At 46.3% G+C, this 140,534-nt stretch overlaps 10 protein-coding genes across 31 annotated transcripts in view; 5 read left to right on the forward strand and 5 right to left on the reverse strand.

The window, feature by feature from the left end:
• Positions 1-805: 805 nt before the first annotated feature.
• LOC308547618 (uncharacterized protein) lies at positions 806-10,960 on the reverse strand. Of its 2 annotated transcripts, XM_081118281.1 has the most exons (6): positions 10,847-10,960; positions 6,834-7,028; positions 6,591-6,667; positions 6,209-6,335; positions 5,840-5,935; positions 806-5,181 (listed from the first exon to the last, which is right to left on the reverse strand). In XM_081118281.1, exons 3-6 carry the CDS (start codon positions 6,651-6,653, stop codon positions 3,161-3,163), a joined length of 2,307 nt encoding a protein of 768 aa, XP_080974407.1. In that variant the 5' UTR covers positions 6,654-6,667; positions 6,834-7,028; positions 10,847-10,960; the 3' UTR covers positions 806-3,160. The 2 variants fall into 2 exon arrangements, with proteins under 2 accessions (XP_080974407.1, XP_080974408.1); XM_081118282.1 differs by lacking the exon at positions 6,591-6,667.
• A 2,853-nt stretch (positions 10,961-13,813) lies between these two features.
• ZNF614 (zinc finger protein 614) lies at positions 13,814-22,887 on the reverse strand (the record flags this gene model as incomplete). The annotated part of the gene is made up of 5 exons (XM_081119015.1): positions 13,814-17,047; positions 17,353-17,448; positions 17,724-17,850; positions 22,426-22,640; positions 22,737-22,887. 5 exons carry the CDS (start codon positions 22,885-22,887, stop codon positions 15,528-15,530), a joined length of 2,109 nt encoding a protein of 702 aa, XP_080975141.1. The 3' UTR covers positions 13,814-15,527.
• Positions 22,888-25,782: 2,895 nt separating this feature from the next.
• On the reverse strand, positions 25,783-48,081 carry LOC308547624 (uncharacterized protein). 8 transcript variants are annotated; one of them, XR_013997525.1, is made up of 8 exons: positions 47,750-48,081; positions 45,609-45,816; positions 42,885-43,011; positions 42,528-42,620; positions 35,989-39,738; positions 34,482-34,669; positions 33,259-33,415; positions 31,692-31,765 (listed from the first exon to the last, which is right to left on the reverse strand). XR_013997525.1 is itself a non-coding variant. In XM_081118302.1 (6 exons), the coding sequence occupies exons 2-6, from the start codon at positions 45,621-45,623 to the stop codon at positions 34,644-34,646; spliced, it is 1,848 nt and encodes a 615-aa protein (XP_080974428.1). In that variant the 5' UTR covers positions 45,624-45,816; positions 47,750-48,081; the 3' UTR covers positions 34,314-34,643. The 8 variants fall into 8 exon arrangements, 4 of the variants coding, with proteins under 4 accessions (XP_080974426.1, XP_080974427.1, XP_080974429.1 ...); XR_013997526.1 differs by lacking the exon at positions 31,692-31,765 and adding an exon at positions 33,058-33,166; XR_013997527.1 differs by lacking the exons at positions 31,692-31,765; positions 33,259-33,415 and having other exon boundaries at positions 34,314-34,669.
• Positions 48,082-48,124: 43 nt separating this feature from the next.
• Positions 48,125-63,842, forward strand: LOC308547632 (KRAB domain-containing protein 4-like). Of its 8 annotated transcripts, XM_081118324.1 has the most exons (8): positions 48,161-48,270; positions 49,821-50,018; positions 51,644-51,770; positions 52,025-52,120; positions 59,188-59,226; positions 61,272-61,393; positions 62,288-62,457; positions 62,993-63,842. In XM_081118324.1, the coding sequence occupies exons 2-6, from the start codon at positions 50,004-50,006 to the stop codon at positions 61,307-61,309; spliced, it is 315 nt and encodes a 104-aa protein (XP_080974450.1). In that variant the 5' UTR covers positions 48,161-48,270; positions 49,821-50,003; the 3' UTR covers positions 61,310-61,393; positions 62,288-62,457; positions 62,993-63,842. The 8 variants fall into 8 exon arrangements, with proteins under 8 accessions (XP_080974446.1, XP_080974450.1, XP_080974449.1 ...); XM_081118323.1 differs by having other exon boundaries at positions 62,288-63,642; XM_081118326.1 differs by lacking the exons at positions 59,188-59,226; positions 61,272-61,393; positions 62,288-62,457; positions 62,993-63,842 and adding exons at positions 55,979-56,020; positions 57,050-58,605.
• Positions 62,727-63,623, forward strand: LOC308547641 (vomeronasal type-1 receptor 4-like; the record flags this gene model as incomplete). The annotated part of the gene is made up of 1 exon (XM_081118346.1): positions 62,727-63,623. One exon carries the CDS (start codon positions 62,727-62,729, stop codon positions 63,621-63,623), a length of 897 nt encoding a protein of 298 aa, XP_080974472.1.
• A 3,166-nt stretch (positions 63,843-67,008) lies between the features above and the next one.
• On the forward strand, positions 67,009-76,414 carry LOC308547623 (uncharacterized protein). 6 transcript variants are annotated; one of them, XM_081118296.1, is made up of 8 exons: positions 67,218-67,294; positions 67,554-67,754; positions 67,864-67,947; positions 69,320-69,437; positions 71,017-71,189; positions 72,384-72,510; positions 72,797-72,889; positions 73,451-76,408. In XM_081118296.1, the coding sequence occupies exons 5-8, from the start codon at positions 71,175-71,177 to the stop codon at positions 75,202-75,204; spliced, it is 1,989 nt and encodes a 662-aa protein (XP_080974422.1). In that variant the 5' UTR covers positions 67,218-67,294; positions 67,554-67,754; positions 67,864-67,947; positions 69,320-69,437; positions 71,017-71,174; the 3' UTR covers positions 75,205-76,408. The 6 variants fall into 6 exon arrangements, with proteins under 6 accessions (XP_080974421.1, XP_080974424.1, XP_080974422.1 ...); XM_081118295.1 differs by lacking the exon at positions 67,218-67,294 and adding an exon at positions 67,009-67,056 and having other exon boundaries at positions 67,554-67,947; XM_081118299.1 differs by having other exon boundaries at positions 67,554-67,947; positions 73,454-76,414.
• A 5,855-nt stretch (positions 76,415-82,269) lies between these two features.
• FPR2 (formyl peptide receptor 2) lies at positions 82,270-87,643 on the reverse strand. The gene is made up of 2 exons (XM_081118340.1): positions 87,614-87,643; positions 82,270-83,837 (listed from the first exon to the last, which is right to left on the reverse strand). Exon 2 carries the CDS (start codon positions 83,824-83,826, stop codon positions 82,792-82,794), a length of 1,035 nt encoding a protein of 344 aa, XP_080974466.1. The 5' UTR covers positions 83,827-83,837; positions 87,614-87,643; the 3' UTR covers positions 82,270-82,791.
• Positions 87,644-97,230: 9,587 nt separating this feature from the next.
• On the forward strand, positions 97,231-105,128 carry HAS1 (hyaluronan synthase 1; the record flags this gene model as incomplete). Its single annotated transcript, XM_081117684.1, has 5 exons — positions 97,231-97,264; positions 99,809-100,513; positions 101,894-102,119; positions 102,703-102,835; positions 104,453-105,128. Exons 1-5 carry the CDS (start codon positions 97,256-97,258, stop codon positions 105,126-105,128), a joined length of 1,749 nt encoding a protein of 582 aa, XP_080973810.1. The 5' UTR covers positions 97,231-97,255.
• A 3,563-nt stretch (positions 105,129-108,691) lies between these two features.
• On the reverse strand, positions 108,692-118,290 carry SPACA6 (sperm acrosome associated 6). 2 transcript variants are annotated; one of them, XM_081119434.1, is made up of 10 exons: positions 117,885-118,290; positions 117,362-117,439; positions 111,959-112,027; positions 111,363-111,386; positions 110,931-111,008; positions 110,721-110,830; positions 110,215-110,371; positions 109,927-110,137; positions 109,606-109,644; positions 108,692-108,993 (listed from the first exon to the last, which is right to left on the reverse strand). In XM_081119434.1, the coding sequence occupies exons 1-9, from the start codon at positions 118,144-118,146 to the stop codon at positions 109,611-109,613; spliced, it is 1,023 nt and encodes a 340-aa protein (XP_080975560.1). In that variant the 5' UTR covers positions 118,147-118,290; the 3' UTR covers positions 108,692-108,993; positions 109,606-109,610. The 2 variants fall into 2 exon arrangements, with proteins under 2 accessions (XP_080975560.1, XP_080975559.1); XM_081119433.1 differs by having other exon boundaries at positions 108,692-109,644.
• A 15,528-nt stretch (positions 118,291-133,818) lies between these two features.
• Positions 133,819-140,534, forward strand: part of LOC308547995 (sialic acid-binding Ig-like lectin 5) — a 13,585-nt gene continuing 6,869 nt past the window's right edge. Inside the window, exons 1-5 of the mRNA XM_081119016.1 lie at positions 133,819-133,917; positions 133,994-134,371; positions 134,587-134,865; positions 135,044-135,088; positions 137,203-137,338. Coding sequence (XP_080975142.1) covers positions 133,881-133,917; positions 133,994-134,371; positions 134,587-134,865; positions 135,044-135,088; positions 137,203-137,338 — 875 coding nt within the window. The 5' untranslated portion in view covers positions 133,819-133,880. The remainder of the gene's footprint in view (positions 133,918-133,993; positions 134,372-134,586; positions 134,866-135,043; positions 135,089-137,202; positions 137,339-140,534) is intronic.

A 140,534-nucleotide genomic window follows, 5' to 3' on the forward strand; every position in this document is an offset into this window, starting at 1 on the left:
AGAATTGTATGGCCAGGGCTCTGGGTCATTTATGGAAGCCCAAGTTCTGACCTTGCTCTGGTTCTATGACCACATAAAGCAAAATCCAAAGTTTCTAATGGGAGTGGCCATAATGGTTGCTATGACACTGCCGGGTGACAGGAAATAGAGATGTCTTATGACCACTCCAGTGCCTTCCTCTCTTTGCAAGAGATGATCACAAGTGCAGAGCTACCACTTACCTTTTTACAGACTGGAACCTATCTAAGGCCAACTAGGCATGGGATGCATGATATTAATTAGTTTGAACATAACACAAAGTTGATTGTATCCTTGAGTTGTTAGACAGGAACACCTCGGGTGCAGCCAGTTTCCATGAGGTCTGATGACCACATGGCAGGGGAAACCCCAGAGAGTCTGGGGCTGGCTCTTAGGTTGAATTTACTTGCGGTCTGTTCTGGAAAAACCTACAGTTCAATCTTCTTCCTGTGTTTCTCACTACTGCCCCACTCACAACACTCCTGGTCACCAAGAGTGTGTATTGAAGAGGGGGAGTTCCCCATGCCAGGAATTTTCCACACCAACTGCGTGTCCACCATATTAGCTCAATTCTGACACAATAGTGTCAGACCCCACAGGTTAAGGGCTCAGTATCACGAGCTACTCCCTCCCCACTTCACATGCCAATCATATGTAATAGAGCTCCAGGTTACCTACAACTTCTGTCTTGGCTTCAATGGAAGGTTCCCACAAACCCTCTTCCTGTTCAATTAATTTCCTGGAGTGGCTGGCGACACAGAACTCCGGGAACCATGTACTTATGTTTACAACTTTATTAAAGAGTATCTTAAAGGTTACAGATAAACAACCAGGTGAAGAGATACATAGTGCGAGGTCTGGGAGGGTCTTATGCACAGGAGTTTCTGTCCCTATGAAGTTAGGGTGCATAGCCCTCCTCATACTTGGATGTCTTCAAACACCTGGAAGCTCTCCAAACCTCCTCCTATTGGGATTTTCATGGAGGGTTCCTAAAATAGGCATGATTGATTAATTCCATTTCCAGACTCTCACCCTTCTCTGGATGTGTGTGGGGGGGATAGTTTCCAATCAGAGTAGCCACAGTGAAACAAAAGAAGCTCCTAGTGCTGTTATCACTTACAAATTTACAAGGATTTCAGGAGTTCTGTTCCAGGTACTGTGGACAGAGACCAGTATGCACATACGTATTTTTTATATCTCACAAGGTCAAATAGCCAACTTCAAAATGGCTCACGCTAAATGTCTCCATTTTTCTGATATTGTATAAATGACAAAATTATAGATACAAAGAGAATTGTGATGCCAAAAGTTAGGGTTGGGAAAAGGATGGGACTATGAAGGGAGTTTGTGATAACAAAAAATTCTGAATATCTACTGTGGTGTTGGTTACAATAACCTATGTAGGTGATAAAGTTTCTTCAAACTATATAAAAACCAAACAAAACTGAGATCATGTTAAAACTGAAGATACAAATAAATCCTGTAGATAACAGCACTGTAACAATTTCACGTTCCTCTACTTGATAATGAACTGTGACTATGTAAGGTTTTACCTTTGGGAATAGCCACCTGAAAGGCATTTGGGAAATCTGTACAAAATTTCAGTTTTTATGATTCTAAACTTATTTCAAAAGTAAAAGTTATTTTAAAAAAACCATTATATTTATATTAATTTTATATACCACTGATGCTACTTATAAACATGGTTAAACACATTAAGATATGTTGTTATCCTTATGAAATGAATATATTCACTTTCATTTTCAAGTACTTCAAGTATTCTGAAATAACACAAACTTGGAACTAAAATGCAAAAATTGGTTACATAATGAAACAGGCATAAGACCACTCCTGTGTTGTATATATTAAACTTTAATCCATGATGACAGTAACTGCAACTGTTTAAAACTTATAAAGTCAATGGCAAGGCAACTAAAATTATAGCTGAAGGTATCCTGTCCACAATTTCTTGTGAGGTAAACTACTTTTTTAGACTTGTGACAGAATGTGTTTTCATTCAAGGCTTTTCTCCTTCACTAAGTTATCTGAAGTTTTGCTAAAGACCACCAAATTGGATGTTTTCATAAGTTATTTGAAATCTACATGGATTTCCTGGCAAACGATGAGGCAACATAAATTACTGCAAACCATGCTATATTCACTGCCAGAGAAAAGTATCTCTTTCGTGTGAACTGACCTCTACTGAGGTATTACTTTGGGGCAGACGCTTTCCCAAAATTAGAAATATTCATTCATTCATTCATTCACTCATGATATCTAATATTAATCACATATGATAGGGTCTACTTCTCATTAAAGAATTTCCTAGTCTGTATAAATTTTTAAGACATATAATGTCCTAAAATATTTTCATCAAGGCTGATTGTCTCTGAGTTTTACAATTTTTTCCAATATAAATATGAGATAATTGACCAACAAAGACAGTACCACGTTCCTTGCATTAACTTATTTTTTCTTTCTCTTTTTGCATTAAGTTATTCTTCATTGCATACTATTATCTTGAGGGCCTAGAACTGGCAAGAAGCTCTCCCCAAAGTAACTACCTGTGAGCTCTCTTATATTTAATAAAAATTGACAAGTGGGCAAAAGCTTTCCCACAATCGCTGCACCCATATGGCCTCCCTCCTATATGTTTTGTTTGATGAACATTGAGTCCTGAGGTTGTAGCGAAAGGTTTCCCACATTCATTAGATTCACAGGATTTCTCTCCCTTGTGAATGCTCTGATGGATAATGGATCATTTTTGCTCAATGAGAATTTTCCACATTCAGTAAATGCAAAGGAAGTCTTTCCTGAGTGAAATCTCTGATGTTGCACAAGGCATGTCTTCTTCCTGAAGCCTTCACACCTATTGCATTTGTATGGCTTCTCTGCAGTATGAGTTTGCTGATGGATACCTACAGTACTCTTCATAATGAAGCTCTTTCCACATTCACTGCATATAGAGTTTCTCTCCATATGAATTCACAGATGTGCAATAAGTATACTTTTCCCAATTAAGCCTTTGCCATATTCCTTGCATATATAAACTTTCTATTTCTTATGAGTGCGTCAATGTACACTGACATGACTCTTTGTGGTTAAAGCCTTTCCCACATTCATAGCACAGAGACAGTTCCTCTTAAGTATGACTTTGCTGATGTAAAGTGAGACCAGTCTTCATGGTGAAGCCTTTTTGACATACACTACACTCACAGGGCTTCTCACCTGTATGTTTTAGGTGATGTCTGATGAGATTACGCTTCGCTGTGAAATCTTTCCCACATTCACTACATATATAAGGTTTCTGTCCTGTATGAGTCCACTGATGTACAATCAGTTGCCTTTTCTGTGGGAAGCCTTTTCCACATTCGCTGCATACATAGGGTTTCTCTCCTGTGTGTATTCGCTGATGTACAATCAGACGACTCTTCACAATGAAGCCTTTTCCACATTCACTGCACATATATGGTTTTTCTGAAGTATGACTTTGCTGATGTACAGTGAGAGCACGCTTCACGGTGAAGCCTTTTCCACACACATTACATACATAGGGCTTCTCTCCAGTATGAGTTCGCAGATGTCCAATAAGGCAATGCTTCGTTGAGAAGCCTTTCCCACATTCACTGCATAAAAAAGGTTTCTCTCCTGTATGAGTCCGTTGATGCACAATCAGCTGCATTTTCACTGGGAAGCCTTTTCCACATTCACTGCATACATAGGGTTTCTCTCCTGTGTGTATTCGCTGATGTATAATCAGACCACGCTTCACAATGAAGCCTTTTCCACATTCACTGCACATATATGGTTTATTTGAAGTATGACTTCGCTGATGTACAGTGAGATCACGCTTCATGGTGAAGCCTTTTCCACACACATTACATACATAGGGCTTGTGTCCAGTATGAGTTCGCTGATGTCCTATAAGGCAATCCTTCGTTGAGAAGCCTTTCCCACATTCACTGCATGTATAAGGTTTCTCTCCTGTATGAGTTCGGTAATGTGCAATCAGATGACTCTTCTTGATAAAGCCTTTTCCACACTCACTGCATATATAAGGTTTCTCTCCTGTATGAGTTGTCTGATGTATAGTGAGACTGAACTTTGTAGAGAAGGTCTGCCCACACAGACCGCATCCATGGGGTTTCTCTCCTGTGTGAGTTCGATGATGTGCAATGAGACGCCTCTTCTCGATAAAGCCTTTTCCACATTCACTGCATATATAAGGTTTCTCTCCTGTATGAATTTTTTTATGTTTATTGAGATTAGATTTTGTATGGAAGGTCTTTCCACACAGACCACATCCGTGGGGTTTCTCTCCTGTATGAGTTCGATGATGTGCAATAAGATGATTCTTCTCAATGAAGGCTTTTCCACACTCACTGCATATATAAGGTTTCTCTCCTGTATGAGTTTTTTGATGTTTATTGAGATTAGACTTTGTACAGAAGTTCTTCCCACATAGACTGCACTCATATGGTTTCTCACCTGTATGAGTCCGCTGATGACAAATGAGCCAAAACTTTTTGATGAATGCTTTCCCACATTCACTACATGTATAAGGTTTCTCTCCCATGTGAGTTCTCTGATGTATATTGAACTGTGATTTCTTGAGGAAGGTTTTGTCACATTCAGTGCATTCATACTGTTTCAGGCCTGTATGAATTCTGTGATGTTCAGCGAGCCTGGATTTTCTGTTGAAGGCTTTCCCACACAGACTGCACCCATAAATTTTCTCTCTGGTGTGAACTCTCTGATGATCAGTGAGCTGAGATATCTTCATGAAGGCTTTCCCACATGTAATGCATAAGTGGGCTTTCTCTATGATGATCTGGGACTTATTATTAATGGGTTTGGCACTGACAGGCAATGTGATTTCACTGTAAAATTGTCCATTGCTAGCATACAGAATGGATGTCCCATCTCCATTCAACTCAACAGAGTTCAAGTTATAGCTTCTGTTTTGGTTTTCAAAACTTAAATTTGATTCTAAACGTTTGTCACATATCTGAAACATATTGTGATTTTGCTTTAGTAGGTATTTCCCTTTGCTCTGAATAACAATATCTGCAAACATATTATGTTCACAGCATTGGTCTACATTCTTCTGAGTGCTTTGACTTTGCAGGTGATGCTGCAGAGGATGATCAACTTTCCTGAGTTCTAGGACAGAAAGAACAGCGATTAATTCTGTAATCTCTCATAATCCTAGTTTGAAATAAAACGGTTTTTAAAAAAGCCTTCATGTGAAGTAACTAGTTAAGTTACAATCCTATGTGTTATAAAATAAGAAATAAATTTTGTCTTTGTGCACAGTTCTTAACAATAGCTTGTCAAACTCTTGTAATTGCCTAAGGGATAGAAGTATCTTTTGTTCTACACTAAAAACAGCCGAGTTTATGCTAATGAGGTGACAGCACAGGGGTCCTACATAGTCTCAGGATGGAGCTAGTCAACAGAGAGACAAACTGAAAAAGGTGACGAATTCAAAGTTCTGTCTTTCCAGAGAAGCCTGGAAAGTGAAATTTCATAGCAAAAGAGGTGGTAACAAGCGGAGACATAGTGGATGTGGACAAAGAGGAAGATCTGAGAATTCTAGGATGAAGAAAACACGGAGAAACACAAGATATACATAAAGTAGGGCAGGGACAGAGCTCAGAAGAGAAAAAGGGGGATGTTTTTCTCCAAACTTCTACAAAGAGAAAGGGTTCTCATACGTGGAGAGATGGAGAATTTCCTCATTCACAGTCATACCTCTGACGTCTTCCTTGACTAGAATATGACTCCCAGCCACCCACCTTGCTGGCTGTCATCCACTCACCTGGAGAGACTAGACTGTGAAGTTCATCCTGTATTGTCCATGGTTCTTCCCCTCGTTCCAATCTGGAGAGTGCCTCTGGTTTGCTGGCTTGATACCCTGTTCGTAAAAAATCAAGAAAACTTAGATATATTGAATTGGGCTGGGGTCTGTCAAGAAGGGAGAATGGTACCTTTCAGGGAAATGTTTCACATCTGTAACAAGGATTTTTCTATTAGGTGAGGGGATATTATACTCTCTTTTCTGGGGCAAGACAAGGATCTGAGATTCTACCATTTCAGAGAACTATAGTTATTTTGAAGAGTTAAGCAGTGAAGAAAGGAAAAGTCACTAACAGGGCACCCACTGAGTGACATATGGAATTGTCCTCACCCACTGACACCAGGTTGCTGTAGTTCTCCAACATCACGTCCCTGTACAGGTTCTTCTGATCGGAGTCCAGGAGCTGCCACTCCCCCCAGGTGAAGTCCACAGCCACATCGTGAAATGTCAGGGGATCCTGTAACAACACCACACTGTTTAATGCTGTGATGTCCTTTAGATGACATGGAAGAAATGTTAGTCTTTCTGCTCGTTTTCACTCTATAAGCTGCATCTATATAGCAAGTGAGGTTTTAATTTAATATACAGTTAAATAATCACATGCCTAGTAAAATGCATGATGGGGAAAACGTAGGTTTACAGATGTTCATATGAAAAATAATACAAAATTAATAAATAATACAGGAATAAATTCTGCATTTTGCATACTCACAACTGTAAACCTAATTTTGCCCCATCCTGTATTTTGTAATTGTGCAGTCATCCATACATTCATCCAATTAGAAGTTTCTATAACATGAAGAAAATGTTCTTGTTAACCTAGAAACACCACATTTGTATATTTGAGAGACAAAAAATATACGTATATATGTTTACCTTTCAGATTAACAGAGGTGTTTTTTTATAGGCCTCTAGAAATCCATTAATAAAGAAAGGATAAAACAAACCCAATCACCTGGGCCTGTAGCATTTTCTTCTGTTCCCTGAAAAGAGCTGGCAATGGCAGAGCTCTGTCTTGGTGTATCTGGGTCTGTTCTAAATTTCTCTTCAGATAAATCTCTCTTCAGTCAGGTGTCATGAAAATGCTAATACTCAACCCTGCAGCTTCTTCCTGTTTCACATGATTCGATTGCTCCTGGGGAGTCAGGACCTGTGGATTGAGGAGCAAATTCAACAGATGGTACATTTCCTCTGGGCCCAGACACTACACTGCTCCTGAGCACAATGCCCAGAACATTGCTAGTATCCCTTTACATGGGGTCCTGAAGTATTTATTCTTCTGGCCAATAAAGCCTTAGGTTCTAATGTGGTGGAGGTACTCCTTTATCCTGTGGAATTTAAGTGGGGTGACTTTCATAGGAGACCTGGGAAATGACATCCATCCCTGCACCATGCCTCAGGAGTGAGTCTCAGGAAAATCACTATACAAAGCAGACCATATGGAAGGATGGGATCTGGGCACTGTTTCTCTTTGAACCATGTGTGCTCAGGTGCCTCTTCAAATGTTCTGTACACCCTGTCACTGCACAAATTTCAGGTGAAAAATTAATGCACCGGGCAAATCATCAGCACTGTCCCATAAGCAAAATAATTATATCTTAGGGGTTATTTATTTTTTAAGTACATTTTTATTGATTTCAGAGAGAGGATGAGAGAGAGAGCAACATCAATGATGAGAGAGAATCAATCAATAACTGCCTCCTGCACACCCCCTACTGGGGTTGAACCTGCAGCCCTGACCAGGAATCGAACTATGACCTCCTGTTTGAACAACTGACGCTCAACCACTTAGTCAAGCCAGTTTGGCTTAGGGGTTTTTTAATACATACAAAAGTACACAAGATTATAAATAAGTGGGAAGGTGGTAAATGAAGCTGAAGTGCTTTAAGATCCCCATATTCTTAGAGAAGAGTGTAAAAGTACTTACATAGGAATTTAACAGAGTTCCAGGCTGTACGTAGTATCTAGTGTCAGGATGAACAATAACAGTTGTCTTAAAGTACATAATTTTCATGCTAATAGATGGGGGGAAAATAATTTTAAAATATCACCTGACACCTGCCTGGTGAGGCGCAAATGGTTAAGCATAGTCCCATGTACCCAAAGGTCACTGTTTCGATTCCCAGTCAGGGCATATACCCAGATTATAGGTTCGATCCCCAGTAAGGTGCATACAGTAAGCAACTGACTGATATTTCTCTCTCACATCAACGTTTTTTCTCTCCATCTCCCTTCCTTTCTCTCTGAAGTCAATAAAAGCACTCCAAACAAGGCAAAAATAGATAAATAGAAATAAAACACAGAAAAGAGAATAACTGGAACAAGTACCACACACTTAGATGACTATGTCAAAAAAAACCATATTGCCTTGGCCGTTTAACTCAGTTGGTTAGAGCAACATCCTGATATGCCAAGGTTTAGGGTTTGACCCCAGGTCTGAGCACATATAAGAATCAATCAAGCACATACAATGAATGTATAAGTAGAATAAAGAATCAATGTCTTTCTCTCTCTCTCAAATCAATTAAAGAAATATATATTTAAATAAATAAGACAAAACACACCAAAAATTATATTACATATAAACATAACAAAAATTCCAGTTAATTACAATAAATACAAACACCTGAAAACTGTCATACTCAATTAAATTTTTGAACCAAATAACATGTTGTTATAGGTGACATGTCTGAAACATAATGATATGGAAAGCTTGAGATAAAAGGTTAGGAAAAGATATATTAAGAAAACAAGTCACCACAAATAATCTGGTATAACTATATTGTCAGACAAAATATACCAGAAAACCCCAAAATTACTATAGAGAAAGAGAAAACACTCACTGGTAAGAGGTTCAATTCAATGTCTTATAAAAGTTTGCAATTTCAATGCACCTAATAATATAGCCTTGACATGTGTACAGTAAAAATGGACCAAAACCCAAGAAGAAATAAACAAATCTAGGCTAATGGTACAAGTTCTCAACATACCTCCCCCAGTAACTGACAGACAGACAGGCCATCAACAAACAAAATAAAATTTATTAACTGTCATTTGGAAGAACTTCAAAGGTATTTCAAAAGTAGCATGAAATGTTGAGAGAAAGTTGAACAGACTTCATTAAATAAATGGAAAGGTGGCCTGTGAAGATGGCTCAGAAAAACAAGCATTTTAAAGATGTCATGTCTCCCAAATGTACATATAGACCCAATGGAATCCCAATCAAAATCCTTAACTGACAGCTCTATCCACCTTTAAAAAAAAAGTTGAAAGACTTGCTCTATCAGTTATGAGGGCTTAAAGTTACTTTAATTATGACAGTACAATAGACAAATTGGCCTTTAATTATGACAGTACAATAGACAAATTGGCCAAAGGAACAAAATAAAATGTCTATGAACAGACTCATGAATAGATAGAGACATCAAACAGGAAGCTCTACGGAGAAAGGGTAAGGATGTTTTTTTGAAAAATGATTCTGGGACACTCAGATATCCATCCTGGAAGGGGAAGACAGGGGAGAAGACTGAACCCCACCTCAAAACACACACACAAAATTACTTCGGAGGATAACTCTCATTCTCATTGGGAGAGGCACATCAATAAAACTTTAAGATAAAGGAAAATTTCTCAAACTATTAACTCCAGACACTAGCAGGTGACAACAGGACACAGATGTCCTGTTGTATTGGAGAGTTGAGCCAATGCATTGAGATAACAATAAATTATAAACATGAGAAAGCAGAATAGAAACTTAAAGTTATATTCAGACAATATTTCATCAACAGGGTAAAAGAGATTCAAAAATTTACTATTTAAAGGAGAAAATGTTCCCCAGAAGCCACTAGGCCGACTTGCACTTATGCAGCTGGTAGAAGTCCATGCGCCACTACCTAAGCTCCTCCGTGCAATTCAGTCCCCAGCCATGGGAACTGGAACCGGCGCGGCGACCAGGACCGACCAGGGCTGATTAATACACTGGACGGGCCCCTCCCAGACGGGTGGGTGTTAAACAAGACGGAGCCTCTGTTGGCCAAGAGGAAAGTGTGAGTGCGCGGCAGGCAAAGGAGCCGCAGAGTTACCCGCTGCACGCTGCTGCGTATTCGGTGGCGAGAGGAGACGCCGGGCACACACTCTGCAAGGGACGGACGTGTGTTTCCGCCCCGAGGGCCACGGGTCTCCCTCCCAGGACGCAGTGCTGCCTCTGCAGCCGGACAGGAGTGACTGAGGGGCGCGGGTGGACCTGTGTCCCCTGCAGCGAGCCGGGCCCCGGACAAAGGCTGGAGCAGGGGCTCCTGGCCGCTGGCCCCGGGCCCGCCTCCCCTGAGGTTCCCATCTGCGCCCCACACGCCCCCAGGCCGGCGCGTCCGAACCGGAGGACACGACGGGGACCTCACAGCAGCGTCGTCCGCCACCGGCCGGACCGCAGCCCGCACGAGCTCACCGACGGCAGGAAACCCGCCGGGCGCCGGCGCCGCGGAAAGCCACGGACCCCGCTCCTCCCGCAGCCACAGGCCCGGGCCCGGGCGGCCGGAGCTTCAGCCTCGGGAGTCTCGGGGCCCCCGGGCTGACCACACGCCTTCCTTATCCCGGACCTGGGCCCGACGCCCTCGCCTGGACGCCATTCTCGGGGCCCGACACCCCCGAGCCCACGTCAGGGCCCGACCCTGAACCTGACCCGCGAGCACCCGAGACGCCACCTCCGTCCTTTAGAGGGACCCGCAAAGGCCACGACAGGGGCGACTCTACAGGCCCTTAATCGCCCGAGGACCCCGAGGTACCCCAACCCCAGGCAGGGGCGTCTCGCCTGCTTCCTCCCGAGCACCTTGGGGACCCTGCCCCCCGAGTCCGCCGACAGTTCACGGGTCAGAACACGCCCCTTCCACCCGTGACGTCCCGGACCCTGCGAGACAAACCTCCCGCGAGCCCAAATTTATCCAAAATCTTCCAGGACACGAGCGCACTCACCTGTTTCCCCAGCCCACCGGGGGTCCAAACGCTACACTTCCGCGAACCGGACCAGCTTCTGGAAACGGCGCCCAGAGATTTCGTTGCCTACGGTGGCCGGAGAGTTTCTCAGGCCCTGAAGAAACGCGCACGACTTTCGCGTTCCCCTCCGAGGCAATATGTCTGCGTCCGCTGGCGGCGGGGCCCTGGGGGCCGCCATGTTGGGCAACCTGACTTCCGTACAGAGGGAAACCCCGCCTTGGAACCAGTAGCGGCGATGGAGGGAAGGTGGAAAGCTCCCGAATTTATCTGGTTGCCTCGCTGTTTGACTCTTGTGGAAAGTGAAATACCAAGCTTGGCGAGACAAGAAGTACTGTAAACCGTAAATATGGACCCAGCTGAACCTGTCACATATATTACAGCACTGGAGGGAAAGAAGTGCCTGTGTTTTGGGTACACATAAATAATGAGAAATTGTCAAACTACCTTCCAGATTCAAGCACCATTTTCCATTCCCGCCATCAATATGAGATTCACTTCCTCTGCAGCCTCACTAGAACTTAGAGCTCTTAAAAGCACTAAGACAGGACCAACCTACATTTTTTAATAGCTAAAAAATTAACAGTCCAACTTACCTTATTTTTTTACTTTGTTCTTTAAAATTCTCACTTGAGGATATGCTTTTATTGATTTGAAAGAGAAGAACCAAGAGGGACAGAGAAAAACATTGATGTGAGAGAAACATCAATTGGCTGCCTCTCATATGCACGCTGACCAGGGATGGAACAAGCAAGGTGAGTGGGAGCCATAACCAGGACTCAAACTCCGCAACCTTTTAGTGTCTGGTCCTAAGCTCCAACCGAGTCACCCTGGCCAGGGCAACAGCCCACTTATTTTTAAAAATCCCAAGTATTCATTAAAAATTTTAAATGCCAGTCTTACTGATAGTCAAATAAATGCAAAGTAAACATGAAACAAAAATTTAATGCTTAAAGTTCATAAAGATTGAATGATGAATAATAGAGTGGCAGGTAATGGGATAATGGCTTTCTGCTATGCTAAGTCTCATGTTTTTAACCTGTATATTGTTGTCTACCACATACTACTTTGAATGGAGATATTATCATCATGCTTGGTTTTTGAATTTCAAAAAAATGCACACTACACTTAATATTAGGCATTAAATTTGGTGTGTTTTTATAAGGGCAGGATTGAGTCTAGAATATATAAATTAGTAAAATGTTTTGGGGGTATGATCAGAAATGACCCAATTTGAATTTCATTGCCTTAGAGCCACCAATCAATTTAAAGGATTGATTCAGTATAAATTATTTTTTTGAGAATAAAAGGTACTAGGATATTTATGGCAAGAATTTTAATCACTTTAAGAAAATAATCTTTTGATTGCTACATAAACTATTCTTGCATCTCTGTATTCACAACTTTGGATAACATTCCCTTCCAGTACTCTGACCAATGTGTCCAGTGGGACAAAAGTAAGAGCGACACCGAGGACAGAATAGACTTGTTCACTAACACATGTTCTGTTTGCCTTCTTGGAGCTCTTCTAACACATTATAATAGAAACCAGGCTAACTTCATGAAGAATAAGAGCCATCCATTCTAGTGGAGGCTCAAATCTGTGAAAACAAAAAACCATCTAGACCATGCAGCCCTTTAAAACAGCCCACACCAGGCAAGCCAACCCTCAGCCCACAAAAAGAGAATAAATGTTTGTTGCCTTTAGACATTCAGTTTAAGGGAGGTAACTAATGTCTGTCATGCAGTCAAAGGTAACTAATACAGATATGAATGTACATCAGATAATTTGTTAAATAAACCATGAGGTGTCTCTTCATGAACAATATGCAGACATAAAAAAATGAGTGCAAATTCGTGCAGCAACTATGGAAAATAATAGAAAGCTTCCTCAAAAAATTTAAAAAGAGATCTACCGTAAACCCAGCCAGCAATTCCACTTAAGGTATTTACTTAAAGGAAATAAAATAACTACCTCAAAAAGATACCTGCACCCCCATGTTCATTACAGCACTATTTACAATAGACAAGACACGGAAGCAACCTGTGTTCATTGATGGAAGAATGGACAAAGATGATGTGTTATATTAAGTATATATGTACTATATGTATTATATATATAAATGGCAGGATATCCTGCCATTTGCAACTCATGAATGAACACTGAGGGCATTATACTAATAAGTCAGAGAAAGACAAATACTGTATGATCTCATTTATACGTAGAATGTAAATCAAACCAAACTCATAGATACAAAGAACAGATTGCTGGTTGCCAGAAGCTGAGGGGTGGGGGTAGTGGGATACAAATGGGTGAATGTTCTGAAAAGGTACAAACTTCCACTGATAAGATAAATAACTCCCAAAATAGTAACAACAAGAGCAATAATAATGAAGTGCTGCTTTCAGTAGCCATTAGGAAAATGCAGTTAAGTTCAAGAGCAGATACCACCGCAATACCTATTAGAATGGTTAATGTAAAACGCTGGGGAGGAAAGGGCCATTACATCTCATACACGTTGTTAGTAAAATGACTTAATACACTGAAAATACCAAGTGCTGGAGAGGATGTGGAACTACACTTCACACAATGCTTGTGAGAATGTAAAATAGTGCAGCCAAGCCCAGTCGGCGCGGCTCACCAGTTGAGCATCAACCTATGATGCAGATCTGTTTGATTCCCAGTCAGGGCACATGCCAGGGTTTCCAACTCGATCCCCAGCAGGGGGCGTGCAGGAGGCAGCCCATCAATGACTCTCTCATTATTGATGTTTCTCTCTCTCTCCCTATCCCTCTCTCTGAAATCAGTAAAAATATATTTTAAAAAATTAAAATAAAATAGTAGAGCCATTCTAGAAGAGTTTGGTAATTTCTCATAAAGCTAAACATAACTTACCATATCCCAACAATCATCACCTGCACATTTATTGTAGAGGAATGAAAATTTACATTCACACAAAACCCTGTATGCAGATTTCATAGCATCATTATTATTTATAACAGTTGACTAATAAAAGGAAAACTATTATCAACTCAAATAACCCTTAGGAGCAATTTGCCAAGTGACAAAAACATGAAAAGCTTACATGGTCCCTATTAATAAAATATTATAAACTTGTATAAATAAATATAATTTATTTATATAAAACATATAAAATCCAGTTACAAAAATGACTCATAACATTCAGGAAATGACAAAATTGTATTGATGGAAAAACAGGTAAGTGGTTGCCAGAGGTAGGTTTGGAAAGAGGATATGAGCCTAAAGAAAGGTAGCATTGCTTGGTTAAGCAATTTTCCGTAGTGGTTGTGGTTATATGAATCTATATAGGGTAATAAAGCTTAGAATTACAAACTTAAAAACACACACACATAAGACCTAATGAAATCCAAATAAGGTTAGAGGTTTCATTAAGTGTATACTACTACTGTCATTTTCCTATATTCAATAAAATGTGGTTTTATAACGTTTTTACTGGGAGTATGTGGGTAAAGAATATTAGGAAAGTCTCTGGACTATTTTCCAATTCCTTGTAAGTTAAAATAATTTCAAATTAAACATTTAGTAAAAATAACTTTGAAGGTGATTTCATAAAATATTTGGCCATATTTATAAAGTTGGTTAGGCAAGTACAAATACGTGTTAGATTTATAAATTTAAAATATTCAGTTTCCTTTTAAATGATTTCTGTATGATAAGCTTACAGTTAAGTTCCGAGTCAAAGAAAGGTGAGAACTAATTATATAATATGGGGTGGTTGAAGAACACTCCTGTATTGCATATAACAATAAAAATTAATCAGGAATGAGGAAAGCAGCCTGCTTTTTAAAACTATGTAATTACTAACAAGGCAACTAGAAAGGAGGTTCCAATTATCACCTAAAAATGCACATCAGGTGAATTATTTGACATAAAATGAAGTTAGACTTACAGCAAAAAACACTCAAACATTATCATTTTTCACAGAACTTTTCTTCATGAGTTTTCTAATATTTGACTAAAAGTGTTCTAAATTTAGCACTTTCATAAAGTTTTAACTTCTATATGATTTTCAGACAAACAATGGGACAGAATGTATCAGTGAAATTCTGTCAAATATATACTGTCCTCTTAAAGTTTTCCTCCATTGTGAACTCTGACTCTCACTGAGGTCTTCTTTCTGGGTAGAGGCTTTCCCATGGTTACCATAGTTGCTTGTTGTTTTTTGTTTGTTTTTCATATTACTATGAACAGTGAACTCACTGATGGTCTATGATGATACCTGATAATAAAGTCTATCTTCCCACTGAAGGCTTTCCTAGTCTCTGCACAGAATTTACCTCAATATATACTTTTCAGACATATATTGAAGCCAGAAAGTTTTGCTGCGACATATAATGAAGCTGGAAAGGCACCTTCAAATTAGATGTATGAGTTTTTCCAACATGTTTTCACACAGAAAATGTGAGGTAAGGATCACTAAAGGCACTACCACACTCACTGTATTCACTAGGTTTATCTCCAGGGCAAATTCCTTAGTCTCCTCAGGTCACACACTTGACAACAGGCACTGCCATGTTTGCATTCCTATCTGCTAGAAACACTGATGTTTAATGAGGTCTTAGTTGCCACAGAAGGCATTCCACAAAAACTGCATTAATAGGGGCTATGTTCTGCAGGCCTTCACTCGTAAGTAATGAGCTGTGATTCTCCATTAAAGGAATTTCCAACTTGACAGAATCTACCCATTTCTTTTGTGTGCATTTTCTTATGTTTAACAAGATTTGACAATTGGGAGAAGGCTTTCTCACAAATGCTGCATCCATAGGGTCTCTCTCCCGTATGAGTTCTTTGATGGACATTGAGGACTGACTTTGTGGTGAAGGCTTTCCCACATTCCTTGCACTCATAGGGTTTCTCTCCTGTGTGACTTCTCCGGTGGGTAATGAGACCATATTTGTGAGAATACTGTTTTCCACACTCACTACATACAAAGGGTGTCTTTCCTGTATGACATCTCTCATGTTGTATGAGACATATCTTCTGGCTGAAGGCCTTCCCACATTCATTGCATTCATAGGGTTTCTCTCCTGTGTGAGTTCGCTGATGTATAATGAGAGTACGCTTTGTGGTGAAGCCTTTTCCACATTCATCACATATGTACGATTTCTCTCCTGTATGAGTTCGCTGATGTATAGTGAGCTTGCGCTTCACGGTAAAGCCTTTTCCACACTCACTGCATATATAAGATTTCTCCCCTGTATGAGATCGCTGATGAACAATGAGATTACTCTTCACAGTGAAGCCTTTTCCACATTCATCACATATATAGGGTTTCTCTCCAGTGTGTGTTCGCTGATGTACAACAAGATAGCGCTTCATGGTGAAGCCTTTCCCACACTCATTGCATATATAAGGTTTCTCCCCTGTATGAGTTCGCTGATGCACAATGAGATTGCTCTTCACGGTGAAGCCTTTCCCACATTCGCTGCATACATAAGGTTTCTCTCCACTATGTGTTCGCTGATGTGCAATCAGATAGCGCTTCAGGGTGAAGCCTTTCCCACAGTGACTGCATATATATGATTTCTCTCCTGACTGGGTTTGCTGATGTCTAGTGAGATCACTCTTCACAGGAGAGACCATTCTATATTCATTGGTTATATATAGTTTGTCTAGTGTTTGAATTTTCTGATGTTTAGTGAGCATGACATTTCTGGAGGATTTCCCCAACGAGTCACACCCATTGGTTTTCTCTCCTGTATGAAGGCCCTCATGGTAAATGGGCTGAGATGTCCTGATGCAGGCTTTCTCACCTTCAATGCATGCTTGGGGTTTTTCTATTTTATGAGTCTTCTGGTGCTTAAAGACTTGGAATTCAGTGCTGATATGTTTTTCACTTTCAGGGATTTCCATTCCGGTGTACAATTGTTCATGATTACCATGTGGAAAGGATTCCTCATTTCCATTAAACTCAGCCGGGTTCTTTACTTGATATCTTTCTTTCTGGTTAATTAAGCTTAAACGTGATTTCAAAGCTTTCCTACATAATTCCATTATACGATTATGCATTATGGCCAAATTTGTTTTGCTCAGATGAATAGTATTTCTAAGTGTGTTCTTTTCACTGCGTTGTTGTATGCTCTTCAGAACTATTTGGTTGTGAGAGTGCTCTTGCAGACGACTGTCAACTATCCTGCTTCCTAGAAAAAAAATAACGAAGTGCTTCATGAGAACTTCTTAGAATAAAAGGGCTTAAAAGATGTGTGGGGCTGGCTCTTCATTGTTGACCCATAAAGACCTAAGGTGAAAAAGTATCAGGTCCAAGAAGAGACAAGGAATACATTTAAAGCAAAACACCCACAAAGAAAGAGTTCTCATCTTGGGAGATCTATATGTGGCGGAGCTGTTTAGCTATCCTCAGATACCCTCACAGCTGTGACCCCTTCTGTTAATGACTAGAATATGACTTCCAGGGCGACTCCCTTGCTGGTTCTCACTCACTCACCTGGACAGCTTCTATGACAGATTTCATCCTCTATTATCCGTGGTTCTTCTCCATGTTCCAACTTGGACAGTGTATCTGGTTTGATAGCGTGATACCCTGTTCATAAGAAATAATGGAAAACCTAGATCAGTGACTTGGGGTACAGTATGTGAAGATGGGAAAATATTACATTTTAGAGACAAAACAATTTCTTGTACACAAAATGAAAGTTCTCTTTCAAGATAGAGATTATACCCCTTTGTTTGAGGCCAGAGGAGGACACTGAAAATCTGATTCTTCAGATGAACACAGTGACTGCAAAGCTTTCAGCAAATGTTAGAGTAAAGGCCAGTGACAGGGCACCTCTAAGTAACATAGGGAATTATCCTTACCCAGTGAAATCAGGTTGTTATAGTTTTCCAACATCACCTCCCGATACAGGTCTTTCTGAACAGGGTCCAGGAGCTGCCACTCCTCCCAACTGAACTCTACTGCCACATCCTCCAATGTCAGCAATTCCTGTAATAACACAGTTCTGTTTAATGTAATATCAACCTCTTTTATTAATATGGAAGATGCATAAGGAAAGTCATTCTAGTTTTTACCACATAGCCTGCATATATACTTTTCTCAAATATATTTTAGTAGAAGCAAAATCCTATCTTTCTATCTATATAGTTTAGCACCTATTTCCACATACTAAAAATATACAAATAGTCCTGGCTGGTGTGGCTCAGTTAGTTGGGCGTCATCCTGTGCACTGAAAGGTTGCCAGTTTGATTCCCAGAGCATATGCTCAGGTTTCAGTCTCCATTCCCAGAAGAAGGCAGCCACTGATGTTTTGCTATCACATTACTGTCTCTCCCTCTATCTCTCCCTTCCTCTCTCTATAAAAGTCAACAGAAATATTAAAATAAATAATAAATAAAAATATATAAATAATATCAAGACAAATAACATATCCCTACATTACAATGAAATTCCACATCCAGAATTTACAAATGTTTTTAATAAATGTAAAAAAATAACAGAAATTATACAATATATGTCTAAAGTTAAAAAGACCATTAAAGTTGATTAGGAAGATTTAGGGGGGGAAGACCTTATAATAAACAGACACATACATATATTAATGGACAGTATATTCAATACACTGTATGACCTGGAATATATAACTGAAGAAATAACAGAAAATGCAGTAGAGGTAGGGATTCACTTCTGTTTTCCTTTACACACTCACACAAAACACTTCTGTAACCAGTTGTGTGGGTTTTCTCACCAAGAAATTCTGGCACTAATTGCCTAGAAATAGTGCAGATGCCACAGGTTAAGGGCTAATTTCCACAAGATTGTCCATACTTCAGACAGCAATCTCCAGGAAACCCACTATCTGAGTTGACTACAAATCTGCGGTTCCCACAACCTTCTCCTTGGGTTCAATCATTTCCTAGAACAGCTCACAGAACTCAGAGATATTAGACACAAAGTAACAGCTAATGTGACCCATAGAATCCACCACACTACACATTATGTTCCAATATTAGTCACTTAGTATGACCCAATATTTTTCTGATCTCACTTTGCCTTGATTTCGAATTTAGAGTCTAAGTTAACTTCTCCCAGAACCCAATTATCCCAATTTATACTTTTTTAATTTGAATTGATTTTTTCCCCCATGTCACCACAAACCTGTAAGAAAACAAAGGAAAGGTAAAACAAACCAAAAATTACCCAGGCTTCCATCATTTTCTTCTGTGCTCAGGAAATTCTGAGTAACATGGATTCTATGCCTTTTGTCTCTTCTGTATCTGCCATAAAGTTCTTAGAGTCAGAAATCTAGGTGTCTAGTTAAAGTTGTTCACAGAAATGACGATATCCAAGTCCAAGGACCTCCTCTTTCTTCCCTTATTCCTTCACTTGATGCCTCTTGCTCTTGGGGAGCGAGGAAGGACCTGTGGGCTGAGGAGCAAATTGACTGAGTGGACAGTCCCTCTGAATCCAGTTGTCGTCACTGTTCCTAAATACGTACCTTAAATAAAGGACCCCAATATTTCAATTTGGTGCCCTGCTCACCCTCTAGGGCAATGTCCATAGTTAGACTTATGTCAGTTTGGTAGTTTCTTTCTTTCACTTTTTAATATGTTTTTATTGATTTTAGACAGAGAGGAAGAGGGAGAGAGAGAGAAATATCGATTAACATTGACTGGCTGCCTCCTGCATGCCCCCTACAGGGAATCGAGCCCGCAATCTCGCCATTTCCTGACAGGCAATCGAGCTGGTGACCTCAACCATGGGTAGACACTCAACCACTGAGGCACACCAGCTGGGCTGGCAGTTTCTTACAAAACTAAACATATTCATATATGATCCACCAACCACATTCCTTGGTATTTACCAAAATGATATGAAAACTTATGTCTACCCAGAAACCTGATTAGAGATGTTTATAGCTTCAGACAGTGAAATATTATTCAGCACTCAAAAGAAATGAGCTCTCAAGCAATGAAAAAATAAGGAGAGCTGCTTCTTTGAAAAGATAAATAAGATTGATAAACCTTTAGCCAAACTCATCAAGAAACAGGGAGGACCCAAATAAATAAAATCAGAAATGATAAAGAAGAAGTAACAACTGACATTACAGAAATACAAAGGATTTTAAGAAAATATTACAAACAACTATATGCCAACAAATTAGACAACCTGGGCAAAATGGATAAATTCCCAGAAACATACAATCTTCTAAAACTGAATCAGGAAGATTCAGAAAATCTGAATAGACCAATTTACAACTAATGAAACTGAAGCAGTAATCAAAAGCTCCCAGGAATCAAAAGTCCTGGACCAAATGGCTTCACAGGCCAATTTTACCAAACATTCAAAGAAGAGTAACACCTATCCTTCTCAAACTATCCCAAAAAACTCAAGGGGAGGGAACAGTTACAAGCTCATTTTATGAGACCAGCATAATCCTAATTACATAACCAGATAAAGACACTACAAAGAAAGAAAATTATAGGCCAATATCCCTGATGAACGCTAAAATTCTCAGCAAACTGGATCCAGCAATACATTAAAAAGATCATTCATCATGATCAAGTGGGATTTATTCTGGGATGCAAGGTTGGTACAATATTTGCAAATCAACATAAGTGAGACACAACATAAACAAAATGAAGGCTAAGAATCACAATCATATCAATAGATGCAGAAAAAGCATTTGATAAAATCCAGCACCCATTTATGATAAAAACTCTCAGCAAAGTGGGAATAAAGGGGTCATACCTCAACATAATAAAGGCCATGGATGACAAACCCACAGCCAACATCATACTCAAAGGGCAAAAACTAAAAGCGTTTACCTTAAGATCAGGAACAGGACAGGAATGTCCACTTTCACACACTTATTCACCATAGTATTGGAAGTTCCAGCCACAACAATTAACAAATGCATAAATACAATCTCACATGCAAGTATGTTGATGAGAAATTAAGCGATACAATCAATTGTCCTAATGTTTATACAGATTATTCCAACTGTAAAAAAAAGTAACTTTTTTTTTTTTTTAAAGATTCTACCCCAGGAACAGAATACAGGGTAAAAGATATATATACTCTTACTTGAGTCACAATGACCCTAAAAGGAAATATCCAAAAAAACCTGTAGTAAATTTGGAGGCAAGACCAAAAACTACATCTTTAACAGTAAACATTACTAGATCATTCAGAACTGCAGAGTTTTAAGCAGACAGTGAGAAGAGTGGTGATGTGGTAACACAAGGAAGGGGTATGAGTACTAAACAAATAGACCAAGGCCAGGCCATGTTAGACTCAGAACCTGCTATGTGCAAACCACAAGAAACTTATAAAAACAAAAAGTTCTTGTAAAGATTACTATCAATAGCTTGCTCATACCACAAGCATTTACTCATACCATAGAAGAAAAACAGACCACAAAACATACCTTGTAAAGATTAACGTTAAACCCAACTTTTTCCCTTCCACTCTCTATTTTGCCATACCAGCAATTTCCAATAGAAACTACAGACAGATATAAACCTAACCTCTAGGGAGGGTTGGGGGTCTCCCTACTCCGTCTGTAGAGTGGCTTTTCTTGCTTGTCCTAGCTCCTTTTCCAGGCACCAGGAACGTTCTCCCTCCCTTGGTTTATTCCCTTCCCCCTCTTCTTCCCCTACAGGCCTGAGGCTACTAAACTCTAAGGGTCCCCGGGACTTGCAACCAGGGGAGCAATGGGCAGGGGCAGCTGCTCCTGGGGAATACCCCTGAATCTGTCTCCAAGGCCCCACTTTCTCCGACTTCTCACTGAGCCAGAGCAGCCCCGCCTAGCTCTCCTGTTGCTTCTTCTGTCCTAAGCCCTTCCCTTCCTTGTTTCCTGTTCCCAGCTTTAATAAACGTACTCTCAAAACAAAACCAAACCAAACCAGCTTTTCCACTTCCCTCCAAGGTTCCCTCTTGAATTCTTTCTTGCAAGAAGCCAAGAGCCCTCTTGGCTCCAGTCCCCACTAGGGACTCGCCCCTCGGGCCTCAGCGGGACACACACGTTTTTAGTACCCCCAGGAGGGGGACCTGAACTTGAGGGAGCGAACTGGCCCAGGATTACCTGGGGACACGCCGCCTTCGCGTCTGCTCGGGCATCCAAGGTTTGAGCCAGAACCTAGTGGCTGTCGGGGGGCCCTGACCTCTCAACAGCGACAACCCCACCAGGCAGGCGTCTCCAGGACTGAGTCCTATGCTGGATACCACATTAAACCCCAAACGAGCCCCCGGAAACCACAAGGGACGCCCCCAGACGCGGGCTTCCCGGCGCCGCTTTCACCCGCAGACTTTCCGCCCCGGCTCTCAACCGCCGAGTCGCACGCGCCGAGCGCCGCGCGGGGAGGTCAGGCCCTGGCGGAGCCGATTCTCAGCTGGCGATCCCTTCGGACTCTCAGTCCCTGCCGGTCACAGGCCCCGTCACCAACGCCCAGGTTCCTCAGTGACAGACTCCCCCAAAATACGAAACAACCCCAACCGCGGTCCTCCACACACGCTCACGCGTCACGGACCTCGCGAGCCGCGAACCCCAGCCCGCCTCACCCGCTCCCGAGCCTCTCCGGACACCACCGGCAGCGACGAAAGGCTGAGCCCACGTCGGAAGCCACGTCCCCCTCGGTTCCGCTCCCTCGCGGTCCGTAGGGACGCCGACCAGCCGGCACCTGGAGCCCCGCGCAGCCGGCCGAGCGAGGGCGGACCTCCGAGTTCCCACGTGGGCCCCGCCCTATGACGCAACGTAGCCACGCCCACCCCCGCGTCTGTGACCGGAGCAGCCGTAACGGCTGTGGGAAGAAATCGCGATTATTCCCGGCCACCTCGATGCTTTCACCTCCTCGTCGCGAGGGACGGTCAACATTGCCGTGGTATCGGGACGAGATTTCTGAGGCGAGTGCCCATCCCAGGCCCGCACGGCGCGCTCTGCCGGCTGCCGAACAAGGAAAGATGGCGGCGCCCTACATGCACCGTGGCGTTGAGACTACGCTGGGGCCCCACGGGCGCGGCCATCTTAGGCGAAGGCAGGTGTCCGTACGGCCGAGTTGGCTCGTAGAAGCCGAGATATCCCCGGAGAGGTGACAAAGGGATGGTCACATAAAGGCCTAGGTCTGCAGTCAGGGTGGTTGTGTGCGGAGTGGGTAAGGCCTCTGTAGTTTAGAAGGAAACCAAAAGGGCCGAGCTCCATCGAGATGAACCCCTCACGGGGGTGGACACGTAGCTCCCTCTAGTGGGGAAGTGGATAAGTGAAGGTGCAAGTGTATGTACGCGCACGGTTTCCTTCCAAAAATAAAGGAGGCGTCCCGACGGTGGGGCATTTGAGAATATGAAATGATGAGATAACACAATTATCATACTTTGCATAATTCCTAACTAAAAAGAGCACATTTAAAAGTGTTATTTTTATGCAGGCGCGAGAGGTCTACAATTAGAGGATTTAAGTAGATACTTCCTTTCCAGAAGGCAACCTGGATCCATTTAAAAGTTTTCATTTTCTTTGACCCAGCAATTTTAGTTACAACAGTTTGTTTCGTAAAAAGTTTTCTTAACAGCGGCTTTTGTAATTTTAAAAAGAGGAAAAACCTAAAAATATGATAAATTAATATCTGGGTAAACTATGGAGTATCCACTTAGCATAACAGTATATAGCAATTAAAAAGAATAGACTACAATTGTCAGTATAAATAAAAAAGATAACTTATTCAGAGAACAAAAAACAGATCTGCAGGACAGTAAGTAAGTATATATTATGACCCTGTTATGGAAACAAGTCATAAATGTTTGTCTTTTTGAAAATTGTGATTGGTTAAATAAAACATTTACTTTGGATTACTTTAGGATTTGTACTCATGGGTAGAAAATATCAGAAGTTTTCACAATCGAATTTTTGTGATTCTCCATTGTAAATATATCTTTATAGTAATTACATGTTATTTTAGTACTATAAAAATATGTTGATTTTAGAAAAGTTTTAGGACATTTAATGATGTTGGTGTTCATAATATAGTCAAAATAAATTAGTCTCACTTTTCATAAAAATATACTTTCATGCATTTGAAAATTTTGGAAGAATATATTGTTAAAAATGCGTGGCTATTAGGTAGAAGTAGGGTGATTTAAAAATTTCTTCATTTGCTTATATATGTTTTCTAATTTATATAAATTGTTTTCATAATATCTTAATAGTAAGAGTATTATATTCCCTTCAGAGACTGAATTCAGCCCTATTCACCTGAGATATCAAGCTCTGAAAGGTGAAGTCAGCATCTGGTCCAAAGAGCTCAGGGCAGCAGGAGAAGCCCATTCTGGGACCCTGATTGATCAGTTTCAGGAATGAGCTGGTGTGATGTTGCCATGGCAGCATGTGCAGGTTCACAGGACAAGAAGTGGAAGGATCTGAGGGCCTGGGTGATGGAACACTCATGTCTTATTCTTTGCTGTAGAATTTCTGCCCAGAATCCATCCTGATATAGTGTGGGGGTGGTGATGGAAACACTAATCCAGGATTTAAGGCAGAGATTTAAATATAAATCGGAAAGCTCATTTTCAAACCCAGAGTCCTGGACCCTAGTCCCAGACTTTCCAGTTTGGGAGGTCTGGGGTGTGACTCAAGAATTTGCATCTTTGCAATCTTCTTGGAGAATCCTGAGGTAGGAAAGCCAGAGAAAACACTTAGAAACAGTCCTGGAGTATTTCTGGCTTACAAGTATGTGGGCTGGCCCCCCTTAGTACACTGGTGTAGTTCAAATAATATCAGCCCAGAAAAGCCTTCCTTGAAACTCTTCCTAAAATAGCTCCCTCATTACAATCTATGTTCGAGGCCTCATATTTCTTCATAGCACTTAACCAGAACTGGCATTCTATTACGTATTTATTTTACTCAGTCTCCTTCACTATACTGCATGTGCCATAAATGTCATGACTTTGCCTGTTTTGTTCACTAATAAGTCCCCAGTGTCTACAACAGTGGCTAGAAGAGTGTAGATGCTCAAAAAATATTTTTAAAGGATTTACTCTGCAGAATTGGAGATTGAATTCTGCTATAACACCGCATAGTAAATGTCTGTTTCTTTTGCTATAAGCAGGACTCACCATTTGTAAACTGAATTTAATATCCTTGTTATATGAAGGGAAACACTCTTGATAGAGATGAGAGAACAAGAACCCTACTGCTAAGAAAACTAAGAATTTGTCAGCGGACGTACTAAAAAAAGAATTAACAGAAGTTCTGACAAAAAGGAAGTAATAGAAGGAAACATGTAACATTAGGAATGTAGTAAAAAGAATGGAAAGGGTAAATATATCATGAAATATAATAGGATGGCCCTTGCCAGGTGGCTTGGTTGGTTGGAGCATCGTCCCGTACACCAAAAGTTTTTGGGTTTGAATCCCAGTCAGGGCACATACCTAGGTTGTGGTTCAATCTCCGGTCAGGGCACATACAGGAGGGAACTGAAAGATGTTTCTCTCATGTTTTTTTCTCTCTCCTACCCCCTTCTTCTCTCTAAAAAATCAATAACAACATATCCTTGGGTGAGAATTAAAATATATATAATAGGATGTTCTACTTTTGAGTTTTTAAAATTATGTTTGATGGTTGAAAGCCAAAACGATAACTTTACCTGATATGGTTCTCAGTGTATGTATGACATCATTTGCTGTTAGGGAAATGGAAGCTAAGACATCATTATATACTACCACTCACCTGATGGGATGGCCAGAATCAAATATGACAATGCCAAGTGCTAGGAAGGACATGAACAACTGAAGCATTCATGCATTGCTGGTGGGAATGAGGTAAATAAGTACAGTCAGTTTGGCAGTTTCTTTTCAAGTTAAATACTAACTTAGCATTTAAGTATTGACTCCTTGGTATTTATCCCAGAGAAACAAAATTGGGTACACAAATGTTCATAGCATCTTTATTCATAACAATGAAACGCTGGAAACAACCTAAACATCCATCAACAATGAACAGATAAGCCATGGTACATCCATACAAAAAAATACTACTCAGTAACTAAAAAGGAAAACTGTTTATACACCCAACACATTGGATGGATCTTAAGGGCAATTTGCTGAGTGGGGGGGAAAAAGCCTATCTCAGAGGTTACATACAGTCCATTTTAAGAGCATTCTTGAAATGACAAAAGAGTTATGGAGTACTGATCAGTGATGGTCATGCGGTAGGGTTGGGGGACAATGTGACTATAAAGGGATAGTAAGTGGGAGTTCCTTTGGGTTGGCACAACAATTCTGCATTCTGATTGTGGTGGGATTTACGGACATCTAAATATGTGATAAAATTTCTTAGAACTGTATACCAAAAAACAAAACCAAAGGAAACAAACCTCACACAAATGAAAACATGAAAAAAAACCCCACCAAACTAGTGAAATCCAAACAAGGTCTATAGTTTACTTAATAGCATTGTACCAATGTCATTTTATTAGTTTTGATGCTGTATGGTGATTCTGTAAGATAGTATTGCTGAAGAGGCTGAGTAAAGGTACTCAGGAACTTTGTATAATTTGTAATTTCCAGTAAGTCTAAAATTATTCCAAAACAAATTTTAGAAAAAATAGTAAGATTTTTTAAAACTTACAAATTTGGATAAACATATCCAAATATGTGGAATTACATTTATGAGGATATTCCTTTTACTTCTGAAGTACATAGTAGATTGAAAGACATGAATTTTAGAGCCTAAGAAATGCAAGAGCTAATCATATAACAATAGGAGGTGGGCATAGAACACTCCTGCTTGTATATAACATTAAAATTTAACCAGTGTTGAGAATTGCCTACTTTAAATTTATGGAATTATTGAGAATGTGGTTCAAGGTATCCTGTCCCAGAATAGACATCAGGTATATAGTAAGTTTAGACTTGGCTTAGAAGTCTCAAGTATACATCATTTTCACGAAGCTTCTTTCCTTCATGAATTCTCTGATATTTTGCTGAAGTCACTCTACATTGTGTTCCTACCAGTTTTATTTCTGTATGAATTCATGAGAAATGATTAATTCTGCCATATGATTAATTCTCTGCCATCTGAAAATTATTCTCCAGCATGGATATCAGGCAACTACTCAGAGTTATTTCTAGGCAAAGGCTTTCCCATGATCATCATATATTGCTACTATGTATGAGCTCACTGTTGATCACTAATAAGATAGTCTTTATTCCCATAGAAGGCTTTCCTTCTCATAATTCATAAGATTTATATTAGCATATACTTTTCAGACATATTACCTAGAAATGTTTCCTCAAGACTTTTCTGCACTGAATGTATTAGAGTTTTTCCCCTACATGTTAATTTTGACATACAGTGTGAGGTAATTTATCACTGAAGGCACTAGCACATTCTCTGCAGTCATTAAATTTCACTCCTATGCAAATTCCATAATTTCCGAAAATCTAGCAACAGGCTTATATACACTGACTATATTCAAGTACGCTAGGGCACACTGCACTGAACTATCATGCTTTGTCCCTTGCATGAGTTCACTTGTATGTAATGAATTCAGACTCTGCAAAGGATTATGTACCTTGACCTACGCATTTGTTGTGTATATTAACAAGGCTTGACAAGTGAGAGAAAGGTTACCCCAGTCATTGAATCCATAAGGTCTCTGTCTTTTATAAGTTCTTTCATGTACAGTGGGTGCAGAATTCAAGTTGAAGGCTTTCTCACGCTAATTGCATATATATGGTTTGTCTCCTGTGTTGCTTCCTTGGTGGGTTATAAGATCAATACTGTATGAATAGGATTTTCTGCAGTCAGTACATATAAAAGTCTATCCTGTGTGAAGTCTCTGATGTTTTTCCTGAAGGTGTGACCATATTCATTGCATTGTTAGGGTTTGTTCCCAGTATGAGTTCTATGATGTACAAGGAGATTTCTCTTTGAAGAGAAGCCTTTCCCACATTCACAGCACACAAAAGGTTTCTCTCCTGTATGAGTTCGTTGATGGACAATTAGACGACTTTTCACAGCGAAGCCTTTCCCACACTCATTGCATGCGTAAGGTTTCTCTCCAGTATGGATTTGCTCATGTAAAATGAGCTCAGTTTCCATGGCAAAGCCTCTTCCACATTCACTGCACATATAGGATTTCTCTCCAGTATGAATTTGCTGATGTACAATGAGATAGCGTTTCATGGTGAAGCCCTTTCCACATTCACTGCACAAAAAGGGTTTCTCTCCAGTATGAGTGCGCTGATGTACCACAAGATTGCTCTTAAAGGCAAAACCTTTTCCACATTTATTGCATATGTAGGGTTTTTCTCCAGTATGAGTTCGCTGGTGTAACATCAGCCCACTATTCACAATGAATCCTTTCCCACATTCACTGCATCTGTATGGTTTCTCTCCAGTATGTGTTCGCTGATGTACAACTAGCCGACTCTTCAAGGGGAAGCCCTTCCCACACTCACTGCAGGTGTAGGGTTTCTCTCCAGTATGTGTTCGCTGATGTATGATGAGCATGCTCTTCACAGTGAAGCCTTTCCCACATTCGCCACATATATAGGATTTCTCTACTGTGTGATTTCTCTGATGCACAATGAGGTTACTCTTTCTGGGAAAGCCTTTTCCACATTCACTGCACACATAGGGTTTCTCTCCAGTGTGAGTTCGCTGGTGTTCAATCAGACGGCTCTTCATGGTGAAGCCTTTCCCACACTCACGGCATACATATGGTTTCTCTCCTGTATGATTTCGTTGATGTATGAGGACATAGTGCTTCGTAGTGAAGGCCTTCCCACACTCACTGCAGGCGTAGGGTTTCTCTCCAGTATGAGTTCGCTGATGTATGATGAGCATGCTCTTCCCGGTGAAGCCTTTCCCACATTCACTACAGGTGTAGCATTTCTCTCCAGTATGATTTCTCTGATGCACAATGAGATTACGCTTCCCTGGGAAGCCTTTTCCACATTCACTGCACACGAAGGGTCTCTCTCCAGTGTGAGTTCGCTGGTGTTCAATCAGACGGCTCTTCATGGTGAAGACTTTGCCACAGTCACTGCATATAAAGGATTTCTCTCTTTCATGAATTCTCTGATGTTCATTGAGCCTGGACTTTCTGGAAAATACTTTCGCACACAGACTGCATCCATAAGGCTTCTCTCCTGTGTGAACTCTCTCGTGATCAGTGAGCTGAGACTTCTTAACAAAGGCTTTCCCACATTCACTGCACACGTGGGCTTTCTCTACTTCATGAGTTCTCTGATGCTTAATGACCTGGGACTTATTGCTAATGGGTTTTGCACTGACAGGGAGTTTAACTTCATGAGGGAAATCATACTTGCCATGCCAAAATGATTTCCCATCTCCATTCAATTTAGTAGAGTTCTTAGTTTCATAGCTTTTACTCTGTTTGACTAAACTTAAATTTGACTTCAGAGTTTTCATGTAGAACTCAAACACACCATGATGTTGCCTGAAAGGAAAATGACTTTTTCTTTGAGGAGCAATATTTCCAATGGTACTGTGTTTGTGGTTTTGTTCCATACCTTTCAACATCCTTTGATTTTCCCAGTGACTCTGGAGATAATTATCAACTTTGCCAGTGTCTAGAATAGAAGAAAACAATGAATTATCAACTTTGCCAGTGTCTAGAATAGAAGAAAATAATGAATCCTTTTATAAACTGTTTATTTTTAAACTTTTATTTTCCTTAGTGTTTTTTTTTTTTTTTAATGGCACTTTAATGACAACCCTGTGATAACATTATAAAAGAAACACCATGTAAACTAGGCAAACAAAAATCAAGATTTCAAATAAAATAAGGATCAGTTCTCAGGAGAGAGAGAGAGAAAAAAGGTTTATGTCCCGCTAAAGACCTAAAGGAACATTTTGCTATGGGGAGGCACTGTTTCTGTATCAAACACCTCCCAGCCTTCTCTGACTAGAATATGACTTCTGCAGTAACCCATGAGGGGAAGCAGATTTTGCAGATACAGTTTACTTTAAGATGGCTATTTTCAAGAAAAGAAAGACTCAAGAAAAACTTTTCACATTCCCCTTTACTGCCTGTAAGAATTTAGATAGAGGACATGCTTCAGGAAGGAAGACATCATCATAGATAGCTATAGTTTAATATGAACTAAGTGCGATAGACTGGGAGAAACCTAGCAAGGCCCTTTTGATCCAAGTCCTTTCTGTGTCCCATTGTTAAAGATGGCCCAGCAAACACTTACCTACCAAATATGTATTGGCTTTACCATTTTCATGTGAATTGACTTCTCCTTTGAAGTCCCAAATCACAAACCTCCCTGCCTCCTTATCTTTACCTCAGCTGCCAGACTTGTCCTTGCCCCCGTATTAGAGCTCCTGTATGTACATACGTAATAAGTTTGGTCATTTCCTCCTATTAACCTCTTTCATATCAATTTGATTATTAGCCCAGCCAGAAGAATTCAGAAGGACAAACGGAAAATTATGTTCCTCTCCCACCCCTGCCTTGTTAGTTCTCACGCCCTCACCTGCACAGACTAGGCTGCGGAGCTGCTCCTCTGCTGTCCATGGCTCTTCCCCTTGTTCCAACTTAGAGCGAGCTCCTGGTTTGCTGACTTGATACCCTGTGCATAGGAAATGACAGAATACTTGGATTGGGGTCTGTCAAGATAGAATGTTATGTCTAAGGGACTAGACAGTTTGCACGTCAGAGAGTTTTCTCTCAGGAGAGGGCACACGTGACATTGTGATATATATAAATGGTCTTTGTCCCGGTTCTTGGCACAGAGCTCCTAAAGCCCTTGTAACTTCCTAAATGAACAGCAAGATAGGAGCATATTTTTTGATAGTCGAAGTTCTAGTTCCTGACACCAGAAGTTCTAACACCCTTAGACTCTCGGGAGCAATGAGTGTCTTATGTGTGCTAAGGAGATGACTAGTGGCTGGGGGCTCCTAGATAGCTTCAGGGTGGTGGCTGATCCAGAAAGACAAAGACATGATTAGAAGGCTGGAACCTTCAGCTCTAACCCTTCCCCTGTAGAGAGGGAGGGGGCTGGAGGTAGAATTAATCACCAATGGCCAAGAATTTAAGCAATCATGCTTACATAATGGACCTTCCATAAAAATCCCTAAACAACCTGGTGGGGAAAACTTCCAGGTTGGTGACCACATTGAGATACTGGGAGGGTGGCATGCCTGGAGAGGACAAGGAAGGTCATACCCCCTTCCCTCTGCACTGTGCCCTAAGCATCTCTTTCATTTAGCTGTTCCTGAGTTTTTTACTTTATAATAAACTGATAATGGTAGTAAGTACCTTCCTGAGTTCTATGAGCCATTCTAGCAAATTGTTAAATCTGAGCGTGCATGGGGGGTTGTGGGAACAACTGATTTATATCCAAGTTGGACAGATTTATAGCCAACTTGTACAGAAGTGTGGGTATCCAGGACACCAAATATTTGTGACTGGCATCTGAAGTGAGGGTGGTCCTGTGGTACTAAGCCCTTAAACTGTGGAGTCTGATGCTAACTCTGGGTAGTTAGTGTCAAAATTGAATTGAATTGAGGTGCAGGACACCCATTTGGTACTTTGAGAGTTAGAGAATTGGTTGTTGCTGTAGAAAAATGCACATTTGGTGTCAGTTGTGTTGGTACAGCTCATAGGATATATTCTTTTATCAGGAGCCAGAGGATGCACTGAGAATCTGCCATTCAGAGCACTGCAGTGACTCCCAAGTATAAGCAGCTGAGAAAGGAAAGAGCACTGACTGGGCACCCTTTGAGTAACACAGGGGAACTGTCCTCACCCACTGACTCCAGGTGGCTGTAGTTCTCCAACATCACATCCCAGTACAGGTCCTTCTGATCGGGGTCCAGGAGCTGCCACTCCTCCCAGGTGAAGTCCACAGCCACATCCTCCAGTGTCAGTGATTCCTATAACACAGTCCTATTTCATCAGAGTGTTATTCTTTTACTGGTTCATAAATAATATAAAGTTGTCTTGCTCATATTAACTACAATTCTAACACCAATTCCAACGTGTTTTTTTAACCCACTACCAAGCAATTAATTCTCCAACATGAGCTGGGTGTCCTACAATTAAACTCAGTTCTGACACTATCTACCTGGAGACAGCATCAGATCCCACATGTTAAGGGTTCAATCCTGTAAGACTGGCCCCTATCCCTCACTTCAGTGCAAGTACAGGCTGTCACCTTGTGCTTCTGACTGATCAGCTATAATTGGAGGTTTCAATGATGCCCTCCTTGGGTTTGATTAATTTGCTATAGCAACGTAGAAAACTCAGGAAAACACTTTACTTACTGTTTAACAGCTTACTGTAAAGGGATATGATAAAGGATACAGATGACCGTCCAGATGGAAGAGATGTATCGGGCAAGGTGGCCACCAATCCAGAAGTGTCCAAACCCCACACCTTTGGAATTTGTATGGAGGCTCCATCACGTAGGCATGATTGATCATTAACTCTATTTCCAGCCCTTCTCCCCTCTCTAGATAATGGAGTATAGAGCTGAAAATTCCAAGTTTCTGATTATGGCTTGATTTTTCTGGTGACCAGTCCCCATCTGAGAACCCCGTAAAAGCCACTCTAATTAAAGACACTGCTACCAGCCAGGAAATTCCAAGGGATTCAGGAACTCTGTCAGGAACTGGGGTCAAAGACAAATATTAGAATAAAAGATGCTCCTAGTAGCTTATCACTTAGCAAATTACAAGAATTTTTAGGAATTTACAAGAATTTGTATGAGGAACTGGGGGCAGAGACCAACATATATATTTTAAAATATATATTATTGATTGAGTGATTGACTTTTTAGAGACAGAGAGGGGAGGGAAGGGAGAGAGGAAGAAAAACATCGCTTTGCTGTTCCGCTTATTTATGTATCATTGGTTGTTTCTTGCATGTGCCCTGACCCGGAATCAAATCTACAACACTGCCGTATCGGGACAATGCTCTAACCAACTGAGCTAGCTAGCCAGGGCCCAATGTATAGATTTCTTATTATTTTAACATATTAGATACACTGAAGAAATAATTAGTAAACTGGAATATGCATTTTTTTTAAAAAAACACCAAAATGAAGCAGCCCCACAAAGAGATAGAAAATATAAAGGAGAATTTAATAAATCGAGGGCACAGAGCAAGGTCTAACATAGGTCTGTATGTAGTTTTGGGAAGAGATCATATAGAAACAGAGAAGCAATACAAAGATCTCAGGAATGAGAACTTTTCAGAACAGAGTAAACTTCCTACAACCCACACTTCGTAAGCCAGCAAAGCCAGGCAGGAAATCTGCATGTAGATACTTCTGGCTGAAACGACAGCACACCAGTTGCAAAAATCAGATTATGAAAACAACCAAAGAGAAAAGATGCATTACTATCAAAAGAAAGACAAAATTTACTGGAATGAAGACAACAGAATCCCTGGTTCCCTGCAGTTTCTAAAACTCTTGGACTCTCTGGAGTGATGAGTGTCTTGTGTATGCTAATGATATAACTGGCAGCTGGGGGGTCCTCGATGGCTTCAGGATGGGGGTGGTCTCCAGAAAGCCCCCCAACCTGCAGGAACAGAAGAGGGACTGGAGGTTGAGTTCAATCACCAATGGCCACTGATTTAATCAATCATGCCCACATAATAAACCCCCCTAAACAACAGGTTTGGAGAGCTGGGTGGTGAACACAGTGAGGTGCTGGCAAGGTGGCATTCCCGAAAGGACCCTTCCCCATGCCTTGCCCTGTGCATCTCTTCCATGTGGCTGTTCCTGTGTTGTAGCCTTTATAATCAACTAGAAAATGTAGTGAAGTGCTTTCCCAAGTTCTGTGAGTCATTCCAGCAAATTACCAAACCTGAGAAGGGGTTGTGGGAATCCCCAAGTTTAGAGCCAGTCATCAGAAGCAGAAGTGACAACTTAGGACTTTCGACTGGCACCTAACGTGGTCCCAATAAAACTGTGTTCACTGAGTTTGCTTGGTCAGTTCCCACATGGGTCTGTGACAGCCCTGCAATAAACAGCAATATGAAACCTGCTTCTACCTTTATTAGAAGTTGAAAACACTGTGCAACCATCACCTCTAGGAACATAACATTTTTTCTTGAGACCTGAGTGCCATGGAATATTGACACCCCATTAGGAACTGTCTGCTGTCTCCTCACAGTATATGATACGTATCATATAACTTAGCATGATTCTATTGTTGTGTCAGCTGCCATAGATATTAGACACAAGCTGACAGCTAATGTAACCCAGAGGATCCTTCAGTTACACCTTGCATTCTAACTTTAGTCTTTTACTCAGAATCATATGAATACTATATTCTTTTTAAAAAAATCTTTATTGATTTTAGAGAGAAGAAGGGAGTGGGAGAGAGAAACATCCCTACTGGGGATGGAGCCCGCAACCCGGGCATGTGCCCTGACCGGGAATTGAACCTCGATCTCCTGAATCCTAGGTCAATGCTCAACCACTGAGCCATGCCGGCCAGGCTGAGTACTATATTCTTGATCCTACTTTGCCATGATGCTGGTGTTAGATTCAAAGTTTATTTCACTCCAGATACTGAACTGATTGTTACAGGCCACTACAAATCCATGAGGGAATAAAGGAGAGAATAAAACAAAAGTCACCTGGGCCTGGATCATTTTCTCCTGTTTAGGGAAATGGCCGGCAATTAGTCTACTCGTCTTGGTCTTCCCTTGATATACCCTGAATTTCTAGTTAGAAATCTCACTCCAGTCAAAAGTGTTCCTAGAAAGGACGATATCTAGGTCCTGGGACCTCTTCTTTCTTCATTTTTTTCCTATCTCGCCAAGACCTGTGGGATGAAGAGCAAAGTTCCTTTCAGGGTTACATTCCCCTTGCTGTGCACTCACCTTAACACACGGTCCCCAGGATTTCCAGCTCTTTAGCTGGTTCCCTAGAGGTGAAACGTAAGACCCTGAAGATAGAAAAGTCCCTTGAATGTGAAAGAGAAAGTGGGAAAGGAGAACTGGACAGCATTGCACCTCGGTGGCAGGTAGTTTTCAGAACAATTACAGAAATGATGTCACATGGACAGTGAGGAACTCTAAAACTTTCCTTTAAACTACGTTGCCCTCACACCTTATTAAAATTCTTTATATACTCTGTTTATATACACAATTCATTGAGGAACAATGAACACAAGGGAAAAAGGAGGGAGAGAAGGAATATGTGCTATAAATACAAATTTTAAAAACAATTCAAAAGTATAAGTACTGGGCAATGGCAGCCTTCGTATACTCATACATAGAACCTGAAAGGAAATAAACAGTAAACTTTGTGCAGGAGGAAGATGAAAACAGAATCTTAAATAAAAAGCTTATTCATTTTAAAGATGCTGGATGATTCATCTACCCCCAAAAGTTTTATTTCTACCGGTTGAAGGGACGAGGTGATGTGAGGGAGCCAAAAGGATTAGGAAATTTTGGTGGAGGGGGGACTTGGCCCAGCAGCAGAAGCAGCCAGGCCCCCGAGCCCCCAGCCTTCTGCTGTCGCAGTGGCCATCCTTCTCCCTCCTCCCCCAGGATTAAAACCAAAGCCAGACCAGATACACGCGTCCTCTGACCTCCCTTAACGGTTTCTCAGCCACTGGCTCCACGTTATCCCTGAACCTGACCGGGCGCGATGCGGTGGTCACTGCCCAGCGCCAGCCCGCCAGCTGTCAGTCACCTACCGGCAGAGTGACCCGCGAAGACCCGACCTCCAGACTCTCGGCAGCCGCTCTGCTCAGGCCTTTAATCACTGACCGCCAGAGCTCCCCAGGATTAGCCCCGAGGAAATCCCGGGCACAGCCACCCAGCAGGCTCCCCGGTGCTCCCGGCCCCGGCGCTGCCTTCCCCGACTCACGGGAGCAGCCCCTTACCGAGCGGCCGACACACCCACGCACTGACCCGACTCGCTCCTGAGCCTGCAGCGACCCCCGCAGGGCCGCACTTCCTTCCCCAAACTTCTCTCGCCTCGCGCCTCCTCCCCTGAGAACGTCCCACGAAGGCCCGCGGCGTTCAGGCCGCGTTTCTATGGAGAACGGAATGCGGGTTTCTGGCGTTTCCTTATGAGGTCATGTGCGCGCGCCGCGGGCGCCTCGGCTCCCTGGGGGCCGCCATCTTTGCGCACCTGACGTACGGAAGGCTTTTGCGTCAGCGGCCGTAGGACGCGGCGGCGCGAGACCACGGCCGAAACGCCCCCGTTTCTGGCCCGTGAGCCCTGGCAGGAGTGTGGAGGGGTTTCCAGAGGCTTGAGGTCACAGAAGGCGATTTACTCCGTGGGAGTAAATTCAGTTGTTGCAGGGCGCAGTGGACGACGCCTATTTTTCAACGGCCGGAGTCCATCAGGATCTAAAGGGCGCGGCGTACGTTTTGAGCGGCCGCCACCGCTGTGAAGCCTCTGCTCGTTGGAAAATTAAAATAATCTCCGGACACCTCAGTCACTAGTCTAATTGCGAATAGATTTCGAGGCCGTATAAAAATTTAAGAACCTTTGACAAAAAAGCTGGTGGGGCGTTATAACCGTATAGTTAGCGCTGTTAGGCGGGAGCTCTGTGGGCGCAGCCATCTTGGGGGGGAGTCCGGTGTCCGTACGGAACGAAGGGTCTTTGGGCAGCTCAGCCCGGAGCCTGCAGGTGGCAGTGCGTTTGGAAGACCAGCGAGGTGGTGTGCGGGATGCAGTGATCGCAGAGTGAGCAGAAACATGGATGTTATGAGCCTCTTTCCAGCCTCGCCCTAACCAGCCCAAACACAAAACATGCTACGTACATCTTAGGCAGACACCGAACTGCCTTGTCACCGTAGATTAGTCTGCATTTTACGAATAGACTGTTACCGTATGAACTCTTTTTATCTGTATGTTCTTTCACACAACACAATTGTTTTGAAGTATCAATAAGTTTGTTCCTTTCGTTGCTCGGTATTCCAAAATGTGTTTAATCCTTCAGCAGTTCGACCTTTGGGTTGCTTCCAGTTTTTTTGGATATTGCAAATGGAACTTACATGAACATTCAAAAAAATAAAGTGGCCTCGAATTGGATTTCCCTATTTTATGTATGTAAAATTAAATGAACTCCTCTCCCCTCCAAATAATATGCCCCTTGAACAAGAAATTATGATACTTTGTTCCTTTTGCTGTATGTCCCTTTCAAATAAGGTAAGTGTATGCATCCTTTGATTACATTTGCTGGAGGGAAAGGAAGAGAGGGGTAAGGGAAAAAAGAAAAAAATTGCTAGCTCAAAGATAGCAAGAGCTTTTTGTTTAGCTCATCACCATCATCTATAGGCCCTGGAACAGTAGCAGGTAAAGGAAATAGTTGTAAAGTTTTTCTGAGTGGTGTGTGCACAGGATGGGCATTATCTTTTGGGTGAAAGTTTGGCTGATGGGTTATTCATGAGTTTTGAGCTCTGTTCCCTGATATTTATAAAATTAACACATCCAAACACAGTTATACTATAGACTTAAATGTATTGTTTCCTTTTGAAGGACTTCAGTTGTCTAAAATAAAAATTGAATAAATTTAGAATCGAAGAAATGCAAGAGCTAACCATATAATGTTCCTACGTGGGGAAAAAAACTCAAGCCCCTGAACAGGGGGAGGGTGCACTGTGTTGTAACTTTAACCAATGATGTTCAACACAACCTCCTTTAAATTAAGGAGTACTGACAGACATATCAACTAGGAGTCTGATTCAAGGTATACTGTCCTAAAATGTACACTATGTCTATCATCTGATGTATAATTGTTAGAATTGTGACACACATCCCTAGTCTTCATCTTCACAGGCCTTATTTGCTTCATGCATTTGCTGATATTTTGCTAAAGATGTTCCACAGTTAGTGCCCAGAGTTTTACTTCTAGGATTTCCTCTGCCAGTGGATGAGGCAGAATGTACCACTGACAACCCTGCCACAATCACTGCCTTCAAAGGTCCAACAATTTCTCTCCTGTGTGAACTCTGCCATCTACTGAAGTCTTATTTCTGGAAAAGGGTTCCCATGGTCATATTTCTGTCAACTATGAGCTCACTCATGACATGTGACACATGAAGCAGCACTAATAGGGTCTATCGTCCCACAAATAGCACTCCTAGTCTCTGTATGCACACGTCTCAGTATACACTTCTCAGCCATATAATGAGCTAGGAGGTTTTATTCAAGGGTCTTCCACCTTGATTGTATCACAGTTTACTCCTGAGTGTTTTCTGTGACATGCAATATGACATAAGTTGTCACGGAAAGTACTACCACATTCACTGCATTCATAAGGTTTCTTTGTGCCAATTCTGTTACCTGCTGAGGGTGTGCCTTGGGCACCTGGCAGTTCCAAAGTGGCCACATTTGTATCTGCTAGGAACCCACTGATGTGTAATGAAATCTGAGCTGCCACAGAAGGCATCTGCACATTAACAGGGGTTTTCTCCTGTACACTGTCACTTGAATGTGATGAGCTGGGACTCTTTGAAAAAGGATTTTCCAACTTGACTGAACTTACACATTTCTCTCTTGCGTGCAACATTCCCTTATGATACACCAGGCATGACAGGTGGGAGAAGGCTTTTCCACAGTCAGAGCACCCATAGGGTCTCTCTCCTGTATGAGTTCTTCGATGTCTGTTGAGGCATGACTTATCTCTAAAAGCTTTCCCACAGTCACTGCACGTATAAGGCTTCTCCCCTGTGTGAATTCTCTGATGGTTAATGAGACCTGACTTGTGTGAACAGGATTTTCCACATTCAGTACACACAAACGGAGTCTTTCCAGTGTGAAATCTCTGATGTGATATGAGGCAAGTTTTCTGGCTGAAGCCCTTGCCACACTCAGTACATACATAGGGTTTCTCTCCAGTGTGAGTCCGTTGATGAATAAGGAGATTGCCCTTCTGGATGAAGCCTTTGCCACATTCATTGCATATATAGGGTTTCTCTCCAGTGTGTGTTCGCTGATGTACAATGAGATTTCCCTTCTGGATGAAGCCTTTCCCACAGTCACTGCATATATACGATTTCTCTCCTGTATGTGTTTTCTGATGGGCATTGAGCTGTGATTTCCAGCGGAAGGTTTTGTCACATTCCGTGCATTCATAAGGCTTTTCCCCCGTGTGAGTCCTCTGATGTTCGATGAGCCTGGACTTTCTGGAGAAGGCTTTGTCACACAGACTGCATCCATGAGGCTTCTCTCCTGTGTGCACTCTCTGATGATTAATGAGCCGAGACTTCTTGACGAAGCCTTTTCCACATTCATCACAAATGTACGGTTTCTCTCCTGTGTGAGTTTTCTGATGAGAAAGTAGCCGTGATTTCTTGGGGAAGGCTTTGTCACATTCCGTGCACTTATACCGTTTCTCTCGTATATGAGTTTTCTGATGTTCAGTGAGCCTGGACTTCCTGGAGAAGGCTTTCCCACATATGTTACATCCATGAGGTTTCTCTCCCGTATGAGTTCTCTGGTGATCAATGAGGCGAGACTTCTTGATGAAGTCTTTCCCACATTCACTGCATACATGGGGTTTATTTATCTTCTGAGTTCTTTGAAGCTTAATGAATTGTGAATTTGTGTTTACAGAATTTCCACATTCAGGAAATTTTATGTCAGTATGATGTTGTTCATGCTTTGCATGGAGGAAAGATTTCACATCCCCATTAACCTCAACTGGGTTCTTTACTTCACAGCTTCCATTTTGGTTGACCAAACTTATATTTGATTTCAATGCTTTCCCATGCAAGTCAAATATATCATGATTTTGCATTAAAGAAAAATTATTTTTACTCCAATGAATGATGTTTCCAAATGCACTATGTTCATGGCACTGTCCTGTTCTCTTTAGACATCTTTGATTTTGCAAGTGCCCCTGTAGGTGACTATCATTTTTCTTGATTTCTAGGAAAGAAGAGAAGAATGAATCTTTCCATGAGCTTGGTATAGAATAAAACTACTTCACAAACAACTCTGTGTAGACTGGTGCTTTATTGATAACACTATGATCACAGTTTAAAGAAACTCCAAGCAAATGTGTTTATGACCACTTAGACAAGAGTAAATAAAATACATTAAACAAAGAAAATAAAAGGTAAAAACAGTCACTGTATAAACAAGGTTAGTTCATTCAAAATGAGTAAATATAGATTTGGTTGCTTTCTAAATGTGACCTCATAAAGCATGCTGCGATAGTAAAATAAAATCAAGTTACTGTTAGCACTCAAGCACAGAAGATATTTGTTTCAAAATGATGTGGGACACATTCGCACATCCATAAATCCTTATTAAATGATGACTATGGACCAAGTCTTGTGCTGGTCATGAACACAGAGAAACATTCCTTATTTTCACTGAGCATACATTCTGGTTAGGGAAAACTGAACAAGCAAGCAATGTTAAAGAAGGCAGGTACAAATTGTGTAAAGTGGTTTGAGGGAGCAATGGAGAGCAAGGTGGAAGAAATCGGGATTTAATCTAAAGACAGGAAAAAGACGAGGCTCAGTCATGGTTTCAACACAGGGCAATTAATAAATATGAGGGACCAGGTATTATTCCTAATTATTTGACTTGGGCCACTGAATAGGTAGGTAGTGTCTTTTTTTTTTTTTTTTTTAATTTTTAAATTGATTTTACAGAGAGGAAGTGGGGGGGGGAGAGAAAAAAAAATCAATGTGAGAAAGAAACATCAATCAGCAGTTTCCTATGTGGGGATTAAACCTGCAACCCAGGCATGCACCCTGGCTGGGAATGGATGACACTCCAACCAACCAAGCCACACCAGCCAGGGCTGTGGGTAGTGCCTTTTCATGAGAAAGGGAATATTACTGAAGTTCACAATGTTGGGAAATCAAGTGTGCATTTCAAAGTGTACTGACCTTCAGGTGGCTTTTAGCTATCCGAGTAAGACACAAAGAACTCAACTGGATATAGAAATCTAACCATTGAGCCAAACCAGCCAGGGCAAGAGTTTGGGTTTTAAAAAGTCCACAAAGGAGCATCAAACACTGTCTATACTGTTCGGAGAAATACGCATTCCTACACTCAGGAAACTACTGGGGTTTTGTGCCAGGAACCAAGTGTATATTTCCTTTATCACAATATCACACTAGGGAACTGGCATCTTTTCCAGTCATACTCTGTAATTGTTCACATGCAATATTTAAACAGTTCCCATTTCAATGCAATGATCCCCAAACCCACATCTTGCCACTAACTACATCTTCTTTCAACATTCCACTCAGAGATCTGAGTTTCCATCATTGAAGCAGTCCTAAGGGATCACACTTCTGGCCAAACCAAGACTCTTGGCAGTTCTGCCTTCCATTTTTCTTCCTTTTCCAGAACTACTGGGTGTACTTTACTATCATTACACTGTTGCCGCTCAGTTAAAAAGTAAGACTACATATCTAATAATAATATAAATCAAGCTTCCAAATCCCACCATTCTACCTCAATTACTAACAAATACCTTAACAGTTAGCCTGGAAATAAAAATTACATTACCAACAATTACCCCAATTATCCATGTTTATACTCCAACAGTTCCCTCACAAATACCTTCTAAAACTGGCCTTCATGTGGCAGGCTTTGGGCCAATCTTTTGACAGTGCACATTTCCAACTTGACACCTTCATTCTTTGTCGTTCATCTTCATTTGAGTCCTAGATATGTATCATGCCATCATTCCTCCAATCTATGTCACTGTTAACTCTGCTTTCCCTAAATTTCAAAAGTATTCCGTCTTGACTGTTCATGTTGACAACTTCACACAGCCCTGAACTGTAGCCAAAGCTATTACACGCAGACTCTATTTGTTACTAAAATCTTACTCCTAAAATGTATGGCTTTATGTCTCACTCAATTAAATCTCTTCTAGCACATATTAGGGCTGTTGTTCACCAATGAGGCTCAAGAGGGCCTGCTTTCAGCATTATATATAGACTACCTCAGGCTGTTGTCCCAAAGCTAGCAAGAGAAGGGAAGGGAGAGGGAGAGAAATATAGAAACATCCATGTGAGAGAGGAACATTGATTGGTTGCCTCCTACATGCACCCCAACAGGGGACTGAAGCTGGGCATGTGCCCTGACCTAGAATTGAACTGGCTACCTTTCAGTGTACAGGACAACACTCAACTGAGCCACACTGGCCAGGGCAAGACTGAGGTTTTTCCAACACCACCAGGATATACATTAATAGAGGGAACCATAGACTGAATGTCTATATTGCTCCCACATTTATATGTTAAAATCCTAACCCCCAATCTAAGATGGGGTGGGTGTTAGGAAGGGAAAACAATCTTATCCAAAGGGGCAAGAAGGTGCTATAGTCAGAAGACAGTGCTAACATCATACATTTCTTCTTGGAGAGAGGCATAGAAGATGGAATTTCAGAGCAAGAAAAGTACAAGAAACCAGTACTGATACAGAGTTGGGGGAAGAAAGATTAAGACTGAGAATTGTAACAAACATAGAGGGGAAAAAAATCAAGACCTAGAGGAAACAAATAGGGATCAAATCCAAGAAGAGATACATTCCTATAAACGCCTTAAAGAAAAAGAGCTCTTTTGTGGGAGATTTGTGGAGGCTCTGTTTATATGTCCTCAGACACCTTCACGTGAGGCTGTGACACCTCTGAATGAATACAATAGGAATTCCTTGGCCACCCACCTTGCTGGTTCTCTCTCACCCACCTGAACAGATTCCACTGTGGAATTCATCTCCTATTGTCCATGGTTCCCACTGTTCCAATCTGGAGAGTGTTTCTGGCTTGCTGGCTGGATACCCTGTTCATGGGAAATGACAGAAGAGATAGGGTCTTTGAATTGGGATTTGGTCTACCAACATAGAAGAATGTTATATTTTAGGAACTATGCAACCTGCAGGTCAGCAAAGTAAAGGTTTTACTCTGAAGTAGGGCACGTTATACCCTCGAACCTGGGACCACAGAGGGGACTGAGATTCATCTACCACTTCAGAGCATCACAGACACTCCAGACCTTTCAGAAGCTAAGAAAGGCCACTGATAGGGCACCTTCCGAGTGACTCACCCACTGACACCAGGTTGCTGTAGTTCTCCAACATCACATCCCGGTACAAGTCCTTCTGATTGGAGTCCAGGAGCTGCCACTCCTCCCAAGTGAAGTCCACGGCCACATCCTCCAGTGTCAGTGATTTCTGTAAAAATATGGTCCTGTTAATAGGAGTATTTCTCTAGTTATTGAAAGAGAAGGAATGTGAAGAAAGTTGTTCTACTCATTTTTACCATACAGGCTACATCTATATTAAGCGCTTTGATTTTTTTAAAAAACTATATTGTTATAGAAGCAAAATCTATCCACATTCAAAATCAATCTCTAAGCCCTTGCTGGTTTAAAAATCAATGGAAAAAATCTCTATCCTTGGGTGAGAACTACCAAAAAAAATCAAACTCTAGTAAAAATTCTGTGATAGTGCTGTCAACCATCATTCTACAAATCAAACATTTATGTAATAAGTAGTCATTAAATCCTCTTGCTAAAACTAGAAACATCTGCTATATATATATTTATATTGTGTGTGTGTTAATCCTCACCAGAGGATATTTTTTCCATTGATTTTTAGAGAGAGTGGAAGGGAGGGGGGAAGCGGGAAGAGAGAGAGAGAGAGAGGGAGGGAGAAACACCAATATGAGAGGGACACATGGGTTGGTTACCTCCTGCACGCGCCCTGACTGGGGTGGGGGATCGAACTTGCAACACAGGTACATGTCCCTGACCGGGAATTGAACCCACGACCCTTTGGTGCGAGGGCCGATGCTCTAACCACTGAGACACGCCAGCCTGGCATATATATATTTTTTCCTTTAAAGGTACATATTTACCAGGCATTAAATATATACTAATATCAGAGTGACTACAACATATTCCATTCCTACATTAATTGTCAACATTGATAACCATTATCAGAATCAACCATGAAAAACATGCAAACACTATAATTACAAGACACTACATATTAAATAAGTATATTTTATACATTAGGAGGAATAAAGCAACTTTCCAAAACATGTCCAAAGAACAAGAGACTATTAAAGTTCATTAAGCAGACTAAGAAAATAAATAGCAGGCCACATAACATTTCAGTCAACGACATACCACATAAACAACGATGGCATACATAGTCTTGGTGTACAGTAGGCCACACCATCTAGGGGTGTGTAAGTGCCTCTATGGCATTTACACAATGACAAAGTTGCCTAATGACTCATTTCTCAGAATGTATGCCTGTGGTTAAGTGGCACATGACTGTACATACATGTAATATGTTATTTCTATTTATATAACTAGGCAGGTTCACAGCATATCAAATACATTGAAGAGATAATGAACTGGAAGCTAGATATCGGAAAGAAGAAATTACTCAAAATGCAGCAAAAAGGGCACAGTAATGGAGTACATAAAAGACAGAATAATAAAGAGGCTAGAGTGAGGTCTAACATTTACCAATCCAGTTTATGAAAAAGTAAACATAATAATGGGAAGGCACTACCCAAAGATCTAAGGGCTGAGACACATGTATCTGTCAATATCTATACATAGATGTGCACACAGATACAGTGACGGGAAGTACACATTACTGACCACTTGTTAAACTAAACTAGGGGATGAGGGAAGAAGCATAAGAAGAGAAACCTTACTTTTTTGCTATATGTACTTTGTAATCACTGGAGTCTTTTTTTTTAAATTCTCACCAGAGGATATTTTTTCCATTGCTTCGGGGGGTGGGGGGGGATGTGAAAGAGACATTATCAATTGGTTGCCCCCCACACATGCCCTAACCAGGGCCGGGGATGGAGCCTGCAACTGAGGTATGTGCCCTTGGCCAGAATCAAACCTGGGACCCTTCAGTCCACAGGCTGACGCTCTAACCACTGAGCAAAACCAGCTAGGGCTGTAATCACTGGAGTTTTAAAAATGTATCCGTGCACATTTGTATGATAAAAGTTTTAAAGGTAATTAAAGATCAGGCAGTAGGAAGTGACTTTAAACACAGGGAAGAGTACTATCTTAGAGAGGAGGAAGTACTAAAGAAGGCCCCGTGGGACCCCAACAACCTTAGCAGACAACAGTACTTTCCACACTGCCCACAGCCAAGCCTGAACTCAAATACTAGTTCAGCCATGTGGTCACAAGGACCTTTGAACATCATGCAATCCTTCCACTTTCTTAGGTCATCTAGGTTTTCTTTCTAGATTAACCCTGACTACTGCAAGGCTGGGTTGATGGGTCTCATGAAAACCTGTGCCCTTTGAGCTCTTGTGGTCTATTCTCAAAGACGTCTCTGAGGAGCTCTGCTTCTGCAATTACAAGAAAGCTGAAATTAAGGACAGTCTACCATCTCAGCTCCAGGAAGAACCATAAAAATACGTGAAGTGTCAGGAAATATATAGTGACATCCTCTGAGGAACCGGCCTGCCTCTTCCTCCAAGTCAGTGCACAGCCTGTCTTCACCATGATTCTCTGGTTGTGGGGGTTGTCAGAGATATTAGACAGAAGGTGACAGACAACTAATGTAACCTGTAGGATGCTCGAGTCACACTATGTTCCAAGATTAGTCATTTAGTGAAGATTCCAGGAGGAACATACTCCTGATCCTATTTTGCTTTAATGTGGAAGTTAGAGGCTAAATTTATTTCTCCACAAATCCTACTGTTCCATTCAATTCAGTCATGTTTCCAAGTCCTCTAGAAATCAGTCATGGAACAAAGGAAGGAATAAAACAAAGGAAGTCACCTGGTCCTTAATCATGTTCTTCTGTCACTGGGAAATGGCCAGTAACAAAGATGCTGTGTCTTTAGTCTCTTCTTGAGCTGCCCTAAATTTCTGGTTAGAAATCTTAGTCTCTGGTCAGTGGTGTCCCCACAAACGACAACATCCAGATCCTGAAACCTCCTCCTCAGGTCACCTGATATATCTTGTTCCTCCAGCCAGGACCTGTGGACTGAAAAGTAAATTTACTTTGAGTGTACATTTCTTCTGGGCCCTGATGTTGTCACTGCTACCGTCATTCAGCTGATTTCAAGGCCATCTGTCCCTTTATTTGAATCTCCAGAGGCTATTACACTCCGGAGCAATAAACAGTAAGATTCTGAAGGCGTGGGCAGTATGTGTTTCTTCCGTGAAGTGGAAGTGGGGTGATTGTGAAAGGGGAGATGGGAAAGGAGAACCAGCACAATGCAATGCTGCTGCAGCAGGGGACTTCTCACACAGGTCAATTATTGGACAGAGACATATAAAAGGTGAAGATCTGGACACCTATTTTTTCTTTTTAATCCTCACCTGAGGCATGAGGATATTTTTTCCAATGAACTCTTATGAGCTACTCTGTTTCCCATGATTTTATTATGAAAAATTTCAAATATATAGCAAAGTTTAAAGATTTACACTTGATCACCTGTATGCCTACCACATAGATTTTATCATGGCTTTGTTTCCTTTATTATATATCTATCTATATGTGACTTCTCTACTCATCATTAATCCATCTTTAGTCTTTAAGATGGGGAGGAAATATGTCTGTGCTCATTTACCATGTGACCCAGAAATCTCACTCCAGGTTTATATCGGAGAAGTGAAAACATACCAACACAAAAACTTGAACACAGATGTTATAGCAGCATTATTTATAATAGCCTAAAATGTGGAAACAACCCAAATATCCACCAGCTGATGAAGGGATAAACAAAATGTGCCGTATCTACCCAATAGAACGGTATTCAGGTATAAAAAGGAATACAGGCTAACACATGTATAAACCTCTAAAACATGCTAAGTGAAAGAAGCCAGTTACAAAAGACCATAGTATATGACTGTATTTATATGAAACGTCCAAAATAGGCAAATCTATAGAGACCACAAAGAAAGCAGTTGCTTAGAAATGGGGGGAAATGGAAGGACAGAGTGGCAACTAGAGGGCGCAGGGTTTCTTTGTGAGGCGATGAAATGTTCTAGAATTGACTGTACTGATGGTTGCACATAACCTTTTGGTGCACAGGGATTATGCTCAACCAACTGAGCCACACCGGCCAGGGCTGATGCAGGCCACCTTTGAGTCAGGTTTTACTCAACCAACCAAGCAAACGGTCAGAAGCACTCTAACTGAGCTCACACTTTAAACCCAGAGCCAACTCATGGTAAGCCCATATTATTAAATTTGCTTGACCCAAAGTTATATTCTACCGTGGTCCCACAAATATTTCCCAGATTTCTACCAAACATATAAGCAACATATAAAGAGCCCAATACTTCATGACTACACCGGGTTTATCCAAAGAATGCAAAGTAGGTTAAAATGTGTTTAATTTTCTAAGCAACGTCATTTACCTTGCGAAGTGATCGCCCTGATAAGCCTGCCTCCAGCCTGACACCACATAGTTATTACGATACTACGGGCCATGTTCCCTATGCCCTACTTGACATCCCAGTGACCGTTTTTATAACTGTCAACCTGTACTTCCTAATCCCTTCCGCAGAGATATGGGACACGTCACGGAATTTGTGTCATCTTTGCCCAGGGCCCGGCTAATTTCTGCACAGATCCAACTTTAGGCCATGCGCTGCTGCAAAGGAGCAGCCCCAGAGCTTTGGCGCCCCCTCCCCCGTTCCCTTCCCCAAAGCTCCTCCGTTGACACTGCCCCTTTTGCCGGCCACTGAACAACCGTGTTCCCCGTTTTCCTCCACCCCAACCGTAACGAGAGCTTTCTAATCCTGCTCTCTGATCAAGGCCACCCTCAACGGGTCTCTAACTCCTACACGGGCCTCCAAGGCCGCTTCCTCCACTAAGCGCCCTCCGCCCGGACCGCTCAGGGCAAGAGCCGGCTCCCCTTTAACTGCTGGGGTTCTGCTCGGGCCGGGGTCCCTTCCGTGGGACTTACAGCCTGAGCTGACCGCGTCCGCTCAGCTTCTCTCCAGCCTTCGGCTCAGAGGCCTGGGCGTCGGGCACCGCGTCTGCCCATCCCGAGGGCACCTCCGGCTGGCTCGAGCTTCCGAGCAGCTAAGCAGTTCGTGTGGCGGCCTGGTCAGCGTTTCACAGTCGGAGCCTGGAAACGGGGTGACACGGGTCGCTCTCAGCGGCTTCGCACCGCTGTGAGCCTCCCCGGGGAAAGTGAGGGGAAGAGAGATCACGCCTGAGGTAAAGCAGAGCGTCCGACGGCGGCGGCTGCGGCTCCGGGTAAACAGGCGCCAATCGGCGCGGCAATTCTACGTCACAGGGGGCGGGGCGCGACCCGGTTCGCCGACGCGGGGACGGCGCGCGCTGACCCTCGTCGGCCGCCGTCCGTCCAGTTTCGGCGGGTCCCGTGGGGGGCGCCGGTGGGGCCGCGGACGCCACGGCGAAGGGTTGAGAGAAAAGGTTTCGGGCGTCGTCTCCCGCGGGAAGGCGGAGGGCAGTGGGCAGGTCAGTGTCGGTCCCCGGCGTGTTTCAGGGCGCGTTGCTTTTTTTGGGTTTGTTTTTTAATCCTCACCGGAGGATGTGTTTTAATGATTTTAGAGACAGGGAAAGAGAGGCAGGGACATCGTGCGTGAGAGAAATATCGATGGGTTGCTCCCCCGTGGGGATCGACCCCGCAACCCAGGTAGGTGCCCTGACCGGGAGTCGAACCCGCCACCTTTCGGTGCCCTAGATGCTCCAGCCACTGGCCACGCGGCCGAGACGCGGGCTTTTCGTTGCTGCTGCTGTTGTCGCTCCCCAAGGGGCGGCGGTCGGTGTTGGGACCATCGAGTGGGGGCCCTCGCCGGGGAGTCCCGTGTTGGGCGATCGGCCGGAAGCTCAGTGTTGGAGGTTCCCAGTGGAAGGGGAGCTCGTGGGGCCGCGTGTCGGGACGAACACTTGGCATGTCTTTGCCGGAGAGTCGCGTTTGGGGTGTCCGTGGCTGGGGGACTGGCTTTGGAGGAGGCCTGTGTTTACTGCTAATCGCATGGGTAAGATGGGGTCTCTGGGCCTCCCGCGTACCTGTTTACTGTCTAGGCCTTACAACATTTGTTTTTCGGATTCATTCCGGCCCAAGTGTTGGCACTTCCATCATCCTAAGTACTCCTCCGGAAAATAACTTGTTAAAATTTAGTACATTCCATTTTTAGGGTTGAGATCAGGTGTGTAGGTACTGATAAAATTTAATATGTGTTTAATCTAGCATCTTATTATAAGAATTTCCCTAGGACAAACTTTGGAAGTTTTCTTCTATTGATTATTTGATTTTAGAGAGAGAGAGGAAGGGGGAGAGAAACATGCATTTGTTGTTCCACTTATTTATGCATTCACTGGTTGATTTTTTTTTTTTTTAAACATATCTTTATTGATTTCAGAGAGAGGAAAAGAGGGGGAAAGAGAGAGAAACATCAATGATGAGAGAGTCACCGATCGGCTGCCCAGCCCGCAACCCAGGAATGCGCACCAACCGGGAATCAAACCCTGGTCTCCTGGATCCTAGGTCGATGCTCAACTGCTGAGCCACACCCGGCCAGGCTGTTGGTTGATTCTTGTATGTGCTCTTGCCTGGGATAGAACCTGCAACTTTGGCTTATCAGGACAATGCTTTAACCAACTGAGCTTACCAGGCCAGGGCTCCTAGGTGGTTTTAAGTCACTTTCCAGAGCTACCACTTCTATACATTATCTTTCCTAAAATTGATCTGTGTGAGAACTTGGCAGTGGACAAGACCATGAGCTGGATTTTGTTTCTCATCTCCCCTTTTACATCTGCTCTGTTCCACCTTTACCCAAAAAAAGGGCATCCCTCTTACCCATTCTATATCTTCCCTAGGAGCATGGGCCCCACAATGTAGAAGCTCCAGAGTGTTAAAGGCACAGAGATGTAGAAGCTCCAGGGTGTTAAAGACACTGATGAAATATCAGGGCTTTAATGTTAGAATGAGTCCACAGGTCAAGAGAGAGCTGTGGGCCCAGACACATGTCCTCTTGTAACTGAGTTTGCTCTTGAATCCACAGGTTCTGGTCTACGGGAACAAGACATTTTCAGTGCTAGAAGAAGGAGGTTCCAGCTTTGGGAGACCATCATATCTTACAGCAACCTGACCTGAGACATCTGACTGCAGTTTCCTGGCAGACCCAGAGACACAGAGGACAAAGCACACCTCAGAGTTGCCAGTCCTTTCTTCAGAACTTGAGAAAATGACCATGGCCCAGGTGAGGTTTGTTTTATCTACTTTTCATCTTTTGTTTCCCAGTGGATGTATGGAAACTTCTAATGTCTGATGAATTGGGACAGTATATGTTTATAAAAATCAGGATCTGTCCGAAAATAAGTTTAGGTTATAATCTTAAAATCAGGACAAATTAGGCAGTGTGAGATACGTGCATCATAGGATCCATACAAAGCTCTTAAGGTTGGAACATTGATAAGTGACTGTGTAAGACCCTGTTGGTTGCCTTAGCTTTGAACTTGTGTCTACTTTTCTTGGCAGCCATAACAACAAGAAAAAAACATGAAAAGTTACATGATTTGCAGCGTCTGTTAGGAGATGGCAAACCAGTTCTTCAGGGGAAGTAAACATTTCATTGCTCTTGGATCTTAAGAAATTTCTTTTGCTAGGTCTTCGGAGAGGTTTTGTAGCAGACAGTGTCCTCAATGTCAGTCCTGTAATAGAGGCATAAGATTTTTTTTTGGCTTTTTCTTATTGTGATCCTTAGAGTAAGCTAAGGGGCCAATGCCAAAGCCGAACTTGATTGAACAGAATTCTTCAAAAGCAATGTGCCTCGACAGTAGAGAATTCTGGAAATCTGACTTTATCCAGGAATAAAGCTTGGCTTATATGATAGAATGAATGAGCTGCCTTGAGTGGTCTTTCATGAAGAAGTCTCTCAACCAGATTTTTGTTGCTGACTTGGCAGGAGACGGCTGAAAGTTCCATTCTTTGAGAACAGCTTAGTGTATAGATACTGACAAAATGCTCCCCTTATACTTTCATAACCCCAGGTTCACACATGAAGTCAGATCCAATTATTCTTGTTTTGGTCTTTGTATTTTTAATCACTCAAATTATACGTGGCTACATTTGCATGCAAGAGATTCAAACAAACAAGGATTTGCATCAAAAGAGAACATCTTTCACCATTTTCCTGCCCACCCCCCAACTCAAGGGATAACAAATATTAATAGTTTGGGTCTCCAACCAGTTTCTTTCTGTAATTGACATGTGGTAAAATATATCTATATATTTTTATACATTTTTATATGCATAACTGTGTATTTATACATATATAATGTATATACTATTAAGAGTTAAAAAGATACCTGGGATCATATTACATATACTATTTGTGGGTTTGATTGTTTTTTAAAAATATATCTTTATTGATCTCAGAGAGAGGAAAGGAGAGGGAGAGAGAGAGAGAGAAATATCAATGATGAGAGAGTCATTGATCGGCTGCCTCCTGCACTCCCCCTGCTGGGGATCGAGCCCGCAACCCGGGCATGTGCCCTGACTGGGAATCGAACCTCGATTGCCTGGATCCTAGGTTGACACTCAACTGCTGAGCCACGCCTGGCCGGGTTGATTTTTTTTTTTTTAATTTTTAAATTTTATTTTTTTAATCCTCAATCAAGGACAACTGTGAAAAATAAATTTCTGTTTTTGAAAGCTACCCAGTCGGTGGTATTTTGTCACAGCAACCTGAGTGGACTAGGACACATGGTCCTGTGGTATGTGAAAGACTCACAATATGTAGAATGTCATGGGGAAAGTGATAAGAACGTGTTTCTGTCCCTCTTTCCACATCACCTCTGATTGCATTGAAATGTGTTATCACAGGAATTGTTATCATTCAAGGACGTGGCTGTGGGCTTCACACGGGAGGAGTGGCAGCTATTGGATCCATCTCAGAAGGACCTGTACAGGGACGTAATGTCAGAGAACTACAACAACCTATTGTCCATAGGTAAGGCCAGCATCACAATCAGTTGCCTTTTCTTTCTCATTCAGTGAAACCTGTAGGGTTCCTGAAATAATTTAGGGTTTGGACCAAAGACTTTTATTCTCCTGTTTGGTCCTAGAGTATATTGCTCTCCCTTTCCAAGTCAATGGTATTGACTTTACTGAGGTACAAATGATGTGGCCTCTGAATTACAGTTTTCATAGATTCCCCAAGCTTTAATATTTGGTGCCAAGTGTTCACTGATTTCCCTTTCACAGGATATCAAGTTACCCACCCAGATTCACTCTTCTGGCTGGAGCGAGGAGGACCATGGTGGATAGCAGAGGGGGCAGCCTATAATCCAACCTGTCCAGGTGAGTGAGTGAAAATGGGGAGAGATGACACTGAATTTTCAGCCAGTCAGTAAAAAGTTGACACTTTTGAAATATTGGTTAGAGAACTTTTCTCACCCCAACAACCTAATACCTTTCTGCATCTCTGTTCCTTATCAGGGCTTCTCTTCTTTGCCTGCTAATAAAGGTGATTGATGTCTTCCTTTTTCCAATTTTCTGGATCTGATTATAGCCTCTCTCATCTAGGACCTTGGTTGCCTACCTGGGTCCATTCTTCCTAGCATGCTGACGTCTTCATCTCCCCCCCTTTTTTTCCTGCAGCAAGCTCACTTTCTGTTCCCCGCCTTACTTGCTATGAAGTTCCTCTCACTACCCATACAGCTTGCTTTGCACTTAGCACTGCTCTCTACTTGCCCTTTTTTAAAGGGCCAATATCCCTCCCTGACTATCCACCTCACCTTAGCTAATCAGAAAATCACACACACCTCATCTTTCAGGGTACCTCTGTCTACTTACTTACCCTCTGCTTCCCCAGCTTCCCGTTCTGTTTTTTTTAAATCTTCTGCTTGGTTCTCATATAAAATTTTGATTCATTCTCAAGGCCTGAGCCCTCTGTTCTCTGCTGTTACTAATATCTAATCTGCATTCTAATCCCCTGTTTACTGGCAGCCACCGAGGCAGCTGCCCTCCAGCTATTCCCTCTTCTTGGAATGATCTTCATGTAGTTATTTGCATAATATTGTCCGTTCTTTTTTTAAAGATTTTTAAAAATTTATCTTTAGAGAAAGAGGGAAAGTGAGGGGGAGAGAGAGAGAGAAACATCAATATGAGAGTGATACATTGATCAGCTGCCTCCTGCATGCCCCTTACCAGAGATTGAGCCCTAAACCTTTTGGTGCACAGAACGACACACAACCAACTGAGCCACACCAGCCAGGGCATATTGCTCATTCTTATCCTGTGATGTTGGTTTAACTTTTCTTGTAGATGACTACTTTATGTAAGATCGACCTACCACTACTCTACCACCTCCTTCATATCATTTTCCACATTCTTTAACTATTTTTTTCCCTTACCTGTTGATTGTCTTTCTCTTTTGTTACTAGAATGACAGCTCCATGGAGACACAATATATTAGTCACTTTAAAAGTTGCACTAGCCCTGGCTGGATAGCTCAGTTGGTTAGAGCATGGTCCTGATATGCCAAGGTTGCAGTTTGATCCCTTTAGGGCACGTACAAGAATACATAAATAAGTGGAACAACAAGTCTGTGTTTCTCTCTCTCTCTCTCTCTCTCAAATCAGTGTAAAAAAAAAGCACTAAAGTGACTAATGTATTCTAATATTCTAATATAATATTCTAATGTAATCTAATGTAAACACCAGCCCATTCGATGTTTGTTGGACGAGTGGATCCACTCTCTTCATCTTCTTTTGTTCTAGTTCAATCACAGTGTGGCTTTTCTTCTTCTCAGCCCATTTTTCAAGGTACTATTTGGAAAGAAGCCCAAGCAATACTTATTCATTATTCATTGCGAACTACCTATGCTGTTTCTAAGGTAGTTGTTTTTCCTTTTTGCTGTTTTATAGTATCTTTTTTCACAGAGCATAGGATACATTTCCATGGGGTACATTTCTCTTAGACTGGGATCTTATAAGAGCTAGTCCAAACCATGACATTTTTATATCTTTTCCCCCCTAAAATTGTCACGTATATTTTTATTGTTCCTTTTCCTAGAAGAAATATGGGAGATTGATCATATGCAGTGGCATCCAGAAAACCAAAATGAGATTAAAACTTTGGAAAGATGTCAACAAAGTTATGTACTTGGAAATAATTTCAATATATGCAAAAGTCTTGTTTCTTTAACAGCAAGACACAATAAGTTTGGCTCACAGTGTAAAAATTTGAAGTCACATTTAGGTTTTGTTAACCAGAATAGAAGATATGCAGGAAAGGATTCTGATGAGTTCATTTTCTATGGAAAGTCATCTTTCTACATCCAGCATGATAAAACTACTGGAATTAAATGCCATGGATGTGTTAAACCCAGTAGCACTAAATCACAGCTCAGCGACCATCAAAACACTAATCCAGGAGAGAAACCACTTGAATGCAGTGAGTGCGGGAGAGCCTTCTCCAGGAAAGCACTGCTCATTAGACATCAGAGAACAGAAAGAGGAGAGAAACCCCACAGATGCAATGAATGTGGGAAAACATTCAGGAGGAAGATTCAGCTCACTGAACATCAGAGAACTCACACAGGAGAGAAACCCCATGAATGTAATGAGTGTGGAAAAGCATTTTCCAGAAAGTCACAGCTTGTGGTACATCAGAGAACTCATACAGGAGAGAAACCCTATGGATGCAGTGAATGTGGGAAAGCCTTCAGCCGGAAGTGCCTGCTCAGTAGACATCAGCGGTCTCATACTGGAGAGAAACTCTACGGATGCAGCGTGTGTGGGAAAGCCTTTTCCCAGAAGGCATACCTCATTGCACATCAGAGACTGCACACAGGAGAGAAGCCTTATAAATGCAGTGAATGTGGAAGAACCTTCTTTTTTAAGTCAGACCTGACCAAGCATCAGAGAATTCACACAGGAGAGAAACCTTATGAATGCAGTCAGTGTGTAAAAGCCTTCAGAAGCAAGTCAAAACTCATTCAGCATCAGCGAACTCATACTGGAGAGAGACCATATGCATGCCATGAATGTGGCAAAGCCTTTGCCCACATGTCAGTCCTCATTAAACATAAGAAAACTCATACAAGAGAGAAAGCTGTAAATTCACTGATGGTAGAGAAAACTTCCTCAGGGAGTCAGAACTCTTTATACACCAGTGAACTCTTAAAGGAGCAAAACCATATGAACACAGTGCCTGTGGAAGTGTCTTCTTCAGGAACTCAACACTTATTAAACATCAGTGAACTTTTAGGGGATAGAAAAGTAGTGATTGTGAAACAGCCTTTTCCCAGAAGTCAAGCCTTAGTAGATAATCAGGAATTTGCACAGGGAATAAGCCTTGCAAATGCAGTGAGTGTGACAACATCTTCAGTAATAAATTATGTATTGTATGTTACAAATGTGTAGAAAAAAGTCCTCTGGTATCAGAAATGTGGAAAAGCCTTTAGCAAGAATTCTGCACGTTATATGTTAGGGCTCACTTAGGACAGAAAAGCTTTGTGTACATTGGTTGTGGAGAACACTTCTGTGAGAAGCTAGACTTATTCAGTGTCAGTGAAATCATATTGGGCAGAAATGCAGCTATTGTGGGGAAGCCTTTGCCTAGAGGTGATATCACAATTGGTATCAAATAATTCTCACAGGTCCAAAACCTTAGGAAAGAATGTGGTGGTTTTTATTTATTGATTTGAGAGAGAGAGAGAGAAAAACAAACATCAGTTTGTTGTTCCACTTATTTATTCATTCTTTGGTTGACTCTTGTATATGCCCTGACTGGGGATTGAACCTGCAACCTTGGTGTATCAGGACGATGCTCTAACCAACTGAGCTACCTGGCCAGGTTCTTTCATGGTTTCAGTGATAAATTGTGTCTCATCACATGTCAGAGAAGCATAGAAAGACAACTCTAGAGACAGTGAATGTGGAAAAAAATTTTAGCAAAATGTGTACACACTCACAGCAATAAAATGTGTACATTTTAACACCAAACTAACTCATGTATCACAATTTTATACATTGAGAATCTGGAAAGACTTCTCTAATAAATGAAATCTTGGGCGCAGGAATTGTGTTATGTAGTGAAAAATCTATGAATGTAATGTATTCATTACATTACAACTGTATTAGTTTCTTGTGGCAGCTGTAGCATTGCCACAAATTCTGTGGCTTAAAACAATACAGATTTATTATCTTACAGTTCTGGAGGTCTGCAGTCAAAATGCAACTCACTAGACTAAAGGTAAGGTGCTGGCAGGGCTGCATTTCTTTTTGGAGGCTCTAGGGAAGAGTCTGTCTTTTTGCTCTTCCAGCTCCTAGAAGCTGCCCCAATTCTGTGGTCTGCAACCGCCTTCCATCCTCAAAGCCAGCCAGGACTGTTCAGTTCTTTGATGACTCTAATACTGATTCTTCTGCCTCCCTCTTCCATATTGAAGGATCCTTATGATCATATTGGGCCCACCCAGATAATCCAGGATAATGTCCCTATCTTAAGATCAGTTAATTAGCAACCGTAGCTCATCTGCTACTTTGATTCCTTTGCCTTAGAACTTAACATTCACCAGTTCTGGCAATTAGGATGTAGACCCTCTGGCACCCAGTGATTCATGTCTATCCCACATGCAAAATGCATCCACCCTATCTTAACATCTCCAAGTGTCTTAATCTACCACAGCACCAAGTCAAAATCCAGGACCTCATCTAAATCTTACCAGCTTAGATAGAAATGCCTAACATTTGGAGAATCACAGTGGAACATCAGGAGTGTATTGGTTCAGTGGGTGGTTCTAGTTGGATCTATATTAAAGACTGCCAGAAACCCTGTCAACAAAGCATAAATGCAAGCCACTAAAGGACTTGTTTCCAAATGTTTTACCTGCTTCCCAGAACAAAGCCAGTAGTTGTTTCTTTCTAAATAGTTTACACTTAGAAATTTCAAAATTATACACAAATTTCTTGCCCATTCTTTTTGCAGATTGTCCTAAGTGAAAATATTTTACCACCTATCTTTTATCATATTATTTCTGTCATCACACACACACTCAAATGTACATATTGTTTTTCAGAACTCTTTACCCCTAAATACTTAAGTGTGTATTTCCTAGAAACAAGGTCATTTTTTTACATAACTAAAATAGTTATCAAAATCAGAATATTAACACTGATATAGAACTATAACCCAATCTACAGAGCTTATTCAAATGTTACTAATTATCTCACTAATATTTTTTATATTAAAAGTTATTTTTCTGAACCTCTTCTTGATATCTAGTGGATTCTGTTGAGGGCACACTGGCTTTCATCCAGAAGTCAGAGCTCACTGATTATGACTCAACTCCATTAGAGAAGAAACTATGTGGGTGCAATGAATGTGCAGTGAATACTTATAAGCCACTATGACCATGCCTCAGAGAACTCATCCAGGAAAGAAATCCCATGAATGCCATGATTGTAGGAGAGCCCTTCCCAGTAAGTTGAAGCTAATTACTCAACAGGATACCTTACACAAGGGAGAGATCAGGTGTATGCAATCAATGTCAAAAAGCTTGCATTACAAAGTGCTCATCTATCATCAGAAAACCCATCATAGAGAAGGCAAATCCTATGCATGCAATAAATGTGGGAAAGCTTTTCCTTGGAAGTCAAAACTCACTTTACATCAGAGAACTCATTCAGGAGAGGGACCTTTCAGAGGCAGAGTCTGTGATAAAGCCTTCATGATTAGGACACGTCTCAGTGTACATCAGAGAGTTCACACAGGAGAGGGACCATATGGCTGCAGTGAATGCCCACAAGCTTTCATCCAAAAGTCAGCTCTCACTAATCATAAGAAAACTCATCACGCAATAGGAAAGTCCCATGAATGCAGTGAGTATGGGCGGGTTTTGTCCTCTAAGTCAGCTCTCATTGTACATCAGAGAACCCACTCAGGTGAGAAACCCTTCAAATGCGGTGCATGTGATAAAGCTTTCACGGCTAAACCCTATCTTACCGTACACCAGAGAATTCATACAGGAGAGAAACCATATGAACGCTGTGATTGTAAGAAAGCACTTGCTACTTTGTCAACTCTCATCAGTCACCAGAGAACTCACACAGGAGAGAGGCCCTGTGGATGCGATGAATGTCAAAAAGCTTTCTTTCGGAAGTCAGCTCTTATTAATCATCAGCAAACTCAGCACAGAGGAAACCCCTCTATGCAATGACTGGGGGAATGTGAGACTCATGCAGAATAGAAATGCCATAAATGCTGTGTTTATAACAGACCCTGCTGGAAATCCTGTAGGAAAGAAACCTTAGAGATGAAACGAAAGTTGGAAGTCTTCCATTTGAAGACATCCTCATATTATACCCTAGGGATCTTACCAAAAGAGAAACATCATAAATACAGTGATTGTCAAAATGTTTCATGTGAAAGCCAGAGGCTACGCATTTAGCAGCCAGCACCTATGAATGCAGTGAGACTGGTGGTTACCAGGGCCGGGGGGAAGGGAGAATGGATACTGACGGATTCATGGGTCTCTGGTTTTCTTTTAGAATGTTTTGGATCTGGATAGAGGCGGTGTTTCTATAACGTTTGTGAATGTGGTAACTCTCACTGAACTGCATACTTTGAAATGGTTGATTTGACATTGTGTGAATTTTACATCAATAAAAATACTTTTAAAAAGAATAACACTGCAAGAACCCTGGCACTGAAAATGCAGATAAACATCAACGATTTATGAAAATAATGCTTAGCAAAACAGGTGTAAATATTTTCTTTGACTTAATAGATATAGCTACCAAAATGTTCCAGCTGACATCATTTTTGTTGTTGTTAAGCAAAAATATCCTCACCTGAGGATATTTTTTCCATTGATTTTTTTTTTTAGAGAGGGTAGAAGGGAGGGAGAGGGGGGAAGAGACAGACAGGGATCAAGCCTGCAGTCCAGGTACGTGCTCTTGACCTGGAATCAAACCTGTGACCCTTCAGTGCACGGGCCAGTGCCGTAGCCACTGAGCAGCACCAGCCAGGGCCCAGCTGACATCATATTTAGTGTGGCTTGGTTGGCTGAGCACTGCCTACAGAATGCACCGAGAGGCCGCTGGTTCGATTCCCAGTCAGGGCACATGCCAGGGTTGCAGGCTCGATCCCAGTCGGGGGCGTGCAGGAGGCAGCCGATGGATGTTTCTCCCTGTTCCTTCCTCATTCTCTAAAATCAGTAAAAGCATTTTTAAAAAAGCTGTTCGTTCCTGAGGCACTCCTACCCTGGGAGACCTGCTGCAAGTAGAAATAAAGCATTTTAAAGAACATAAAAATACACAGAATACAAGAAGAAACATCTAGGAAAATCTATGGTCAGTCCTGGGCTGTGGAAGCAAAGAGGGGAGACGGAACTAAACGAATTGAATCGCATCATTACTCAGGAGGACTCAGGAACTGGGGCCGCGCTGCTTTCAGTGATGGTAAGTGGAGCCGCTTTTGTTGAGCATGCTGTGGTGGCCCCAGGGCAGTGAGCTCGGAAGGCAAGGTTGGGAATGGCCTGGGAGGTGGGCAGGCATGCCCAGGGCTCCTAGAGGAATGTGAGGGTAACACTGTGTGGGAGCCTTCCCAGTATCTTGGTGACCCCCTGCCCCAAGCTGAGCTCGTGCCCTTAACAACGAAACATCCGGACTCCGTGCCAGGCATGAATGTGACAGGTCTTATCCCCGTGCCCCCGCGTGGGAGCAGGACCTGGAGATGGGGATCCACTTTGCAGAGCCTCGCGGGACTGTCCAGGCGGAGCTGGGAACACGCTGTCTCTCCCGGGCCCCCGGGACACAGAATTCACTGAAGAGCAAAAGTTTTTCAGGGAAGTTTTTCTCTCAGCTATGCCGGCTGTTAATTAGCTCACGTCTTAATAACCCCCAGGAACTGCTGGTGCTAATTTGTCTGGGGACTGACATTTACAGCTTCTTCGCAGATGCACCACTGTCCCTTTGCAGAAGGCGTCAGTGCCTTGCAGGTGACGGGGTAATTGCAGTTCTCGGGGGAGATGAGCTCAGGGGACCCCAGGACACATAACTGCGGCTTTTCACAGCACTTATATACGGATGGCCACAGTCCTGCTGCCAGATCCGGTGACAGGGACCAACCCCGGTGAGTGCTTCATTGTGGCTCAGACTCGGATACGGTTTGGGAGCGTGTCCAAGAGAGAGGGCAGCTGAGGAACTGGCCGGGACAGACGTTTTCTCCTGAGTCCTTGGACAGCTGCGCCTCGGCCCGGGCCCTCTTTCTGGGCTGAAACCCGAGTCACATTAGGGGCTCCACAGCAGGCAGGGGGGAGGCCAGCCTGAGGGAAAGGGTTGCTCTTCTCTTTAAGAGTGGGCATTCAGGTTTCTTTTCTTTTTTAAACAGTATATCTACTTTTATTTATTTAATGTTTTTATTAATTTGAGAGAGAGAAGGAGAGAAACATCAGTGATGAGAGAGCCATTGGTTGGCCGGTCCCTTCTGCCCGCACTGGGGATCGAGCCCGCAGCCCAGGCATGTGCCCCGACCGGGAATCTAGCCGTGAGCTCCTGGCTCGTGGGTCAGCAACCACTGAGCCACGCTGGCCGGGCAGGATGAGGCTTTCTATTGGCCCAACCCATTGAGAACTGGACTCGGAGCACTTGATCAGTGTGATGTCTAGCTGCCCCTGTTCTCTGCGCGCCCATGGTTGTCCTCACGGGTTTCAGAACTTGGGTGGAGCTGGAGAAGCAGACCCTGGTGGGCTTATCACGTTGCGTGCTTTCTTTTTTCATTGAAAGGCACCATTTAAAAGCAATACTTAGTTAAGAGTCCAGCGTGTGGAGCCAGGAGCAGCCTTTTTCAATCCTTAACTCTGCCTCCTACAAGCCGGGAGATGGGACCTCCTGACAGCGGGTCTCAGCTTCCCAACCCGTGAGCCAGCCATAGGAGCACAGAGTCACTCTGAATCCTAGATAGAGGGACTGACTATTAGAGAGGGTGACACTGCCAGCACCCAAGTTTCTAGCATACGGTAGTCATGACGGTCTCTTCTGCCTGACTCTAGAGCCCCGACTTTGCAGCCAGGTAGACATGCAGCTGGCAGCAACTGTCATCAAATTCACCTCATCTCGGTGTGACCAGTGCCTGGTGCAGGGCCAGAGCCTCAGTGCATTTTCACTGTTCACATCCTTATGTTCCTGGTCGCACAAAGCACAGGTTATATAGTCCACGTTGCTTTGTGAGCACAGGTTGTAGGGCACATTTCACTGAGCCTGGAGCAGGGCTGGAATTGGGTGGGAGGTGGTATAGCAGACCCACATAGCGCCTTTCCAGCTCGCCCAGCCCGGATTTGATCCATGACCCGATTGTGTGATTCTCTCTCACATTTTGGAGTCTCTAACCCTGCACTGCCTCAGTGCTGTGGAAAAGGAAGGTGGGCCTGTTGAGTAAGGTCAGTGTGAGAGGTTTGTGTGTGTGTTTTGCAGGAGCTAAGCAATGCTGTCTTTCTTTCTCACAGGAGCCAACATTGTTACTCTACAGAAAATCTCCTCCTGACAGACAAGCAGATGGGTCTTGTTACAATTTGTGCTGAAGGGGAAACATGAGAAGGAAGACATGAGTGGATCACAAAATGCAGAGGTATGGTAGGTAATAAAACTAATTTGCAGGTAGATCTAACTAGCCCCAGATTCTAGCCAGATGTTTGACTTCGCTTCTCCAGGCTCAGTTGCTTTCTTTTCTTTCTTTTTTTAAATGTTTTTTAAAAATTTATTTCAGAGACAGGAAGGGAGAGGGAGAGAGAGAGAAACATCAATGGTGAGAGAGTCATTGATCGGCTGCCTCCTGCATGCCCCCTACTGGGGATTGAGCCCAAACCCCCGGCATGTGCCCTGACCAGGAATCAAACCACAATCTCTTGGATCATAGGTTGATGCTCAACCGCTGAGCCATGCTGGCCAGACTATGGTGACATTTCTTAATAAAATCTCTGTCCTTGCATGCCTGGGATATGTCTCACATGGCCGTGTATACAATTTTCTTAATGCCATGTTTCCAGTATGATTTTATTCTTGGCCCGTTTTATAAGGAAGAATGCTTTCAATTTCTAAACACAAGCAGCATGCTTAATCTTGTATTTATTACTCATTGCCAAAACAACCCTATATTTATTACTGATTACTAACACACATACATTTTGTAAGAATAGGAAGGATATTGTGGAGGACTGCACACCTGAGATGAAAGGTTATTTCAGGGAACAGAGGAGTAAGACTAGAAATGAGAGGTAGGGGATACAGAATAACTCTTTTCTCCATAGATGGTTGTATTATTTTATTCCTGTGGTATACATGTTAATCTCATAATTTAGAAGAACAATTTAGTAACTTAAAATAAAAATGAAAATTTCTATATATCACCACTAAGTGCTAGAATCCCAAGTACATGTTTCCATGATACCATTTATATCCTTTGTACATGACATGATTTATATTTTATTCATATTAGGTTTTATATATGTATCTCCCATACCAGGCTCTGAGTCCTTAGGAACAAGGATCCAGGTCAATTAATCTTCGTGTATCTGAGGACTGACAACCTGTTGTGGCGTACAGATGTTTAAGAACACTCTTTGAAGTTAAAGATAAGGCTTTACCTTGGAGACTGTGTCCTGAATGCGCACACTAAAGGATTTGGGACACAGAGTAAGTAACGGACCATTTTGCATGGCTGTGTGAGCATACACAGAAATGAGACTGGAGGACTACTCTGAGTGGTAATTTTATGCTCACTGATGTGGAGTCCCCTCCCAAGAAAATTAATTTTTTCTCAGAAAGGGGAGTTCTGAGGGCCTGAGTCCCTATCAGAATTGGGAATATTGGAGCAAATCCAGGACTAATCCTGCCACACTGAGTTTTGACTGTGACCTTCAGGCTTTTTTTCTGAACTGCTTTTTTCCTGTAATCCTCTGAGAATGACTTTTGGTGACTTGGTCCTGAAGCTAATTTTCCTGGTGCAGACTGGGATCGGGGTCCTGGGGAATGCCTTTCTTCTCTTGACCTATGCTTCCACATTCTGCCCTGGCCGTGCACTCAGGCCCATAAACTTGATTTTCACCAACATGGTTGTGGCCAACTTCTTGGTTCTTCTCGTCAAGGGGATCCCCCAGATACTATATATCTGGGGAGTGACACACATCCTGGACAACACTGGGTGTAAACTTGTCTTTTATATCCACAGAGTGGCCCGAGGCCTTTCTCTCTGCACCACTTGCCTCTTGAGCACTTTTCAGGCAATCACCATCAGCTCCAGAACTGCTGGGTGGATGGGGCTCAAAGACAGAGCTTTGAGGAGCACTGGTTCTTCCTGCTTTCTGTGTTGGATCTCCAACCTGTTGATAAACATCTTCATTCCTACAAATTTAGAGGCTCCTTGGCGGAGTCACAATTATAGCAATATACAAAGTCATGGACTGTGCTTTTCTGAAATTCCTTCACCTGTTACTATTACAAGATACATAATTGTAATGACTGTATCAGATGCTGTGTTCATGGGACTTATGATTGGGACCAGCGTTTACATGGTACTTCTTCTCTGTAGACATCACCAGAGAGTGAGGCATGTTCACACCCTCAGAAATGCCCACAGACTTTCCCCTGAGTCAAAAGCCACCCAAACCATCCTGCTTCTAGCAAGCACCTTCATTTTGTTTTACCTCACCAATTCTATTGTTACATTTTATAATGTTGTCTTTTTCACATCTCACACCTGGCTTCCGTACGCTTCCTCCTTTCTGACAGCATGTTATCCTACACTGAACCCCCTGATATTGCTGCTTCGAGATTCCCAAACATCAAGATTCTGCTCTTAAATGGTGAAAAGATCATCCCGAGTTACTAGTGGTCCCATTCATGAGCTTCTCTTCTCTTCTAAGAGTCTAGTTATTCACTGATTCAAACAAGGATATATCTTGTGTACAGAACACAAGACATATGACCGAGATACCGATGTTTGTATGACACTGACTTAAACGTGTAGAGGCTTTCAGAAGGCAGACAATCAAATAAACACAATGCTACATAAGTGTTATAATTATTTTGATGCTTTGTGATTTTTTTTCTTTGAAATATTTGATGGAAGCATGGAATGAAGCTGGACAGAAATAATTTCGGGACACATCAGAATTTTTTTTTAATCCCCACTTGATATTTTTTCCATTGCTTTTCAGAGAGAGTGGAAGGGGGGAGGGCAGAAAGAGAGAGAGAGAGAGAGAAACATCAATGTGAGAGAGACGCATCAATTGGTTGCCTCAATCACGCACCCCGACCAAGGCCGGGGATTGAACCTGCAAGCGAGGTACATGCCCTTGGCTGGAATCGAACTTGGGACCCTTCAGTCCATGGGCTGAAGCTCTAACCACTAAGCCAAACGGGCTAGGGTCACATCAGAATTTGTAATGGCTTATTAGGGTAATTATTAAATTGGATGCAGTATTGTATATAAGTAAACAGTAATGGCTTTGTGTGCCAATAACAACTATAACTCATGGGAAGCAGTTTAATTACTGTTGACTTAGGATATTTACTTGTAAAATTAATAGATTGTCTCCTATTAGATTATTGTGTGAAAGTAAATGAGAGAATAAGGTAGGACTTCCAAAATAGCATATTGAGTGCCTCTGTAAATCTGCTCTTCCATAAAAGCAACATAAATACTGGCAAAATTTTCAAAGTCAACTTTTTTTACACCTCCAGAAAGTAACCAAAAGCTTATAACACTCTGAAGAGCATTTAGTCATGAAAAAGTAAAAACTGTGGAGGATATATAGTTTTCACTATTTACTCCCATCCCTCTCTCCTTAGCTCTGCACTCTCCATGGAAAAATGGCAGCCTTACAACTACAGTAGCCACAAAAACCATTTGTCAAAAACTATCAGTTTTAATTTTTTAACCTTGCAGTAGCCTAAAGCTATAGCATGAACTGGTGAAAATACTAGGCCAGCCAAAAATTTTAAAAGGAATATCTGAAGAGCAAGATGTTCACAAGGAGCTATTAAACACTCTGACATATTCCTAAGGATCTAGAAGGCCACACACATACACAGGGATTTGTACATGCTCAGGAAATACCTGAAGGGCATCAATAATTCGCCTTTTGGTGAAATCCTTCTTCAGGAACAGACGGCTAAAGCAGATTTGTAAAGCACCTGATCATTGAAGTAGGGCCTCAACACATACACAACATAACCCTTGGCAAAGGGTAGAAGACTTACCGACTCAAGGTGACTAAGACAATTTCTGATCAACTAACCAAGAAGAGTTGTCAGTGACCACACATTACAGGAAAACAGAATGTAAAGAATTAGTCCAGGAATGTTACTAACTGCAATAACACAAGAGCAATAGCAACAAACCCTGAGGAGAGGGGGAATCTGATACCCAACACAGTAACATTATAATGTCTGAAATATCTAGCCCCAACAAAAATTTGTGATACATACAGAATCAGAAAAGTTTGGCTCATAGGAAAAAAAGCGGTTCATAGAAACTGTCCTTTAGGGGTCATGTATGTCAGGCTTACTACACAAATACTTTAAATCAACTATTATGAATATGTTCAAGGAACTAAAATAAGTTATCTTTAAGGAAATAAAAGAAAGTATGATGTTTCACCAAAGGAACTTGTTGCAGGTGTCAACCTTATTACATTCATTGCCTGGTTGGTACCCTCTGAGCTTGTTTGTGGGGATTTTTGAGGCAGTGGGAAAATATAAGGTTTTAAAAATGTACAATACAATGAAACAAAAACTATTAGAATTAATAAGTTTATCCAGTGTGCTTGGTATCCTATCAATATATAAGTCAACTGGTTTTCAACCACCAACAAAGAGTGAAACAATGAAATTATAAAATACCAATTACAAGCACATTGAAAATATCAAGTATAATGAAATGAATCTAATAAAAATTTACTAGATTTTTTATGAGAAACATCAACTTTATTCAGAGACATTAAAGAAGATCTAAATAACTGGAGCGATACACAGTGTTCATGGATTTTAAGACTTCATATTGTAAAGCTGTCGTTATGCAAAATGACTTATAGATTCAGTGCATCCTATTAACAAATTCCAGCCACTTTTTTTTCCCTGGCAGAAGCTGGCAAGGTAAGTTAAAATTTATTCGCAAATATAAAGGGCGAAAAGAACCAAGATACTCTTGTATTAAAAGAATATGGTCAAGGTCTTGCTTTGTTGGCCTAGAAATAAAGAACAGATCAATTAAGCAGAACATTTTAGATCAGAGCCAGAGAGAGATGGACAGCTGACTTACAACAGGGATGCCACTACCAAGCGGTCGATAAGAGCCTGACATTCAATTATTCTGATGGGATAATTATGCCCAGGGAAAAAGCTGACCTCTCCTTAACAATAGTCACAGAAACAAGTGCCTGGGCGGGTTGTGACTCTTCAGGATACACAGAATCTTTTTTTTTAATTTTATGTATCTCAGTTTATCTTGTAACACAAGACGCAGGTAATCTTTTCTCATCGTGCACTGAGGTTACCATAATTCTTGCCGCCGCCCCCTTAAACCCTGTCTCTCAAAACGAAGCACACATGCACACGCGCTCCTCCTACCACCTCTGCTCCACACCCAGTTCTAGTCTCCTAATCCTCATTTTTTTCCCCAACGGGTTACCGGTATCTTCCCTGGAAACGTTTCCCAACTCTGCTCCCAGCCCTTCCGTTATTGTACGGACCCGAACGTTTCCAATATGGCCGCGTCCGTCCTGCAGTGTTCAAAAGCGCTAGGAGACAGCGTGGGCGCGGCCATTTTCTGCCGAGGCCTGAGCTGTGATTGGTTTACCTCTCTGGTCCGGTCAAAAGACTTCGGCCGGAGAGTAGTGAAATGCTTATTAAGCATGCGCGCCGGTGTGCAAGTAGAAGAACCGAAGGAGAGAGGTCTTGGAAGTGAAGAGAAAGTATCGGTTGAGCCTGTTCTTTTCGGCCCGGTCTGTCGGCGGAATCCGGTCGCCTGGATTGGCTATCTGGCTCTCCGTACGGAGCTCAATCCAAGATGGCGGCGCCCTACTGATGATAGCTGCTCTCCACCTAGCTTAATGCAACGGTGCGCCGCCATCTTGCCCAGAGTGCATTTCCCACCGGGACCGCGGTCGACGCTGGTAGGTAGGTCGCTTGCTGCCAGAGTTCTACAGAGTCTGCGTAATAATAGGACGGAGCGCGGACCGGCCGAGCGGGGGAAGGGAAGCGGAAGTGGCGTGTGGAGCTCGGCTTCCCCAGGTGAGGTCGCTGTTCCCGCTTGAAGTCGCGGAGGATTTCCGCGGGCGTCTGGGCAAGCCCGCGCCGCAGGAACTCCGCGACGTGCGATGGGGCTGGTGGCGGGCATTCGGGGGCGCGGGTGGGCGTGGGGTGCTCTTTAAGGCGGCCTCGTAAGCCTTGGGGTCGCAGGGGGCGGCTGGCCCGGCATCAGTTTTAGGGCAGCCGGCTGACGAGAGGACCTTCCCGAGGACAGTGACAGGTCGGCCGCGGGCGGTGCAGAGAGACCTCGGGACAGTCACTGAGCCGGGGGCCCGGCGCGTGTGGTCGACGAGGGTGGCGGTGGGGGTCGGTCACCTAGGATTCTCGCGAGGGGCCGGGTCCGTGGGGACTGCGGTGTGCGGGCAGCTGCGGGAGCAGTGCGGGGGCCCGCGGGGCGGGTTGCGGGGGTGGGGCGGGGGGAGGCCCCCGGTGGGCGGGCGTTCGGGCGCCGTGCGAAACTCGGGGGTGCTGTGTCCCAGCGTTTTATACCGGAGACCCTCAAGCAAACGGAAGAGTCGACAGGGCAGCAGAGTGACCACCTTTAGACCCGCCCTTTAGATCCGCGAATTGTGGCGATAGGGCCGCAAATTCTTCTGTGTCAGCCGCTGGACGCACGTGTGTTCAGGTGCTTGGCGTCACGCTAGTTCTTGCGCGTCGCGTCGACTCTGCTGCTTGTCTGTGTGAGCGCGGGTGAGGTCCCGAGTTAAGTCGCAATTTCCCCACTGGAGCAAATGATACCCCGGGAGCCCGACCTGCAGGACCTCGGCTAACCCTGGTTTCCTCGCAAAGGCCCATTTCCAAAGAACGTCAAACTGAGGATTAGTGTTGCAACACGTGAATTTGGGGCCCACAATAGAAAGTCTGTTATTACAGGTAGGTACTTGACAAAAAGCTACCCAAATATATACCTTTAAAATGGGAGTTTTTCTATTTGAAATAATTCTATTAACATTTTTATTAAATATATTACAAATATTTTCTATCTGAGTTTATGCTTGATATTAAAAAGAGATCTCTAATTTTTTTATCACAATATTATTATATGCTTGTCATCAGTAAAAAGAGAATAAAAATCACCTTCAATTTATTAACTGTTAGCCACCTGTAATGGTTTGAAATATATTTTTAAACTGAATTATATATTATGGGTTTTTAAAAATTGACTTTAGAGAGGGGGAGGAAGGGAGTGAGAGAGAAACATCAATGTAAGAGAGATACATAGATCACTTGCCTCCTGCACATGCCCCGAATGGGGATTGAACCCACAACCTAGGTATGTGCCCTAACTAGGAATTGAACCCGCATCCTTCTGGTGCAAGGGCTGATGTTCCAAACAACTCTATTAACTTATTTTTATTATATATATTATATACTCTCTATATGAGTTTATGCTTGATATTAAATAGAGATCTCTAATTTTTTTATTAGAGCAATGCTGACTAAGGCTGAATATTTTTTTTATAACTTATAAAAATAGGTCAGATTAAATGCATATTTCAAAGGCTTCTGATTTAGTTTTACCAAACGTACCCAATAATGTGCCATTACATAACGCTTCCACATACAGTGTGCCAGGTTTTTCTACATCTTTAGCGACAGTCGGTATATTATCCTTCTGTTTGTTTCTAAAATGATAGCCCAATTTTGGCTTGTTGACCGTCTTATGGGTATTAAAGGCATCTCACTGTGGTCCCCGTATATACTGCTCTCATTACTAACATGGGTGGTCATTTTTTTTATGTGTTCATCGGCCAATTTTAAACCTGAGAAATTTGTTTTTTACTGATTTTTAGAAAATGGTCACATATTTGGAATGGTAGTCTTTTGTTACTTATTTTGTATTAAACAGTTGGCTGCCCTTCATCCCCAGTTCTTGGGAGGTAGCCTCTAAATTGTGGGAATGTTCCGAGTGATAGGAGTATCTATGTTATTCATAATGGGCCCTGATAGTTTGTGCTAACGGGGTGACATGTGGTGGGTGTGTGGATAGTTTATGTTAGTAAGATGACTCAGGATGGGGCTGATTATGCCAAAAACACCAATCACGGTGATTAGAGGGTTGGGGCTCTGAGCCAGGTAATATCAGTTCAACCTCCAGGACGGTAGGGGTGGCTGGAGGATGAGTCTCATGGGCAGTGATTATTTAATTGTGTTTACCTAATGAAACTCTTATTAAAAACTATAGACATTTGAAGCTCAAGTGAGCTTCTTTGGTTGGCAGTACCCTGCATATTGTTACACACAGATATGCTGGATGAGAAATGTGCCCTGACAACAAGGGGAAAAGACCGTGGAAGCTTCTGGTTTGGGATCCTTGCAAACCTTACTCTACTTGTGTTTCTCAATTAGACTGGTAATGATCTGTATCCTTTTGCTATAAGAAAACTGTAATGTTTCCCTGGCCAGTGTGGCTCAGTGGATATGGTTTCCTAATATTTTATTTAGGGTTTTTGTAGCCAAGTTCACAAATGAGATTGGCCTATAAATTTCTTTCTCATATTGTCCTTAAAATCTAGGTCTGTTTTCTTAAGTTCTTTTGCTTCTTTGCATGTCTGGTAACTTTTAAAAATATTTTTTTTAAATTGATTTTTGAGAGAGAGAGACTAAAGGACAGACAGAGACAGACATTGATTTGTTGTTGCACTTTTTTATACATTCATTGGTTGCTTCTTGTATATGCTCTGACGAGAGATCGAACCTGCAACCTTGGCGTATTGGGACAACACTCCAACTGAGCTATCTGGCCAGGGCTGGCATGTCTGGTAATTTTTGATTGGATATCAGATATTGTCAGTTTTACATTGTTGTTTGTGGGATTTCCTCTTATTTTTTTTAACTGCTTTTGAGCTTAGCTCTGGGTCATAGTTAAGTTACTTTGAAACTGTTTGATTCTTTCTTTTTTGAATTTTTATGAGTTTATTTCAGCCAAATGATGACATATGCCAGGGAGCAAGATCATTGCTCCTGAGAAGAACATTTTTGCAGCTCAGTTTGATTTTTTGGAGGCTTTCTTTTAGCTTTGTTAGGTGAGGCCAAAACAGCCTTTTGTTTAGGGTTACTTTGTCCCTGGTACTGAGGCAATACTCTGCTGAGAACTCTATTTATAGCCCCTGTGTATTAGGAGGTCTTTTCACCCTGACTAGTGAGAACACAGACTATTCCTGATCTTGTGTGAGCTCCAGGAATTGTTATGCCTGCTCCTTTCCAGTAGCCTTGGTCGTTTCCTCACAATTAATTAGTAGTTATCCAGAGACTTAAGGGAATCCTCTGCTCATCTCAAGAATGAGTTTTTGTTTCTCTCTCTCTCCCTCCCTCCTTTTCTCTCTTCCCCTCCTTCTTTCTCTCCCTCCCCCTTCCTCCATTCCTTCTTTCCTTCCTCTCTCAGTCCCTCTTTCCCTCTCTCTCTGTCCTAATGTACTGCCTGGCAAACTTACCATCTTTGCTTTCTCAGACTTTGAATTCTGTGTCATTAACTCAGCAAGACTGCCAGACTTTGGGGGGGGGGGGTTACTTCTCCCTATGTTATGGCCTGGAAAATCTCTCCAGGTATTGAGCTGCAGCAAGGGTCTTACCTTGTTTTTGTGTTTCCTTTTCTCTGCTTTCTGTGTCTGAAAATAGTTGTTCTAGATATTTTCCCAATTTTTAAAAGTTGGTTAAGATGAAGGATGATTCTTGTTATTCACCCTGGAATCAGAGGATTTATTGATTATAAGGGTTTGTGCTTTATCCTTGCTCCATGAGTTACTAGTTGTGTGGCTTTCAGCTAGATGCTTGACCTTTTCTTTCTTGGTTTTCTCTGAAGTGGAATAATTATAGTCTGTACCTCATAGGGTTGTTGTGAGGGTTAAGTGAGAAAATGTACTAAAAACAGCTCCTTGCTTATGTAGGAACTTGCTTTTATTATTATTTTTACGCCAAACAAATCTTTCCTTGACTACATAGATGCTGGCTTCCTAGAATGAGGCAGCTTGTGTAAACGAAAAAAAGTGGATCTTAAGTCCAGAAATTATTCCTTGTGGAGGCTACCCTGGATAAAACACCAGTATCAGGATTTCAGGAAAGATACTAAAAGTGGTGGCCATATCCTGAAAGCTGCTGAAATGACTAAGTCCCAGGTGAGCTTGTTATTTTCCAATTTGTTATCTAGTAGATTTTTGGAAGTTTATAAAAATATGTACAATCAAAGAGAACAATATATTTAGACACCTTGTGGCTGGGAGAGATGTGCTTGATTGGGAGACGGAATAAATGATTCAGAGTAGCCATCAGGAAGGGAGATTTATCTGCATGTCTTAGGGTCCTGCAAAGTCCTAATAATTAGAACGTTGCCCCATAGGCAGCAGGATCCAGAACTGATTTGCAAACTTTCCTGTGGTAATACTGAAAACCGTCACAAAAGAATAAAAACATGTTACAGGATTTCCTTTGTATATTTGGAGGAAGCACATGTATTCCTTGAGATCAGTAAATATTTCCTGAACATTGTGAAGAAATGTCTTTGATGGGTCTTCCTCTTCCATTTTTCTCATCTAGATTGTAGACCCCGTGAACAGTCATCTTCCTAAGGAAATATGGGAGATAAAAAAGGCACAGCTAGAAAAGTTTTTAAATCTCTTATTACCTATCAAAAGTAGGTAATAATAGAACTTACATAAGGGTTGTTGTATAGGTCATTGTGTTAATATTTGTAAAATGTTTAGAATGATGCATAGCACATAGAACTCTATGTTTGTTTGTGAGTATCATGATTTTAATATGTAGCACAGTTTCTAATAGGCAGTTCTGAGCATAACATCCTCAGATGTTCACTTTTGTATGTGAACGACACTGCAGCGACTACCGAGTGTCTGCAGGAAATGTGTATACTTGCTCCAAGATCAGTTTCTGCCTGTTATCTAAGCACCTGTTCTCATCAGCTTCTTCTCCTGTCTCACTGAATTATTTGCAGTTCTTTGAACCCAAATAGACCAGAAGCTGTATGACATGGGACCATGCTTTATTTCTGGTTTTAATTGCAAAACGTGTAGTAAGTAACATTCAATGCCCCTAAGGTGGGTTTCAGATGATTTTTAGGTAATTAAACGTTTTAACGTTTTATGTTGGGGAAATGAATGAATGAAGAAGTGAATGAAGAATGCAGAAAGGGAGGGTAGTTTTTAATGAATTTAGCTCAGAAGTGTAAATCAAAACTAGAATAGAGAGAAACATTTATGAATTTTCATAGTATAAGTAATCAGAATGTCCTAAAGTTATTTTACATTTTATTTTATTATGTTAACTCCAAACTAAAAAGGATTGTGTTATAACAGGGCATATTGTCATTCAGTGATGTGGCTGTATATTTCACCTGGGAAGAGTGGCAGCTACTAGACACTGCTCAGAAGAATCTCTACCGGGATGTGATGTTGGAAAATCATAGCAATCTAATGTCATTGGGTAAAGACAACTTTTCGAAATATCTCATCATAAGCCCATTAATTGCCTATTTTTTTTCTATTGCTACAATTTATGGGTACTCTGATATTCTCAGTGATTTTGAACTTGGACTTATATAGAACTTATTTTAAAATGGAACTTATTTTTTTTATGATCAGATAGTGACAATACTTTTATTTCCAAATGAAAAGTTTCTGTTTTGCTGATATTTATACATTCTCTGAAACAGGACTTTTCCTCACAGGCCCTAATACAGCTCATGTTCTCTGTGATTACTCTTTGACAGGTTATCAAGCTACTAAGTCAGAAGCAATGGTCTACTTGGAAAAAGGAGATCGAGGAATAGTAGAGAGGGAATTTCCAAGTCATTTTAGACCAGGTGAGTGAAACCAAAGCAATGGGACTTAGTGGAAGCAAAGTAATAGTTGGTATGGTACCCTTGTTATTTTAATATTTTTTCCTCATAATCTCTGAATCTTTAGGTTACTTAGAGTGAGTGAAAAGGGGTCTTTTGTATGAATGTTGCCTGCTTCTCTTACCACCCTTCCATATATGACTCTTTTTTTCTAGCCACCTAGGAGGTGTACCTCCTTTTATCTGCCCTGGGTGAGATCTTTGCCTATTTCATCTGGTCTTTCCTTATTTGTTTAGTGTTCTATTGAAGCTTAATAGACACAACCAGCCTCCTCCACCCCTTATACATATTCACATACCTCTTATATTACACTTTCAAATATTCCTAGATTTGTTGCAAAGTTTGATGATACCCATGTTTTTCAGTGCATTACCTGTTACTGTTTCTTTTATTGAATGCCTCAGACTTATATTGTGCACCTGCTATTTCACTTTCTTCATTCTCTTTGAATATTGACTTGAGATTTCATCACCCTCCATTTTATGATAACGGGTAGAATTCATTGTTTGTTTGGTTTTTCCCTAGAAGTAATGTGGCAAGTTTATGATTGGTATCAGGAAGACATTGAGAAGGATGAACCTATGGAGACAGATCATGAAAACTATGCACTGGGGAAAATATTTTCTCTTAGCAAAAACTTTGTTCCATTTATAGAAAAACCCTATAAGTGTATTGCAAGAGAAGTAACTTTGAAACAAAATTCAGATTCAAATTTTCAGAGTAAAAACTATGCAGACATGAGCTCTCATGAGTTAAGTGGTTCTGGGAAATCATTTTTCCATACTCTACATGAAAACTCTCACATCCATGCTCAGTACTATGAACCAAATTTACATTTGGAGGTTTTCAGCCTTGTGACAAATCCTAAAAGACATCGCAGAATTCACACAGAAGGGAAACATGAATGTAGTGAATGTCCAAAATCTTTCAGGTATAAGTCAAAGCTCATAATACACCAGAGAACTCATACAGGAGAGAAACCCTATAAATGCAAAGAATGTGGAAAAGCTTACAGTGAGAAAACAAAGCTCAGATTACATTGCAAAATGCACACAGGAGAGAAACCTTTTGAGTGTAGTGATTGTGGGAAAGGTTTTATGCAGAAGTCAAACCTGATTATCCATCAACGAACTCATACAGGAGATAAGCCCTATGGATGTAGAGAATGTGGAAAGGGCTTCTGTAGTAAGTCTCAGCTTGTTGTTCACCAGCGAATTCATACAAGAGAAAAATCCTATGAGTGCAGGGAATGTGGAAAAGCCTTCAATAAAAACTCACACTTCATAACACATCAGAGAATTCACACAGGAGAGAAACGTTATGAATGCTGTGAATGTGGAAAAGCTTTTGTATATGCATCACAGCTCATTGTACATGAGAGAAATCATACAGGAAGAAAACCTTATGAATGCAAGGAATGTGGGAAATCTTTTAACAAAAAGTCACACCTTGTAAGACATCAGAGAATCCATACGGGAGAGAAGCCATATGAATGCAGTGAATGTGGAAAAGCTTTTATAGACAACTCACATCTTATTGTTCATCGAAGGACTCATACAGGAGAGAGGCCTTATGAATGCAGGGAATGTAGGAAAGCCTTCAATAAAAAGTCATCCCTCATAACTCATCAGAGAATTCATACAGGAGAGAAGCCTTATGAATGCAGTGAATGTAGAAAAGCTTTTATAGACAAGTCACATCTCATTGTTCATCAGAGAACTCATACAGGGGAGAAGCCCTATGAATGCAGTGAATGTGGGAAAGCTTTTATAGACAACTCTCAGCTTATTGTTCATCAAAGAACTCATACAGGAGAGAAGCCTTTTGAATGCAGGGAATGTAGGAAAGCCTTTAGTTATAAGTCATCCTTCATAGCACATCAAAGAATTCATACAGGAGAGAGGCCTTATGCATGCAGTGAGTGTAGAAAAGCTTTTATATACAAGTCACATCTCATTGTCCATCAGAGAACTCATACAGGAGAGAAACCCTATGAATGCAGTGAATGTGGAAAAGCTTTTGTACGAAAGGCAGTGCTCGTTGTACATCAGAGAACGCATACAAGAGAGAAACCCTTTGCTTGTCTTGAATGCCAAAAAGCCTTTAGCAGTATGGCAATGCTCAGTACACATCAGTTGATTCATACGGGAGAGAAACCGCATAGGTGCAATGAATGTGGAAAAGCTTTCCGCCAAAAAAGCCACCTTATTATCCATCAACGATGCCATACTGGTGAGAAACCGTATGGATGCATTTCATCTGGTCAAACCTTCAGCTAGAAGTCACAGCTCATTAGACATCAGAGATGTCACACAGAGAAACCATATCAATGTACTCAGTGTGAGAAAGCCTTTTTTGTGAAATCATACCTCAGTGTCCATCAGAGAAGTCCTGCAGGGGAAAAAATCAATGTAATGAATGTGGGAATACTTTCTCTGCCAAGTTCTTTCTCACGTAACATGAAGAAATTCATACAGAAAAGAAATCTAAGAAACACATTAAGTGCTGGAAAGATGTTAGTGATGTATCAAATCTCACCGAATACAAGAGAATTCACACGAGACACTATGAATGTGGTGAAAGGATATTTTTCTATTATTTTTGACCTTAGTAAGTTTCAGAAAACTTATCCAGGAGAGAAATCTTTTAAATGCAGTGAATATAGGAAAATTATCTGCCACCAACTTCGCCTCATATTTCATTAGAGAAAGGCAATGTGAATGAGTTGAAAAGTCAAAATCATTTCTTGAAAAATCCAATTATATATCACACAAATGAAATCTTTTGAGTGTACAAAAGGTTTTTGATAGGTTATAAAATTTTCAGTTTTCACAGGAAATATCTAATGGATGTTATGAATCCTGGAATACTTTCCATACAAATGAGTTTTCATACCAAAGAATGCAGATGACTGAAGACTTGTGATAAGGGATGCTTCTGGCATTAAGTCCAAACTTACTGTGCATCAGATAATATTTATTAAGGAGAATTAGTATAGTGTAATGATGGCGGAAAATATTGTTTACACATAACTTTATAATAAAAATTCTAATTCTGTCACATTATTATGTATTTATAGAAAATGTACCACAAAGTAGTCAGTTTTGAAGGGCAGGTAACTTTAGCATGCAAAATAACATTTTGTTTATGTTTGGATATATTATATAGTCAAAGCAGTAAATTAAGAAAGTTTGCGGATGTATGTATTTGCTTTATTTCTGAGTATTTTTGTAGAACACATATATACTCATTTCCAGGTTTCTCAAGATAAAGTTGTGTACCGCAAAATTATTGTTCCAGTTTGTATAGTATCCACCAAAAATTGTCAGCATGGTAAATTTTTGTATATCATACAAATTGCAAGGGAAGTAATTAGGCTTAAGATTGAAGAAGACTAACATAGTACCATACACATATATACTTACTGTTTACTGGTACATGTAAATAGAACTGGTATTTCTTTTCAGCCCTTTGGAATAATAAATTTTTAAAAACAAATTGTCATTTGGTTATCATTCAGAAACTATAAAAGGAAAGAACTAAGAGATTCTCTAGTCCCAAAGTTAGATTCACACTTCATTGGAGAAAGGTGGCTGCCACAGGTCTGTGCAGCTTGCCAGTGGCAAAGTAACTTGAATGGGGAGCAGCCTACAAGTGGCAGAGCTCACAGAAGGGCTCCAACATGTCACACTCCATCCACAAAATATGTCCCACTGATGGTGGAGAAGCTCACCGAAGGCTGGAGGAGAGATGGAACTCATCATTGAGGAACACTGGGGTGAAGGCCAGTGGAACTCCAGCCTGCCAGTCTGCTGGCAGCCACATGTTCACAAAAGGGCACACCAGAACCAGAAAGAGAGGCCCCTTTGCTATGGCCACATAATGTCCCTCGTTTAGTCTCTTTTAATAACCCTAAGACTGCACCAGCTGTCATAGGAGACATGTTCACACGGTCCTGCTCTATTATCATTAGCTGGGGTTTAAAAGGGTACTTTGGGTCTAAGAGTTGATACATTGATATAGGCAATAACCGGAAAAGACATACTAAGTGTATTCTGTTGTAGTTTTTAAAATTTTGTTTACCTTTATTGAAGGTATTTTCATTTTTTTATAGAAAGAGTAAGAGAAGAGGATGGCTTGGGGTCCAAGGAGAGTTGAAAGCAGGCTTTGAGGAGAAGATTGGCTAGGACAGACTAAATTCTGTCAGCTGTGAGAATTACAGCCCCCAAAACCCTGTTCCCATGATCTGAACATGTTGACTCAAATTACTGAACCTCCCGGCTCATCACACTTAAATTATCACCATCCGACACAGCCACCAAACACTGACTACCCAAGGAGTAATCTGTAGCTCCCTCAGGCCTATGCCGCAAACTGAGCCCCCAGACTAACCCACTCCCTTGCACTGCCATGCACATCCAAGTGTCCCCTCCGGTAACTCATCACAATCAGATCCCCCAGACAACTGCCAAATGCCCCCAGGCTGCCTTCATCGAGTACAGATGCCACCAATGTCCCCAAGCAGTTAAGGACTTCACCAGTATCCGAGCAACTACAGACTCCTCAGTGTGACACAGGAGGTTTAAGAGAATTTCATACATCCGCTCCTGGTCATACAGAAGTCATAGCACAATTATGCAACAGAAAGACAATCACTATGAATGTAGCCATTTTGTGAAAACTTCCAGAAATGTACGTGATTTTATATTAGAGAAACTCATACAGGAAAGAAACTACCCAAGACAGAAATGTTGCAATATTTTCATTGCAGAATCAAATTTCAGATGCATCAGAATTTACACCAGAGTAAATTATATGAGTAATAAATGTGAGAAAAACTTTTTATTAAAAGTCACAAGCATGTGAGTCCCAAGTTGATGAAAATAGTTCAAAGGGCTTTCAGTATGAACAAAAGAGAGGTCTGGCCCAGCCGGGCGTCGCTCAGCGGTTGAGCATCAAGCTAGGATCCAGGAGATCGCCGTTAGATTTTGGTCAGGGCACATGCCCGGGTTGTGGGCTCCATCCCCAACAAGGGGCATGCAAGAGGCAGCTGGCCAATGACTCTCATCATTGATGTTTCTCTCTCACCCTCTCCCTTCCTCTCTCTGAAATCGATAAAGACATATTTTTTTAAAAAAAATAAGTCTTTCCACTGTGGGGTTGGAGACTAAGTGTATGAATAAATGGCATGACCAGAACAAGAGATGAAGTTACCAACTATTTCAGCAGTGGCTAGGTGTTTTTTTCCTGCGAATATCAAGGAACCTGAATTTTGTCACTTTTTGAGTTTTGTATATAAGTATAGTATTTATAGGTACGCAATGAATACATGTAACTATTTTGAAATGATTTCAAAATTACTGAAAAGTTGCAATAATAGCACAAAGAACCCTTCATTCAGATTCCCTAATTCACATTTTACTGCATTTGCTTTATTATATTGTCTATCCATCCATCTATATTATTTTGTTTGTTTTTCTGAAACTTTTGAGAATTTCAACATGATGCCTTTACAGTGTATATTTACTAAGAACAGGGACATTCTCCAACATAATCACAGTATAGCTATTAAAATCAAGAACTTTTATACAGTACTATTATCTAATGTAGAGATTTTATTCAGTTTGTCAATTCTCTAATAATATCCTTTTTAAAATTTATCTTTATTGTTGAAAGCATTACAGATGTCCCCTTTTTTCCTCCCATTGACCTCCCTCCCCACTGCCACCCCCTCCCCAGGCTTTCGCTGCCCTGTTGCCTATGTCCAAGGGTTATTCATATATGCATATAAGTTCTTTGGTTAATCTCTCTCTGCCCCCCTTCCCTCTGATATACGTCAGTCTATTTTATGCTTCAATGTCTCTGGGTCTATTTTGTTCAGCTTATTTTGTTCATTGGACTCCACATATAAGTGAGATCATTTGATATTTGTCTTTCTCTGACTGGCTTATTTCACTTAGCATAATGCTCTCCAAGTCCCCCATGCTGTCTCAGAGGGTTAATATCCTTTATAATAAAAAAACCCCTGGACTCAAATCCATACGTTGTGTGTAATTGCCATGCTGCTTTAGCATCCTTTAATGTGGAACAGTTCCTGTCCATGTCCTTAATGGCTTTGCCATTTTGCAGAGTAAAGTTTACTTACGTTACAGCATATCCTTCCATTTCAGTGTGATGTCTCCTAATGATAGGTTATGTATTTTTGGCAGGAGTCCTACGTAAGTGATATTGTGTCCTCAGTGCGTTACATCAGGAGGCGTAGGGTTTTGGTTTGTCTTATTACTGATTATATGAACTGTGGTCAGTTGGTTGGGTGTTGGGCCTCCCTGGTTTCTCCACTCTAAACTTACTGTGTAAATGCCATGTTCCTCATCAGTCCTTCATTAGTTTTACCAACCACTGATTATTCTTACCTGGTTCAATTGTTACCATGATGACTGCAAAATAGTGATTTTCTAGCTATCCTGTAAATGTTTAACATTTGGTATTCTACTGTGAGGAAGGGCTTTTCTCTTTCCTCCATGAATTTGCTTGTTTTTTTTTAATGTCACTATGGATTTAAGAGTTATTTTATTCATTGGTTTATCTTTGCTGTCATTGTTTTGAGGTCACATTTCCCCAGGTTTGGCCCAATGCAAGTCCTGTCAACTTGGCTTCTGTGTATTTTGGATGTTCCACCATTTGGTGAGCACTTCGTTCTGGTTCAAGAATATTGTCCAGACTCCTTTATTTTCCTTGCTCCAGTGCTGGGATCAGTAATTTCTCCAAGGAGTCCTGGGTTTTTAAGGTGCAGAGCTGTATTTAGAAACAAAGATCAGGGTGCTAGGTATCCCCATTGCTACTGAGGTCATTGCTTTTTAGGCCGTCTCAGTGAGCAGAACTGGGAAACACACGTCTATGTATCTGTGTGTATGTATGTTTGTATGTGTACATGTATGTATGTAACCATGAGTCACACTGATAATTCTATTCAAAGCTATATGAAAGCTCATTTAAATCTAACGCCTTGGATTTGTTCTAGCCTTCCCCTCTCCATATCTGTTACTCTGTTTTTCAACAGTGGCAAGATCTTTCTTCCATTATTCTAAAAATATTATTTTCTCAACCCTTAGAGTAGCTAATCCATACTTTGTGAAAAACTTAATGACTAGAGTTAGTAGTCACTTAAAACTCTTTTTGCCCCAAATATTAGGGTGTACAGTAAATATTGTGTTGAAAATTACTTGGGACTACAGTCACTTTGGTGTGGTTATGAATAATATATAATTAAGTTATTTTCTGTTTATATTCTATTTTAGAATTTTCTACCCATGCTTGTTGATGTTAATTATTTATTTTTTTTGTATGCAAAACATTAGCATGGTTGCAGGTGTCAAAACTATACTGAAAGTTTTGTATAGCTTTGTATAGAATTACTCAGCAAAGTAATTAATGTGATTTTTAGCTTATAGACTTTCCACAAAATCGGTATTTTCTGATTGTTGTTTCGGGATTCTTAGGATATATTCCAAGAAGTGGGATCACTGGATCAAAAGGCAGCTCCATTTTTAATTTTTTGAGGAAGCTCCATGCTGTTTTCCACAGTGGCTGCACTGGGCTGCATTCCCCCCAGCAGTACAGGGCTCCCTTTTCTCCACACCCACGTCAGCACTTGTCGTTTGTTGACTTATTTACAGTAGCCATTCTGACAGGTGTGAGGTGATACCTCATTGTGATTTCAATTTGCATCTCTGATGATTAGTGAGCATATTTCCTATGTCTCTTGGCCACCTGTGTGTCCTTTTTGGAGAATTGTTTATTCAGGTCATTTGCCCATTTTTAAGTTGGATTGTTTGTTTTGTGTGCGTTTGTGTGTGTGTGTTGAGTTTTGTAAGTTCTTTATATTTTTGGATGTTAACTTATCAGATGTATTATTGGTGAACCCAACCCTTGTTCTAAAAATACTTCCCAAGCAATCCTGATGGAGCAGCATCAGTTGAAGATCAACATTTGGGAAACAGGTACCTAGATGGGGTTTGGAGCTGGGAGAGACATGAGGTGGGACTGTGAGGAAAAAACCCCGTTGGCCGATCCTCAGCGTCCCAAGATTAGGAAACATTTGCACAGATTGTCTTTCTCGAGTAGCAGTGGTAACTCTTAGGATGGGATGAGATAACAGGAGAAATCTCCAGACTCCTGTCCCGGGAATGTACATTCTCGATGAAGGGGACTTCCTGGATTTAAACAGAACAAAGTTTCTGTTCAGGGCCACATAGAAATCACTCGGGGGCGGGCTCATGGGGATTAACCCCCCGCTCCTGGAGGTTCCCTCCCAGCAAGGCCTTGGAGCTGGGGCTGAGGCAAGACTTCCGTTTCCTTGCTGAGTGTTTTAGCCACAAGGTGGAGCTCAGGTTCTGATGACTTCGTTGTCATTAGCCCTTGAGACACCAAAGCCAGTCATGCCAGGATCTTTTGCTGCTGCCTTGGACCTGCCAGCTCCCTGTCCTAGTAAGCGCAAATTTAGAGAACTGCAGTGTCTCTATGAATGGGCAGCTCTGCTTCAAGCAGCCCGAATCCAGAAGCTATGAAGCTCTCCTGGTATTAAGGGAAAGGGAGCTGAATTGGCTGGAATTATTTTTATTTTATTTTAAAATGTGGAATATAACAAGCCCAAGGGGAGGGGGGATGGATAAGAGATAAACATGAAGATAATAGATTTTTGAAAGTCACAGTTTATCAGAACGTACAGAAATAGAAAATCTGAAGATTCTAATAACTATTCAAGGAATAGAACCTGTTATTAAAAGCCTTCTGGTAAAGAAAACCCCAAGCCCAGTTGGCTTCACTGGTAAATTTATCGAAACATTTATAAAGATATAACACCAGAGAAAAGAATCAGGGGAATCACTTCCCAGCTCTTTTCAGGAGGCCATAATAAGTTGATGTAAAACCTAACACGACATTAGAGGAAAGTAAAAGCACAGACTCATCCTTGGGTAAACATAAATGCAGAAATTCCAAATCAGTCTAGTGAGATTAATTAGAAATATATAAAACACATAATGAGCAAGTGTGGTTTATTCTAGGAATGCAAGGGTACTCTAACATTCAAAAATTAATATAATTTATGATGATGTAAATGAAAGGATAAATATGATTTTTTGACTTGATCAAATCATTTATTCGTTTTTTAAAAATTTACCTTTATTGTTGACAGTATTACAGATGTCCCCTTTTTTCCTCCCATTGACCCCTCCACCCCGCATCCACCCCAGGCCTTCCCTGAACCAATGTCTGTGCCCATAGGTTAAGCATATATGCATGTTCTTTGACCAATCTCTCCCCACCCACTCCCCCACCTCCGCCTTCCCTCTGAGAGCCCTCAGTCTGTTCCACGCGCCTACATCTCTGATGATCATCTTAATATATTCAGAAATTCATTTGACACAGTGCAATAGCTATTCATGATTTAAAAAGAAACTCTTAGTGAGCTGAGTATAGAAAAAAAACTTCTGTAGTCTGATAAAGCAAAGCTTACAAAAAACCCCACAGCAAACGTCTTACTAAATGGTGAAATACCAAAGTTTTCCCCCTTAATGTCCTCTCGTCTAAGTTTTATAGATTCCCCATCACTCTTTCTCTTTTCTCCCCTTGTACTCTTTCCCACCTCCACTTACCCCAGGGTATATGCTGTGGTGCAAAAGCCAAAAAATCATAGAAATAATACCCTTATGTCCATTTCTTCCCACCATTCAGAGGGCACCAAAGAAGTTCATGATGTGTGACTCAGTATGACCCAAGAAGGTAAGGTGAAGCTGGAACCGGGATCAGGGTAGGAACAGGCAGAGCCTGCAAATGCCCCCACCGCCCCCTCACATTGCCTGTAACTAGGCCTCTTTAGGAAGTGAAGCAGATTTGGTGGTTGTGTCACTGGTCGGGTCTGAGTCCTCGGTCAGGGCCCTCTCTAGACTGGCAGGCAGGGAGCGGATCAGGGTCTTTCGGAAGTCTTGGCCCACGAAGACATAGAGCATTGGGTTGAGGCAGCTGTTGAAGAAGGCCAGGGCGCGTGTTGGGTATATCAGGATAGTGAGGATTTTGTACTTACCCTCCAAAATCTCTCTGAGCCAAACTGTCCTCAGGAGGGCGTTCAGTTGAAAGGGGAACCAACAAACAAAGAAGGAAGCCACTACAGCAGTGAGGACCCGCAAGGAACGGCTGGAATTAATCATGCCTTTTCTGCGGATCTTGGCAGCAATAAGCCCATAGCAGACGGCGACAATGGACATTGGCATAGAGAAGCCAATGACAAACCGGATGATCCCTCTGGCTGTCAGCACCGTGATGCGCACCTTCATCCTCTCTTCAGGGGTGTCACCCCATGACGCAAACTTGAAAGTACAGTATGTATTTCCTCTTTGATCCCGCACTATAGACATGAACAGGAAAATTTGCGAGGTAAGGACTAGTGCGAGAATCCAGGGTACAAGGATCACTTTTGCAGCCAGGCTTACAGTGCGGTGGTTCTGGGCCCAGACTGGATGCAGGACACAAATACAGCGGTCCAGAGCAATGAAGGCGATGAGGAAGACGCTTCCGAACAGGTTAATGTCCACTATGATGTTAATTAACTTGCACAGAAACCAGCCAAAAGGCCATTGTTCTTTCATGGCCATTGAGACCGTGAGGAATGGTAGAGTGGCAATGAAAGAGAAGTCAGCTAAGGCCAGGTTCAGGTAACAAACGGTGGTGACTGTGCGTGCCATCCGGAACCCAGCCACCCAGATCACGAGCCCATTGCCCAGGATGCCGAGGACAAAGGTGATCACATGAACCACCAGTGAGGTGATTTGCAGAGCAGTGAACACTGGGGAAGCAAACGTCTCAAGAGATTGATTCAGAGGGATGGAGAAGTTGGTTTCCATCGTGCCCACACCTGAAACAGTTCAACAATGGGAATTGGTCAGCTGTGAAAACACCTCTATTAAGGCCAATGTCAACTTCCACTACAGCCTCCTCGCCAAACAGGAGTCCCACTCTATGGAACCTTGTGGCCAGTAACTGTAACTGTGGCAGACTCTTGGCTGTTCCTTTGGGAAAGGACAGTGAGCACCTATGTACATTTAGTACTTGTAATAATATTACGAGACATCCATTACGATCCCTCTTTTACCAGGGGGAAGTCATGCCCATGGGTTTCAGCAGTCTGTTCACCATCATGAGCCCAGCCAGCCAGTGTAGACAGCAAGCTCTGAAAACCGGATTGAACCGATTCCAGAGCCACTGCCTTCGCCACTGTAAATACTGCCTTTTAAGGGTTCCTCCCCCCAAGATTACCTGGAGATGACCGTGCCCTAGTACGACAATTTGCCTCACCCCTTCCCTCTTCTTTTGTTCTTGCCTTCCCTCATCACTTCCACCGAGTTTCTATGAGTTATTGCTTAACGTGGTGCAGTGTTTCTCAGCCTTGGCAACGCTACATTTCGGGCTGGATAATTCTTTGTCTTGTACAGTGTAGGATGTTTAACAGCATCCCTGGCCTCTATCCACTAGATGCCATCACCAGCATCCTTCTGTCGTGACAACAAAAACCTCTACAGATATTGTGAAGTGTCCCCTGGGGAAAAGTGAGCCCAGCTGAGTCACTGTTACAATGCAGAGTGCTGGGCTCAGGAGTTATGTCAAGCTGTATGCTAATCTCCTCTCTCACCCCTGCTCAGTGACAGTGACATACCTTTGAACTGCAGTCTCCTCCTTTACAGGACGGTGTGATTTTGGGGTGAAGACTGGTTTTTAGGTGAGGATTAGGTGAGAATAGACATGGAAATCTTTTAAGCTGAATGAAGTGTCTTTAACACATGGGAACCCTTGGCACTTCCCAGCCTCTGGCCTGTGTCCTGGGACACAATCCCAGGACCATACACTCTGCAAGCTCCAGTTGAGGTCAAGAACGATGCTCATAATTATCGCATTTACTACTTATGAGCATTTTGCACGTGTCGATCTCTTCTAACGCTCGCCACCACTGCTCTCGGAGGCTCTTGAGGATAGCATGTGTAAACACGTGTAAAGCACTAAGGATACTCTGCGGCTTTGTAAATATGGAATCATGGTAGTTATAATTAGTATAACCATTGTACAGATGAGGAATGAAGACTTAACTGGTTACATTAATTGTTTAAAACCTCCAGTTAGAAAGAAGTAGGGTCCTAATTTGAGCTCAGACAGAAGGATTTCAAAAGAATTGTGCTCTAAACTTTCCCCCAGCCTTCATACTTCCCCCTCCCCCAGGGCCTGGTTCTCTCTACTCACCCCATAAGCACCTTACAAGTCATTCAGGAGATACGGTTTGCTCAATAATGTCTAAAGCATTGGTTTAAAAATGATACAACAAGGAAGGATAGTTGTACAATGACAGGTGGGGAAAGGCCAATGGAGCAAAGCTGTGAAATTATGGGCTCACTCTCGCTGCAGGGTAGGGGAGAACCTGTGTGCCACAGATGGTCCTCAGATGGATTCTGATGCCTGCTGTTTGGTGGCTCATAAAGGGTGCCAGTCACTGTACAATTTATGAACTCCAATGACAACATCCTTGGTTTTGATAATATCATCATCCATGGTCCTGGCAGAGGAACCGACCTGCCCAGTGTCACAGTTCTTAAGGCTGCAGCTGGATTGACGACCACAGGTTTCAGCAGTTCCCTGTTAGCTCACATTGTGTCTTCATCATGTTTGCGTTTTCCTGGTTTGAAATAATTGTTCCAGTTCTGCTTTCTCCTCAAACTTAACGTTTTCTCAATTCCTGCTCTCAGCTGATGCCCTTGCCTCATATTTTAATGAGAAAATGGAAATGATTGTTTGTGAACTTTTTAGCTTTCTCTCAACAACTCCCCCCCAATCTATCTGCACCTGTTATAGTGAATGGAGTTCTTGTTCACTCCAGTTCATACAGTGAGTGAATCAAGAATTCTTGTTCTTTCCCCCTTCACGTTTGCTCTGGATCCCCCCACCTCTCACCTTCCCAAGAATCCCCCTCCTGCAGTACATCCCCAAGACTTTCTGCCTAGGTCATTCTGTCACACAAGCATGACCATATGCTCTCCTTTCACAGAGAATCTGCCCTTGGCCCGTGTTCCTTTCCAGCTTCAGCCCTGTTCTCTCAAGAAAACTCTTCCAGGAAAGAGGATTCATAGCCAAACACTAGAAGACAGTGTCTCCACTTGTCACCTCACCTTTTCCTCACTGCAAATTGACTGTGCTCTCCTTAAGGACACCTATGGCCTCCATGTCACTGCTCCAGTGGTGCCTCCTCAGTTCTTACCCTGATACCTCAGTGACGTGGGACCCATTAGATCCCTTCCTCCTTCTAAAACACATTTTCTTGTGCCTTTAGATGATAAAATGTACACACAACACACACTTGGTTGTCTTTATAGCTCAATAGACCACCTCATCTCAGTCCAATTTATTAGCTTTTTCTCCTCCCAAACATAACTTTGCCTAAACCAAACTCTTAGTTCTTCCATCCTCATATCTGCCACCCTCCCAATATTCTGTGCCTGTTTGGAGCCAAAACATTCAAGTGTTAAATTTCCAAATCTAACACTTTTCCTTGATTTCCCTTCCCCTGACCATCCAATCCAATTCAAGTCCATCGTTCTACCTACAAAGCAACTGAGCTGACACCCGGAATCGTCTTTTATCACCATCAACCTTGTCCATGGCCCTTGTCTGGCTGTTTATTTGCACTAACCTTGCAAATAGCTTGTTCTTGCCACTGATGCTGCCCTCCCTCCATCCACTCTTTAGACGTAAGCCAAATGATCTTTGAGAGACACGGATCATACCATGACGTTATTCTACTCAACACCCTCCAATGGCTTCCAAACTCAAGCCAACCAAGCCCTTCTGCATCTGCCCTGTGTACCCCTCAGACCTCACACATCTGCTGTCCTCTAACACACTGTGATGGATCCGCACTGAATTCCTTTGATTCCTTGAACATGCCAAGTTTATTGTCATCTCATGGCTTTTGCATCCTCTGTTCCTTCTGCCTACTATGCTCTTTCTTTCAAGCTTCCCTCATGTGGCTCTCTCTGAGTATTCCTATCTCAGCTTAGATATTATATTCTGAGAGAGGCCCTTCCTGACCCACAGTGCAAAGTGGCTACCCCAGGTACAGCCTGTCTCACGAGGGACTGTCCTTGTTTATTTGTGCATTGACTTTTTTATTGTAAATACCCTCCACATTAGTACGTAGGTTATATAAGACTACCTAGTTCTTTCAATGCTATATCTCTATAATCATGCTGTCCAATAGAATTTTTTGTTCTATACTAAAAAATTCTCCAATTCTCTGTGGACCTCATAAATGTGAGCCTCATATATGACATCATTTTTTAAAGTAAAATGAATCAATTTTGATAAAATATTAATTAATTTTAATAAGATATTTTATTTAATTCCACACATAGAGAATATCATTTGAACATAACCAAACCAAGAATTTTCGATGAGATATTCTGCGCTCCTTTTTCATACTAACTCTTTGAATATACTAAATACATTTTGACTGCAGTTCATCTGAGGTCAGACTAGTAACAGCTCAATAATCATATGTGGCAAGTGGATTCTTATTGGACAGCCCAGCTCTAGACTTCACATAGCAGGTGTTCAAATAACAGTTTTTAAATTGTCAGGCTTTGAACTTACCACCAGCTGAGATCCCTTTCCTCTGGCCAGTTCCTGGTTTCCTGTTGAGTGACTCAGGCTGAAGGGCTTCAGCAGATGCTTTATTGAAGGAAAGGGGGAGGGACAATGGGGCTCAGCCAATCAGGCGACAGAACTCAGAGCTGCTTGCAATTTCCATAAAGCATCCTGGATATGTCGTCAGCTTACTCTTTTTAGAACCTTACTGACTATTCCCCTCACCTCCCACCTTTGGTGTGAGGGTCAAGGGTCCTCTAAATATCAGCGGTCAAGGACGCTGGGTGTCCAGGCCCTTTCTCTTTCAGAGATTCAGGGAAATGAAAGAAACAGTTCCCACGGTGAGAGGATTTGGAGGTGTGCAGTGAAAAGCACTTCTCCGGTCAGACTAGCAAGAGGCCTGTGGCAAGTGCATTCTCTATTGGACAGCATAGCTCTGGAGTTCAGGAGGCATCTGCCACATAGTAGGTGTTCAAATAATAATCTTTAAATGATCAGGCTTCCAACTCATCACCAGCTGAGATCTTGTTCCTGTGTCCAGTTCCTGGCTTCCTGTGGAGTGAGGGAGGCTAGAGGGCTTCAGCAGGTGCTTTCTTGAAAGACAAGAGGGAGGGACAGTCCAGAAACGCAGAGCTGCTTTCCGTGTCCATAAGGCACACTCGATACGCTGTCGGCACACTATCTTTAGGAACTTAATGTCTGAATAGTCCCCTCACTTCCCATCGCTGTCCTCGAAATATCAAGGGTCAGGGATGTTGAGTGTCCTGGCCTCTCCTTTTGAGGTTCAGGAAAATGAAAGAAACAAGTACTGAGTTGAGAAGACTTCGAGGCGAGCAGTGGCCAAAGAGCAGAGAGGATGGTTAAGCAAGGACTTGTCCTTCTGCTCACACAACACTTCTGAAACCAAATGTGCTGTTTGCTCTGCACCAAGGAATTCTCCAGCTCTCTGTGCGGACCTGACCTGGGTGTGCTACAGCCCGATCTCACTGTCTGTCTGGGATTAGTGTCAGATCCCACCGGGTACAGGTCTCAGTGCCATAAGGCTGCACCCACTTGAGTTGGCAACTGCAAGTCCCAGGTTGCCAACTGTACTTCCGAGTAGCTATAAATCAGGTGTTGCCCGAGCATCTCCTTGGATTGGATAATTTGCTAGATTGGCTCACAGAAATCAGGAGGAGAAATTACATATGTTTATCAGTTTATTATAAAGGATACAACTCAAGAACAGCCGAATGGAAGAGATAAACAGGGCAAGATATTGGGGAGGTGTGTGCACAGACCTTTCGTGCTCTTCCTGGGAGCACCAGAGGACATTTTGCTGTCCTCTGGGTGGGATGACTCGACCAGCTGCGGAACCAGTCAAGGGCAGACCTGGGTGTCCAGCCCGGACAGTCGGGCCTTGCCGTCTCAGGAAAGGCGTGGCTGTTCATAGAGGCCAGTTCGGACACCAGCGACCAGAATAGAGGGGTTTTTTGAAGCACAGGCAAGTATTTGCCCCGGGTTAATGCCAATGTCATTTCCCCTTTGGCTTACTCAGTTTAGGCCGGGGCGGGCACTCTAGAATGGGAGTCCACTTGAGACTTTTCTTCACCCTAGTCATGTTACCTTTGTCCATTTTTTTGCAAATCAGGAGCCATTTGGTAGCAAGGAACAGAACAGAACCTGCTTCTGCTTCAGTAAAGGGGGCTTATGGGAATCATGCGGTTCCAGGAAGAACAGCCAGATTTTTATTTAATTTAAAAATTTTTCACTTACAGTTGACATTCAATATTATATTACTTTCAAGTGTACAGCATAGTGGTTAGACATTTATATAACTTATGAAATGACCCCTCCTCCATAAGTCTAATACCCACCTGGCACCACACATAGTTATAATATTATTGATTATATTCCCTATGCTTTACAGCCCCATAACTAATTTTTTTAAAACATGTCTTTGTTGATTTCAGAGAGGAAGGGAGAGGGAGAGAGAGAAAAAAACATCAATGATGAGAGAGTCATTGATCGGCTGCCTCCTGCACACCCCCAACTGGGGATCGAGCCCATAACCCGGGCATGTGCCCTGACCGGGAACCCAACCACGATCTCCTGGGTCATAAGTGGATGCTCAACCACTGAGCCATGCCAGCCGGGCCCCATGACTATTTTGTAACTACCAATTTGTACTTCTTACTCCCTTCACCTTTTTCACCCAGTCCCCTAACCCCCCGTCCCCTCTGGAGACCATCAGTTTGTTCTGTGTATCTATGAGTCTGTTTCTGCTTTATTTATTTTGAATTTTTAGATTCCACATAATAGTGAAATCATATGGTGTTTGTCTGACTTATGTCACTTAGCGTAACACCCTCTAGGCTCATCCATTTTGCCACAAGTGGTAAGATTTCATTCTTTTTTGTGGCCAAGTAATATTCCATTGTATATATGCACCACATCTTCTCTACCCAGTTATCTATCTATTCATGGGAACTTAGGTTGCCTCCATATCTTGGCTCTTGTAAATAATTCTGCAATGAACATGGGGGTGCACACATCTTTTCAAATTAGTGGTTTAGATTTCTTCAGAGGAAAACCCGGGAGTGAAATTGCTGGATCAAAAGTTAGTTTCATTTTTAAAAATTGAGGAAGCTCCATACCGTTTTCCACAGTGGCTGCACCGTCTGCCTTCCCACCAGCAGTGCAGGCTTCCCTTTGCTCCCACCCTCGCCAGCACTTGATTGGTGATTTATTGATGGAGCCATTCTGACAGGCATGAGATGGAATATCACTATGGCTTTTACTTGCATTTCTCCGATGATGAGTGACATGGGGCATCTTTTCACATGTCTATTCAGCCACTTGCCTGGGAATCTGCCTGCCAGTTACTCTCTGTGGGGTCCCCTGCCTCTTGTTTGTTTTCAGTCTCTAGGCCCTTCTCGATGCATTGCAGCGCCCTCTGCCATACTGTTCATTTTAATTCCCTGCAACTTTGGCTTCCTTTTGACTCCACACTTGTAACCCTTCCTTCCTTGGCAGCCGTCTAAAATTTGTCTTTTATGTATGACCCCAAATATATTTTTCAGACAGAACCTAACCGAGCGCTACCCATCTCCAAGATTCTTCTAAAGTAAACCTTGAATGTTGTCTTGCTTTAGACCATTGTTAGGTGTAATTGTAAATTATAAATTAGTTATGGTTGAAATCACCCTAATTCATACAAGGCCTCGGGGAAAATGTTTCTAGGATGGCTTCTCTCCGTCTCTGTCTTCCCAGAATTCCTTGTATCGCTGCAATACCCTTGGATGACACTTACAGCTTGGGGATGAGCCCCATCTCTGGGTTAGCAGCCTTCCTAAGGAGCTTCCACAGGAGCAGAGGATTATGGGACTAGTCTTGGCAGGAGGCCAGAACTTAGAACTGCCCCATCAAGGACCCCAGTGTGGAGGTGCTGGGGAGCCCCCAGGGCACGCTGGTGGTGTAGTGGGAACGGAGGACCCCGTGGAGGGAGCTGCAGAGAAATGCAAGGCGTGGGAATGGATAGGCCAACACACCGCTCTCCCAGGGGTGAGAGTCTATCTCCGGGGTTCTCCATTTACTATTTTCAGGTGCTGGGCGGCCATGGGTACTGGAACCACAGAAAGGGAAGCTGTGGGTGAGGGCTGGGGGCAGCGGTGCTTCCCCTTCCGTCCCACAGCCCTGCTGCTTGCGAAACCGCCGAAGCCCCAGGAGCTTTGCCCGGTCAGGACACCACCCACGAGGGGGCCTGAGCCCTGCAGCTCTCTGCTGACGGAACCGTGTGCGGATCGGGGCTCCTGGCACCCAGGGCTTCCCACCTGCACACCGGTCTGTTAACACTCCCTGCAGGGGAGGAATTGTCCGCACAACGAAGGGAGACGGAGTTAGTCACCCAGCGAGGTGCTCCTACCGAGTCAGTCATGGGGACCCTGCGTTGCTGCTGGTGGAGGAACCGCTAACATTCCCCCAAAATTCCAGTGTGCCAGGTAGGCGCCCTCTCCTAGTGTGAGGGGCAACTCGAGATAGTCCCATTTCATAGGTGAAGAAGGAGAGGCTCAGGGAAATGAGCCGGTGGCGAGGCCACAGTGCACTGCCGAGGATGTTAGAGTTGTACACGTGAGACTGGGAACCGGTATGGTTTTATTAACCAACGTCATCCCAATAAGTTCAGGAAAAAAAGAAAAAACAAAAGAAGAACCAGCTCCCTGCCAAGAACATGCAAGTAACTGGCTCCTCCCATCCCTCGGCTCCCCGCTCTCCCATCCGTCTTCTGACTCAGACTGTTGTGTGCCTCCCTGGTCTGTGGTGAAGGCCCACCCAGGACTCCAGGTCGGCCTCGGACCCTCAGCATGGGAGTAGGGGAGGCACAGAGCCAAAGCACGTGTGCAAGAGAAGCCTGGGTCTGCAGAATTTTCTGTCAGAGCTCAGAGGTGATGGACCCCAGAGGCCAGAGCCAGGCATCCTCTTCAGTGCTTAGGAGTGCAGACCCCAGCCCCCCTCCCTCAGACCCAGGAGTCCAGGCCCCAGCCCCTCCTCCCTCAGACCCAGGAGTCCAGGCCCCAGCCCCTCCTCCCTCAGATCTAGGGGTCCAGGTCCCCAGCCCCCCCTCCCTCAGAGCCAGGAGTCCAGGCTCCCAGCCCCTCCTCCCTCAGACCCAGGGGTCCAGGCCCCAGCCCCTCCTCCTTCAGATCCAGGAGTCCAGGCCCCCAGGCCCTCCTCCCTCAGACCCAGGGGTCCTGGCCCCCAGCCCCTCCTCCCTCAGACCCAGGGGTCCTGGCCCCCAGCCCCTCCTCCCTCAGACCCAGGGGTCCAGGCCCCCAGCCCCTCCTCCTTCAGACCCAGGGGTCCAGGCCCCCAGGCCCTCCTCCTTCAGACCCAGGGGTCCAGGCCCCCAGGCCCTCCTCCCTCAGACCCCGGGGTCCAGGCCCCCAGCCCCTCCTCCCTCAGACCCAGGAGTCCCAGGTAGGAGCAGTGGAGGAAGCTGGGTAGAGGCGTCTTCACCTGGAGGGGCAGGGTTATGGGCAGACAGGACCCTCCCCTCCTGGGGGCGCAGAGGTCCCGCAGCTGTCTCCAGAGGCAGAAGGTGGGTGTACCATCATCGCCGCCTCCCTCCGTCCCTCCCAGGAGTTTGGCAGCATCTTGGGGGCCTAGGTGTTTTGAGGACCTGGGCGTGCGGGAGGAAGGCCTGTGTAGCTCCAACTAGGCCAGAGCTCGGCTGAGACCCACGCCCTGGGGTTCCTGGAAGTCCAGGGCCAACTGCTTCCAGGTTTGGGACTTTGCTGGTCTGCGATGCCTGGCCCAGGGTCCCACCTCCCTGGGAGCTGAGCTCGCGCCATAGCTCTCAGCCTGGCCGCTCCGAGGGGTGGACACGGGAAGCTGGGTGGGGTGGGGGCTCCCAGCCGCTGGGCTCTCCCTCCCACTCCTCCGCCCTCTCCGGGTCCTCCCGGCTCTCCCTCCCCTTCTCCCTGCTTTTCTCTCCTGGCCCTGAGCTTCCTCTCCCCTCTGCCCCGCCACCCTGACGCTCCACCCCGGCCTCCCTCCTTCATTTGCCACAGGCATGGAGCACCTACCAGGTCCCGCCCGTCCAGACCCAGAGACAGAGCTGTGAATAAACCGGGCCCGCCGGGGAGACCCCACTGTAGAACACAGATAATAGGCGGGCAAGTTGTACTTTATGTGGAAGGCGGCAGATGCTCCGGAAAAAGAAAGTGGAGGAGGGTAGAGGGGGTCAGGAGTCCTGGAGGGGCAGGGTCCCCGTTAAACAGGTGGCCCCGCGCCAGCCCCACCTCTCCCGCTCCCTGTCTCTGCGTCGCTCAGTACACACACTGTCCCCAAGCATCCACCCCGCTCTGGAGGACACCTTGCCAGGAAATCACTAGCCTGGACTCAAGCATTTAGCAAAACACAGACTTCCTCCTGCGACTTCCCCGGCCCCTCGCCCTCCCTAGGTCCCCCGAGGGGAGTAATCCTTCAGGCGGTGAAACTCCTCCGGAAACGGCTCAGAGGGACCCCGAGCAGCTCCGGGAACAGCTGAGCGGCCGCGTGTCTGCTGCCGGTCTCCCCTCTCGCTGCTCCTCGGGTCACCGGGGCTCTGCAGGTCCCATCCCCATCCGAGTGCTCCTCCCGCCCCACAGCTTCCAGGCTCAGACTCAGAGCTCCCTCTGGCCCAGAGAAGACCCTGATATGACCCGCCACCCGGATTCCCTGGCCAGAAGTCCCCAGGCTGTCCATTCAGTGTGTCCCTAGAAAGTGCCAGAGCTGCGCCTGCCCCTCCCATGCTCACAGCCCTCCCATGGCTCCCCAGTGCCTCCAGGACAAAGTCCTACACTCTGAACCTGGCATTCAAAGCCCAGCTGGGGAGTGGGCCTTGCTATGCACCGCCCCTCCCCCAAAGCCTCACCGTTTATGCTTCCACATCAATCTGCCTGTACTTTTCTGACCTGCCAGGACATTTCGTGCCTTGGATGCCCTTTCTACTCCACCATTCAACCTCCATCCCACCCCTGCCCCTTACCCTGGCTAACTTCCAGCACATCACCTCCTCCTGGAAGCCCATCCTGACTCTCCAGCTGGAGTGGTGCATCCTCGAACTGGTCTGTGGCCCTCTGTTTACACAGCTGTCTCCTCCACCAGACTGGCATCTCCTCAAGGGCCGGGCAGGGTCTGAGTCATCTGCCCGGCCTGCCAGCAGTGCAAGAGATGTCCCTACAGTCCTCTGCCTTTTCCCCCTTGTCTGCCTCCCTCTGCCTATCATCTCCCCACTCTGCTCTCCTCTGTTCCTGTGGTCTGGAAATGGCGCCCTGAGTTCTTCTGATGATCATGGAAATCTTGGACCACTGTGGATCCAGGACGGGCTGGGGATCAGCCCCATTGGCGTGTGGAGTTCTGGGAGAGATGGCTGTTAGTGAGGGAGCAGGAGGTAGTCCCACCACCACCAGTCCCTGCCAGCTGTGGGAAGGCCCAGATCCCCCTGTGCTTGTCTTTCAGCTCTGTCTTCTCTTCTTTCAGCCTTGGTCATCTCTCTCTGCAAATAATTCTGGGGACCTGGGCTCCTGGGTGTGAGGGAGGAGGGGCTGAGGGCCTGGACCCCTGGGTGTGAGGAAGGAGGGGCTGGGGGCCTAAACCCCTGGGTATGAGGGAGGAGGGGCTGGGGGCCTGGACCCCTGGGTGTGAGGGAGAAGGGGTGGGGGGCCTAGACCCCAGGGTCTGAGGGAGGAGGGGTGGGGGGCCTGGACCCATGGGTGTGAGGGAGGAGGGGCTGGGGGCCTGGAGTCCTGGGTGTGAGGGAGAAGGGTTGGGGGGCCTGGTCTCCTGGATCTAGAGGAGGAAACCATTGGGGTTGAAAGCACTGGTCCCTCCTCCCTTATCCACACTCTGGTTTTAGAAACATCTGGTTTTATACAGCTGCTCCACCCAGGCAGGGCGGGGTGGGGGCTGGGTAGTCGAATGCCCAGCTTCTGAGTGGAGCCTGGATTGCCCCCCAGCCCCACCCTGGGGTAGAGAAATCACCCTCCCCTTCTGCCCTGGGCTCTGCTCCCACCAGAGGACCCATCATCCTGACACAGCCAGACACCAGGCGGTGGCCAGGGCTCCCAGCCACCACGTCAGCGCAGCCCACTTTGCTGTGGGGGGAGGGCGGGGTTCCCCCTGCTTGGGCCCCGGAAATGGCCTTCTTCCCCCTGAAAGCCAGGCTCAGGCAAAGGCCCAGCCTGGAGCTGGCCCTGCACACCCTGCCTCTCGGAAAAGCCAGGGAGTGAGGCTTGGCTTCTCACAGGGGCGAGCTCCAGGACAGGTGGGAGGAGAGCCAGCGGAGGGAGAGAGCTTGACTTAGAGACAGGAAAACAGAGAAACAGTGAATGAGAGAGACACGGAGGGAGAGTCAGGGAGACAGTGAGACACAGACACAGAAGGAGCCTCAGGAAGAGGTACACAGAGATGCAGAGAGACTGAGGGGAGGTAGAGACCCAGATGGATAGATGGGTGGGGGGGGATAGATGGAGGCAGGGAAAGGAGAAACAGGCAGCCACTGAGAGGGGCAGAGAGAAATAACTGGGAGACGGGAAAAAGAGAGGTAGGGAGGGCTGGAGTTATTCAGAGCGAAGGAAATAGGAATATATAGAGACACAGGCAGAGAAACTCAAGGGGAGAGAGACTGGAAAAGAGAGGCACAGAATAAGCAGAGGAAGAACGTCAGGGAGACAGCACCAGACATGTAGAGACAGACAGACGCAAACCCAGAGTAAGGAGGGGGAGGTGAGAGACAGAGACAGAGAGACAGGAACGCACAGAGAAAGTGAACCAGACAGACGGACGGACAGAGAAACAGAGCCAGGAAGACAGAGACAAATGATGGACTCCGAGGAAGAGACAAATCCAGAGGAGATGGGAAGGCACAGGGACAAAGAATCGGTCACAGCCCTGGCCGGTGTGGCTCATTGGTTGGAGCATGAAGGGCTGTGGTTTGATCCCCAGTCGGGGCACATACCCAGGTCGTGGGTTCGATCCCCAGTCGGGGAGTATGTGGATGAGAGAAACATGTTTCTCTCTCACGTCGATGTTTCTCTCTCTCTCTCCCCCCTCCCTTCCTAGCTCTCTAAAATCAACATAAAAAATAAATAAAATAAAATATAAAAAAGAATCAGAGTCACAGACCCAGAGAGAAAGAGGGCTATGGAGGGAAAGAAACATCATCAGTTCATTGTAAGAGGGGAAGACAGACAGAATTAGATACAAAGTTTCTGGGGTTTTGTTTGTTTTAAATCATGGAAAGAAGGGCGTAGAAACAATGACATTTATGACTGAGCCTTCTGGTCCTGAGGGGCTGGGGGCTCAGATGCCCCAGGGCCTCCACTCGCACCTTGAGACTGACTCAGTTTCCCCCGCAGCTCTCTGGGGCAGCTGACCAGCAACTCTGAGATCACCCCCAAGCACCGGGGAGACAAATCCCAGTGCCCCAGCCCCCTCCGCAGCCCCTGCCACACACACGCACCCCAAACCCACCCCCCACCCCGCCCACGCACACGCGCGCCGGCAGTTGGGCGCGGGACCCACCGCCGTCGAGCGCAGCGCCCCTCGCGGGCAGCTGCCCCCCGGGCGCGCGCGGTCACCAGGCGCACGCACGTGTGTCGCTTCCGTCCATCTGCCAGTTCCCCAGACAAGCCCTGGGGGACCCAGCCCCGAGCGGATCCTGGCGCTAGAAGGGGAGGGGCAGCGTGGGGGGGGCTGTTACGGGTGAGAAGGGGGAGGAGAGGAGAGCTGGGGATGTGGGGAGGAGAGCGACGGGAAATGAGGAAAGCGGGGAGAGAGATACAGGGGGGAGAGAAATAGGGATGGAGAGAAGCGCGGGGACGGGAGCGATGCGAACGCGGGAAGGGAAGGAGCGGGAGCGGCGGGGAGACCGACGGGAGCGCAGGGCGGGGGTGCTGGGGGCGGGAGGGGGCCGTCTGGGCGCCGGGGGCGGGGGGGGGGTGGCGATGGCGGGAAGCGGGTGGAGCCGCCGGCGGCCGTGACCTCAGAGCCCCTGGCCCAGCTCAGCCCTGACGTCAGCGCCGCCTCCCGCCCCCGCCCGCTCTGGTCTTCAAATGGCCCCCAGCTCCCGGGCCGCAGAGAAACCGGGGAGCAGCCGGGAGAGGAGAGCCAGCCGGACCCGCATCCATGAGACAGGTGTGTGTGGGGGGGGCTGCGGTCACGGGGACGCACGGGGCGCGGGGCGCGGGTTCATGAGCGAGCTCAGGTGTGTGACCAGGTGAGGCCGAATTTCTTACGGTCCAAACTCCGCTGTTAGCATTTCTGTTTCGCTGTTGCGGACTCACAGGTGGGCGCCTCTGCCCGGTATTGCTCCTTTCTGCCAAGAGGCGTTATGTCTGCAAGTTCACCTGTGTGGCTGTGTGTGGGGGGGGGGCCTCAGGATCGCTAAGTTCTGCCTTAGAACACGTGTCTGGGTCAGCTTCTGGGACATGGGTGTTTGTGTGTTATTGGTGATGCGCGCGTGTGTGTGTCCACAGCCAATACACGTGTTCGTGTGAGTGGTGAGATTAAAACCCTGCTGACACCCATCTCAGTGATTCCCAAAACGAATGTGGCCACCCCTAGAAAGTCAGGCAGGGCTTGGTTTGGGGCAAAGAGACAGAGCAGGCAGATTCCAGTAGAAATAATAAAAGTTCCACCTTTGCCCTATCCTCTGGAGACAGAACGTGAGCTACACATGTGGTTTAAAATTTTCTTGTAGCTACACCAAAAAAAGTGAAAAGAATCAGGTGAAATTAATTTTCGCAATATATTTTATTTAACCCAATGGACCAGGGGTCAGCAAACTTCTGTGCTAGGCCAGGCTGTCAACGTTTGAGGCTCTGCCGGCCATACTGTCTCCTTTGCGACCAAACGTTGGCCTAGTGTGAAGTCAGCCGTAGATGACATGTACAGGTGAGCGTGGCTGTGTGCGGATAAAACATCTGACTTAAGGACGCTGAAATTTGAGCTTCATAGAATGTTCACGTGCCACAAAATATTATTTCTCTTTTGACTTTTCCCAGCCATTTAAAAATGTGAACACCAGTGTTGGCTTGAGGGCAATAGTGACAAAGGTGGCAGGCACTGGGCCACAAATATATAGTGTGCTATGTATCAAAATATTATCATTTTAGTATGTAATCAACACAGAAAATATGAATGAGATATTTTACTTTCTTTTTCTCATACTTGGGCTTCAAAATCCAAATGTGTGGCACATTACAGATGCTCTATTTTGAAGGGAAATATGTAGATTTCATAAAACTTACAATTGAAAAAGACCACAGATCCTACTTGTTCGAAACACACTTAAGAGCTTTCCAAGAACTGAACTGAGGGTCATCGTGATATTTAAATTAAATAAAATGAAAAACTCAGTTCCTCAGTCATACTGGCTGCATTTTAAGGGCTCAGTAGCTGGGTGGGGCCGGTAATTCCTGTATTGGACAACGCAGCTCTATATCTTTAAAAAAAAAAATAAAAAAGTATTGATTTTTAGAGAGAGAAACATTCATTTGTTGTTCCAGTCATTTGTGCCTTCACTGGTTGCTTCTTATATGTGTCCTGACTGGGGATCGAACCCACAACCTTGGCGGATCGACGATGCTCTAACCACCTGAGCCACCTGGCCAGGGCACAGCTCTTTATTATTTAACTCACAATAAAGCCGTGAGGCGGGGGCTGCTGACATAGGAGGCAGTTTAGCATAGAGCTGGACGGTGGAGCCAGGCTGCCGAGGGACCTTGGGTAAGAGAATACACCTGTGCCTCAGTCTCCTCATCTGTAACAGCACCGACCTCACCAGAGCAGTGCTCGGCACACGGAACGGGCTAAATCCCCATTCTGTACCCAGTAAGGCTGGAGGCACCCCTCCCCTCTGATTCTGGGCTCTGCCAGCCTCACATTCGGGGCACCTGGCCTCCAGGGAGCGGGAGGGGAGGAGCGCCAGGCCTTTGAGAAGCCAGAGAAACCTGCTCCACCTGTGGGCCTCCCGACCTTGAGCGACCCAGTCCTCCCGGCTCATCCGTCCTCGGTTTTGCCATCTGTACGGCGGAGTAAACATTAACTGGTCCCGCAGGGCTCTGCAGAGCAGTAAACCCAGTATATAAGGCCGTGGTTTAGTGGTCGGATTCTTAGGGTTCAGATGGTGGCTCCTCCACTTTCCAGGTGTGACTGTGGGCAGTTTGCTGCACCTGTGTGACTTGTGACTCATCTGTGAAATGGGGATAATAACTGTACCTGCTGTGAGGATTAAACTAAGTGCGTTCCTAAGAAAGGCCCAGAGCGGCCCCTGGTAAACAGCAGACTGCACTGTTCTTTTAGATGAACAATCTATTATTATTACTATTATCATCTCGACGGGGAGGAACCTTTGATTGAGATGAATCGTTATTTCATGTACCGCCAAGAGAGGGGGGACCCCTATTAATGAAACTGTGGCACTCCGGAGACTCATGGATTTGAAGAGCTGTTAAAAATGGGGGGAAAACTGAGTCGGGCATTCCGCCTTGATAGCTGTTTGCCACGATTATTTTAACTAATGAAAATAACATTGCATTACTCAGGGGATTTTTATTTTTATTTTATTTTTATTTTACTTTATTATTTTTATTTTACAAAAAGGGGATGTTCTCCCTGGCTTGGGCAAAAGCCCAGGAAGGGACCGTCTCACCTCCCTACGCCCTCTGTTCCCAGCAGGACGCGCCCAAACCCAGCGGGGCAGCGCGCCACTGCTCCGGCCTGGCGCGGCGGGTGCTCACCGTCGCCTTCGCGCTGCTCATCCTGGGCCTCATCAGCTGGGCCTACGCCGCGGGCGTGCCGCTGGCCTCCGACCGCTACGGGCTCCTGGCCTTCGGCCTCTACGGCGCCTTCCTCTCGGCGCACCTGGTGGCGCAGAGCCTGTTCGCGTACCTGGAGCACCGGCGGGTGGCGGCGGCCGCGCGCCGGGCGGCCTCGCGCGGGCCCCTGGACGCGGCGGCGGCGCGCAGCGTGGCGCTGACCATCTCCGCGTACCAGGAGGACCCCGCGTACCTGCGCCAGTGCCTGGTGTCCGCCCGCGCCCTGGTGTACCCGCGCGCGCGCCTGCGCGTCCTCATGGTGGTGGACGGCAACCGCGCCGAGGACCTCTACATGGTCGACATGTTCCGCGAGGTCTTCGCCGACGAGGACCCCGCCACCTACGTGTGGGACGGCAACTACCACCAGCCCTGGGAGCCGGCGGCGGCGGCGGCGGGCGCGGCGGGCGCCTACCGGGAGGTGGAGTCGGAGGACCCCGGGCGGCTGGCGGTGGAGGCGCTGGTGCGGGCGCGCAGGTGCGTGTGCGTGGCGCAGCGCTGGGGAGGCAAGCGCGAGGTCATGTACACCGCCTTCCGCGCGCTCGGCGACTCGGTGGACTACGTGCAGGTGAGCGGCCCGCGCCCCACCCCTCCCTGACCCTCGGAGCCCGAACCCCACTTCCCCGACGCCTTTGTTCGGTGTAGACTGCAGCGAGCGAACCCCTCCTTCCTTCCTTCCTTCCTTCCTTCCTTCCTTCCTTCCTTCCTTCCTTCCTTCCTTCCTTCCTTCCTTCCTTCCTTCCTTCCTCCATCATCCACCCATCCATCCACCCACCCACCCATCCATCCACCCATCCATCATCCATCCGTCCATCCATCCATCCATCCATCCATCCATCCATCCATCCATCCATCCATCCATCCATCCATCATCCATCCATCCATCCATCATCCATCCATCCATCAATCATCCATCCATCCGTTCACCGTAGGAAGTCTTTCCTTTCCTGACCCATCCGTCCATCCAACAGGAGCTCTCTTACTTCTTTATTCATCCATCCAGTGTGGAGACTCCCTCCTTTCTCCATCCAGTGTAGAAATTCTTCCCTTCAGGCCTTCACTCCTGCATCCATCTCTCCGTCTACTGCAGAGACCACCCGTCCCCGAGTTCATTCCGTGTAGAGATCCTTTCATTCGGCGTTGAGATTCTCTCGTTCATTTGCCCACCCATTTCCCTCTCTATTCCACAGAGAGATCCATCTGCTCGTTCAGCCCCTCCACTCGCTCGCTCGCTGTAGGGAATCGTTCATCGGTGCACTGCATTCGCTTCCTATTGCTTGGGCAGCATTTTCCAGCTTGAAACCAAACACGTTTATTATCTCATGGTTCCCGTGGGTCAGCGTCTGGGCAGAGCTGAACTGGATCCTCTGTTTCAGGGAATCATATGGCGGCAACCGTGGGCCTTATCTGAGGCTCAGGGGCCTCTTCCAAGCTCACCTATTTGTTGGCAGAATTTTCCCCCCCCCACAGTCGTAAAACTCATGGTAGCTTTCCTCTTCCAGATGAGCACCAGAAAGTCTCAGACTTCTGCACCCGCTTTTGTAGGGCTCACCTGGCTGAGTGAGGCCCACGCTGGATAATCTACCTTTTGATTAACAAGTCAAGAGATTAGGGACCTTAATTACATTGCAAACCCCCTTCACATTTCCATAAAAGGTTCTATAATCACGGGAGTCACAGCCCATCACTTTTGCCCCATTCTCTGGGTTAGAAGAAAGTTACAGGTCTTGCCCAAACACCAGAGAGGGTGTTACACAACAGCATGGGTCTTGGGAGGGTAAGGGTCACCTTAAAATGTGATTAGATATAGAAAATTTCTAAAAATTCAAGGTTATGTTCAAATTGGCTGCAGAGTATCCCAGCTGCTCCCCATCCTCTTGGTGCTCTCCCCTCAAGCACCAGCTCCATTCGGGGATCTAGCCTGACCCTGGCCCCTTCTACCCCACAGGTCTGTGACTCAGACACGAGGCTGGACCCTATGGCACTGCTGGAGTTGGTGCGGGTGCTGGACAGTGATCCCCGGGTAGGGGCTGTTGGCGGGGATGTGCGGATCCTCAACCCTCTGGATTCCTGGGTCAGCTTCTTAAGCAGCCTGCGGTACTGGGTGGCCTTCAATGTGGAGCGGGCTTGTCAGAGCTACTTCCACTGCGTGTCCTGCATCAGTGGACCCCTCGGTGAGCAGGGGTCGGGCTTGGGAGGGCCATGGATGGGGTGGAGAGGGAGAAGGGAGCCAGAACAGGTTGAGGGTGTGATTGAGATGATGGACAAAGGTGGGGCTTGGGCAGGAATTGGGGATAAGATAGGGAGTTGGAGCTGGGGATGGTGTGTGGTGTTGGGAATGGGTTGAACAAAGGGTGTGGATGAGCACTGGGCTGGGGGGAGGGTTGGAGAAGGGAGTGAAAGGGTTGGAGTTGAGGTCAGGGTTGGGGCCATGTTTGGGGTTGGAAATGGGTTTTGGATGAGGGTGAGTAGGGGGTGGGGCTGAGAATAGATATGGGATTGAGGAAGGGTCTGGGTGGCTTTGCTGTCAAGGTGGGTATGGGTCAGGGACAGGATTGGGGCAAGTTCAGGATGGGCATGGGGTTGAGAACAGGATTGGGGCTGGAGATGTGGGTGGCGATAGGGCTGAGAATGGGATTGAAGTGGTTAAGGATGGGGTTGGAATTAGAGACGCGTTGGGGCTCGAGATAGGAGGGGGGATGGTGTTGACGGCAGCAGAGGCTGACCCTCCGGTACCCCCTCCCCACCACCACCTAGGTCTATACAGGAACCACCTCCTGCAGCAGTTTCTTGAGGCCTGGTACAATCAGAAGTTCCTGGGCACCCACTGCACTTTCGGGGATGACCGGCACCTCACCAACCGCATGCTCAGCATGGGCTATGCCACCAAGTAAGCTGAGGAGACCAAGTGGTTGAGTGTGCATGGAGGCCAAAGAGTATCCCAACCTGTGTGTGTGTGTGTGTGTGTGTGTGTGTGTATGTGTGTGTAACTCTCCAAACCCAAAGTAACTTGCAGGACAATGGGCTCTTCCAAGTGAGACATTAGAGGAGAGAGGAAGAGACCGTAAGGGGCAGAGGTAGCATTTGCATTGACCATGAGACTCTGCCAAGTGAGGCAAGGTGAGGGTGGGGAATCCTGCCCAGAAGATACAACATGAGATGGGTAGTGTGGCTCTGTCAGGGAGAACACAGATTACTGTCGCAGCACAATTACTCTGAGATGGGAAGGGAAAGAGATGGATAGGATAGAGTCTAAATAGTGAGAGAGCAAGCGAGCAGAATTAAATGACAGGAGGAGAGAGCACCTAAACCAGTAAGTGCTTCAGGAGGAAAAGAGGAAATTCCATGAGACTTGGGGGAGCACAGGCTAGAGCAGGTGAAGTTCAGGGCAAAGTGATTTCTACAGAGCTAGACCTAGTGGAAGGACCAGAAAGAACTTGGGGTCAACCAAACCCACGAGTTCACTGGCTCAACAGATATTAAGTGTCCACAGTGTTTTGCGCTCAGGGGATGCAGCAGTTAACGGAAGAGACAGAAATTCATGCTTATGCTGATTGGGGAGACAGACTGTAAGTACGAAAAGCGTAGAACATAGAGTATGGTAGATAATATACATGCTACGGAGATAAATAAAGCCAGAAAGGGGGATAGGAAGCTTAGGGGTAGGGAATGAAATGCTAAACAGGGTGCCAGGGGAAAGATAGGAGTGGAAGCTGAAAATGGAGCAATAACACGGGAGAAAGTGTCAGGAGAGGAGGGCAGAGCAATCAGGGAGTCCACCCATGGAACGCTTGACGTAAAATGAAGGTTTTTTTTCAGCTGAGGGGTCACATGTTGTTGCAACAAGCTTGTTGTGGCAGCTGTGTTCAGTACAGACTGCAGGGACTGGGGGGAGGGAGGGGTTTAGCAGGGAGGCCACTGAGGATGCCAAGTGACACAGGGGAAGGAGATGGGACACTGTTAAGTAATGCCCATGAGGACAGGGTAGTTCAGCCCCGCCTGCCAGACAGAATGCTGGTGGCCACCTGACAAGGGAGTCCAGCTTTCTGTGGGTGTGGCTGGAGACCAACCGGCAGGGATTGATTAGTGATGCCTGCCCAGGCCCGGAAGGGAGGTTTGTGGTTCCCTTGAGAAGCTCTAACACAGGCCGGGCTGGGTAGGGGCCAGGCCTGGCCTGTTCCTCACCATGGGGCCGGCCAATAACAGTAAGTGCGCGAGTACTCGTAATAGATGAGTGACAGCATTAGTAAGAGTGTTAGTAACCGTGGTGGTATTAGTAACGGCAAGAGTACTATTAGTCATGGTAAAAACAGGCGTACATAGTGCCCAACCTTTGTGGAGCAAGCACCATGTCCTGGTGCTGAGCACTGGGCACTGCATCCTCACAGTTGGGCCGGACGCGTTTTAAATGTGGTAACCCTGAGGCTCAGAGGGGCTTAGAAAAGGCCCAGGGGCCCTGGCCCCGTCCCCAGGGGAGCCCGCTCACGCAGCTGCTCTCGCCGCCCAGGTACACCCCCAGGTCGCGCTGCTACTCGGAGACGCCGGCGTCCTTCCTGCGCTGGCTGAGCCAGCAGACGCGCTGGTCCAAGTCCTACTTCCGCGAGTGGCTGTACAACGCGCTGTGGTGGCACCGGCACCACGCGTGGATGACCTACGAGGCGGTGGTCTCGGGGCTCTTCCCCTTCTTCGTGGCGGCCACGGTGCTGCGGCTGTTCTACGCGGGGCGCCCGTGGGCGCTGCTGTGGGTGCTGCTGTGCGTGCAGGGCGTGGCGCTGGCCAAGGCGGCCTTCGCGGCCTGGCTGCGGGGCTGCGCCCGCATGCTGCTGCTCTCGCTCTACGCGCCGCTCTACATGGGCGGCCTGCTGCCCGCCAAGTTCCTGGCGCTGGCCACCATGAACCAGAGCGGCTGGGGCACCTCGGGCCGCAGGAAGCTGGCGGCCAACTACGTGCCGGTGCTGCCGCTGGCCCTCTGGGCCCTGCTGCTGCTGGGCGGCCTGGTGCGCAGCGTGGTGCAGGAGGCCCGCGCGGACTGGAGCGGCCCCGCCAGGGCGGCCGAGGCCACGCACCTGGCGGCGGGCGCGGGGGCCTACCTGGGCTACTGGGCGCTGATGCTCGCGCTCTACTGGGTGGGCGTGCGCAGGCTCTGCCGGCGCCGGGCGGGGGGCTACCGCGTGCAGGTGTGAGTCCAGGGGCGCGCGCCCGCCCGGGGGTTCAGGGGAGACGGGGGCCCGACCAGGCCCCAGGGGCCACGAACTCGCTGGGTGAATTCTCAGGGCCTCCGTTTCCCTCCTCTGTGAAGCGAGGGGGTAAACTCAAGACTCTGCAGCCTGGACTGTGCTGGGGCTGGGACTTATGGGTCTCGGGGGAGGGGTATTTATTGATCAGGGTGTAGATTTTTGGGAGCATGGGGGAAAGGGGTCCCCGCTTTCTCCCTGCTCTTATTTAATCTCCATTTGTACTGTGTGATTAAGATGTAATAAAGAATTTTATTTATTTTCTTCTGAACCTCTCCCCTGCACCTTTTTTAAAAAAAAAAAAAAATGAAGGGGGCTGTGTGTTTGAGAATTGGGGACTCCTGGCTCAGTCTTGGGTTCCAGCTGTTTGAAGCCAGGCTCCTTCCACAGAGCCTCAGTTCCCTCGAGGGAAAACAGGAATATTAATCCTACAGGGCAGGGTTGTCCGGAGCCTGGAATTGCTCAACGCTTCATTCACAGATTCTTACGGGGCCCCCGCTACCTGTGGGCAGTTAGGCACCGTGGATGGTGTTGTCCTGGGTAACTCATACCTTCTCACCTCAAACTCCCGGCACCACCTCCCCCAGCCTCACCTTATCTCATTGATAGAAGTGACAGGAAGAAAATCTTCAGAGTCCCCACCTCCATGACCCTCACTCACCTGCACCTGTGCCCACACAGGCCACCTTCCCTCACTACTGAGGGTCAATTGTGCTCAGTGCCAACCCCTTCCACTTGATATGCTTTGTTTTTAAATTACACGCACACACACACATTTAATTGATTTGAGAGAGGAGGGGGAGAAACATCAGCCAGCTGCTCTCTGCATGCCCCCTACTGGGGATCGAGCCTGCGATCTGGGCATGTGCCCTGACTGGGAATGGAACCAGCGACCTTCCTGTGCTCAGGATAGCCAACCACGCCACCCAGCCAGGGCTTGACATGCTTTCTTCCCTTGGCTTTTGGAATGCAAGTTGCCTTGCTTTCCATTTTCTTTCTGGGTCCCTCTGCATTTTGCCTACTGCTTAACATTAGAGAAACTTCCTATCGTCGTCTTATCCGTCTACACTCATTTCCTCTGTGCACCCAGTATTATGGCGCTGAATGCCTCATGTATGCTCCGTGCCTGCAGAAGGGACTCTGAAGTCTTTATGTTAAGATCAGCCCTTGCCCCTGAATTCAACTTGTATACCCAACTGCCTCCAACACATGTCCACTTGGGCACCGAACTACTACTAGACCCAACTCCTGATCTGTCCTCCCCACCCTCCTCTTTCATCCCCATGAAACCTGCTCCTGCAACACTCTCCCGATCTCAGTGAATAGAACTCCATTCTTCCAGAGCTCAGGCCAAATACGCTAGACCTGCACTGTCTACAACGGTAGCCGTGACTAGATGGGACTAATTTTTTTCATTCATTTTGTTAATTCTCACCCAAGGATATCTTTTCTGTTGATTTTTAGAGAGAAAGGGAGGGAGGGAGGGAGGAACATTGATGTGAGGGACACACATGGATTGGCTGCCTCCTGCAAGTGCCCAGACTGGGGTTGAGGACCAAACCTGCAACCCAGGTACATGCCCTTGACTGTGAATCGAACCCGTGACCTTTTGATGCCTGGGCTGAGGTCCTAACCACTGACCTACACCAGCCAGGGCTCGCTCATTCATTTTTTGATTCAGTCAGTCACAAAAACATTGACCAAGCACCTACTGAATTCCACACACTTTGCCAGTTTTGCTAATAATGAAACAGATGAAGAGCCGGTGTGTGTCCTCAAGGAGCCCTTAGTTAGCAAACGAAGGGAGTGACCCATGGTTGAGGAAACCCGGGCACACACCTCTCTGATTGCTGTCACAGAGAGGGGGTGATTTAGATGCATTAAAGTATTAAAGATGATCAGTTTGGTTCCTCAGCTGCACCGGCCACATGTATCGTGCCTCATGGCCACGTGGGGCTGAAGGTTGCCATCCGGGATGTCACAGGCCTAGAACATTTCCACGGCAGAGGGTTCTGCTGGATATCGTCACTGTTGTCCTGACCACTGAGCTTTGGCGCTTCTCCTCTTTCTCTCATACCCAACATTCTGACTCATTAGCAAATCCTACTGGTTCTCCCTTTGGGACAGATCTGGAACCACTGCTCACCTCCACTGTCACCACTTTGTCCCTAAGCTGCATCTCGTCCCTGGATTAAAGCTGCTATTTTATGCTTGGATCACTGCCTCCCCACTTGTCCTCGGTTCCCGTTACCCATGTAGTGTAAATCAAATCAAATCAAATCGTGACCTTCTTTGGCTCAAAAAACACCCATGAGGGCACGAAGAGAAAAATCCAGACCTTACAGTGGCCAAGTTCCTGTGTGACCTGGTCTCTGTGCTCTCCACGACCTCACCACACACTCATTTCCCGAAGGCACTGGCCTCCTTGCTATTCTGCCTGCCCCCCCCCCCCCCCCAGGCACACTCCTGCCTCAGAGCTTTTGCTTCTGCTGTTTCTTTTGCTGGAACACAACACAAATACCTACATGGCTCACACCTCACTATCTTTTTTTAGAGAGAGAGGGGAAGGGAAAGAAACATCGACGTGAGAGTGAAACATTGATTGGCTGCCTCTGCACATCTTGGACTGGGGATGGAGCCGGAAACCCTTTGGTGCACAGAACAGTGTCCAACCAACTAAACCAATGGGCCAGGGCCCCTTATTTATTTAAATGTGAAGCTTTCTCCAAAGCTCCTCTTGCTCCCTCCCTCCCCCTAACCTTTCCTATCTCAGTTTCCCGGCTTTGTTTTCTCCATCACACATATAATTATATGACTTAAGGCATATGTTATTCTGCTTAATTTTCTCGTTTACTGTTTGTCCACTGGTGTCTAAACTCCATGAGGGTGCAGATTTCCATCTGTTCTGGTTTCTTCTTTGCTGCCTCGACAGCACCTTGAAAATGCCTGGCACATAGTAAGCAAGCACTCAGTAAATACCCGCTGAGAGACCGAACACGTCAGTGAGTGAGAATGAGAGGCTTATCTTTTAGGTGGGGAAGGCACAAAACCAAATAAAAAAGTAAGTTTACATCAGCTCCAAGTGAGTGCTATGCATGAGCTAACTCACAGGGGGATGGGCTGGGACCTGTGCAGTGAGGCAGAGTCATTGTAAGTACAAATAAAAGCGCATGCAAAGCCCACAGGTGAGACTGAGCTTTGCATGTTCAAGGGACAAAAATAGGCCAGGAGGGCTAGACAGTAGAGGGGGAGGAGAGGGAGATGGAATCAGGCCAATAAATTCAGTGCTGGCTGCACAGAGTTGTCATGGGAATTAAATGTGTTAATACAATAAATTCTCAATTTAAAGGACTTTGGGTTTAAGGGACAGAATTTCCAGCCTGTATGTCGTAAGTGAAAATTAACACCCTGTTAATTTTAAAATGCTTCTAATCAATATTTGCTTATAATTAAATTAACAGTTTTTGTTGTTATTAATTCACTGTTACTTTTAACAAACTTTATCAAATTGGTCATGTTGGGAAAAACACTGTCATAATTTCACCGACAGAAACATTACATATCTACAACTATAGTCCACATATTTAAATGCAAGAGTCATCGCTGGTAAACAATGTTCGGGGTGTGGGGGTGGGGACCATTAGCAGGTGATCACACCACTTCATCCCCGTAGTTGGCTGTGCTGTTGAGTGGCCTGACTTTCTGAAGCAGTTCTAACAGGTGCCTGCCGGCGTTCCCACGTGTGCCAAGCCCCGCCTCGGCCGTGTGCATTTGTTTACTCTCAGTGGCTGGTGAATGCACGCACTTAATAGACCTACCCAATTTAAATTTAAAGTTACAGTGATACATGTAGAAAACTTTTCTGTGAAATTAAGCTTTTCATACATACTGAATTTTAATTACACAAATGTGTCTACATAAGTAGAAACAGCTAAACTAATTTGTCAGTTTTTTAATATACACATTTGGAAAACCTACTTTATTATATAACAGACTTTCGGCTTTAACGGACACACCCTCACCTGAATTAGTCCCTTATATAGAGGTTTTACTGTACACGTAAAGGCTCTACAGGGGAAATCATAAATGAGTTAACTGGACAAAAAAAGGGAGAAAACATTATTTTCCAGCATGTACGCAGGTCCTGGAGGGGTGAGAAGAATCATGATGAGGGTGTCTTCTGCAGTTGGAAATGTCAAAGGGGCTGCCAGAAACCTGGGGGGGGTCTGGGCTTGCACCTAAATCCCTCAACACAGGGCCTGCCCCCTGAGGGCTGTCTTACTGTCATCGTGGAGGAATATTTGGGGTACGCTGCCAACCCCTCCTACCTAAACTGGAAGTGACCACCTTCAAAGATGAAAGCATTTGTAGAACTGAAATATATACTTTATTTTAGAGACAGAAATAGGGTAAGGAACAAAGATACCTTTGTTAGTTGCCTCTTAAGTACCATCGAAAGAACGCCCTGGGGAAGTAAGGAGGCAGTTGTGTGTGGGAGAGAAGTTGGGGAGCAGATAAACAGTCTGAGTCCCAAAGGTGGACAGGGACCGGACTCCTGGGTGTGAGGGAGGAGGGGCTGGGGGCCTGGACCCCTGGGTGTGAGGGAGGAGGGACTGGGGGCCTGGACTCCTGGGTCTGGGGAGGAGGGGCTGGGGGCCTGAACCCCTGGGTCTGAAAAAAGAGGGGACTGGACACCCAGATCTGAAGAAGGAACCAGGTGCTGGGATTCGGGGTCCTGGGCACTCACCACACCAGCAGGGTGACACTGGCTGAAGCTAAGGCTGCGACGGCCGAGAGCAGGTACTGGTTGCCCAGCGACAGAGCCCCCGGCCGGGCCAGCAGCTCGCCCAGGCTGGGCCTCCAGGGTTCGACCGTCACCCCGTCGGGCTGCGACCAGCGGAGCACCTCCTGCAGAGCGAGCTGGAGCTCGGTGTCCCCGCGCGGGGGAGGACCGGTCACTGCGGGGACGCGCCCGTCAGCTCGCCGCGAGCCCCGGCCCCGCGCTGCCCCGCCCCCCGCGCGGCCCCGCGCGCACCTTTAAGAAAGAAAAAGAGTCGGGCCACGGGGAGCTGGTCGTGAGAGATCGTGCAGCAGAAGGTCCCGCTGTGCGTGGGCTGCACTGGGCGGATCCGCGCCAGGGACGCGTGGGCCTGCGGCATGTCTCGGAAGTAGGACATGTCCCGAGTCCGCACCTGCGGGACGCTCGGGCTGAAGCGGCGGGAGGCGCCGGGCCGCCCCAGGTCAGACTCTCCCGGGGGACTCGCCACCGGTGAACGTACCAGCCCCGCCCGCGAGGCAGACCACGCCCCGGGAGCCCCGCCTCCTACATCTTGACTCCGCCCTTGGGGCCTAATACTGGCTCACCCGCCCTGAACAATTCCGCAAAACCCGCCAGCCCGGGTTCAGCACTGAGCCTCGACCCCGCCTCTCAAGGCCGGGGCCCTCCCCTTGCACGGAGCCCGAGTCCAGACCGAGAACCCCCGGGCCCCACCCCATCCTCTGTGCAGCACCCCCACCTCCTCCGCCCTCCGCCCGACTCACACCTCCTCCTGCGAACTTCCAGGAATAGGTGATCATCTCTTCAGGCAGCTGGAAGGCCACCGAGCAGAGGAACTTGGCCTCGCGGCCCCGCTTCACCACCACGTCCTTAACTGGAGACAGGCTCGCGTCACCACCTCGCCCCGCCCCGCCCGGGCCCCGCCCCGCGCGCCCTGGCCCCGCCCCCAGCCCGCCCCGGGCCCCGCCCCTCACCTGGGCAGTCCAGCGGGTAGTCGCAGGTTGTGGAGAAACACAGGTCGCAGTGGAAACGCCGCGAGGCCTCCTGGACTCCTGCGGGCGGGAGCGCTGGGTCTGGGCGCCACTCGCCCTCCCCAGCCCGGGTCCCTCGGGCGAGTTAGGGTCTCGTGAGCCTCCCTGGGTTCCAACCAGAACGCGGGCCCCCTTTCTCCGCGCTCACTGGCTGGTGGCCGCCAGTCTCCGGCCTCCGGGGCTTTGATTGGTTTGCTCGGGCTCTCGGGCCCGCCCCGTGCGGCGTCCGCGAGCGGCGCCTGCTCCGATTTTCTCCGGGGCTCTCCCCGGCCGCCCTCGGAGGAGCCCAGCCCCGCTCCCCCCTCCGAGTCCCCCCTGTCGGCCCCGACCGCGTCCCGAACCCCCTCAGTCCTGAGCTCTGAGCGAAGTGCTTACCGCAGGGAGGGACGCAGGCCGGCTCTGCGGAGAGAGGAGGCGTCACTACCCTGGGAGTGCGGGGGGTGCCCGCCCCGAGCGCCCCCGGAGGATGTTTCTGGGCGGGGCGCATTCCTCGGGGGGGCGGGGCGGGGCCTGTATTCCACCCGGGGACCCGGCCGGGCTGCAGCATTCCACCGAGGTCAGGCCCGGGTGGCTGATGGCCATCTAGGGGCCGCAGCGAGCAGCGGGGAGGCGGGGCCAGCCCCGGAGTCTCCCACCGAGGGGGCGGGGTGCACCCCTGGCGATTCCCAGAGGCCGGGCCTGGAGCAAGTCGCCCACTTGCCCCGAGTGCGCAGGGCCAGACCCAGCGGTGCAGGAAGGGGCCCGGGCTAATCCGGGGCGGCGCCAGCCCGAGGAGGGATCCTCGCCGCGGAGGAAAGCTCCGAGGGGGGCCAGGTCCCCAGTGGTTCACGCTGGGGAAGAGCCTGGGTCCCACCCCGGGGAAGCGATTTAGAGACCCACTAGGGGGTTGGTCTGAAGGGCGGGAATGGCGGTCTTAGGACTGGGGTTTTTAAATTGTGCGTGTTACGTGGGGGAGAGGGATTCCACTTTACCTTCTTTAAGCTTTTTGATGGCCTCCCACATTTTCACTGCGGCAGCACGTAAGGCAACCTTTAAGGGCACTGGAGGGTGGAGGGAGGCCTTGTGGTCAAGGCTCCCCCCTCCTCCACCACCCCTCCCCGCCTTGGACTGGCGAGCTCAACTGGACTTGGTAATGGTGTCTGTGCCTCTTCCTCAGCCCCTCTCTACTCGTCCCTGGCACACAGGCCATCTCCTCTTCTTACCTCCCCCCACTGTCTACCCGGAAGGCTGACAAATCCCCAATCTCTTTCCTTCTGCCTCCTGACCACCTCTCTGATGGAAGCCCTTCTCTGTATCATGTGTTTATCTTGTTGAGATAAACACACGAGACACCAAAGGCCTCCTAGGTTCAGCCTAGTTTCCTTTCACTCTCTATTCCTATTGTGCATCTTTCACTTTTCCGAAATGGAAAAGAATATTTTCTAGGGCCTTTGCACGTGCTAGCTTCTGTTTCTGGCACCTTTTCCCGCTACTCCTAGTCACCCTTGTGTCATGCCTTACATAGGCAGTGATGACTCTCCTAGGAGCTTTACAAAGGGGTTTGAGAGTTCATAAGAATTCAAGTCCTTTACTTTTGTCTCTCATAGTTCCCCATTCATTACATTCATGGCTCTCATCAGTTTGCAATTACTTACTTTATAGAGTGATCATTTAAAGTTTGTCTTTCAAGTAAACATGTCCTTCTTTAGTGCTGTGTCCCCAGAACCCTGGAGTGGGCCCTGAGTCTTAAAAAGTGCTCAGTAATTATATGCAGAACCCCAGTATCCAACTGGTATGGAGACCATGACTAGTGGTCACCTGTGGCCCAAATCCATCCCTTGGATGTGTTATTTTTAGCCTGGGAAGTGTTAAAATAAAAAATGAACCAAGTCACATAAAATGTTTGGCATGTTTTAAAATACTTAGAAGAGCTGTAACACAAAGAATTTCTGTGAGGCCGAAATTAGCTTGAGTTTAGTAGCAGCCACCCGCTTTTAGTCAGGGCATGTACCTACCACCTTTCCATAGTTCCCACCTTGATTCATTTCTACTCTTCATTCATTCTTTCATGTTCTCTGTCCTTATGGGTATTTGAGTTTTGACCATTGTAATGGCCTCCAAACTGCAAGGTTTTGTGACTTTTTCCAAAGTGGATGGCTGGATTGACTTAATGGTGGAAGTCATTTTGGAAATCAGAAATGCAGAATGGTGTTTTAGGCTAAACAGTGTTTCTCTCAAATCCATATGTTCAAGTTCTAACCCCTAGTACTTCAGAATGTGACTATACTTGGAGATAAAGTCTTGAAGGGCTAATGAAGTTAAAATGAGGTGATTAGGGTGAACCTTAATCCAATATGACTGATTTCTTTAGAAAAGGAGGAAATTTGGACTCAAGCACAGAAGAAAGGCTATGTGAAGACACAGGGAGAGAGACTGTCAACTACAACCAAGGAGATAGGCCTCAGAAGAAACCAACGCTACTGACACACCTTGATCTTGGACTTCCATCCTCTGGAATAGTGAAAAAATAAGTTTCTGTTGTTTAAGCCACCCAGTCTGTGGTAGTTACAGCAACTTCAGCAAACTAATACACAACAGATTGCCAGTTTCCTCCAAATATCTACTTCACTTTAATAACAGAACACTTTATTTCAGACAGGAAAGCACCTGCAGCTAAGACTATATTTCCCAGCCTCCCTTGCAGCTAGCTTCAATCACATGACCAGTTCTGATCACGTGACTAAGTTCTGGCTATTGATACACACATGGAAGTACCCTGTGGGAGTCACAGGAAATAGCCTTAAAGAATAGTTGTGCCACCTTATTGATCCCTCCCGTCTTCCATCCTGCTGCCTAAAACGTAGATTTGATGGCTGGAGCTCTATCAGTCACATAGGACCTCAAGGACAAGGGCTATATCCTAGGATGGCATAGCAGGAAGCTGGGAGGACCTTGGGTTCCCAAGAAAATGGTGCTGTCATACTAGCCTTAAGTGTCTATCTCAAGACTTACTTTATATGGGAGAAAAACTTCCCGCTTGCTTCAGCCATTGTGGGCTCCTCTGTGATTGAAAACCATACATAAAGGGAGTGACATGAAAATATTGGCAAGAGTGGTTAAGTGATGATCACTTGGTATATGCTGAAGAGAGGTGTACTGAAGCCAGCAAGTGGGTTCAAATGAAGAGTCAAGAACTTAGAGATCTCTTCTTGGCCACAGAGCATGCATGTCGTCACAATGGGATGCTCCAATGAAAGGCCAGGATGTTGCGAGGAGTCATCCAAGAAATATCTATGGGCCAAACCAAGTGATTCATGGTGGGATATACCAAGTAAGCCATGAGGGTGGAGTGTTACATCCCTATTAAACCACAGAAGATGGGGTGAAATGTCCAGAGACCAAGGGGCAGAGGTTATATAAAATGAACCACAAGGGGGCGCTGGCCGACGTTGTGAAATCTGTCCAAAAGAGGTGCCTGTGGTTAGGAGCTTCCACTGTTTCAGGCGGCCTGTGAGACCTGGTTCTTCCATTTATGAGCACACCAGACTCACATCCGAGATTCATCATAAGACCTCCTCCCTATGTGACTTTGGCCAAGGGACTTAACCTTCCTGATCCTCAGTTTCCTCATTCATAAAATGAGGACAATATCTGTGTCTACCTCACAGGGATCGGGGGACAATGCCATACAACATAAAAGCATCCCCACCCCCACCCCAAACTACCTGCCAGGTACCAGTTAGTGGCTGCATGTGATAATGTCTGCAATCGCTTAGAATGGTGCCTGGCGCACAGTGAGTGTTACAGAAGGGTCAACCACTTACCATCCCCAGGTTTGAGATGGGGAAAGTGAGGAGTGGAGAGGTTAGGAAAGTGGCCCAACATCAAAGAGCTAGTTCTGAACCCGGGTGGTCGGGCTCCAGAGCTCCATGTGTAACCATTGCCTGTGGTATTCTGCCCTCCTCTCTACATCATACTTTCCACTCCATGGTTTATACACACAAACAGTATCACCCGCTACCACTGAGACCCACTCTATGTCCCTCTCTCGGGTCCTCCATCTGGGAGAGACCCAGGAGCCAACGCTGCTTCTTCCTACTCTTCTCACCCCCATTCATCTGGTCCAGATATCTCCCTGTCCAGCTGAGCCCCAGCTTCTCCATTTAGAAAATGGGGTTATAAAACGCCACCTCACAGGACTGTTATGAAGATATCTCTCAGGATAATTAACATAAATCTGTCTGTCAGCCTCCCCCACGTACAAAGCAGTTTTAGGACATAGTTAGATCCTTGACCTTCCTTCTCCTGCATCTGCGTGTCCCACCTCCCTCAGATCAGACTCACCTGGGCCCACCTTGACCACTGCGACTGGTCTGAGCCACCACCAGTCACCCTGCTTCTGCCCTTGTCCCGCATGGCCTTAGTCATATCCTGTCTCTTTTTCTCTCCTTAAAATCCTCAATGCCTCCCTCCCCTAACCCCAATCTTAAGAACAAAGGCCAAAGTCGGTCCAAGGACCAAGGTTAGCAGCTCTCAAAGTGTGTTCCAGGAGCGGCACCTGGGAACTTGTTAGAAATGTCCATTTCTGGGCCATACCTCAGACCTACTGGTCAGGAATGGAAGGGGTGGGCCCAGGACTCTGCATTTTAACAAGCTCCCCAAAGTTTCTAAGCATTCGTACACTGGGGCTTGAGAACCACTTACTACAAGGTCCTACAGGATGTGGCCCCTTGCTGCCTCTCTAATTTCATCTTGTTTTGATTTCTCCCTCAATGATGCCACTCCAGCCCCACGAGCCCCGAAGCCTTTGCACTGGCTCTTCGCTCTGCCTGGAATGCTTTTCCTCCAGACTGTCTGCGTGGCTCTCAATGTCACCTTGTTCAGGTCTTTGCTCAACTGGACCTTCTCATTTGCACCTCTCCTGATCAACCTGTTTAAAATGATCACCCCATAGGCTCATTCTCTTCCCCTTGTTTTCCTTCATAGCATGGTTCACCAATTGGCATACTATAGTATTTCACTGATGATGTTTATCATCTGTCCCACCCTCTGCAATATAAGCAGCCCGAGGGCAGATGATTTTCAATCTTGGTCACAGCTGTGTCCCCGGCACATTAAATAAATCTCGGCAGAACGTATTGCACCAGCTTCTCCCGGCCTCCAGTTGGTCCTCCACATGACCCCAGAGGATCTTTCTACACCCAGAGCTGACCTTGTCCTTCCCCTCCCACAAGACAGTCTCAAGTCTCCCTTACCTTTCAGCTGAACCCTGGACCCATATATCTAGCTGCCTCCTGGATGTCCCCACAGGAGGCAGCACTGGATGCCTCCTGGTGTCCTTTACAGTCACTATGTTCTAGCCCAGCTCACCACTATACCCACTGCTTTTTCACTCAAGCCCACCATCTCAGGGATGACCCACCCCCTACCCAGACATGGAGCCAAACCTTAGGTGCTGTCTTCTAAGTTTCCTCTTCCCCAGACCCAAGCTCATCCATCCTGCCCTCAACTCTCAGCCCCACCCCCGAATCTCCATCTTCACAGCGCCTGCCCCAACTCAGGCCTCTTTCACCCCAGCCTCCATTCTCTTCTCCCCACAATCCCCTAGATTGTCCCACACACAGCCCCAGAGGGGTCCTGTTCGCCTCTTTTCAAAATCTTCCCACGTGGGGAGAAAGGACATTTCCTGGGGTCTGCCCTGCCCCCCACCCCTGCCAGCACTGAGTTCTTTAGGTCTTTTTGGGGGTAGGGTGACCACAGCTGAACTCTCTTCCACACTGGACCCCCAGACGCCCCCCCAGATGGATGGGAACCTGTCCATCTTTGGGGATTTTTGTCAAAATGCTTGGTGGGCAAGAGGAGGAAACAAGTAATGGCAGATATAGAAATAAACCGTGAACCCCCGGACCTCCGAGAAGGCCAGTTTATGCTGCACAACAGAGCTCAGGCCTCCCTTCCTCACCCCAACAGTTTCAGTCTCTGGAATAAGGACTGTATGTTATATACCAGAGGAAGATCTCCTGTTTGAGGTCATCTCATCAGTACCCCCCTCCCTCTCACTGAGCTCCGAAGCCATCCAGGGAGGAAGGGAAAGGGTCCCACCTTTACAGGTAGGTAAGTTGAGGTACAGAAGGAGGCAGTGACATGTCCAGAACATTATGGCCAGGAAGAGCCACACAGGGAGGTCAGAACTCACTGGGCTTCAGGCTCTAGGTATTTCTGCACTGTCCCTTTACCTCCTGCCATCATGTCCCTGATAAGTAACTAGCTACCTAGTGCCATCTGCTCCTAGATCGCTGCGACATTCCAGGGGCGCACACCCCCTGCACATGCATCCATCTCTTGGGGGCTCCAAGCCCACATCTCCCACTGCTGCTGCCCCCCACCTCACTCACCCTTAGTGGGGTCCACCTCTTGGAGGCTGAGGATCATCTGGGTGAAGGAGTCATGCAGGTTGCCTCTCTCATCATAGTCTGGGGGTAGAGATGGGGTAGAGGCTGAGGGAAGCAGCTCCCCTAACACAACACCTATGTGGACATTCTCTAAGACTTCGTCTGTATCTGAGTCTCTGTCCCCCAGTCCATCTCTGTCCTCCTGTCCTTGTGAGTCTCTGTCCCCATCTGTCCTCCTGTCCCTTTGAGTCTGTGCCCCAGTCTCTGTCCTCCTGTCCCTCTCCCCCTGTCCCTGTGAGCCCGTCCCCGTCCCTGTGAGTCCCTGTCCCCCAGTCTCTGTCCTCCTGTCCCTAGTTTCTACCTTCCCCTCCTTGAGTCTCTATCTGGCCTCTATCTTCCTGTCTGAGGCTCTGCCCCCATCTCTGTCTACTGGTCTGTGGTTTCTCTTCCTGGGTCTCCAGGCCCTCTGGTCCTTCCCTCCACATAACCTCCAGGGCCCTGGGGGATGGTAGTAGGGTCTCCTCACTGAAATCCACGTTCGAGAGGTTCTTAAAGGCTTCCCAGAACTCTGTATCACACTTCTTGACCTCTTCGTCGTCCATGCCCACGAAGGCTTGGCAGATGCGGGCGCGCTCACTATAGTCTGTGAAGCACAGGAGACAGGCCCAGGCAGAGGCCCTGAAGACCGTGAGGGCCACCAGGATGCGTGGGATAGGACTCCCTGAAGCCAGCTGGGCCATGGCAGAGGGTCCTGACTGGGAAGAAGCTGGTGACCTTTGTGAGGTCATGTGGGTCGGGGGAGGGGCCTGTGGTATGAGGTCAGAAGTCAGATTTCATTTGCAGGTCAAATGTTAGGCTTGGGTTTTTCAGGACGGAAGGATGTGAGGGGTGAGGGGTCAGGTGTCGGGCCTACAATCTTCAGGCTGTGGTTGGGCCGGATGCCAGGCTCCCAAGAACCTCACCTGTGATCCTGGACGTCCTCACAGGTTAAAGGGTCTCAGGGACCCAGAGGCCGGCAGTATGGTGTGAGGTGGCCCGACAGGCCTTGGGGTGGGTCAGAGACAGAGACACCACAGACACACTGTGAGTGCCTGAGAGACAGAAACTGAGACATGGAAAGACATCAGAAAGCACAATGAGAGAGAGATGGAGAGTCGGAGAGGCCACTGTGTAGACACACAGGAAACTCCAGAGACACGGCAGAGATGGGGAGACAGAGAAAGCAGAAGAGAGATTTCTTGATGGTAAAGTCTTTGAGGGAAGGGGAGGAGGAAACTTGAGGGAACAAGGACAGGAGAGACGGCCCAGCTCCTCCTCCCAGGGTTCCTGCGGCAGCCCCCTGAGCCCAGGGGGGTGGGCCAGGGGCTGGGGGTCCCCGCCGGGTGGGCGTCCCGTGCAGGGCGCAGCCTGGGGAAAGCTAGGAGGCCGTATAGTGATCTCCGTGGGTGTCCTCCTCAACTATACAACCTCCTACCTCAGCCCGGGGGGCGCGGCAGGTGGACAGACAGATGGACGGACAGACGGGGCCAGGAGGGCCAGGGAGGGTGGGGAGGGCCGGGGAGGCCCCAGCTGCGATGGTGAGCCCCCGACACGGACCCACAGACACGAGCTTGTGTGTGGCGAAGGCCCCGCAAGGTCGGTTCTACGGGTGGGTGCCAGGACCCAGGAATCCGGGCCCCCGGCCCCCTCCTCCCCAAGGAACCCAGGAATCAGTCCCTTGGCCCATCCTCACCGGGGCCCCAGGAGTTCAGGCCCCCAGCCCCTTCCTCCCCAAGGTTCCTGGAGTCCAGGCCCCAGCCCCCTCCTCCCTCAGCCCTGCGTCCAGCCAGACATGTCTCCCTGGGGAAGGCACAGACAGCCTGGCTTCCTGGGTGCTGGGTCACAGGAAACCTCACCTGTTTTGGAGTTTGGCCCCGTGGACAAGAAGGCTCCCTACCCACCTGTCCGATTCGGGAATCCAGGATCAGGCTGAGGCGCGCCAGGGGATGCGAAAGCTTCGACTCTATGGGGTTTTGTTCCCCCTCTTTCATACCTTCCTTTGGCCTCTCACCATTTATAATGACGACAACTATGGTCCCTGACCCTCCAGCACTGCCCCTGGTCTCTCCAATCTCGGTCCGGAGATCCAGGTACTATCAGCCACCCCCACCCCCCCAATTTTGCAGGTAGGAAGGCTGAGCCCCAGAGATGTGCAGGAACTTGGCCCATGTCGGCCAGTAAGTGGGGGGAGGCTTCCCAGGTGGGCGGCACCCAGGGCCCCCGCCCCCCACCCCCGGGCTCCATCTCCATCTTTACAGTTCCCTCTCCCATCCAGCTGCAGCTTGGCTGGCTCAGCGGCCGTCTCACCTGGTTCCCATCTCCTCCCGCATCTGTGCGTTTCTCCCTCCGCTCCGCCGCCCTTTCCCGCTCCCCGCGCCTTTCGCAGGCCCCCCCTTCTCCTCGCTCCCTCTCCTCAACCTTTCTCTTCACCTTCCGTCTTCTGCCTCCCTCTCTCCTCCCTCCCTCCGTCTTTGTCCCTCTCATGCTCCCTCTCCCTCCATTTCCCAGGCTCGCCCCTCTCCCCCCCCTGCTCTCCATCTCTCCTCCGCCTCGTCCGTCTTCTCCCTTCCTCTCCCCCTTTCCCCTTCCCTCCCTCCCAGGTCTTTTTCCTCCCTTCCCTTCCCTTCCCCCTCCTCCCTGGCTGTCGCCCTCCCTTCTCCTCCTCTCCGTCTTTCTCCTTCCTTCTCTCCCTCCCCCTCGCGCTCCGAGCCAGGTCTGGAGCTGGGGGTGGGGTGGGGGTGGCTGGAGCAGGGGCCCCGGGCTGGGGTAGCGACCCGCGGAGGAGGGGGAGGAGGGGCGGGGGAGGGGGCGGGGGAGGAGACGGCCGCCGTCCCAGCTCTCATCCCCCCTTCCCTCCTGCCCAACATCCCAGACCCTCGGGCGGGGGCGAGAGTCAGGCCAAGGTGGGGAGGAAGGGGAAGGGAGGAGGCCGCCCCGCCCCCCCAACCTGGCCCGGAGCCCGGGCCCGGGTTCCCAGCATGCCCCGGGGCTGCCTGGGGCCTGGGGAGGGGGTGAGAGCAGAGGAAGCTGAGAATCTTAAAGATTTCCAGGGCCCGATCCTCTCCCCGCTTCCCCAGCAGATTTCTCCTCGGGGAAACTGAGGCCCAGAGGGAAGGGTCGGGACTTGTTCAAGGTCACTGGACAAGGCGTGTCGCGGAGACTCGAACGCCCTGGGCCCAAAGGCCCGATTTTGGGGAAGGGGTTGGCACTGGCCTTCCCCCTGGTCTGGGTCCCCCTCCCCCTCTCTGCAGACCCTGGGGAGCCCCCAAGGGTCAGAGAGCAGACCCAAACAGTCTGGCACCATGGCAACCGGGTGGCCCCGCCCCCTTAACCCCCGCGGGGATGGACTCCAGCTGGGGCTACGGTGGAGGTGGGGACTCCTGGGTTCCGGGGCGGAAGGGGCTGGGGGCCCGAACTCTAGGGTTTCTTGGAGGGTGGGGGCTGGAGTGTGGGCTCCAAAGTCTGGAAGGAGGCGGCTGGGAAGCCAGGCTTCTGGGTCCTGGGTAGCGAGGGCTAGGGGTTCGGACCCTGGAATTCTGAGGGAGGGGCCGGGTTGCGGGCTCCACGGTTTCAAGGAGGAGGGGGCCGAGGCCTGGAATCCCAGGTCCCCAGGGGAGCCGGGATGCAGGGCCTCTCCTGCGCCAGACATCCCCTGCCCCCGCCGCTGACCCTGGCCTGTCTGGCAGCCCAGACAACCTCGCCCCTCCTCCGCGGCCCCCTCCCACCAGCACGGCTCACCCTTGACCCCTCAAAGCCCCGCAGCCTCTCCCCTGCCCCTCCCCCTCCCCTCCAGCCAGACGTTAACCCTTCCGCCGCCAGAGGCACCTCGAAAGCCAGACGCCCTCCCCGCACCTACCCCGAGGGTGCGGGCGGGCATCTCGCCCCCAGGCTCCTCCGGCTCCCGGCCGGGCTGCCCCAGCCCATCTCGCCTCCAAGTGGAATCCAGGGAGCGCTGCCCGCCCTCTGCTCCTCTGGACCCCGAATCCAGGCCCCCAGCCTCCGCCTCCTCCAAGAACTCAGCAGCTTGGGCTCCCAGTCTTCCCCCGCCCCCCCCAAGATCCCAGCTACCCAGGCCCCCGGCTGCCTCCTCCCTCGGGGACCCCGGAGTCCCGGCCCCGGGCCCATCCCCTCCCGTTCCGCAGACTCACGGCTCCGAGGCTCCCGCGTCGGGGGGCCGGTCTCCCGCGCCGGCCCTGGGCCCCACGGCCCCGGCTGCTCGCCATCCTCCGCCCGCCTCCGCCGCCCGACGGCCTCTCCCCGGCCTCCGCGTCCCCGCCATCCTGCTCCCGACTCCCCCGGGCGCCGCCGCCCGGCCGCCCGCCCGGGACCCCGCGGCCCAGCCCCCTCCCCAGGGGGCCCCCGCCCGGGCCCCTCCCGCCGCCCGGCCCAGCGCGCCTGGCTTCCCCCTGCCCCGCAGCTGGCCCCGGTCCAGGGGAAAAAATTCCATCCAGCCCGGGAGGAGGAGCGGGCGGGGGAGGGCGCGGGCGGGAGGCCGGCCGGGGAGCGTGACGCAGGGAGGAGGGAAGGGACAAAAGGGGCCGGGAGGCGGCGGGCCGGCGCTCCCACCGCTCCCTCCCTCCACCGCCCTCGGCGCGGCCCGGCTCCCGTCTCGGCGTCTCGCCCCTCCACCTCTCCTCCCTTCCCTCCGCCGGCCTCCGAGCCCCGTGCATCCCCCCGGGTCTGCTCCCCTCTCCCCCAGCCTCCTTCCCCGCCCTCCCCTCCGCTGCGGTCTCCCCCACCGTCCACCCACCGGGGCCCTCGGGTGAATCAGACGCACGTCTGCCCTTGCAGACGGAGCTCACAGTCTGATGGAGGAGCAGACCCAGAGCCAGGCCCAGACAGTCACAATCCGAGGGTGATGGGGCATGACCGCGGGACAGGCCGGCGGCGGCCGTGGAGCCCGGGCGGCAGGAATCCTCTCGGCTGGAGGCAGCCCAGAGGACCCGCGGGGGAGGCCGAGCTCGTGGCGTGACCTCCAGGAACAGGGAGCAGTCAGATCTGAACGGCCCGGAGGGCGGCCGGGAGGGCGTCGCAGGCCGAGGGCACCGCGAAGCCGCGGTCCAGAGGCAGGAAACCAGGGGCGACGCGGGGAGAGCAGCGCCGCAGCCCAGGCAGCCTGGAGCCTAGAGCGCTGGGGCCCGGGAGCGGGGGAGCCGGGGCCGAGGTGGGCGGGGCGCTGGGAAGCGCCTCGGAGGCCAGGCTGGGGACTCTTTCCTGAGATTGAGCAGGAGCCCTGGAGGGTTGCGAGCAAGGGGAGGGACAGGGACAGGTCTGGGTGTCAGAAAGATCCCTCTGGGCCCTGTGGGGCGTGCACGAGGGGGAGAGACTGGTGGAGGCTGGCAGGCTGGGGAGGGGGGTGCCTGAGCGGGGACCCTGGGGACCGAGAGGAGGGGCTGGGGCAGGGAATGGATGGAGGCTGGGGAGGCTGAGCACAGACGGGCTCTGGGAGGTGACCAGGAGGGAAGATGTGAAAGAGAGAAACACCCAGGAATCTGGTCCAGGACCTGCGGGGACAAGCGTTGCTCCCACTGGGGAGCCAGGAGGAAGAGGAGGGTGCGCGAGAGGGAAGATGCTGTGCGCAGCCTGGACCCTCGTGGCGGTTAGGGCCCGGGGACATTTAGGGAAGACACTCAGGCAGTGGTAGGTAGGTAGACAGTTCTGGGGCTCCAACAGTGAAAAATGCATTTCCCTCCCACCCGGTACCCTGGCCACCCAGTTCTCTCTGGGGACAGCTCATGCTCACCAGTTTCTTGCGTCTTTCCAGAGGAATTCTGTGCATCTCTGCACGTTATATTGCCCTCTTCTTTTTGTGCCCAGATGGGATCACAGTATTCTGCGCTTTTCTAATACTGTATTACGACAGTCTCCTATATCCATGTTTGTATAGTATTCCATTGCATAAATTTATTTATACTTATTCAATTGGGAGATTTTTTTTTACACTGAGAAACTAATGCTTACGCGTTTGCAAATCACTGGGGGTTATTTATTTTTTACTAATTTCTTCCAATGCTTTTAAGCTTCTGAGCCTAGGTGTTTGATAAATACCAATAGGTCTTTTAAAATTTATTATTACTAATGATAGGAATAATAATGACAAACATACCCTTTATTGAACATGTACTTGGGCCCAGACTGGATATTTAATAGACATTATGTCATTCAACCATCACCGAAATCTTATGAGGAACTATCTTATCTCCATGTAAGGAACTAAGGTTCTGAATAGCGCGTTCCCCAGTGAATGACAGGGCCAGGATTCGAACCCACGTCTCTCTGACCCCAAGTTCTGCGTTCTATCTTTGGAGGTGGGGTTGATATCGGACACATGCTGGACTCGTCAAACACACAAATTCACATGATAAAAAGGACCTTTGTCAGACGCTGGGGTCCAGCATTACTGTCACTGCACCACCGGATGCCCCGCAGTCAGGCCCAGACGGTAACCGTGCGTGCGTCCTGGGCGGGGCCCGATCCCCCTGTGCCGGGGTTCTCCGCGTCTGGGTCTGCCTCTGGGACGTCGCCGAGGGCGCCACCCAGGTCTGCGTCATCTCTGTGTCCTCAGCATCAACCAGCCTCGGGTGTGGCTCGGAGCAGGGGCTCAGGAAAACGGAGAGATGGATGACTAACCGGTGGCGTGTGGGTTAGGCCGGGACTTGCATGAGTCCCTGGGATAAGGAAACGTAATTGCTGTTAGTTCCTGAAACAAGGCTCCTGTTCCCATTAGTGAGTCACAGTGACCGCTGTGTCCATCGTTCTCTGATGCGCAGGGTTCACAGCTCCCCTGGCACCAAGACGCAGCTACTGCAAGCCCCACGCACCGCGAGCCTCAAGAGACGCAGGAGCCTCTGAGGCGCAGGGGCCACGTTCATTCCCATCAGCCTCTGGGGCCCAAGATCCACCATCCAATCAGCCTCTGCGCCTGAGGATCCACCACTCCCACCAACCCCCCGCGACTGAGGATCCACCACTCCCATCAACCCCCGCTCCTGAGGATCCACCACTCCCACCAACCCCCGAGACTGAGGAGCCTCCACGTCCACCAACCCCCCCGCGACTGAGGATCCACTTTCCCATCAGCCCAGCCCCTGTGAGTAGGATCCACTTTCCCATCAGCCCCTGTGAGTAGTATCCGCCGTTCTCATCAGCTCCTAACCTTAAGGACCTACCACCCCCCTCAACCCTCATCAGTTTGTGGTTCCACTTATTCATACACTCATTGGTTGATTCTTGTCTGTGCCCTGACTAGGGGTCAAACTTGAAACCTTGGTGTATGGGGACGACAATCTCATAAAGTGAGCTACCCAGGTAGGGCCCACCTATGTCTTCTTGTGCCTTCGTCTTTTCATCAGTGCAATGGGTATGACAATAACCTACATTGCAGGGTTGGTATATAGGGATGAAAGAAGTTAATAAATGTAAAGTGTTTAAAGCAGTGCATGGCACATGGTAAGTCACATAAAAATTATTTGTTTTTATTATTCCTACAGCGAAACAGAGAACTAGGTCTTTAGCCTACTTTCTTTATGCACATGCACAGAATTTGGCATAAGCAGGACAGTTTATACTTATGGAGATGGTTTTAAAGCATTTTTTAATAGTGTAAAGGGGTCCTTAGACCAAAAAGTTTGAGAACTGTTACCTTAGAGATACTTGTGCACAGTTAAACCAGATGCATGTGCAAGAATGTTCCTGGCAGTGTCGTTTGTCATAGTCTCAATCTGGAAGCAATCCAAATGTCCACTTAGTGTCAGATAAATAAAATGTAATACATCCATGCAATGGAATACTACTCAGCAACGAAAAACCCCGCTGCTACACGATGACATGGACAACTCTCCCAAACACAGTGCTGGAGGAAATAAGACACAAAAGAAGACATAAAGTCTTGTTCCAAAAAGATTTAATCTTAATAACAGTGAAAAGAAAACTACATAAGTGGCAGCACTAAAAAGAAGAGCAAGGGCAAGATTATAAAAATGTTAGAATGTTTCTCATTTCTGGAGGGATGGAGAAATGACTGTTGGAGAAGCCACTGGAGGAAATTCTGAAATATTGTGTATATTTCACTTCTTGACCTATATCACAAGAGTGTTTACTTTAAATTTATAATATATGTATGAATACGTTTGTTTTATGAATCTTTTTGTATGTTATACTTCACAAAAACTAACTAAGGGCAACAGTCTACACCTACTTCTGAAACTACTGGGGAAGCAGCAAAGATTCTGTTTGTGGTACAGCTTGAGCAAAATTACATTATCACTTTCGGCCAAATTTTCCTGAAGAGGAAGTAATCCTTTCCCTTAGTCACTTTCTATTAGTGAGGAAGGAAAGCTTAATAACTCTGTGGCAATATCACTCTTACTAGGATCTTTTACTAGCCAAGTGAGCATGTATTTAGTATCAGAACTGAGAAAAATAACAGCTAAAAGTATTGAGAAATCATTGTTTCCACATTCTAATGTTAGAAAATTAAAATGAGACTGCTATACAGCTTTAACTCTCCATGTTGAATTAATTTTAGTGTTTTGAAAAGTTGCAAAAATAGTACCTCAAATTCCCATATACAGTTCTCCCAGATTTCCCTAATGTTAACATCTTATTATTGGCACCAAGAATACACAGTGGGGAAAGGACAGTCTCTACAGGTGGTGCTGGGAAAACTGGATATTCACATATAAAGAATGAAATTGGACCTTTTGTTTTTACACTACACACAAAAATCAATTCAAAATGGATTAAAGACTCAAACATAAGACCTGAAGCTGTAAAACTCCTAGAAGAAAACACAAGGGACGAGCTCATGACATTGTTCTTAGCAATGATTTTATGGATATGACACCAAAAGTAAACACTTGTTATGATATAGATCAGGAAGTGAAATATACACAATATTTCAGAATCTCCTCCAGTGGCTTCTCCAACAAAAACAAAACAAAGAACAAGTGGGACTACATAAAACTAAAAAGCTTCTGCACAAAAAGGGACAATCAATAGAGTGAAAAGCACCTACAGAATGGGAGAAAATATTTGCAAACCATATATCTGAGGAATTAATCTCCAAAATATATAAGGAACACCTACAATTCAAGAGTAAAAAACCTAATATCCCAATTTAAACATGGAGTAAGGACTTGAATAGACCTTTCTCCAAAGAAGACAGAAATGGCTATTAAGAGTAAATATTTTTATATTTGGAACAAGACTTTATGTATTTTGTGTGTGTCTTTTTTAATTTCCTCCAACACTTTTGGAGAGCTGTCCATGTGGCCAAGTAGCTCTATGAAAGAATGTTCAACATAACTAATCATCAAGGAGATGCAAATCAAAGCCACAATGAGATGCCACCTCCCACCTGTCAGGATGGCTACGATAAAACACAAAGGCCCTGGCCAGTGTGGCTCAGTTGGTTGAGTAGCATCCCATGCACCAAGAGCTCGCCAGTTTGATTCCTGGTCAGGACATTTACCTGGGTTGCATGCTCCATCTTCAGGGGGCGTGCAGGAGGCAGCTGATTGAGTTTCTCTTTCTCTCTCTCTCTCTCTCTCTCCTTCCCCTCCCTTCCCCTCTCTCTCAAATCAATAAAAACATATTTAAAATAAATAAATAATTAAAAACCACACAAAAGACGACAAGTGCTGGTAATGCAGAGAAATTAGAACCCTTGTACACTGTTGGAGGGCATGCAAGGCAGTGCAGTAGCTGTGGGAACAGTATGGAGGTTCCTCAAAAAATTAAAAATATGATGCAGCAATCCCATTTCTAGATATTTATACAAAAGAATTGAAACCAGAATCTCGAGAACGTATTAGTAATCTCGTCCATTGTAGCACTATTAACAACAGTCAAAGCGTGGAAGTCATCTAAACGTCCACTGAGAGGTGAATGGGTAAGAGGAATATTACTCAGCTGTAGGAGGTGGGGGCTGGGTTCTGCAGTGTGCAATAATAGGGTGAAACTCGCTCATGTTAACCGCACTAAGGCAGTCACAGAATGACAAATATTGAATGATTCCACTAATGTGAGATATCTAAAATAGCCAAATTAATAGAATCAAAGAGTGGAACCATAGTTCCCAGGGGCTGGGGGGAGGGGGAATTGGGGAGTTACTAATAATCTGACAAAGTTTGATTAAGTAAGATGAATGAATTCTGGAGATCTGCTCTATAACACTGTTGACCTCTAGTCAACAACACGGTATTGTGCACTTAAAAATTTGTTAAGAAGGTAAATCTCATGTTAAATGTTACAATAAAAAAATTAATTATAAACTCAGGAAATTAACATTGGTGGAATACTACTGGCATTATTATATATTTAAAAATAAACTATTGAGAACTTTTCATATAATTAGCAGTCTTTTGGACTTGTTTTTTGCAGTCTGCTCAGATCATTAGCCAATTTTTCTAGTGGGTTTTCTAATTTTTTTCCAATTAAATTTGTGGTTTCTTTATAATCCCCATTGAGGATTATTGTGAAAATATTTGTGTATTAAGTCATTTAACATAAAACAGTTAATCTATTTCATCACATATACCTATATTTTCAAAACCAAAAATCAGTGTGAAGAATGACATTGTTTGGAAGATAACTGAAATTGCATAGTACCTGTTTCTTTAGTCAATTTATTGTGACATATAGTTTTAATGTTCACCAGAGGACATGATTATTAATTTTAGAGAGAGAAGAAGGGAGAGAGAAACATCAATCAGTTGCCTTCTTGTATCCTCCCCGACCTGGGATCAAACCCGCAACCTAGGTATGTGCCCTGACTGGGAATCGAACCCAAAACCTTTTGGTGAACGGAAAGGTGCTCCAACCAACTGAGCTACACAGGCCAGGGCAGTACATTTTATTTTAATTTGTCATTATTTTTCTTTAATTATTTCCCCTAGATTTCCAGTTCAGTTTTTATTCTGTTGTCTTTTTTTTTTTTTTTTTTAAAGCAATCAAGTGTGTTAAGTTTTTGTGACTTTGGGTCAGGCAAAGACTTCTTTTTAAAAAATATATCTTTATTGATTTCAGAGAGACAAAGGGGGGGAGAGAGAGAGAGAGAAACATCAATGATGAGAGAGTCTCATTGATCAGCCACCTCCTGCACACCCCCTATTGGGGATCGAGCTCTCAGCCCGGGCATGTGCCCTGACCAGGAATCGAACCTCGATCTCCTGGATCCTAGGTCGATGCTCAGCAGCTGAGCCATGCCCAGCTGGGCTTATTCTGTTATCTTATTGCTTATATCTAAAAAATAAAGTTTTCTTTAATTTCCTTATGAATGGGAAGCTGCTACAGTCTGCCAGTCTTTTTGTTTCATAAGGTTAATCAATTAAAATACTCTTTATAATTTTTCCATGTTATATTCTTTTTCTACTTTATTGTTTTTCAAAATTGTGCTGGAAGAGAGCGAGAGCCTTGGCCTCTGGTGGATGCCCGTCTCCCCACGATTCACCCGTCAAGCGTGCTGTGCGCGGGTTGTCCAGCAGGGGGCGGACTTGGGCTTTGATTTCCCCCTGTCCTCAGGCTGAGCAAGACCCACCGGTGAGAAATGAAGTTAGAGAGTGAACCTCTGGCTAGAGGAATTTTCGTTTGGTTTCAGTGCAGGGGAGACCACAGCACTCAGAGAATGCAGCCAAATAAATCTGGCAGCCCTTGCTCAGCCTCAGCTGATTTCTGCAAGAGACCCTGAATCACAATATTCCTAACAACAAAACTAACAAAATAGTTTCAAGACTTCTACACTAAAAACTGGAAAATGTCACCGAGAGAATTTAAAGTAGTTCTAAATAAGAAATATATCATGTTCATGGATTAAAATACTCGATATTTTAAAGTCAGTACTTCGTGAAACAGGAGCCCAGGTGCGGATGGTTTTTCTCCCCAAGGCTCATCTTAGTGCTGCAGGACAGGGAGTGGACTCTGCGGTCAGCCAGCCACACCAGGGGTTCTTCATCTCTGTTGCAGTGTTTTTTTAATTCTACCATTTCCTTTTGATTCTATCTTAGAGCTTCCATCTCTCTGCTACTTTCCCACCTCTTCTTGCATGTTGTCTATTTTTTCCTTTACAGCCTTTAACATTGTAATCATAGTGATTTTAAATTTTCTGTGTGATAATTCCAACATTTATGTTGTGTCCGAGTCTGGTTCCGATTCTTGGTTTGTCTTTTCAGACTGTAGAGTTGTTGATGTTTTTAAAAAAATAAACATTGATTTTTTTAGAGCTGTTTTGGGTTTACAACAAAATTGAGCAGAAAGCACAGAGAGCTCTCATATATCCTGCCTGGTGGTTTGTTGTTGTTTTGTCTAGCTTTGTTTTGTCTTGCCTTTTAGCATGCCTTGACATTTTTTTGTTGCAAGCCAGACATGATGTACGGAGGGCTAGGAACTGAGGTACCTAGTGGTGCCTTTACTGTAAGATTTTATGTTAATGTGACCAGGAGTTGGGCTGTTTTTGTTTTCTGTAGCTGTAGGTGCCATACTCCAAACTCCTCTCCTCTCCTCTATCAGCTATAATCTGTTGTTGTTATACTAGAGCTTTGCAGGTGTGGCTAGGGGAGGTATTCTGTACTTTTATGTAATAGTTTTCTATAGCTGCTGTAACAAAGGACTACAAAATTAGTGGCTTAAGACAACACAAATGTACTCCTTCCTGGAGGTCATTTCTGCTTCCATCATCACATTTTTTTCTCTACTTCTGTAGTCAAATGTTCGCCATGCCTCTGTCTTTTAAGGGCCCTTGTGATGACATTTAGAGCCCACCCATTTAATTCAGGATACTCTCCCCATCTCAAAGTCCTTAACTTAATCACACCTGCAAAATTTCCTTTTCGATCTAAGGTCACACTTATAGGTTCCAGGATTAGGACCTGGGGGTCACTGTTGAGCCTACCACATTCTATGATTAAATCCAGGTTGGTAATAGACTTATTGGGGGGATCATTTTGCAAATTATATAAATGTCTAACTTCTGTGCTGTACACCTGAAACTAATATAATATGAACTGTCAACTATAAATGAGGAAAAATTAAAATAAAAAAAAATTTAATGGATGTAGTGAGTGTGCCTGACATTAAGCTTTGGATTGCCAAAACATTCATTTAAAAAGACATCCATCTTGAATAAACATTGCAGGTTTTAAGGTACAGCTTCCGAATTAGGCCACATCCACCCATGAAAGGTCCTTTTATTAGAAAGCCTTGGATAACCAAGATAATTGACCATTGAGTGATCCCATTTCTCCATTCCCATGCCTTAATTTCCTCTCTTATGTTTTCAATTAGCCAATAAAGAGTAAAGCTTTGAAACCCAAAGCATCCCATCGTTGGACTCTAACAAGGGCAGAGTCCCAGGTCCATGCTCCCTTCTTTTCTCTCTACCAGCAACATTGACCACACCTGCTTGTCCTTTCCAAGACCTATGAATAATAAGTCTTTTTTTTCTTAAAAAAATATTTTTATTGATTTCAGAGAGAAGAAGGGAGAGGGAGAGAGAGAAACATCAATGATGAGAGAGAATCATTTATGGGCTGCCTCCTGCATGCCCCTGGCTAGGGATCGAGCCTGCAACCCGGGCATGTGCCTTGACTGGGAATTGAACTGTGATCTCCTGGATCCTAGGTCGATGCTCATCTGCCGAACCATGCCAAGTGGCTGAATAATAAATCTTGTTCCTCAAAGTTCCCTTATGGTTTTTGCTGAAGTCATTATAAGAACAATATTTGCTCTGGTTGGGGAAATGTCTTTGGGGCTGGCTGCCAGGAATAGGGGCCAGGTGGGTGCCCAGGCGTTCCTAACCCATAGCATCACTACTGAGGCTGGGACCCACACAACAGTGGGCCCGTGTTTCTGGTCTGTGGCTTTCACATGTGACCCTCAGCCTCCCTCCAGCCCTCTTAGGTGAGACGGGAAAGCACGGGTGTGCTGGATTTAGAGAAACGCCATGAAAATGCTGACTGCGCCGGGCGCAGCAGAGGTTGGGCTTGGCCTTGGCTTTCCATCCAGGACCTGAATGAGCCAGACCCTTGCTGAGGAGCTGAATTAAAGAGACACCCTTTGCAATCGCCCTGGGGATGCAAAGCGCAGGACAGGGAATGTGGACAATGATATTGTAATAACTATGGGCGGCGCTGGGTGGGTGCTGGGAATACTGGGGGGAGCCGCTGGAAAAGTACACGATTTTGTGTGTTTTTTTGTTTTTAAAAAATTTTTAAAAATATCTTTATTGATTTCAGAGAGAGGAAGAGAGAGAGACAGAAACATCAATGATGAGAGAGCCACCGATCGAGCCCACAACCCAGGCACATGCCCCGACCAGGAACCAAACCCGATCGCCTGGATCCCAGGTCGACGCTCAACCTCTGAGCCACGCCCGGCCGGGCAGTACACGATTGTTTAACCACCCTGTTGTACACCCAAAACTAATACAAAGTAATATTGAATTGTAAACTGTAAATGCAAAGTTAAATTTAAATTTAAAAACAGAGACACCCTTCCGCCTGTGGGGATGGCGAAGGGGTGCAGTAGGCCTTCGGAACTGAACATGGTGGGGGAGGTGCAGTGAGCAACAGCTCCGAAGTTTACACCCCCCAAATGAGCATTAGCAATTCTATGGGAATTTCACCTCCACAAAATTTCATCATTAGTTTATCTGTAAAAGACACACACACACTCCTCTCCCTCGGATGGATTCTGCGGCCCTCCTTGAATGAAAAAATAGTTGCCTCCTTTCCCCAATACTTTAGTTTGGGGTCTATCAGGATGGGGGACCTTGTGCTCTGAGGGGTGTCAGCCCAGTCCCTCCATCTGCCCCTGAGGCCCATCTTGCCTGGCACAGCTTATGGGGAAATTTCCTCTTCTGCTTTCCTGTCTATACCTTGTGGCTTGTGGTGAGGGAGAGTGTGTGTGTGTGTGTGTGTGTATGAGAAGAGAGAGAGAGAGCGAGAGAGAGAGAAACATGGATATGAGAGAGAAACATTGATCGGTTGCCTCTCTTTCGCACCCTGGCCCAGGACGGAAACCCCAACCTAGGTATAAGCCCTGACCAGGAATCGAACCCACAACCTTTTTGGTGTATGACGGGATGATACTCCAACCAACTGAGCCACCCGCCCAGGGTTATTTATTTACATCTTTATTGTCCTTCCAAAGAGTCTTCTTATTTCCGCCACTGAGAAAGTGCATCGGATATTTTTGTGAGGTACATTTCTGAATATTCCAGGAATATAAGTTTTGATGCTAATGGCAATGGCATCTTTTATACCACCCTATTTTTTGTTTCTCGCTGTGATAGAGGAACACATTTAAGTTTTGTAATTTGATTTTGTCTCTAGGAACCTTGCTAACTCTTCTTAAGCCCCCTAAATGTACCTGCATACACTTGTGGACTGTCTAGATGTAGTCATTTGTTAAGAAAGGCAGCTTTACTTTCTTTTGAGTTGTCATAGCTTTCACTTACTGTTCTTGTCTGTCTAGACTAGGACCCGCTGCTACTGCATTAGGTGTGATGTTTGCTGCAGACACCCCATATCGTGTCTCGTGAGGAAAGTCTCCTTTCCTCCTGGTTGGCTGTGAATTTTATCATGAATGCCTTTGAAACCATCCAGTGCTCATTGTTTCATCTCCTGAGATTTCATCGGGTTTAATCCAGGGCCAGTGAGGAACACAGAAGCCCCACCGTGTATTTCAGCCTCGGGAATTTAATGTGAGGAATTTGTTATGCTGATGCTGGGACACAAACGGAGCAGAAAGAGAACATGTGCTGTCAGCCTTGGTGGGGCTTCGAAAAGGGACCGAGCATGTGAGGGGCCCTGAGGGTGGAGTTCCCTGAGCTTCGGGCAGCCAACTGGCTGCTGTGCTGAGGTCCCCGACAAATGGGGCGAGATCTCCCTTCACACATCCCGTGCTGAGCGGGCTTGTGCGCCCTCCCTCTCCCACGGACCTCAGACCCCGGAAGCCAACACATGTGCCCCCCGTGCCCCCCAAAAGCCTTCAGAGCAAAAGGCTAAATGCTCAACTTTTCCCTTGGGTTCCAGCCTCCACTGGAGTTGGGTCTCAATTCCTTTCTCTTTTGCCGGCAGTTGGTCTAAATAACTATTAAAATTACTCTTTCCCAGAAAGTTCCATGGTTTCAGCTAGAGGGTGGGTCCCCATGAGCTCTGACTGACATGGCCCCTGGGTGACTTCCCTCTGGACTTAAACACCACCTGTAAGGCGATCCCTTTTGGGTTGACACCTGGACAAGGCGCTCACCCTTGGGGGCCCTGGTATTGACCTGCAGGGCTGGGGTGGGGGTGGGGGAGGTGAGACAGGATGATTTCTCCGTTGCCACCCCACCCCCCAAGTCCTGTGGAGCCCAAGTTCCTCTTCCAGCTGGAGCACAGCTCTCCCCCAGGGCTTCCTGTTGGCGTATACTCGGCCCCACCCCCAGCTGGGCATCTCCCTCGGACCCAGGGACCTGGACTGCTCTGCCCTGTCAGATGCAGACATGGTGCCCCTGCTGCTGCTGCCCCTGCTGTGGGGGGGTGAGTGGCCGAGGGAAGGGGGGCTGGGCAGGTGGGGGAGGGGCAAGGCTGCAGCTGAGCCTCTGTGTCCCCCCAGGGTCCCTGCAGGAGGCACCAGGCTTTGAGCTCCAAGTGCAAGAATCAGTGACAGTGCAGGAGGGTCTGTGCGTCCACGTGTCCTGCTCCTTCTGGTACCCGACGGGTTTTCAGGGTTCCTCTAACAAACTCTACACCTACTGGTACCGGTATGCGGACAGCACATACTATCGTCATCCTGTGGCCACAAGCAACCCCCAAAAAACAGTGGAGAGAGAGACCAAGGACCGATTCCTCCTCGGGAACCCCTGGGACAAGAACTGTTCCCTGACCATCAGAGACGCCAGGAGGAGTGACGCAGGAACCTACTTCTTCCGAATGGAGAGAGGAAGTGTGAAATATACTTACCAAGATAAGCTGCTGTATTTGCAAGTGACAGGTATGGCAGGGGCTCAGGAGAGAACCCAGGGACGTGGGACCCTGTCTTAGAACAGGAACAGGACGCTGGGACACTCCCTGTTCAGGCCTTGGGCCAAGGGTGGTGGGAAGAGGCCCAGGGCCTGGGGTGAGCTGAGGCCCTGAGGCCGGGTCCCTCTCAGGGTCACGCTCTGAGTCCCCACTTCCTGGAGCCCAGGCACCTGCCTCTCTCCTCAGCCCTGACAGAGAAGCCCCACATCCACTTTCTGGAGCCTCTGGAGTGTGGCCGCCCCACTCAGCTGACCTGCAGCCTGCCAGGGTCCTGCAAAGGGGGAAGACCTCTCACCTTCTCCTGGGCGGGAGCCGCTGTTGACTCGCTGAACCCCCAGACCCTCAGCTCCTCAGTGCTCAACCTCACCTTGAGACCCAGTGACCATGGCACCAACCTCACCTGTCAGGTTAATCCCCAAGGATCTTTGGTGACCACACAGAGAACCATCCAGCTCAATGTCTCCTGTGAGTGCCTGAGGGGTCGCTGGGTCCCACGAGGCAGGAGGGCCAGAAGGAGGTCCAGTCCCGGGATCCCTTTCCCAGAGGGTTTTGGTGAAGTAAAGCTCCACCCCTTCCGCTTAGCGGACTCTTGGGGCAAAGGGCAAATGTCCCCGCTGGCCCTCACCGCATTTTCCCTCCCCAGATGCTCCTGTCTTGACGATGAGTCTTTCCCAGGGAAACTGCACAGGTCAGAACGATTCTCTCCTCTGTGGGGATGGGAGGGGAGCTGGATCTCTGCCAGCTCAGGTGTCAGGGCTTAGAGATGAGACTTCCTCCCTCACCCTTCCCCCCCCCCCCCCCCCCCCCGTGTGGCTCTGCCCCCTGCACCCTCACCAACGTCTCACATCCACGGGGCCACTCTTGCTTTTGGCTGCTCTCTGCTCCTTTGTCAAGTCCTACGTTTATGTTTCATTGCGGCAAAGCACACGGAACATACCATTTACCATCTTTGCCGTTTTTAAGGGGGCAGCTCAGCAGGGTTGTGCAAGATGGAATTTCTTCCATCTTCCAGAACTGAAACCGAAACCCCCATCAGACTCTAACTGCCCATCCAGTCTCTACCCGCAGCCCCTGGCATCCGCTTCTGCTTGCCATCTCTAGGATAGTGACAACTCCGGGTTCTGCATCTTCCTGCTCTCATTTCTAGAATTCCCCTGTGCCCTCCCCTCCTTCTTCATCTCGGATCTGGTCATTTTCTGCAGGAGCCCTCACTGGTCCCACTCCCCACAGCTCCACCTGGGCCTCCTTCAATCTCTCTGCACTTTCTCAGGCTTGCTGGTCTCGTCTGTCTCCACCTGAGATCCTTCCTCTGTCCTGACCCACAGTTTTAACCCGGCCACAGACCTGCACAAGTAGGCACCTCGTTTATTTTCTTTCTTTACTAGTCCTCACTCGAGGATATTTTTCCATTGATGTTTTAGAGGGAGTGGAAGAGAGGGAGGGGTAAAGAGAACGGGACAGAGAGAGGAAGAGAGAGAGAAACACTGATGTGAGAGAGACACACCAATTGGCTGCCTCTTGCATGTGCCCTGACCGACCAGGGCCGGGGATGGGACCTGCAATCCAGGTATGTGCTCTTGACTGGGATTCGAACCCGTGACCCTTTGGTGCTCGGGCAAGTAGGCGCCTCTTGCTGGTGCTTCTCAATTGCCCCGGGATCACACTTAAGCCAGGTGTGGTGTGACTCACTGTAGACGACTCCCTTTCTCACCAGCCGCACCCCGAGTCAGTGAGCCTCGGAAACTTCACTTCTCAGATCATTTCCCTCTTCTCCTTGCCCTTGGCCCCAACTCAGTCCAGTCTTGTCCTCAACCCTGGACCCCGTAGCCTCAGCCTGCTCCTCAGCCTCCCTGCCTTCAGTCTAATCTCCCTGGTGCAGACCCCACGTGGCCCAGCTGGATCTCTGTAGACTCAGCACCCATCCTCTGCTTCCCTGCGCGTAGCTCCCTGCTGTTCTCTGGAGAGCCCAGGGCACACCCTAATGCCCTCAGCCAGGCACTCAAGGCTCCAGGTTTCTGACCCTGCCTCCTCTCCACCGCTATCGAGCCCTTGCTGCTCCCTGGCCTCCTGCCACTTTGCAGGTGTGGATGCATTTCCTCTTGCCTGCTGCGCGGACTAAACCCTTGACGCATCTCCCTCTGAGCTGCCCACCCACGACTCACCTGTCCAACCTCAGCTCAGCCCCCATCTTCCTGGTAGCCTGGCCTGACAAGCAAAGACATTGTGTCTCTTATTTCTGTTTTTATGTTTTTTTGTTTTGTTTGTTTTTTTAGTTTCTTATTGATTTCAGAGAGGGGATGGGAGAGGGAGAGGCCGATAGAAACATCGAGGATGAGAGAGAGCCCATGGATTGGCTGTCCCCTGCATGCCCCTACCTGGGATCTAGCCCGCAACCTGGGCAGGGTCACTGTCTCTTGAGTCACCTTCTGTGTACCCCTCCACAGCCCCCAAGACCCTGAGCAACCACACGTCCCTGACTGTCCTGGAGGGCCAATTCGTGTGCCTGGTCTGCATGGCTGACAGCAACCCCCCTGCCATGCTGAGCTGGTTCCTGATGGGAAAAGCCATGAGCCCCTCCCAGCCCTCAGAAACCGGGATCCTGGAGTTGCCCCATATAGGGGCTGGAGAGGGAGGGGAGTTCACCTGCTGGGCACAGCACCGGCTGGGCTCCCAGAAGGTTTCCTTCAGCCTCTCTGTGCAGAGTGAATGCAGGACGGGTGCTGGGGCCGGCTGCTGGTCAGGTGTTGGGGCTGCGGGTGGGACTGAGACCTGGGACACACTTCACTCCCTCCCTCTCCCCAGGAAGCCCGCATTCCGGCAGACCCATGACTGAGGAGCAGCAGGGCTCCTGGCCCCTGGTCTTCACCCTGCTCAGAGGGGCCCTCATGGGCGCTGGCTTCCTCCTCACCTATGGCCTCACCTGGCTCTACTACACCAGGTGAGGAGGTCTGTCTCTCTACACCGGGGTTCATTGGTTGTCCCCGAGTTCCAGGGCGGCTGAGCTGTCTGGCTCTGCCTGGAGGTAGAGAGAAAGTGGCCGAATCTCTGAGCTGAGACGTGTGTTGGCTCCGCAGGTGTGGAGGCCCCTGGAGAACGAGGCAGAGTTCCTGACCCAGTCTCCCTTCTTGTCAAGACGGGACTGAGGTGTGGGACAGTCGTGGGACATCAATGTCACCGTCTCCCTGGGAACTCTTGACTAACCTGTCTCAATTGTACTCCTGGGATTTTAATTTGTGGAAGGGACTGAGTGACAACAAGGAGAGACACTGTCATTGAAAGATTTTTATCACTTTCATTTCCTGTCAGGTTCCCACCCTCCCACCCACCTCACGCCAGGCAGGACCACAGGGGAAGCACCGGGTTTCCTCAGGATGTGGGCGCAGGTGTGGGGAAGCCTAGCCAGATCCCTTATTGGGGTTTCCATGGGAAATACAAGGCAGGGCAGGGTGCGCAGTTCAGGATCAGCTAGTAGGTATAAATCTGGGGAAGCTGGGCCTGCGGGCATGGTGTCTATTTGTCTGGTCCCAGGTCCTGGGTGATTTAGGGCAGGTTGGGGTGGCTGGGGAACTTGGGCTCAGGATGGGTTGGTTTGCATCTGAAAGGCTGTTCCTGGCAGAGTTCTTTGCTGTCTCTGAGAATGGGCTAGCCCTGGGAGGGGCTGTCTCTCTCCTTGGCCTCAAAGTGGTGTAAGATGTCAAAACTTCATAAGGTACAGAAAATAAAAAGTCATACACACCACTGACTGCCCCCTGGTTGCTTCCCATGCCTCTCCTATTTGACCCGTTCTGTGTGTGTTGGTCCTGCCCACCCACTCCCCAACCCGCTGCTCCTCTCTCCCCATCCTCAGGCCCAGGAAAGAATTGAATTATTTGGGGCCTTAATCTCCCATTGCCTAGAAGTTACCTGGTTAACACCTGAGTCTCTCGTCTCCCAAACTTCCCCATCAAAGTAAATGTCCATACACAGCAGAGTTAGGGGCACAACTCTTCTTCCCCAGTTCAAAGATACCTACCTTGCCATGATCACTATAAAAAACCCCAACATGGAATTAAAAATAAAAATTTTATTAATAGGACATAAAAATTGAGTTTACTATTTAGTGAGTGTGGGAGTTTCTTGAGCCAAATTGTGGGATTCTGAGACTGGCTGTGATTAAGTGAATGGTTCTGGGCCAGGCCGGTCATGAATGTGAGCCTTGAATTCTTGCCTTTCCTCTCTCGAGTTTCACTGACTCTAGATCCAAAGTGCACAAAGCAGAATCAAAGTCTACCTTAGGTTCTGGGGGACCAGCAAATCTGCCCCTGCTCCCTAAGCTCTAGAATCTCTCAGATGTTAGAGTAAAAATCAGGAGGTACTTGTTCCCATGGGCAGGGTCTGGTGTGAGACGTATTCTAGACCAGGAAAATGCTGACTGAACTGGGTCCAGCAGAGATTGGGCTTGGGCTTGGCTTTCCATCCAGGACCTAAATGAGCCAGACTCTTGCTGAGGAGCTGAATTAAAGAGACACCCTTTGCAGTCGCCCTGGGGATGCAAAGCGCAGGACAGGGAATGTGGACAATGATATTGTAATAACTATGGGCGGCGCTGGGTGGGTGCTGGGAATACTGGGGGGAGCCGCTGGAAAAGTACACGATTGTTTAACCACCCTGTTGTACACCCAAAACTAATACAAAATAACATTGAATTGTAAACTGTAAATGCAAAGTTAAATTTAAATTTAAAAACAGAGACACCCTTCCGCCTGTGGGGATGGCGAAGGGGTGCAGTAGGCCTTCGGAACTGAACATGGTGGGTGAGGTGCAGTGAGCAACAGCTCCGAAGTTTACACCCCCCAAATGAGCATTAGCAATTCTATGGGAATTTCACCTCCACAAAATTTCATCATTAGTTTATCTGTAAAAGACACACACACACTCCTCTCCCTCGGATGGATTCTGCGGCCCTCCTTGAATGAAAAAATAGTTGCCTCCTTTCCCCAATACTTTAGTTTGGGGTCTATCAGGATGGGGGGCCTTGTGCTCTGAGGGGTGTCAGCCCAGTCCCTCCGTCTGCCCCTGAGGCCCATCTTGCCTGGCACAGGTTATGGAGTAATTTCCTCTTCTGCTTTCCTGTCTATACCTTGTGGCTTGTGTTGAGTGAGTGTGTGTGTGTGTGTGTGTGTGAGAGAGAGAGAGAGAGAGAGAGAGCGAGAGAGAGAGAAACATCAATGTGAGAGAGAAACATTGATCGGTTGCCTCTCTTTCGCACCCTGGCCCAGGACGGAAACCCCAACCTAGGTATAAGCCCTGACCAGGAATCGAACCCACAACCTTTTTGGTGTATGACGGGATGATACTCCAACCAACTGAGCCACCCGCCCAGGGTTATTTATTTACATCTTTATTGTCCTTCCAAAGAGTCTTCTTATTTCCGCCACTGAGAAAGTGCATCGGATATTTTTGTGAGGTACATTTCTGAATATTCCAGGAATATAAGTTTTGATGCTAATGGCAATGGCATCTTTTATACCACCCTATTTTTTGTTTCTCGCTGTGATAGAGGAACACATTTAAGTTTTGTAATTCGATTTTGTCTCTAGGAACCTTGCTAACTCTTCTTAAGCCCCCTAAATGTATCTGCATACACTTGTGGACTGTCTAGATGTAGTCATTTGTTAAGAAAGGCAGCTTTACTTTCTTTTGAGTTGTCATAGCTTTCACTTACTGTTCTTGTCTGTCTAGACTAGGACCCGCTGCTACTGCATTAGGTGTGATGTTTGCTGCAGACACCCCGTATCGTGTCTCGTGAGGAAAGTCTCCTTTCCTCCTGGTTGGCTGTGAATTTTATCATGAATGCCTTTGAAACCATCCAGTGCTCACTGTTTCATCTCCTGAGATTCCATCGGGTTTAATCCAGGGCCAATGAGGAACACGGAAGCCCCACCGTGTATTTCAGCCTCGGGAATTTAATGTGAGGAATTTGTTATGCTGATGCTGGGACACAAACGGAGCAGAAAGAGAACATGTGCTGTCAGCCTTGGTGGGGCTTCGAAAAGGGACCGAGCATGTGAGGGGCCCTGAGGGTGGAGTTCCCTGAGCTTCGGGCAGCCAACTGGCTGCTGTGCTGAGGTCCCCGACAAATGGGGCGAGATCTC

This window comes from Miniopterus schreibersii (genome assembly GCF_964146895.1).
Source record: "Miniopterus schreibersii genome assembly, chromosome: 18".
NCBI lineage: Eukaryota > Metazoa > Chordata > Mammalia > Chiroptera > Miniopteridae > Miniopterus > Miniopterus schreibersii.

Bases quoted from the DNA above. Each gene is read 5' to 3' on its own strand.
- LOC308547623 (XM_081118295.1), top strand. The intron at 72,511-72,796 runs GTAAAGACAACT...ACTCTTTGACAG, and splicing joins TAGCAATCTAATGTCATTGG to GTTATCAAGCTACTAAGTCA. The intron at 72,890-73,450 runs GTGAGTGAAACC...GTTTTTCCCTAG, and splicing joins TCCAAGTCATTTTAGACCAG to AAGTAATGTGGCAAGTTTAT.
- LOC308547624 (XM_081118300.1), bottom strand. The intron at 30,460-31,638 runs GTGAGGACAGTT...TCCTATGCACAG, and splicing joins CAGCCACCTGGAGTCAGTGG to GGTATCAAGTCAGCAAACCA. The intron at 29,452-30,363 runs GTGAGGGCGTGA...CTTCTATTCTAG, and splicing joins CCGCAGCCTAGTCTGTGCAG to ACACTGGCAAAGTTGATAAT.
- SPACA6 (XM_081119434.1), bottom strand. From the start codon at position 118,146: ATGACCTCACAAAGGTCACCAGCTTCTTCCCAGTCAGGACCCTCTGCC. The intron at 111,387-111,958 runs GTAAAGTGGAAT...CTCTCTCCGCAG, and splicing joins CATCAAAAAGCTTAAAGAAG to AGCCGGCCTGCGTCCCTCCC. The intron at 110,138-110,214 runs GTGCGCGCGGGG...GCGTCCCCGCAG, and splicing joins ACTCTTTTTCTTTCTTAAAG to TGACCGGTCCTCCCCCGCGC.
- LOC308547632 (XM_081118320.1), top strand. The intron at 51,771-52,024 runs GTAAGGCCAGCA...TCCCTTTCACAG, and splicing joins CAACAACCTATTGTCCATAG to GATATCAAGTTACCCACCCA. The intron at 52,121-53,836 runs GTGAGTGAGTGA...TCCTTTTCCTAG, and splicing joins CTATAATCCAACCTGTCCAG to AAGAAATATGGGAGATTGAT.
- LOC308547618 (XM_081118281.1), bottom strand. From the start codon at position 6,653: ATGAATGTATGGATGACTGCACAATTACAAAATACAGGATGGGGCAAA. The intron at 6,336-6,590 runs GTGAGTATGCAA...GTGTTGTTACAG, and splicing joins GCAAAATTAGGTTTACAGTT to GATCCCCTGACATTTCACGA. The intron at 5,936-6,208 runs GTGAGGACAATT...TTTTACGAACAG, and splicing joins CAGCAACCTGGTGTCAGTGG to GGTATCAAGCCAGCAAACCA.
- FPR2 (XM_081118340.1), bottom strand. From the start codon at position 83,826: ATGGAAACCAACTTCTCCATCCCTCTGAATCAATCTCTTGAGACGTTT.